Source organism: Pinus tabuliformis, chromosome X, assembly GCF_031772625.1.
Source record: "Pinus tabuliformis cultivar Carrire ecotype Pingquan chromosome X, CPIR1, whole genome shotgun sequence".
Classification (NCBI taxonomy): Eukaryota; Viridiplantae; Streptophyta; class Pinopsida; order Pinales; family Pinaceae; genus Pinus; species Pinus tabuliformis.
In genome coordinates, this window is record NC_142308.1 from 747,930,219 (window position 1) to 748,074,397 (window position 144,179).

Below are 144,179 nucleotides of genomic sequence, written 5' to 3' on the forward strand. Positions count from 1 at the left end.
AGGTAACAGATCATCAATAGAAGGAAATTGACTTTGCTCTTCGGGATCTTCAATTAATGAAGGTTCAAATAGTTTCAAGCTGTCTGCACTAACAACTGAGTAGATGTGCATGTAAGCTGGTAGATCAAGGCAAAAAGCATTCTCACCAATTTTCTCAAGCATCTTGAAAGGTCCATACCTTATTGGCTTTAGCTTCTTACCTTCACCTTGCATTCTGTCTTTGTTGATATACAGCCAGACTTGGTCACCAACTTGGAAACTATGCTCCATCTGATGCTTGTCATGCCTTGCCTTGTACTTGGCTTGGCTCTTTTCCAGCTGTTCTTGTGCTGCCTGGTGAATCTCTTGGATTTTTTCAATGACTTGGTTTCTTTGTCCACATCACTGTGTCCATCAACTGCTATGTCTTTACCAAAGACAAAATCCAAGGGAGACCTTGGTGTGAAACCAAAACAAGTCTCAAAAGGAGATCTCTGTGTAGAAGAATGTTTAGCTCGGTTGTAAGCATGCGGCACATACATAAATGTTCATCCCAAAGTTTGGAATGCTTGATGCAATAGCCTCTGAGCAACTGGATCACTGTCCTGTTGACCACTTCTGTTTGGCCATCTGTTTGCGGATGAAAAGCTGTGCTCTTCTTCAGCCTGGTGTCCATCAATTCCCACAAGCTTGACCAAAATTTCCCAACAAATCGGGAATCTCGATAAGATATTATGGAAGTGGGTAATCCAAAATGAACCCATACATGCTGAAAGAACAACTTTGTAGTTTGTTCACCTGTTATTTGTTTGTTACAAGGTATTAAAATACACATTTTGTTGAACCTATCCACAACAACATATAAATAGTCATGACCTTTCCTAGATTTAGGCAGTCCTCCAACAAAGTCCATGGAAACACTTTCCCAAGGATGAGAAGGAACTGGTAGTGGAGTGTACAAGCCTAGTTTTCTATTGTTGGGCTTGCTTTTATCACACATGGTACACCCTCTTACATATCTAGAAACTGTCTCATTCATTTTCGGCCAATAACAAAATCTTTGCAGCTGTGCAACTATTTTACTTACACCAAAGTGACCTGATATTAGAGAAGTGTGTGCTTCTCGAATTATCTTTACTCTTTCAGTTTGTGGAATGCATAGCTTCCCACAATGATACAAGAGTTGGTCCTTAATATGATAATCCAATTCTTCTACTCATTTGCCTTGACTTAAAGTTACATCTTTAAAATCTATATCTTGAGCATATTTTTCAATGTAGCTCTCATGCAATACTGAATTATGCTTAAGTATAGTAGATGCATTTATAATTGGTCTAGATAACATATCTGCAACTTTATTGTGTATGCCCTTTTTATATCTGATGACTAAATGAAACTGTTGTAGAAAACCCATCCATCTATAGTGTCTTGATTGCTGCAACTTAGTTTGGGAGTGTAGATATTGAAGTGGTTGATGATTAGTATGTATAACTGTCTCTTTGCCCATTAAGTAATGTTTCCACTTTTTCACACTCTGTACTAATGCATACAATTCTTTATCATATGTGGGATAGTTAACTATTGCAGAATTAAATGTCTCAGAATGATAACATATGGGTTTACCATGCTGCATCAACACTGCTCCCATGGCATAGTCACTGACATTTGTTTCAATCTTAAATGATCTTTGAAGATCGGGCAGTGCTAGTACTGGTGTTGTACTAATCTTTTCTTTCAAGGTGTCGAAGGCTTTCTGCTGTTTGCCTCCCCACTGAAACACCTTGTTCAATCCTGTTAAAGCATGTAAGGGAGTTGCAATTAAGGAAAAGTTAGAAATAAACTTTCTCCAATACTGTGCTTCTCCTAAGAAGCTTCTGACCTCTGTAGCAGATTTGGGTTTAGGCCAGTTTACAATGACTACAACCTTAGAGGGATCTATCTTCAATTCACCACCCCCTACTATATGTCCCAAATAATTCAAAGATGTTTTTCCAATTTCACATTTTGAGAGTTTAACATAAAGTTTTTCTCTTTTCAAAACATCTAGTGTCTGCTTAACATGCTTTAAATGTTCTTCCCACGTTTTGCTAAATATAAGAATGTCATCCAGATATACAATAAAAAAATCATCAATAAAAGGTCTGAGTACATCATTCATTACTCTCATGAAAGTAGTAGGAGCATTAGGTAAGTCAAAAGGCATAACCATCCACTCATACAATCCCTGCTTTGTTTTGAAAGCAGTCTTCCATGCATCTTGTTCTGTAACTCTGACATGATGATAACCACTATGCAAGTCTAACTTGGAAAAATAAACAGATTCTTTTAACTGATCTAGTAGATCATCTATGCGAGGAAGGGGATAATGATTTTTGATCGTTATCTTATTCAGTGCTTGGTAATCAATGCACATTCTCCACGAGCCATCTTCCTTTTTCACCAAAACAATTGGAGACCCACATGGTGATGTGCTAGGTCTGATGAACCCCTTCTTGAGCAACTCCTGTACCTACTTCTTGATTTCTGCATTCTCTAAAGAAGACAATTGTACATTCTGATGTTAGGCAATGGGGCATCTTGCTGCAAATTAATATCATGCACTATTTCCTTTTTGGGTGGCAGACCTTTAGGTTCTTGAAACAATACATCATATTCTGAAACAACTTTTTCTAAATCAACTTGTTGTTTAGCATCACAACCCTCAAATACATTGGTTTTATCAGGTTTCTTTTCCTTTACAACCATCAGGAAAAATTGTTTGCATGAATTTACAATTCGTTTCATCTGCCCTGAGTTTATGAGAGTATAATTATTCTTGAGCTTATGAGCTCTTACAATATATTCGATTCCATCTTTAACGAGTAGATACTTGTTCTCAGCTCTATAGAAAATAACTTTTCTATCATACAAGTAAGGACTTCTTAAAACAATTCCACATATATCCAGAGGAACTATATCTAACTCAACCTCATCTACAAATGTTGACTCAAAAGAAAAATTAAGTTTACATTGTCTAGTCACTTGTAGCTTTGCTTTATCACATAGCCAACCTAATGGATATGGTTTCTTGTGAGGTGTGGTTAGGAATCCCAACTTCTTTATAATTTCTTCAGAAATTAAATTTACTTGTGAGCCACTATCAAACAAAGTATCAATATTTTGATGATTGGAAATAACTCGAATATGAAAAATCTCACGTCTTTTTCTCTCATTTTCTTCATTATCAGTAGATTGTGCAGAATTACTAGTAGATGCTTCATAATTTTTACCTTTTATACCTGTGGCTGCGATTGTTGCTTCATCTCCTGAGTCTAACCCCAAATCCTTTTGAATAGTTGTAGCAGTCTTCTTCTTCTTGCCCTCAAACTTCTTAGGTTTCAGCTCCAGATGCAGAATCCAACAGTGTTCATCATCCTGCCCATCCTCCTTACAGTGAGTGCATGAGGACTTGCTCTTCTGTATAGTGTTTGTCTTCCTCTCTTTCCATTTCTGTTTTCTTTTCTCCTTATTTTTGCTTGCAGTGGGTTGGGATGATCCCCCAACTTCTGGGTTCCCATTCTTACCTCTAGCTTCTAGATGCGTAGCCTGAATAGATACCTCATCTATGCTAGTGGGATTAAACATGAGGATAGTGTGCCTCATGTAGCTGTGTAGACTAGCTATATACTTCAACAGAGTCTCAGGTGAGTCTAAAGAAATTCCTAGAATCAAAGCTCTTTTCCTAAATTCTTGAGTGTAACCTTGTACACTTTTCCCTTTTAGTTGTTGAAGAGTTTGCTAGCTCATCATGGCTTGCTGCATGTAGGCTAGTGGATAGAATTGCTTTTTAATTGCAGAAACAAATTCACTCCAGATAGAAAGAATCTTACCATGTTTCTTCATGTCAGCTTGTGTCCTGCCTTCCCACCATACCAAGGCAGTGCCTCCAAGGCGTAGGCTGGCCAGCTGAATCTTACTCTTGTTTGAGTCAATGCTCTGCACTTTGCAATAAACGTCAATCTGTCTAATCCAATTATCCAGCTTCTCTGCATTCAACTCTCCGTCATATATTGGTAAATCAAATTTAACATCTAATTTAATCAAAGATGTCTTCTTTTTATGTTCAGGGCTATTAGGAGGCGCGGGGAATTTTTCTTCTTTCCCTTTGCCTTTGGAGTGGTCATGGAGGAGAGATTCTTCTACTCCTTTGTCTTGTTTGGAGCTTGATGCATCTTCATCTCTATGTTTCTTATAGTCCCTATACATTTCCTCCACCATGGATTTTAGGGTCATAAAACTATCCATGAACTGGGGGTCTAATTCCAAGGGATTTTCTTCTGACATTTTCCTCTTAGAGTAGACTCTTCCAATTCCGGTTTAGTTTCAACCAATTGTCCTTCTCCTAATTTAAGCTTTGATCTAGTTAGCATTCAACAACAAAATCCAGCACAAGCTTGTCTAACCTTAGTAAACCAAACGCTCTGATACCACTTGATCTGGAATTTATCCAGGATAAAGAATGAAAGGTATTATAGACTCGTGCATGGATGTGCCTATGTTACTTATGCAACGGATCAAGAAGATTGCTAGAATACATAGACACTGAGGCAATCAAAGAAAATATAACAGTCAAACATGTAAACAAAACAAGTTTAATAAGGAGTTCACCCAATGCTCTTGGGCTACGTCTCTTGGTCCAACCTTTTAATGGTGGCCTCTCTATTATGTTTTCAAGTAGAGTTTTTACAACAATGAGTTCGATTCGAGTCTCACTAACAGAATGAAGTCAGTAGGAATGGAGTGAATAGACTCTCCTTACAGAAACTCGACCTCTGAGGGTCACAGTAGTATGATAGGCCTATACCGAGGAGCTTGCTTGAACGTCTCAAGCCTTCAATGGAGTACACAGACTCTTTGTCTCTCTCTGGCTCTGTCTGGCTCGATGCTGCCTTCAGGTCAGCTCGGCTTCTACTCTTTGTTCTCTGCTATTAGCTTGCTGCGTCTCTGTGTGTTGCTTGTCTCTACTTCTGTCAGTTCATGGCTTTAAAGCCAGTCTGCTTTTTGACTGCTCATTTCTGCTTCCTAGCCTTTTAGTTTCCTTTCCTCTGTCCGTTCGAATTCCTCTGCTTTGCGTCATCATTACTGGGTAACGCCTCGCAAGGAGGTGGCCACCTGTTTGCTAACGAACTGGGTGTCAGATTCCCTGAATCATACTCGAATGGCCGTTAAATCTGTTTGCTTCAAGATTGCCCGCGAACACGAATCGTTGCCAACTCATCATCCACATCGGACGTCAAATCCTTGTCATCTTGCTTTTTGACCTGTCAAATCCGGTCAGTCATCAGGGACGTATCTCCGCTGTCAATCTGGACTCCCCAGATCCTACGGTCGTCCTTCATATCGGGCGGACAAGTCGCATGATGTTTACCCGTCTGATGCGGGCGGTTTTCTCTCTCTTTCGCCAGACGTGTGTTGGTCGATGTGTGGCATCGGGCGGGACTCAGTCAAAACTGCTTACTACCTCGAAGCCTTCCGATATCCTGTTAGTGTTGGGGAATCCGCGCTATGGAACCGAAACCGTTACTTTTTCGAGTTTTATAGAGTTTTTGGGTCCGAGCGTTTTGAGGCTTTCCTTTCCTTCACTGATCGCGTATCAAAATCCACCTCCGTTTCTTGATCTGGCCTCCGGTTTTGCCAGTTTTGTGCCATTGCGCTTTACCATGGGTCAATGGTCTGCAGACTCGACCGAGGGTCCTCGTTGCTCCGCTCTAGCCACAACTGCAATTGTTATGAGGATTCCTTCTGATAGCTTTGATCTTTTCTAGGACTTGAATCTTTTAGCATAATTTGAAACAGTCATGAAAACTTAGAGAGTTTTAGGATCCAATTTGGATCAGATAGATTTGCGCAAATTTTTGGGCCAAGCAGCCATTGACCTCCAAAAATGCGCAATTCAGTCCAGGAGGTCAGTGCTGGGCCAGAATGCACAAATCTGGAGAGGAAGGTGATCCTTCCTTATCCAGAATGTGCAATGTAGCCTTGATGAAGGCAGAGACCGGGCGAAGGTTGGCCTGACTTGCCGACGGGAAACTGAAAGCAAGTAAGTCGATGAAATGCATGGCGACACTAAGTGATATCAGAAGTGATAAATAGTGCATCCAAAACATGAATGGAGGATTAAGCAAATAGATCAACATGCATGTGGGTGAGGCAGTTCGCTGGTTGGGCCAATGTCCGTGCAAAACAATTTCATGCATGCGACAACAGTGAGATAGCAATGAAAACTGAAACAGAGCTAGAACAAGCTAGTGTACATGTAAACGACAACAAGCATTTAAAGAAATCGAGCAAACAATACTCATACAAGTGAAAACCCAAAAAACAACAAAATTGCAACACAAGGCATGGGAAGCGGGCTTACCCCAAAATAGCGTAGCTGAATGTGCCGACTGCTTCTAGATGTGATGTGGGATGTCAGAGCTACAAGGTTGATGTGAGGAATGAGCTCTACAGCATCCGGTTGATGAGTTTTGATAACATTGAGGTTGTGATGCACATGCCACAAATCTAGGGGAAGTGACACTTGGAGGGAGGTTTCAGAATTACTCCTTGCATGTAACCTCCAACTGGTAAACATAGATCCATGAAACAAGGGATGCCTTTGCATGCTGCCTTGGGAGAAGCAACCTATGCATGCAAGTCTGTTTTGCTCGGTCCTGGAAGGAACCGATCAACTCAGCTGCACATGCAAGCTACTGCTCGACTGCTGGAAAAAAATGTGCTTTTCTAACTGTAAGCTGGGTTGACTGCCTAAGGGGATTGCGTAATTTCTCGGCAGACCAGTTGATTGTTGCCCAGATTTGCGCAAATCCTGGGCTGAACAACCTGTTGATGGAAAAAATTGCGCAAATCCTACTGGGAGGGTTGGCTGGAAGGATTGCACAATCCTGGAGCCCAATAGGCTGTTAAAGGGATTTGCGCAATTCTTGGAAGGAAGGTTGGTTGTCCTCCAAAAATGCGCAAATTTCACTAGGAAGCTGCTCAGCCTATAGTTGGACCAAATCCGGGTGAGCAGCCTGTGAAGGGAAAAGATCAAACTGTGATCGACAGGCTGCCTTTGAGCAAGAAAGACACTGAAGCTTGGGGAATTGACGAAGCAAGGAAAGCTGCTGTGAAGGTTGGTAGGGAGGCTCCAAAATAGGCTAAGGCAAAATTTTGGAGGGTAGTTGTCGCCGCTATAACAAAGTGGTAGGCTTCCTTGTTGCCACAATTTTGCTGTCCATTTTTCTTGCCAACCTGAATGCCTTCTCCAATGAATCAAGTTCCCAAAGGTGAACCTCATGTTGGATGTTATCCTTTAAAGTCCCTATGAACACATCAATCCTATGCTCCTCTGGAATATCTTTCACCCTTATATTCAATTTTTGGAAGTCCTCAATGTGCTTCATCATTGAACCCTTTTGTTTGAGATTTATCAATTGGCTAAAAAAAGTGTTGCTTTTTATATCCTCATAATGTGCTATCATTTCTTCCGTAAAAATTGCCTAAGTGACAATTTGTTTATGAGAGCAAAGCCATCGATACCATACAAAATGATTTGGTTCCAAATATAAAGTTGCAATGTGTACCTTTTGTGTGTTTTGCACATTATGGAGATCGAAATATTGCTCCATCTGTTGTATCCATGTTACGTGATCCTTGCCATCAAACTTCCTCATATCGATCTTTGAAACATGGTGGGTCTTCAATCCAATGTTAGAGTCTATGAAATCATGATTAACATTTATTTTGTTCTCATCATGAGTTTCCTTTACTACCCTTTCGCCATTAGTAAGCATTTCTTGTATCAAATTTGTCAAATCTGTTTTCAAATCTTCCATGTTGCCTTTAAGTTTTTATTCTATACCATCCATTTTAGCTTCCATGCCTTTCTTTAAACCATCCATCTTAGCTTCCACGCCTTTCTTTAAACTATCCATCTTAGCTTCTGTTACTTTTTGTGAGAGTGAATTTTGTTGCACTTGGTCTCTTAATTTTGATATATCATGTTGCATTTCTTCCTATTCTTCATGAGTCATGCTAGAGCTTTCAAGTTGCTTACTAGGTGTTTCCATTTTATTTCTTCAAGGCATCAATTAATGATAATAATGCTTCACTATGCCCTTTGAAATCTTTCAAACTAATTTTTTAAACCAAACTTATGCAAAATTTAAAAAAAAAATACACATCTTTTTTCACTTTCTAGGAGCTCAATATTGAAGTTGTTGTATCTCTGTAATTTCAGATCTCCAAGGTCTGAAATTCCGTCCCGCGGTAGCCCTCTGAGTCCTCTTGCCAACCTCGCAAGTCTGATCAAGATTGGATTCTCCAAGAAAGAGTTATGCCAAATCTCCCACGATGACCTGATTATAGACTAGTTCAATAGAGTGAACTTGTACGAAGTGCCACGTGTCACTGTTTCGACCTTAGGACCTGAAACCAATACAGAAAAACTACAGGCCGTCCTCTTTCAGTAACTTTTTATGAAACTTCAATCTCATGCCCCGAGAGAAAGTTATGACTATTTTTCCCATGTCACCTGTTTGAGATATAATTCGGGAGCCTGCAAAAACCCTAACTTCCTTGGATCCTATCTCCAAAAATATAGCGAGAAAAGATCTAAAATTCGGACCCGAGGTTCATTGAGATTTAAGATCAATTGGGTTTTAATTTTAGCTTTTGAAACGTCGTAGAAAAAAGTTATAGCGAAAATGCCGCGATGCCCTGTTTGGAGCAGCGAAACCTTAGAATCCAAAGGCTCTAATACCAAATGTTATGTAGCCAATTCACAAAATAGAAGAGAATATAGATCAACGACTTCAAAATCAACCTCTTCGAGGGGGAAACCTCCTTTATATTACACAAATGAACAATTCTTGGATGATACAAATGACAAAACCTCATTTCTATATATATGAGTCTAAGGGGTCACAATATAATTAAAGCCGACACAACAATAATAATATAAGGGCACAACAATAACAATAGTGGGCTTCTATGGGGCACACTAATAACAATATGCGGACACTAGGGGCACAACAATAATAATAAGGGCTACAATGACAATAGTAATGGGGGAATCACTAGTATTATAGGGACCTAACACATTGTTAATTGTATAATATATCTATGTCAATCTACTATTAACAGTGTAAACTATCAAACAAGAACTCTAGCCAAAAACAAGAAAAACAACTCAAAAGCGTTGATGCTAGAATAACATTTTTTTTTTGATAAATTTTCAACATTAAAAAAAAACGAAAATTGTCAGTGCTAATAACGTTCCTTGTTGTTATTTTTTTAACACGATAAAATTTCAACGTTTTTAAATAATGATGTTAAAGATAAAATACCATGACTCCCAAAAAAAATCCTTAAAATTAAAAAAAAAAATGAAAACAAAAATTTACAAAAGAAAATAAAAGATAAAACATTAAAAAAACAAAAGTTTCAAAAAATAAAAATAAGTAAATAAAAATGTATATTAGAAGAAAAAAATAAAATTAAAAAAAGACCAAAAAATATCAAATACATAAAAAAGATAAAAAAAAAATCAAACATAAAAATGTAAAAAATGTTAAAAATAAATTAACTTATCATATATATATGTTTATATATCTTTAAAAAAAAGCATAATTGAAGAAAAAAATTAACAAAAAAAAACATAAAAATAATAGATTATTAGAGTTCTTCCGTAGAGTTTTGTCGAGAACTCCATCAGGTTCTTCCGCAGATCGAGAACCGACTCGCTGGTGTTGTCTTTGCAAAGCTCGGACAAGAGACTTGTCGAAGGATTCCATCATTGACTGTGTACTTTGGAGAGAATCGAACAAGGGATCTGCTGCCGCCATTGGTACAGCTTTTAAACCAGAACTGTTAAAAGGGTTTTGGGGTTGAAACCCCAATAAGAAGAAGAAAATTTTGTTTGGACTGTGGAAATCAGAGAGTATTGACTTGGGAGCTTTCTATTGAGAGAAAATTCTGTCTCAGGAGTGCCATTTCTTTGCGGCTGGGTTCTAGATCTAATCTTCTCTGCGGCTGGGTTCTAGATCTAACCTTCTGCGACTAGATCTAGATCTAATTTTTTGCCTTATTTCTGTGCGGCTGGGTCTCGGCTCCCACGTTGTGTTTTGGCACTCTCCACTGTCTCACGTTGTGGGGTTATCAAATGCAACAACCAATTTCATAGACGAACCACCTGTTCAATCTTCTGCAGCTAGATCTAGATCTAATCTTTTGCCTTATTTTTCTGCGACTGAGTTCTAGATATAATCTTTTGCAGCTAGATCTAGATCTAATCCTTTGCCTTATTTCTTTGCGGCTGGATTCTAGATCTAATCTTCTGCGACTAGATCTAGATCTAATCTTCTGCCTTATTTCCTGGGTCTCGGCTCCCACACTGTGTTTCAGCATTCTCCGCTGTCTCACGCTGTGGGGTTATCAAAGGCAACAACCAATTTCATAGACGAACCACCTGTTTAATTTTCTGCGGCTAGATCTAGATCTAATCTTCTGCCTTATTTCTCTGCAGTTGGGTTCTACGGGCAAGTCAAATATGGCTCCTAGCTTCGCGAAAATAGCTACTGGCTCAGTTCCGTCTGCTCCTGGAGGGCAAACTCTTGCCCATATCGTCAGTGAAGCCCCAGCTCCCACTGTCCAGGTGGTCCAAGCCTCACTTGATGAGGCTTTGAAGTTTTCTGAAAGTGCCCTAATCTGTCGGTTCAATGGTTTTTGGCTGCGGCTGACAGCTCTCCACAATTGGATCTCGGAGGTATGGAAGCTTGTCATTTCTGATGAAATTAATATCTACCCCTGTGCTAGGGGTTTCTTTATAGTAGATTTTGAAAATCCTGAAAGCAGACAATGTATTCTAGATTCCGGCCCTTGGTTTTGGGAAAACTCAGGCCTATTCATGAAGCCATGGAACCCATCATTCGATCCCTCAACAACAGTCATAAGCTTAACACCAGTTTGCGTGAGATTGCCAAGCCTACCCTTGCATCTCTGGAATCTCTCCTCGCTAAAAGCCATTGGAAATGCAATTGGGAAATTTTATTGCAGGTGCCCAGAAACAGAGGAATATGCCAGAACCAACTATGCACGCATCTGTGTGGAAATGGACTTCAGCGCTGGATTCCCAGTTGAAATAAACCTAACAAGTAAAGACTATGTGTGGAACCAGAAACTTGATTATGAAAGTGTCCTCTTCTGATGTCGATCCTGCTTTGAGACAGGCCATCTAGCCAAAAATTGCCCAAAAGCCTTCGAGAAAAATTCTGCTAGAAAAAATCACCACAGATCTACATGGTGGGAAGGAGCACAAAAAGAACACTACACTGTCATCAAAGAAGAATACTCTAGAGAAAACTCTGAATCACAAGAAATCGGGCAAGAGAAAAACAACTCTCAAGACAAGTAGGGAGAAAGCCCCGCCCAACAACAAAAAAGTGAACTTGACAACCCCTCAAGCATCAACAGTTATGAGGATACGAATATTGCACAAAATAAATCTTCCTTTAACAGCAAAACAGATCTCGTAGACCAAACTTCTTCTCCGACTATCTTCAAAAGGACGAACACAATAGATCGCGAAGCTAAGACATCAATGTCCCAAGAACCAGAAGAGATGAAGGAGATGCAAGATAAAGGAAGTTGGAAGACCCTAGAGAAAAAAAAGAAAGCTACATCACTAATCTCGCCAAGAAAGACGAGGAGCCAGACAATTAAAAACTAAGAAAATTATAGGTCCGATAAACCAATTTAATCTCAATGGACGTTAACCACTATCATCATCATCATCATCAGAAAAATAAAAAAAATAAAAATAAATAACATTAAAATCAATAAATAAATAATACATTTAAAAAATAAATAAATTCAACACAATAAATTAAAAAACATTTAAAAAAAATTCTAAAATAAATAAATTCAAAACAATAAATTAAAAAAACTAAAAAAAAACACATTTAAAAAAATTTCTAAAAAGGATTTAAATAAATAAGAAAAAAAATAAAAAAACATTAAAAAAATAAATCGAAAAAATTTAAGATAAAAAATAAAACAAAAAACAAAAAAACATTAGAAAATTAAAATTAAAAAAATAAACAGTGATAAGGAATATTTTAAATTTTTTTTTTGTTGCTAGGGATTTGTGTTTTGTTTGCGTACTCTAAAATTGGTATCAGAGCCAAAGTCGTGCTTTTTTAGAAGAGAGTAGGAGTTTACCTATTGTAGACGAAAGTTGAAGGCCCTGCCTTGTGATAAGTCTCGTTTGAAGACTAGAGGAGGTCATGTTTGGGCATGAAGGCGGTGGACCAAAGGGTTTCAACTAAACTTGCAATTTTTCAAGTGCCTCTTATTCTTTCTCTTGTATCAATATGGACTCTAGGCGAAGTTATGAGTTTTCTGAATCACACAAAGCCGCTTATGATAAAGGATGGTCATGGTTGTCCAAACTTTTGAATAAAGATAATAAGGATCCTCTATATAACACCCGTGCTATCACCCAGGAATTTGATCCCCAACCAAACTGGACACTCCCAGACATTGATGTCGATAAGATTTATAATCTGTCTGTTTTTAAGTTCAGAGTTGTCAGTCTTTTCCGTTTTACTTCTGTTAATATTCCAATTTCTCTATTGCAACAAGTCTACCAGGTTCCATTAATCAATAGAGAAGATGTAGAATGGGGTCTTGAAAATGGTTTCCGATATATCCATATTAGCGTTATACAATTTGGTATTAATCCTTTGATGCGACCAAGGTTAAATACTTCATGTTTGACTTGTGTCCTTGACTCAAGAGCCAACAAGTTTAATGATGCCTTGCTTGGTAGATTTCAAAGTCTTCTAAACAATGGCCTTGTCTGGTCGTCTGTAATCCCTAGGTGCTAAGTATCATTGACAGATCCTTACATTAATGAGTTTTTGGAATCCTTTATACATTTTCATGGATTCAATTTTGCCCCTCAAACACAGATAGCCTAACTACATTCTACTGTTTGTATTCGTTTTGTTACATCTACCATGCCACCTATAAACCCAAAACTACATAAGAGAGCCCTAAAATAAGGTGTTGTTTTCAACCTCGGTAATGCCACCCCACTCCTGATTGGGTTTAGTGAATTAACTCTCCCCGACGAATGGTCAAGTGAACATTAGCATTTATCACAGAAATATCCCCAATTGGCCAACACCTCCCATCAATTGAGAGTTGTTCCCAAAAATGATGGTAGAACTAGTCTAAAATTTTAATCTGTAAATCTATTGAATTGTAGTCAATATGCCAGAATTGATAAAAGCCCTATTGCTCAAAGAATGTCAGTTTCTTCTATTCCTACTACCAATTTCCATAGCCATGTTAAGACGCATAAGTTCTGTTCCTCGCACTCCTGTATATATTGTTAAGACAATACAAAAAATCCAAAAAAGAGGTATCAATGTATTAATGCTCAATCCAATACATTCAACAATAGTACAATAGTGCAAGAATTGTAGGTCATTCTACATGGTTCCATTTCGGAACTTGGGAGTACTATTCCCAGGCTCTAGATTTCTCTCTAGAAGTATAGTCTTATTATTGGATTTTTCTCTGGGTAAACTATACATCTTAATATCTAGAGTAAGAATCATGATACATTATGGACAATCAGAGTGTTGACAATGGTGTGACTCAGAATTGTTGGAATTTTTCCTAGCTTAGAAGCAAGATAATGTCTTAGATAGGCCACATTTTGGTAATCAAGAATCTTGTAGAAGAGATTCTGCATGGTGCAATAACAATCTAAAAGCAAGTCAAGACTACACAATCTTTGGCTCATAAATAATTGAGCATAGTAGTTTGCATCAGTTGGGATAATCCTAAGGGATTCATGAGAGAGGGCTTCAAGTATAGCTTGTAGAGGGTCATCATGGTCAAGGATTTCTAACCGTTCTATTATGGTAAGCTATTCCCACCATAATCTAGCATTACCATTTAATGCCCAGGTGATTTGGATTTCCACATCCTTCTAGGATGCTTTAGAATCTGCTTTCTTTTGGAATCCCCATGCTTTCTAAGTAGTAAATAAAGAAAACAGTGTGAAAAAAAAACCTAATTTTTTGAGTGATTAAGATATCTTTTACTTGTGTTTTGTTTGCATGCTTTGAAGAATATCTTTTGCTCGTGTACTCTGAAAATTGGTATTAGTATTCATGATTTAACTATTTTTTTTTTTTAAATCTAATCCAAAACTTTAAAACATACCATCATTAAACAAAATCTAATAAAAACAATTGATATTTTTATAAACATGAATAGTATCATCAATTAATTTATAAAAATATAATCATAGAAATTTTCAAATCTTAAAAATTAATCTCACCCTCTGGATCAACCAAAACCAAAATAATGATGAGCAATCAACCCAGATGAAGATTATGAAAATTAATGATATCATTTCAATCAACCATCATAAATAGATAGCACTCCACCCATGATGTAAATAATATATCAATATTTAGTGAACAAACGAAAACTTAGAAATTGACCACTTCGATTCTAAACCTTTTGTGTTTTTGAAAGGGCTTTGTAAGCCAAACAATTACACGAATTGCTTCGAGAACTTCCCTCCGCCACTATGTTTACTAGAGTGACTGCAGTATCATATACAATTTACTCATAACCTCCTCATATTGGTGAGTGAGTGAGCATGTCCAACAGAGTTTCATTCTGCAGGTGATTGATTATACTTGTCCTCATCATTTCACTCCTCTGTTTGTCAAGGCAACCATCACATATTCATTTTTCAAATTATCTCACCTTCTCTTCGACCCTGCCAAATATATCATCATTGGCTAAGAGGGAAAGATTTAATCTTTACAGAAGACTGCAATTTCCAGGCAGCTTTGCCCACCATGCTCTCACTCACTTTTAGTATAATGCAGAGGCGTGACGCTTGGAATACCCTTTCCCCATCTTTTTCTTCCCCTTCTTCATCCCCAAGTGACCCATGCATGTATTTATTTATTTATCCGCAACAATCGTTTCCAGGGTTCAAACAATAACGCGGCCGAACACAACGAACGTTCACCCTGCACTTGTTTATTACTCCTACCACAACGCACTGCTGGAGCTGCTCCTTCTCCCATTCGTTTCTTCAATAACGACTTCATTCCATTCCATTCCATTCCGTTCTCTCCTCTGTTCTCATGTTCAGGCCGCTCTCCACAACTGAATCTCACTCGTATTGTTTGCGGTGGATCAATATTATTGGTTCCATTGTGCTTGAAGATAAGAGGAATAAAAGGTGGTCTCTCAACCAAACAAGTCCTCCACATTGCTATCATTTTCAAACTCTTCAAGAAAAGATAGGAAGGTCGACAGAGGAACCCGTTCTGCATCTAATTAATTAAATCACAAATGATTAGAATAACAGTGAAAAACTGTGAAGAGAATGCCATTTTACCTCTATTATCTGGAATATTTCCGATCCGAAAAATTTATTTGAGGACTAGGCTGTGGAGACTACAGTAGCCCAGGTGCATAGAGATTCAGAGGCAACCCTTCCAATGATGCGTCTGCTCGCTGCAACACCTACAACTCCACGGTCTACAGTAGCCCAGGTGCATAGAGACTCAGAGGGATGCGTCTGCTCGCTCCAACACGAAATCTAAAGATGGGAGCCCTTATTTCCAGCTTTATTTCAAATTTCATTTTGGCGCTTAATTTGAAAACGGAGTGAGAGAGAGCAACATCATGCATGCTGCATGCATGGTGTGTACCATCCTTTACAACTCCACCATAACCATCACAAACACCCAACGGAGGAGACATACGTTGTTGTTGGGAGACGGAAGTTGCTTGCTCAAAGTTATTAAAAAATCATTTTACAAATAAATAAATTTAAATAATAATAATAAATAATTAAAATTAAATTTACAATATTTTTTGTAAGCTTGGTAAGATTTTCTTATTTTTGAGTTTACATGTCTCAACCATTCATAAATAAATTTAAATAATAATAAAAAATAACTAAAATTAAATTTACAATATTTTTTTTGTAAGTTTGGTAGGGCTCTCCTCAACTTTACATGTCTAAACAAATCATAAATAAATTTAAATAATAATAAAAGATAAGTAAAATTAAATTTACAATATTTTTTTTGTAAGTTTGGTAGGACTCTCTTATTTTTGACTTTACATGTCTCAACCAATCATAAATAAATTTAAATAATAAAAAAAATAACTAAAATTAAATTTACAATATTTTTTTGGTAAGCTTGGTAGGAGTCTCCTATTTTCAACTTTACATGTCTCAACCAATCATAAATAAATTTAAATAATAATAAAAAATAACTAAAATTAAATTTACAATATTTTTTTTGTAAATTTGGCAAGACTCTCCTATTTTTGAATTTACAAGTCCATTATTCACGGGGCTAGGGTAGCACAAGATTCGAAATCAAGATCTCCTATTTAGTGAGACTTCATTCCAAAGCCATCGCTACTTACCCAGAAAAACTAAAATTAAATTTACAATATTAATCTAGAAATAAATTAAACAATTTTTAGAGCGAAAGACTAAATGATAGAAAAAACTAAATTAACAATAAATATAACCAGTAATAATGATAAGTAAAATAGTAAATTTCCATGATTATTTATGCATTTCTTTGGTAGCATTACCAATAATAAAAAATATAGAATGATGTATATGTGGATATATACAACCATCATGTAGTGTGTGAGAATTATGGTGACTACCAAAGATGGTGTAAAAAAAAAATTGTCACTTTGTTTTCAAAGAGAGTCTCCTCCCGCTTCCCAAACAAATTTGAAAAATAGATGAGGATGAGTCTTTGGCATATTTTCATTTTATGGGTTAATTTATTAAAATAGAAGCTACAAATACAAATTTAGGTTTAGGTTTTGATGAGCAGACAGAAAAGGCAATTGTAAATGGAAAAGCCCTGAAATGAAAACTGTAACTGTCTCTCTAGAAATAAGGGGTTAAATTCTTAAGATTTATCATGTATGCCTGCATGACCTCCGCATCCTTTATTTTTCTGGCAATGGAAACGGATGCATAAACCTATCCATTTCAAAAGAGACGCACACATATGCTTCATCACAGGGGTGAAGGGACTGAAACTTTGAGACTTGAAACGTCTCAATTCCATAAACATCAACTACCGTTGAAATTGCTCGCAGGGCGGCGCCCTCGCACTCTCAGGGTTTGGAGTGAAATTTTTTAAAGAGAGTCAGCGCAACTCGAACTCGAGATCTTTTGATGTAGCGGGGAATGATAATCCGTTCGCTGTGAATGGGAGCGACAAATTGTTGTTGTCTTTTGCTCAGGGATTTGGACATACAATGGGTGCCCTAACGGACCAACTCAGGACCTCCACTAAGTCCCCACCACTGTCGTCTTATTCTTTTTCAATTAACGGAAGCAAGAGTAGGAGTAGGCTCTTCTCTGAGCGCCTGGAAACGGAGGAGAGGAGGTACACGCAAAGCACGACACCGCTGAGCACGCCAAATCAAATTTCATGGTATCAAAAGAAGAAGCAGCGCCTGGGTTCTCCTACTCCGGCTAGGTCTCACCACAGTTTGCTTCTGCCGCGATCCGAACCCTCGACGTCAGCGGCAAATCTAGCCAGTTGTCAGCGGCAAGTCTATTCAGATAGACTGATCAGGACGTTAGAATCTTTTCCTCCCCCTTCTCCTTTGACGAGGGCTGTGCAGGGCCCCCAGCGGCCGCAGCAGCACTTCAGGATGTTTTCCACGCCAAAACAGTTGCGAGAAAGCGTTTCAGAAGCCCAACATTTGGAGGACGAGAGGAATAGCAAGACATGGTGCTTCGAAGAGTCGTCTAATCCTAAAGCCCTGGAAGATTTCAAGAGGAGAGTTGCTCTTTTGCAGAAGCAATTTGGTTATGTCCAAAGAAATGATAATGGTGGAGATGGACCTTTCACTCAGCAGGGGGCGCTTCAGCTCAGCCCATCCTCATCATCTACAATCACAGCTCATGTTGATGCAGAGAGGGGTACAGAGGCTATGCTGGAGCATGGCCGAGAAGCACAGCCCAGTGACGATAGAGAAGCGAAGGTTGGGAACAGTCAGCCTCGGTATAAGGAATTATTTGAAGAAACTAAAAAGAGGGATTTCAAATTGAAGCGCTTAGAGTTGGAGCTCGAGTTGGCCACCACGAAGCTTAATGCATTGCAGTTTACAAAGAAGAAGCTGTTCAAGGCTAAGGAAAAAGAAGAAGCAGCTGTGGAACACAAATCAGTAAGTAATATATTTTGTAGCTAACAGGCTTTACTAACTATTGATGAATTTAGTTTACGGTTTGTTGGAAATTCATTCATCTGACATGTTTGGAGCATTCTCCTAAGATAATATTTTGCTTCAAAATAAACGGTTTAATCGATTGCTCAAGGCTATTGGATTTCAACTCTCCATGAGCTAGTAATGAATCATCCTTATTTGAATGTTTTTAGTAGTCGCTATAGCACTGAGTTTAGTATATGATGATTATATAAGATATTCATAATACAATGCAAGATGTGAAAAATAAATAGTTATTGCAAATGGCAATTATTAAAGGTCAGGCAACAGTTGCGGGCCATATATACATGATGCAAATAGTGAAGATATAATGCGAACATAAGCACTTGGACAGAGGTTGCCTTGAAAAAAACCCTGGGGTCATCACTACCAGCTTTGCCTATAGGTTATGACATTTCGGGCAATTGTTCTTGTCAATGCATCACAAATCACATGTACAATGGTAATGAAACTCCTGGAAGGTAGTGCCAACTTTGTGCATTTGTCTTCCTACGTTTCTTGTGTTTCCATCTCTTATTACTTCCATAGGCTCTCTTAAACGGTAAGAATTGTTTACTTGTTTAAGAGAAAATCTCTTACACTTATTTTATTTCCTTCTCTTGTTTGGAAAAAAAGCCTGTACTGAGTACTCATGTCCAAGCTTGTAATTTGATATAAGGTGGGCCACTTCTTTTTTCTCCAAAATGAACAAATTTTTAGTAATGATTTTCAAATACTTGACCGGTGGTCCAGTTGCCTATGGCACTAGCCTCTATTATGGATAGTCTTCTCAGTCCTTTGGTCAAAATCTTGATTTTTCCAGTGAAAGGTGAAAATCATATCTCATCTTATAGTTAAACGAAATGGCATATACTGACTTTATCTTAACAATTATCTTTGTGTAATATCCACAAATAGAGATACTAGAAAAATAACAATATTTCCAAAACAAGGGCACAAAAGAATTTGAAATTTTATTTGCATATAAAAATCAGAAATTAGAAATATGAAAATTACTTGCTGAAATAAACACAAATCTGAAATTGTCCTCTGAATTTTATCTCCAAATTGACCTCCAAGCATGATGAATGATTGCAACATAGAGAAGATGATGTGTTAGGGTCTCACAAACCGAAGCTCTTCCACCAAAACACACCCTTCTGACTAGGGGGAGCCCATATGTCTCTCTGAAACCAGGGATACTCAAGGTTGTCAGACCTTAAGCCCAAAATTGCAGCAACATAGAATAGAAAACTCACATCATACATCTCCTAGCTACCAAAGTGACTTTCTCCTTTTATTAACTATGGAAGTCTAATTATCCATGCAAGATTCTGTCTTGAATCCATGTGCTTTAGTGAGGCTCAAGATAATGTGCGGATGTACCTTGTTGACTTGAGGACAACCCAAAGTAAAGTGTTTAAAGCACTGGAGTTAAGAAGAAGGTGTCAAGGAGATGCACATTGTTAACTCACTAATCTTCATGGAGTTCTCTTCCATTCATTTTAGTTAATTGATGGTGAACTAGGATGAGATGGTCATGTGCAGGGCTAAGGGAGTATGCTCGAGTTCAACTGAAGTAGAAGTGGAGAGAAGAAGCATGTGTTTAGTCTAGTGGAGATGCTTTGGATCTAACTCATGTCAAACTACTGTGAAGTGGGAGAGAAAAAGGCACGCGTCTAGTTAATTGGACTACACTCCCAATTATCTTCCCATGCATTCATGCGCTGTAGTTAACTCTAAGAAAAGTGCCAACTCATTCCTCAATTAGTGCATGTGCCCTAGTGGACTTTAGTTTGCTCATGCATGAACTCCAAATAAGTCCCAATTATGCTCAAACTTATCTATGCACACTAATCCACATGCATGCGTCCAAACTAGTGGTGCACGACTTGTACTCGTATAAGACTTGTCTGGCTATTGATTCGACGACTCGTATAAGAATCGATAACTGTTGAAGAAGGTGTAACTAGGTTCGGTCTTCATAAATGTAATTTCGATCTTTGTATTTATTAAAGAAAAGAAATATTATTTTGGTTATTTATATCAATGAGTTTCTTGCTCATTGTATATGTCTAGCACATGTCAAAGTGCTATAGGGAAGTCAAAGAGTCAAAAGAAATGTTGAAGACTGTTAAGGGCATGTTACACCATGTATTTATATGTATTAGAGTCCAAGAAATACCTCCAAGCAAAGTCACAAATCTCCTCCATGCAACGACATCACAAAAAGAAGCAATGTGAGGTATAAATGACAAGTCGGCCTCAAGGCGACCTAAAGAAGGGACATACCTCTATATACAAGAGGTTGTCCACTCCTCCAATGACAACGAAGATCACCTTTGAAATCAGCGAGAAGAAGGGACAAGATAAAGGTGAGAAAGGGACAAAGAAAGGAGCCTCTAGTCCAGCGAAGGAGGAAGAAAAAGTACCGAGCCTTAGAGGACTGTTCTAAGGTCAATTGTAGTCACACATGTGAAGAAAAAGAGGGTCTCTCTGCTGGCATAGCAGCCCTCCACCATAGTCATACATATCTCATTGTTTGGGCTAGAAAAGTAGGCCTAAAAGGCCTCTCACTCAAGCGAAGAAGGAAAGAGGACTTTCACATAAGGTTCTAGAAGGAATCCCCTCACACGTGCGAAGAAATAGGGCCACACTGCTGTCATATCATACTTGCAACTATATCTCAAGAAAGAGCTCGGTTGGAGAAGGGATACAATACTCTTTATATGTGAAGGAATCTACTCAGGATCAAAGAGGAATATCTCTTGTAGAAGAAGCATAACAAGGACTACTATCAGTGGTCGAAAGAAGGACAAAGTGCCTGAGGAAGGAGGACGAAGTGTTGGAAGAAGAAGGACAAAGACTTGACTTGTGCTTGGAGGATATTCTTGTCAAGGGTCTAGGGTTTGGCATTTATCGGTAGAAGCCTCAATAAGATAAATTTGAGAAAGGGTTTTCCTCTCTAAGAGAGAGAGGTTTTGCCCTGGCAAAGAGCCAACATCTTGTGTTCTTGTCTTTTGTATTTTTTGAAGTAAAAGAAAATACACTAATAATAAGAAGAAGATCAAGCTAACAAGAAAAATAAAAGTATTTCACAAATTGTTATCATTGCTAGAAGAATCCTATCATAACTAATTGCCCTAGATTCTTCAATATGGTATCAGAGCTAAGGTGACACATCAAGGAAGGGCATCTCAAGAACACATACAAGGTTGAAGCATCAAGCTAAGAGTTTCAAATACATCAAGGACAAGGAGGTCTACCATCTACTATCCATCAAGGAAGACTACAAAGCAAGAAGAGAAGCCTTTCATATAAAGGCACCTACAAGAAGATCCATTCAAAGGAGAACCTACATCAAGTTACATCATCTTCAAAAGAAAAGCACTCCAAGTCAAGCCTCACACTCCAAGAAGTCTTCATCATCAAGCAATCTCTTTGAAGAAGGAAATTTGAAGATCATCAAGATCCAAGAAGGCAAATCATCAAATCTTCAAGAAGGAAGCAAGACTTCTACATCACCAACACTATCAAGTAAGTATTTGTATGTCCCCTTTTGAACATATCTCAATGTCTTTTTGCAAGGAAAGCAACAAATTGGTTGGGACTGCTAATTTCCTTGCATGGAAAAAGAGGACTGATTTATTTCTCAAGGAGAATGAACTTCTAGACCACATCAAAGGGGATGTCACTGTCCTTGCTAAGGAACAAACTCAAGCCTTAGCAAAGTACAATAAGGATGAAACAAGAGCTCAAAGGATTCTAATAGAATCCATCAAGGACTCTCTCATTCCTTATGTTTCCAAGCTTGAAACATCAAAAGAAATCTATGATAAATTGATAGAGCTATTCTCGGTTAGCACAACTGGAGAAGTGATATCACTACGCAATGAATTGTACAAGATGAAGATATCCAAGGAAGGAATAGCTCCCTACTTCATGAGAATCTCTGAGATGAGAGATCAACTTCAAGAACTAGGAGAAGTCATGTTTGACAAAGAAATGACAACTGTAGTACTCAATGCTCTACTTGAGGATTGGGGCAACTTCACATCAAGTATATATGCCAAGAAGGAAGCTACCCCACTAAGTGAACTTTGGTCTCTATGCAAAATTGAGGAGACTAGACTCAAAGCCAAAGATGATGTGGGATCAAAAGAGCAAGCATTCGCTGCTATGGCCAAGAGAAAGGGAAAATTTGGCAAATTTGGTCCACGAAGGACAAGCAACAAAGATATGTCCAAAATCCAATGCTTTGGCTGTCAAGAATATGGACACTACAAAAGGGATTGTCCCAAGTTTAAGAAGGACAACAACAAGAGGAAAAGAGAAGAAGCTCACATTACCTAAGAAGTGAAAGAAGAAGATAAGAAGCAGAAGGAGGACCCTCCAGATCTCTACTATGATTGAAATCAACTTCTTCACATAAGTCTTCTTTAAATTTTTTGGGTATGATAGGAATATGTAGCAGTAGGATAAAATGCATGGTTTATGAAAATGTCATCTTCAGGAATATAGGAGCATCATGTAGAAATAGCTCAGATAAAGATATTCATGTAGGAAGGATGAAGCCATTAGATGACCTCATCAAGGCATAAAGGAATGATCATGATCTAGAAGAATCATCTTGGAAGGCCACTATCATTAGCAGAAAGGAGCATTTGCAGGATGAGGACTACTAGGATCCTTCGATGGAATCTTCAATAGAAGGTTCATGACTTTCAGGAAAAGCAGATGTCTCGATAGGAATTCCACTTATGGGGATTCAAGAAAGGATGATCTGTAGGCAAGGAAAGATATAGCTGAGCTAATGGGCTTGAGGTAATCTCAATCTAGGAAGCTGTCAAAGGAAGCTGAGATGATCAAGAAAAGAACTAAGATGAGGTATGTATGCATCTATGTTTTCAATTTAAAAGTCATGTCATCATATGTGTTAATGAGCATGGGGAATGGCTCTAAAAGCATGGTCAAGAATAGGGAAGATCTCTTTCATTAAGAATATGCTCGAAGACATGATTCACACACTGATAAAGGTCAACATGAGAAATGTCCTCATAAGAAGTATGAGGTGGTTGACTAAGCAACCTATAAAGAAGCATATGGGAAAAGAGATCAGGGATAAAAAGGACACCATGGACACTAGGGATCAACATCCGACAGATTTGTTGAAGGCATCTCCCAGAAGAAGGCATGAGATTCCAACTAAGGAAGAAAAAGATCAAAGGACCCTTGACGCCTGGAAAAGCCTTGGAGATGTGAAAAATGTAGGATTCTGATGATTCAAGCCAATAAGATGTCATGATGGAAAGCCATCTCGTAAGGTACTATTTGATTTAATGTTAATTTTGAATTCTTGAGTAATATCTGGATGGAGTCATGTAGGGCTACTGGAACAAGAGTTGTAAGTGCAAGTACAACTATCATTCATGTGGTGGATGGAAATTCCTGAAAGAAGCATGAATAAAAAGAAGTAGCCATATGACAAAGGTTCAAGATATGTATCAAGAAGGCCACTTTCCACAAGGAAGGAATGACGTGACAAACTAAGAAGGAAAGTGATCGATCGCTGATGCCCTACAAAGAAGAAGCACAACAAAACTTCATGACATCAAGGAAATAAGGAGATCCAGTAGCTGAAGGACCCACAAAGAAGAAGTTGCTGATCTGTAGAAGAGTCCGTAGCTAAGATGGAGCTCTGACAAGTTACCGATTAAAAGGGAACTTGGGCAAGTTCCCCAGTTGAGAGGGAGAGATAGACACAACATTCTTGTCTTCACTTTGGAAGAAAGAATGGAGAATTGGGTAATCATCTGGCATTCGATGCTCTTTAAGGATGTGTAGGGCATCCAAGACAAGAGTAGGCAAGAGGATCAATATTCTTTGAGGGCTGGGAACTCAAGATAAGAATAGTCCTAGAAGGTCATACTCAGTGAACACCCAGTTTGGTATGTACCTTGAGAGACGATGATGAAGGTGTCTAGACTCTGTAGTCATTGGTCTCACCAATATTGTGCTCTGATCTAATGAGAGATAGTGCTGTCAGTCAAGGCCTTGCTATGTAAAGAATGTTGGTTACTATGATGCTATAACAGATGGATTGCCAATCTGATTTCTCTTATGTGAATTTTTCAGATTGAAAATGGCCAAACACCTTGTAATGATTTATGAATACCTCCCTAGTTAAGAGGGAGTGTTGAAGAAAGTGTAACTAGGTTCGGTCTTCGTAAATGTAATTTTGATCTTTATATTTATAAAAGAAATGAAATATTATTTTGGTTATTTATATCAATGCATTTCTTGCTCATTGTATAGGTCTAGAACATGTCAAAGTGCTATAGGGAAGTTAAAGAGTTAAAAGAAATGTTGAAGACCCTTAATGGCATGTTACACCATGTATATATATGTATTAGAGTCCAAGAAATACCTCCAAGCAAAGTCACAAGTCTCCTCCATGCAACGACATCACTAAAAGAAGCAATCCGAAGTATAAATGACAAGTCGACCTCATGTCTACAAGTCGGCCTAAAGAAGGGACAAACCTCTATATATAAGAGGTTGTCCACTCCTCCAATGACAATGAAGATCACCTCTGAAATCAGCGAGAAGAAGGGACAAGTTAAGGGTGAGAAAGGGACGAAGAAAGGAGCCTCTAGTGCAACGAAGGAGGAAGAAAAAGTACCGAGCCTTAGAGGACTGTTCTAAGGTCAATTGCAGTCACACATGCGAAGAAAAAGAGGGTCTCTCTGCTGTCATAGCAACCCTCCACCACAGTCATACATATCTCATTCTTTGGGCTAGAAAAGTAGGCCTATAAGGCCTCTCACTCAAGTGAAGAAGAAGCTCACTCAAGCGAAGAAGGAAAGAGGACTTTCACATAAGGTTGTAGAAGGAATCCCCTCACACTTGCGAAGAAATAGGGCCACACTGCTATCATATCAAACCTACAACTATATCTTAATAAAGAGTTTGGTTGGGGAAGGGATAAAGTACTCTTCATATGTGAAGGAATCTACTAAGGATCAAAGAGGAATATCTCTTGTAGAAGAAGCATAACAAGGACTACTATCAATTGTCGGAAGAAGGACGAAGTGCCAGAGGAAGGAGGACGAAGTGCCAGAAGGACAAAGACTTGACTTGTGCTTGGAGGATATTCTTGTCAAGGGTCTAGGGTTTGGAATTTATCAATAGAAGCTTCAATAAGAGAAATTTGAGAAAGGGTTTTCCTCTCTAAGAGAAAGAGGTTTTGCCCTGGCAGAGAGCCAACATCTTGTGTTCTTGTCTTTTGTATTTTGGTAGCAGTTTGATGAAGTAAAAGAACATACACTAATAATAAGTAGATCAAGCTAACAAGAAAATTAAAAGTACTTCACAAATTGTTATCATTGCTAGAAGAATCCTATCATAACTAATTGCCCTAGATTCTTCAACAAGAACGACCTGTATACGACTCAGTAAAATATAGAAAAAACTTAAAATATGGTAAATTTAAGCACAAAAAAGAAAACAAATGGAAATTTGCTGCATGGATGTTTCTTATACGGGTTTGTACGAGTTTGATAGGAGTCGTATGCGAGTCAATTGGTCAACGCAAGTCTTATGCCAGTAAGGGTCTTATGAGCGGGTTCAATGCGAGTGACTCGTTTCAACTTTCAGCATATGACTCGTGAAGACCTGCGAGTCTTGAAGGGTCTTATAAGGGTTTGTGCTTCAGTGGTTCAAATCCAATGTGGCTCTGTGTCCTTTTCCTCTTAGGTAAGCCAAGGAAAGGACAGTCGATTTGCTATTAGTTTTCATGGTTTGAGTTGGGGACATTACAATCCTCCCCACCCAAAGAATGCTTGTCCTCAAGCATTTGTAGATCAGGATGCTTAAGAATCTCCTCCCCTTCCCATGTTGCATCCTCCAAGGGCAAGTTTTTCCATTTGATGAGATATTTAGAGATTACTTTATTCCTCAATCGTTTCTCCCTTACTTGTAGAATGGTCTCTTGAATAAGTATCAATTTACCTTCTTCATCCATGGGAGGTAATTTCGTTGAAGGAGTCACATGCTGCCCAAGAGCCTTTTTGAGGCATGATACATGAAATACATTGTGAATCTTGCTTGTAGAAGGCAACTCCAACTCATATGCTACTTCACCAATTCTCCTAATCACCTTGAAAGGCCCATAAAATTAGGGTTTAAGCTTTTCTACTCCACTAATCTTCATTGAAGATTGTCTATAAGGTTGAAGATGCAAAAATGCCATGTCTCCCACCTCAAAAGACTTCTTGATTCGATGACAATCAACATATTTCTTCTGCAGTCCTTGTGTAATCTGAATATTCTTCTTGAGTGTCTTGACGATATATGCTACTTCACCAATTCTTCTAATCACCTTGAAAGGCCCATAAAATTAGGGTTTAAGCTTTTCTACTCCACTAATCTTCATTGAAGATTGTCCATAAGGTTGAAGATGCAAAAATGCCATGTCTCCCACCTCAAAAGACTTCTCGATTTGATGACAATCAACATATTTCTTTTGCAGTTCTTGTGCAATCTGAATACTCTTCTTGAGTGCCTTGAGGATATATTGGTTCTCTTTAGCCTAGTCAAGATCTTTTCGAGCTCTAGAATCAGGAAAGACCATATCCACAAATGTAGGAGCTTCATAACCATAAAAGGCTTTGAAAGGAGTAATGTTGATGCTCATGTGATATGTAGTGTTGTAACCAAATTATGCAAATGTAACCATCTTACCCGTGCTTTTTGCTATCCCGACACATAGTTCCTTATGTAACCCTTGTTAATTTTCTAAGGGCTTCATTGTTCTTTTCTTTGATAATTGCATTACTCTTTTAACAATTATAACATCATTTACAATTATGTAGAAAGAAGAAAAGCATTCACACATATAGAGACACCATGATTGGTCGGAGACCACGACAAAACCTCACAAGGGGGAAAAACCTTCCAAATTCATCTTCTTCTATTAGATTATCATCGGAAGTTCAACAGAGAGGAATAAGATACAAGAGTCATAAGGCTTATCTAGGGTTACATAGGATTTGTTCACAACTTTGTTTGTGAAAAAATTACCTTAATAATGCAGTCACACACTACTTCATCACACTGATTGATGCAACTAGGAAATATCACCATTTCTCTGATCACCATATATAGACTGAACCGAAATTTCATTAATGCCATATACATATGTACTTTGCCATTGATGCTCTACGTATGATCCTGCATCAATGTATAATGTATATGCATTGAGGTGAGGTGAACCATGCTCATAGATTCTCTATAGAGGAACCTTGTACAACACTGTGAAATATAATACAAAGACTAGCCAACTGTGTTACCAACTAAGGAATGTAGAAATATCATGCCACTGTGAAACTATAAATCCATATAATTAAGTTGCCATACATACTTCCATGCAACTTTAAATCCATACAATTATGTTGCCATACGTATTTTCATGTCATATAAAAGTATACTAGTGGCAAGAACAACATGTACAAAGCAGAGTTCAAGATACATATAACAATGCCCAGATTGAGATACATAACTGTGCCAAGTTCAAAGCTATGTGTCAACTATATATATATATATATATGTATGTATGTATGTATGTATAATTGCTTTATATCCAAAACTTAGCTGCGACTGTCATATCTTGGTACTTGCGAAAGTAATGTAGCAAGTGGGCTCAAAATGGAAATACGAGAGAACTGTAGATATATTCAAACCATTTCAGAGATGCGTGGAACCTCAATCCATGATGTGTGGAATCTGAAGAGCCTCAGATATGCGAGAGAGAAAACCCTTGTGGAATTTTAGAACTAATCTATCCACCCGATGTCTTTTGGAGATCACTTCAATAGAATATTTATAGTTATTTTCCATTAACGAAGGGTCATGACTCTTGGAGAGCCGACATATAGTATTGAGGCCAACATGCAAACTTGAATTCCTTTTGAAATTAATAATTTCCCTCTAAATCGATTGAAGCTGACCTTGAGATTTTTTATTTGAATTTCACATGATTCCCTCCAATAATTTGAGCCGAATTGAAGATCACTTTAATAATAAATTGAATTTAGGTGAGTGCTAGGGAATTTCTCCCTAGTTGCAAAATTAACTCCCTCTCAGCTAGGGAGGAATTTCCATTAATGTCATAAGCCTTATATAGGATATCCATCACAGTTGCATCATGGCAAATCTCGAGGGAACATATTTTAACATAAGATAGACAAACAATTGGATCATTAATAGGACCCATCTCATATCATCTCATAAAAAGGAAGCATCCTTAACCAATGGTACGAGAGATTAGCCCTCCAAACCCTTATAACCTCAAAGACATATATATGGCCATATCAATAAGACATTCAACTCAACATAACTTGATCATTAACTAAACAAGAAGAAGAGTCGACATAGGAGAGCTTTTGGCTTCTACCATATATCAAGAATCATTATTGAGGAACTCAACTTAATCATCATCATAGGGGAGCATTCAATTTCCACCCTATAAATTCATTATCATCATTAGAACATATCTTATCTTGGCTTATCTCAGTCTGTTGAACAATCTCAAATCTAAAGAAGAAGAAAAATCTAACATCATAGGAGAGCCTAGCTCAATCCATAATAACATCAAGGAGCCTTGCTCAACCTAGAACCACATCGGGGAGCCCAACTCAACCCGAAACATCTGCTAGCGGGGAGCTCAATGCTATTACTTGGGAACCTTGTCATCGACGAGCCAATGCTACCACCCAGAATCCAATGATAATGAGGAAGGTCCTATGGGACACTCTCACCCCAAGTAATCTCATATAGGGGAGCATTCAGCTACCACCCTGTATCCAATGATAATGGGCGAGATTAGACCTACCCCAATGTGCAGGGATCACAGTCTAACCCAAAGTCCTTGACAATAGGTGAGATCAACTTACTAGAGGTAAGGATCACACTCTACGCTATTGTCCCTGATCTTCCCATCTTGACCCTTGAGAGTCAGATGGTAGAACACTTGCATCCACCAACTTGGGCGAGATCCACCTACTGCAAGGGGTAGGGATCACACTCTATCCCAAGCCCCTCATCCCATTGGCCAGATGGGGAGGTTATCCCACAAGGTGGGCAGGATGCTAACTGGGGCATACTCTGACTAGGGGGGATCCCAAATCTCACACACCCTATCGATCAAAGGTCCCTCATCCCTAGGAGCCTACAAACTCAATTCCTCATCCTGGGAGCTCAACCGAGGAGGAAGAGTAATGCTCAGTGTCCTTGATTAGCCCAGACCCTTGCCCAAGAGGGTCACATCCATCAATCCATGCTGCTCTTGTAAGATTAGAAACACATCACTATGCTCATATCTAGTATTAGCTTCAAATAGCTCACTGAAGAGTTGAATCATATTGCCTCATGCATTACGAAGGGCAACAATTCTTTGATTTCTTGTTCGTAGAAGACATCAAGTGTCAGAGCAAAAATTTATAACATAAAGCAAAAAAAGAACACCATATTCATCTTTTCTCCCTTTTAAGCAGGGAAGTAGTAATTACACGCCTAAGCTTGTCTCATATAGCAACTTCATCTTAATTCATGAAGATGTCTCTGACACAACCATGTATGATTAGACTTTGTTTAGATCAAAGTGCATACAAGATTGTTTCTAGCTACATATGTATATCTAGACTCCATCTATGTGAGCAACACAAGGATTCATCATATCTAGCAATAGTAATTCATCAATGCAATCTAGTGAAAAAACGCTTCTATACAAGAAGTGGATCCTAATCTAGATACGTGCCAAAACCCATAATATGTCATAATTAAGTTCGATACAAGCCCATGCTTAGCTTCCTTTACAGTTAGTATCATTGTTTTCATTGGCCTCAGATTAGTACTTCAAGGCATTCTGCCATAGTAAGAGAGTTTCATCACGACTCTTTGCTACCACCTCCTTATTCGGAAGGTGTTGTGTGATTTGCTGTAGAAAATTGAGCAATGACCCATCTATGCCATTTCTTCAAAGTGATGTAAACCTATTCTCCTCCAATGCATCTATAAGCTCTACTCTTGTTCTAACCAATGACTCGAGGCTCTCTTCCAGTTGTGTGATCTGAGGACTCTCAAACTTACAGGACATTCAGAAAATTTTCAACTCGATGGGGAATTTTCTTCCACTCAATGAAAAGCCTCCGGATTGTTGTTCGCTTTCCTACTCCTCTGCATCCATGCAAGAAAAAAGGTTGAAACACTTTGTGATGCCGACACGATTCGAGCAAAGGCCGTGGAAAAATTCTCTATTGCCTCGACATTGCATCTTCTCACGTCTATCGATCTGGTACCAGTCATTTCCGTTTTTAGATCTTCTTATATGTTTCATTTGTCATAGGTATAGAATTAATTCAATGGCTGTTTCTTGATTGCTTCTTATGCTCATTCTTATTGCACATCAAGGATACTCCTAGGGTTTCTGCCAAACAAGAATATTTTGCTTCAAAAGAACATAAGCCACGGTTCAAGGGATTTTAGTTTGACCATTTGTTTGAGGATGATAACTAGTACTATGATCAAGTTCTGTTCTTGGCAACTTCATCAATTCTTGCCAAAGAGTGCTAATAAATATGCGGTCCTTATCACTTACAATCCTCATAGGCACACCATGAAGTTTGAATATATGTTCAAAAAATAGACCAACAGCTTGTGGAGGTTTAGATTGAAAAGGCATTGACATGAAATGAGCATATTTAGTAAGTCTGTCCACTACAACAAAACTATAATCCTTACCATTTACCTTAGGTAACTTTGTGATAAAATCCATTGATATTTGTTCCCACTTTTGGTTGGGAATAGGAAGTGGTTGTAGTAGCCTTGCAACGAAGGAAACTTCCCCCTTGTTTCTTTGGCATTCTATGCATTCCCTCGAATGATTGAGAACATTGTCTTTCATACCCCTTCAATGAGAACCTTTCACAAAAGACTTGTACGTATTCAAATAACCTGGGTGACTAGCAAGTTGATTGTTATGAAGAACAATTAGAATTTTGTGCTTAAACTTACTTTTGGGCAGTGTTGAAAATATCAGTATCAGCAAAATATCAACGAGGGTCTAGAAAACATCTTATTGGCAATATCAGCAAAAATATCGGAAAACATAAAAAATGCATTATATATATATATATCTATATATATATATATATATATATATATATATATATATATATATATATATATATAGATATCAATGTTTTTAAAATTGGAACCGGTTTACCGACTGGAACCGGTCGAACTAGGACTGGTTAGGTCTAAACGAACCGATTTTAGAAAAATACATTAAATAATTAATTTTTAATGAAACAAAACTATTTTTAAGATTTAAAAGCATGATTCCAAGCCAATAGAGACAAAATATGCAAAGTTTGCTCATTTATATACCATGTAAAGGTGAATATATCAAAATGGCACCAAGTGCAATACATATCATTGACAAAATAGTAAAATACATAAGCAATGATTCAAATAAACAATTTGTTTGGTTTGCAATTTTATTACCATAAAAAACCCCTTTATCTTGCACTGAATCACCACAATGAAAAGATATGGTTGTTCATTAATAATGAAAAATGGTTCACTTGCCTCCACCATGTTTGGCTCTCTGAGATCTTCAAAGATAGACCCTACAGTGCTTTCTCTGTGCTTCATGAGATGGTCTTTGACGTTAATTGGAATTGAAGTAATTGAGTATGCCAATTAGACATTTCTTTATTAAACTCTTAATATCCATGTCAGAGATAGGATCTCCACAAACAAACCAGTGATACAAATGCCATCTATGCCTTACAAGTTACAATAAAAAAGTGTCAAATCCTCATCCTCTTGGCTATCATGCTCTTCATTACATGAGGGAACGATAACACCTAAAATTTTTTCATCTTCAGGGTTCTTCTACAAAATATACCCTCTCCAAATGATCAAAAGAATCATTACTAAATTCAGAAACTTGGAAGGGAATATGACTTACCAAACCCTTACCTTTATGCAAGTGCATCTCATCATCAAAATGTGCTTCATTTGAGACGTGATGACATGCATACTATTTAATAGAAACATGGGGTGCTACAACAAGGCCTTCGTCACACTTTTCTTCCTTGGATTTGAAATCTCATGCATATATGGTTCAAGTGATGAGAGAGAATGTTTTTTTTTATCGGTAAAGTCTAAATCTATTAATAAAAATATAGTACAGACAGGAGAGGCAAAAGACCGTCAGACTGGAAATGATGGAATCATCAACCTCGGTCCCGGAAGAGAGATACAATCACAGAGCTACAGAAAAAACAAAAGACCGACAGACCGGAAATGATGGATACATCAACCTCGGTCTCGGAGGGAGGATGCAAACACAGCTACATCAGAAGATTCGAGAGCAAATACTAACAATCAGGCTATTATCCCAACGGGACAGTGATTACACCACAATGTTTTTTCCCCTTCTTTTTGTTAACTTTTGTCCAGCCTTCATGTGGATGATGGGCAAGAACAACTTGAAGACTGGCGTTCTCCATCATCGGGGACTCCTTCTCTGAATCAGAGGAAGAAGTCTCATGGGGACGCTTCTGGGAGTTTGCAGGGACATGGGTGTGCCCCATATTGTCCGAGGGCGGTTCCATCTGCTGCATCGTCAGATCTGGTTCTGATTCTCTTTCCTCCTTTTCCTTACTTGGGGGACTGGAGTTTCCAGCTGGCGGCGTTGGACATGGAGCCCAACTCTTGGGCTTAGAGCGTGCGAAGAGGCCCTTTTTCGTTCTTGCTGATAGCGATGGGCAGGAGTTATGCAGGTGCCCTGTTAGGTGACAATGGCGGCATCTGAAGGCAGTGTTTTCGTATTCTAGAAACTGGGTCCAGATGAGGTCCCTGATCTTGAGATTGATGTACTCTGGCAATCCCTTGCTTAAGTCTAGCTCCACACAAACTCTGGCGTATGTATAGAGACCCTGCCGTTCTCTCTTGTAATCTCCCGTTAGAAAGCTACCCAAGGCATTGCCTATTTGCCTGTATACTTCTGTACGCCACAGGTGAACAGGGAGATTTGGAAGTCTGATCCATACCGGGGCTTTGGTGATGACTGCTGAAGCTGGGTCAAAATCTGGAAACCATGGAGTTAGGAAGAGGCCAGCTGAACCCATGAACCAAGGGCCTTCGTCTAGGGCGTTGTAGCAATGCTCGAGTTCATCGAACAACACTATAAAATAACCCTTTGCACAGAAATAAACCTTGTAACGGTCAGTCCAGTTGTCTTTGATCCAGTCATGAAGATCCTGTGAGCGCGGCCAGAGCCCATTGAATCTGCAAATGATGGCCCTTTCAGCAAATTTCTGGGTGTCGTCTTCAAGATCAGGTATGGAGATCTCAACTGAGGGGACCTCCTCCAATTTGTCAACCAAAAAAGGCTTGGGTGAAGTCTGCATTGGTGGATCTGTCTTTTCAGTCTGTTTGGCATGGACTGCATCTTTATACGAAAAAGCCTTAGCTGAGGAAGGTTCTCCTCCAGCACCTCCTCTTAGACGAAGGGTTAGGATAATAGATGCATCTTTCTCAATGCCATAAAAAGAAATAGGGAAGAGATCCTCAAGATGTTTACCTTCGTAGAGAAGCCTTTGAGCTGCAAGGGGGATCCCCAGTTTGCTGTTCAGTGCATGCTTGAGATTCCACACTAGATCCGTCTGGCAAACCCATTGAAGCATAGTTTTGCCTGAAAGGAGCCTGATTTGTATCTGGAATGATGAGGAAGATTCTGAAAGCCTTTTTCCCCAACCATTCTGTGGAGAGGGTAGGTAAATGCTTTGATTGATTTTCGATTCCCGTATTTGTCTAATGAGCAGGGGCTGCGTGCTTCTGTTTGGAACCGTCCCTTCCATTCTGGAGGCCTGGGACAGAGGAGAAGCTACGGGATCTGCATGATCTTTCTTGTCCACCTCTCCGTCAATCAGAAGGGGGCTGCAATGGCACGCAAAGGAAGCAGGGGACCAGGCTTTCCTTGAGTTCTCGGCTAAGGGATTTGCAATCCCTTTTAGGACTACGGCACCAGTGATCATGGCTTGGAAATCGTGTGTACCTGCCTTAGAGGGAAAACCTCTTGGTCTTTGCCCATATCTCTCCGTCCCCATCGCAGCCAGAACAGTCTGTGATCCAACGGCGTCATGGGGCGTGAAGGCAATCGTGCAGGGATTCGAGCTGATGTTCTTGGCGAGGTCCTGATGCGTATCTACAGCTGAGAGACAGCGCCTCAATCTCTGCCCTGATCTCTCGAACCTCTTCTCACGCAGAGCAAGCCGAGAGCCGACGGCGGCCGAGGGCAAGGAGGCGGTGAAGCTAGGGTTCGCCATCGAGCTCGTGTCGTTTTTTCTCAGTCGTGATGAGAGAGAATGTTGGTCATCCTCATACAATTCATTTCCAAGCTTCCAATCATGTCAGAGATAGGATCCCCACAAACAAACTAACAATACAAATGGTGGACGCTGGCATGGTAGGTAACCGGCCGGTTTAGGATTGAACTGGCCGGTTTAGGACTGAACCGGTTGGTTTGACTACAAACCAGTCCGTTCTGTCCTAAACCGGTCGGTTAGGGCCAAAACTTCACCACATTGCCTTCCTGACCGAGTTTTTCAGCCGGTTCCAACCGGTGGCCTTGCTAACCGGTTGGTTAAACTAGTAACTGGTTAGTTAGGCTGGTTTTAAAAACACTGATATATATATATATATATATATATATATATATATATATATATATATAAATTTTTTTTTTTTTGATTTCAGATTTTTAAACATATAAAGCAATAACAACATGAAATAAACACATTGGCACATAAATATGAAGAAAGAACTGATATATATGATGTAGTGGATGTAAAATAAAAAGGATACATCAAAGGCGATGCCAAATTTTGCTGGTCCTTGATAATTGTCCAATCAAGGACTCAAATGTGGAGAACCAATACAAAATAACATCACATATATAAAAGTATCTCATCATCATGAGTTATAAACTTATATGTAGCAAAATAAATAAAACTAGCAGCTATCTATTTGAGATCAGTGCCCTCTCCCTAGGAGCTATCTTTTTGTCTTTTTCATCAATTGCTTCAACAACTTTTTGTATAACCTCCGCACTAGAAACCGTACAAGGCATTACATCATGTCTAGTGAGTCTAGCTAGATTGTATTTCAATCATGTAACCCCTCATGTCATCTTGGTCCCACACAATTTGCATGATAGATATGCCCGATTTGTCCCACCATCAGGCTCCCCATACTCCCAAAATGGGTCCAAGGCAACCACCACAAAGCTCTTTCCCTTCCTTCTCCAAGACTCAAAATCAAAATGAGCAAAGGAAATGACCAAAATTGCTTTTTCTAGCCATGGCCCAGCCTGCCTGACGTTTTTTTGGGTCGTCGCGCGATATTTTGTGACGATATTTCGGAAATATCACGATATTTTCAGGCAAGGAAATATTGTGATATTTTCTCGGTGATATTTTGGCTTGCCGAAAATATCGCGATATTTCCTAATGTCGTTGATATTTCGGCGATATTATCAACACTGCTTTCGGGCACTATGTAGATTATATTCTTGTAATAGATGATGTCATTCATCACTTTATATCTTCCATCATCAATTTTACCATCTAAAATATCACAACCATGCTGATTTTTTGCATATTCTGCTAGTATGTGATCTTTCCAAGAGGCTGAAATTTTTGAAAGTGAGCAAAATGAAGGATTTCTAGATAATGCATCAGTAAGAACATTATTCTTCCCCTTGATTAATTCAATGTGATTCATACCCTTGTAGCTTACTGACCTAACGTTGTTGTCTCTCATTTAATCCTTTTTGCTCCATGAAATACTTGATGTTGCTATGATCAGTCCTCACGGTAAAGTTGCTACCCACAAGATATTAATGAAACTTTTCAAGTGCGTGCATGATGGCCAATATCTCCTTATCATAAGTAGAGAATCTCCTTTCGATTTCATTTGAGTTTTGGCTTTCACAAGCAATGGGATGCTTGTCTTGCTTCAAAACAACTCCAATCCAATACTTTATGCATCAAACTCAAGCACAAAAGGTTTAGAGAAATTTGGTAAAGCCAAAACATGACAAGTACTCATTACCTTTTTAAGATGATCCATAATTCCTTGAATCTCATCCGTCCAAACAAAAGCATCCTTCTTGGTCAAATCTGTGAGAGGAGCGTTAAGGAAGAAAATCCCTTCACAAATTGTTTATAGGATGTTCATAGAGCAATGAAGCCCCGGAATTGTGACACATTCTTTGGTGGCAGTCAATCAAGTATAGCTTGAATCTTCTCCCGAATGGCCTTCACACTACCTTCCCCAATGACTTATCCCAAATATAATAGCTTAGTCATGCCAAACTCACACTTAGAGGCTTTCACAAAAAGGGCGTTAGCTACTAATATACTTAACACTTTGTTAAGGCATCGAAGATGCTCTTCAAGTGACTTACTATATACTAACATGCCATCAAAGAAAACCAACACAAATTTCCACAAATACTTGTTGAACACATGGTTCATGCAAGACTAAAAAGTAGTTGGACCATTTGATAGCCCAAAGGGCCACACCAAATACTCAAAATATCCAAAGTGGCACCTGAAAGCTGTTTTGTGCACATCCTGCTATAGGACTTGAATCTGATAGTAACTTGAACGAAGATCTATTCTGGAGAAACAGACCGCTCCATGTAGCTCACCCATCAGCTCATCAGTACGTGGAATGGGATACTTGTTCTTGATGGTCATCTAATATAGTGCACGATAATCAATGCATATCCTCATAGTGCTGTCCTTCTTCACGAGGACAACAAAGGAAGTGAAGGGACTACCACTAGGCTGTATATGTCTTGCATCCAACAAATCCCGAATAGCCCTCTCTATTTTATCCTTGAATTGTTTAGGATAATGGTATGGATCTGTAACAACTAGCTCGCTGTCCACAAGCTCAATAACATTCTCAAAACCACGATTTGGAGGTGGACCATGTGGTAGATCTGAAAACACCACACTATGCTTGTCCAACAAGCCTTGTATGTCCACATGATATCCACGCTGTCCTATATTGGTAGACCTTTCTGAAATGAAACACTGCACTGCCCACTCGACCTCTGAATGTCGAAAAACTCTCTCCATCCTCTTAGCTGAAATGACTCTAGGAGAATCTGGAGGTAAGCCCGAAATACCACCCTCCTACCATCTGTTGTGAAACTCAATTGCATAGTCTTAAAGTTTGTAACAAATGGACCTATAGATTGCAAGCACAGAACACCCAACACAACATTGGTATCTTCAATGTTAGCCACATAAAAGTCATCAACAAGGGTGTATTTACCCAAAGTTATACTCAATTGTGGAACACGATGAACACAACGCAACATCGGGCCACCTGATTTCTGCACCCGAAAACCATCATGCTCTTCAACTTGCAAACCCTGCTTCTTCACATAGGATGAGTCAATGAAATTGTGGGTAGCCCCACTATCAGTGAGCACAACAATTCGTTGTCCCTGTATAACACCCTTTACTCTGAAGGTGTTAGACTGAGGAATAGCAGCGAGGGTTGCAAATGCACCATACTCTCTATTCCAAATCATTCGGGTACTCATCTGTACTTGTGTCTACATACATTTGCTTATGCTGCTCATCAGGAACCTGTGTCTCTTCGGACTCATCATCACTAGGCTCGTCAAAGAGCTTAATCCAGTGGGCCTTGCCTCCACTTCTACACTTATGTCTAGGTGTCCAAGGCTCACAATAGTCAAAACAAAGCCTTTTAAATCTCAACTCATCCCTCGAATCATGAGGTTCATCACTAACTGGCCTAGACATCTCACCTGCAGGTCTATTATACTCTGGTGTCTTGTCCTTCCTCTGTGGCCAACTTTGTGAAAGTGTGTATGTGGAAACTTGCTAGAAAACCTAGCCTGTGGTGTGGATAACTCCATATTCCATGCATGCTTAATAGCATCCCACAAGGTTGGCAGATCAAACACTTTGATCCAACTCTTGAGAGGTTCAACTGAGGCAACTCTTTAGAGTGTGCCTTTGAATCCTTGCAGTCAAACTGCTCTATCAATGTAGTGCAAGACTGATCATAAGAGACTATTGCACCATGTCCGTGTCTTAATAAACAATGATACCACCATTCATGTGCAGCTTCTTCAAGGTGAAGGGTAGTAAACTTGATGGCCTCAATCATTGTCTTCTGATTTAGGGCAAGATAAGTGTCCAATTTCTGAATCCAAGCCCAGCTGTACACTTGGATGTTCCTTCAAAACTTGGTAAGGATAGACATCCCAACCTCTTCTGCAACCCATAATTCTGCTTCCCTTGGTTCCATTGCTTTTGCTTTTGCTTTGTGCGCTTTGTGACCTCCAAGTAGTCCTTAAAAGAGATTGCTGATTGAAAATCTGCTCCTAAAGCTTGATACTTGGCTAATGTTTTAGCGTCCTCATTTCCCTCCATAGATTCCTCTTGTGCAGGCCCATCCTTTTGTATAAAAGTAGGCATGAAAGGTCTAGATTGTGTTGAACTTGAAGGTTTGTTGGAAGAATGTTCAATGTTTTCTTCAACCTTGCTACTTTCCACTCCCTTTGTATGCACCATATTTCTTCCATTTGTGTTTTGAGCCATCTGACTCAAATAAAGGTTGTTCATTTGCAGCTGTTTTAACATTTCTGCGAACATTTGTTTTGCCTTCTCCTCACTTGATGGTAATGGTTGATCATTTCCAGCCATTATTTATTCCCGTTTTTCCAGGTTATGACCACCCTCTTCACGCATGCAGCTAACCCAAACAGGCTGCCAAGTCTTGCAAATTTGGTACCATTATAATATCCCCAAATAGAGATACTAGAAAAATGACAATATTTTCAAAACGAGGGTAGAACAGAATCTGAAATTTTATTTGCCTATAAAAATTAGAAATTAGAAGTATGGAGATTAATTGCTGAAATAAACACAAATCTGAAACTGTCCTCTGAATTTTATCTTCAAATCAAGCTCCAAGCCCGATGAATGATGTGACCTAGAAGAGATGATGTGCTAGTGTCTCACAAATCGAAGCTCTTCCACTGAAACACACCCTTTTGAGTCTTGACTAGGGGGTGCCCACATGTCTCTTCAAACCAGGGATACTCAAGGTTGTTAGACCTTAAGCCCAAAATTGCAGCAACATAGAATAGAAAACTCACAACAGACAACTCCTAGCTACAAAAGCGACCTCCTTTTATTAAATATGGAAGTTGAATTATCCATGCAAGATTCTGTCTTAAGTTTTAACCCATGTGCATTAGTGAGACTCAAGCTGATGTGTAGGTGTGCCTCGTCGATTTGAGGACAACCCAAAGTAAAGTGTTCAAGCATTGGAGTTAAGACTTAAGAGAAGGTTTCAAGGAGATGCACATTGTTAACTTTCTAGTCTTCTTGGAGTTCTCTTCTATGCATTTCGGTTAATGGATGGTGAACTTTGATGAGATGGCCATGCACAGGGCTAAGGGAGTACGTTTGAGTTCAACTGAAGTAGAAGTGGAGGGAAGAAGCATGTGCTCAGCCTAGTGGAGATACTTTGGATCTAACTCATGTCAAACTGCTATGAAGTGGGAGAGAAAAAAACACGCACCTAGTTAATTGGACTACACTCTCAGTTATCTCCCCATGCATGCATGTGCTGTAGTTAATTCCAAGAAAAGTGCCAACTCCTTCCTAAATCGATGCACGTGTCCTAGTGGTCTTTAGTTCACTCGTGCATGCACTCCAAATAACTCCCATTTATGCTCAATCTTATCTATCTGCATTAATCCACATGCACGCTCCCTAACCCAATGTGGATCTGTGTCCTTTTCCTCTTTGGGTAAGCCAGGGAAAGGACAGCCGATTTGGCTGTTAGTTTTCATGGTTTGAGTTTGGGACATTACACTTTGTTGATTAACAAAACCAAAATTTCGTTCAACATTCCATAATATATTTTAGGAAAAATAAACAACTTGTTAAATAATGGGCAATGCTTTAAGTAAGAAAGATAATCATCTGTTAGCATAGAATCTAATTGTGTGCTAATAGTGATACCGATGTAAACAACTACATAGATTGATGTTAAATGATTTTGTGACCCATGCACAGATAAGTGGATCAAAGGCCACCCCCATGTCCTCCTAATACATGGTCATTTGGGGTTATCTCGGGTGGTCAGACGGAATGGCTGTTATCTTCCCCACCTGGGCTCAAATACCTGGTAGTGACATGATGAGCTATAATGCCTTGATAGCTGGTCTGGTACCAGTAACCTCACTCTAGACCTGGGGCTGAGAAAAATGCTGAGGTATGAAAATGAATAATGTTTGGTAAAGGGAGGTCTAAACAGTGTGCTTTGATGACTGGATATGCCGTATAGAGGAGAATTGTCTACTGTGAGTAGCTGAGGTTTGATTGATACTTGGTCAACTTTTTGGCACAGATTCCTAGAACATTTTTGGAATTGTAATTATTATTGAAGAACAAATTCTCCTAAGAAGAAAAGTTTGCTGGGTTTTTTCGAATGTTGGGTTTTCCCAGGGTAAAATTGTGTCTCTATTGTGCTTGGCTGTCTCTTTATGATCCTACTGTTATTAATGCATTACTGTGGAGATCTTCTATGTATAATTGCTTAATGATACACATGGCATGAGATAAAATTGAATGGTAAATCATTGGAAGTAATGATCTCTTTAGAAGATCATAGATAAATCAACAATTTCATTCCTTGAAATCAGCCTAACACTACATATATTGATGTAGTAATCATTCTGTGGTTGTGTTGGTGCACACAATCAAACTTGAAGGGAAAAGGAATGATTGACATTGGCCAACCAAAAAAATGTGGAAATGAGAAAATGAAGTGGGGGAAGAAGAGACTTATAAAGGATCTGTGTTATTTTAAAATTTAAATAGGTCAATAGAATGGGTATGAGTAGGATGGAAGATTGTGAACGGAAACATGATATGTGACATTGAGATGTGAGTTGTAGAAAGAAAAGAACAAAGCTTACTATACTTGGAATTTAGTTAAAAATTTGTTTTTGTCCTCAAACAATGATCTTACTATGACCAGATTGAAAAAGTCGGCAAACAAACTTGAAAGGAGAAGGAATGATTGACATTGGTCAACCGAAGGAAACATAGGTAGATGAGACATTGAGAGCGGTAAAATATACATATGGCATTTTGTGGGTAATGGGGCAACTATGAAAGATCTGTGTGATTTTAAAATTTAAACAGGTCTATAGGATGGTTATGAGTAGGATGGGAGATTGTGAAGGGAAACATGATATGCGATGTTGAAGCAAGGGTTGCAAAAAATAAGAAATCAAAGCCTAATATAGTTGGAATTTAATTAAGAAATTTGTTTTTTTGCCCTCAAAAATGATCTTTGCTATAACCACATTGAAAATATTGGCTTAAATATCTACGTTATCCTTTAATAAGTGGTTTTGAAATTTTTGAATAATAATCTTGGATATTTTAGTTCCCCAATAAAATATTGTGATGGTTCCTGGCAATGTTTTATGAAAAAACAACTTGTAAATGATAGTTTTTGTAAAATACTCCATAGATTTGCTCTTATTGCATTGTTATTTTAGTACAACTTGGGGCTTATCAGATAATATTTAGAATTGATAATCAATAGACCAAGAATTCCCCGGATTGCTGAAATCTTACCAAGATGTATCAGTTCATTTAAATCAATTCACTAAAAGCTACTCGAAGCACCACACAAATATGATATCGATTTGGGGTATTATCAAATTGATTAGATTATCATATTTGGGGTATTATCAAATTGATTAGATTATCATATTTATCTCAATGCTAAAGCATGCAAAACTTATCAATGAGCTTTTTAGTTTTATTCTAGCAAGTGATTATTTCAACATGTATGCTAAATTGATTGGGATGGGTTTGAATGTGTCACATGACATGGGCATACAGGGATTTGAGTATCCAAAACAAGTATGTAGACCCCCCAAAATAGGATATGTAAATATTATCTATATATAATTTGAAAAATTATAGAGAAATGAAATATAGATATATAGTTAACACCAAGAATCTTGAGATATAAGTTAACCCCCACATTATTTTCCTTCTTGCTCAAAGGGCGAATGATTTTTGTGCCTAACCATGCCTTTATAGAAATTTTAAAACCCTAAAAATGTGCTTTTGTGTGTTGTTTTTAGCACCTACATGTCAGACATGTGAGCTTTGCATGTCCAATGCATGTTGGATATATGTTCGGCATGGGACATATATCTGAAGCATGTTGGACATGTGGGATCCTCGTGTCTCACGTATCCATGTGGATATGGGATACGAGGAGTTTTGTATATAATTCGACCTATGAAATCTTTCAGGGATTTGAGTATCTGATATGGGTGCATAGACCACCAAAACAAGATATCCATATATATAAAATTAATTAATTCGAAAAATGGTAGAGAGATGAAATACAGACAACTTAAAACCAAGAATCTTGAGAAATAAGTCAACCTCCACATAGTATTTGCCTCCTTGCTCAAATGGTGAATGATTCTAGGCCCAACCGTGTCTTTATAGCAATTTCTAGCCTTAAAGATGTGCTTTTGTGCATGTCAGACACACGAGCCTTGCATGTCTACAGTCTGACACATGTTGGATATGTGTCCGGCACAGGGCATATATCTGAAGTGTATTGGAAATGTGGAACCCATGTGTCTCGCAGATCCACATGGATATGGGACAGAATGAGTTTTGCGTATAGTTCAAACTAAGAAATCTTTCAATTCATGCATTATTTGAACTGTTGCCTGTTTTTCCTTTACATGTCAATGCTGATTTGTTTTCAAGTCCATTTTTTCTCTCAAAAATATTGATTACTGTTGGTTGGTGTTTCATAGAAACATGGCTATGAATGTCTGAATGTGATGTTAAAATTTCCTAACGAGACACTTTTGGTTAAGTGGATAGAGCAAGCATTGGAGGATGCGTTTGCACCACTTAATGATGATGAGGAAGCAGATGTAGCACATGCTTTAAAGGGTGGGAATAGGTACTAATATCCTGGAAATATTCACATCTTTTGATAAAGTTAAGGATTATATGAGAAATGCTGAATTATTATCTAATTAGGAGTTGATATCCTTTGGGTGATTTTTGTATTTGCAGCAGAGAAGTGTTGGTGATGCATGAAAATTCTAATATTGAAATAACAAAAGGGTTATTGCAATGCTTGTTGCCCGGTGGATGGTTGAATGACGAAGTAAGTCCATAAAAATGTTGTGCATTTTTACTGTTACTAATTGCAAGTTGATATTGTGTTCCTGAAACATTCTTTCATTTTATATATTTGATTATTCTCTCATGTGGAATATTTTCTGTATAACCATAGGTCATAAACTTATACCTAGAATTGTTAAAGGAGAGGGAGAAACGAGAGCCAGATAAATTTTTGAAATGCCACTTCTTCAATACATTTTTCTACAAAAAGGTGTGTTACTCATGTGTATCTGTATCAAATTTTGTCGAAGTTATCTTCTTTTTTACTCATTACTTGCATGCCAGTTATATTCTAACATGTGTTATTAATTCTTTAGGCTTTTTTATTAGGGAAAAGAAACTGTGTATTGAGCACCATAAAGTTTTTTTTTTTTATGAAAATTAGGTAAATGTACACCCTTGTGAAATAGTCAGTGCCACTAACATGAGCATGTACACTTTCTTCTATAATAGGTTTATGTTGTTTATTATTGATGGGCATCATACATGTGGGGTAAATATAGGTATCTCACAAAAACTAAACATGAAAATGGACATGCGAACTAAAAAGATTTAATTCGGGCATAGCCTTATGAATGATACATCTAGTGTGAATGCAATGTGGGAGTGCGAACACAGCTCCTATGCAATGAGAGAAAGAAGGATACAAGAAAACTGAAAGTATAGTCTAGGTAATTAGTTGATGAGGCTAACCTCTAAGTCTATCTAAGACCAAAAAGAAAGTGTATATAATAATAACATAGGTGTGGCGATACAAGGCGAGACTATAGGAGTTGGATAACTTGATACTAGTCAAGGAGAGAGAAATACCTGATGATGAAACCAATGAGGTCAAAGTCTCCTGGGTTTGATGATCGAATGAGAGGGGTGACAGGGATTGCATTGGCTCGTTGTCAGATTCCTTAAGTACCATTGGGGATCTTGTTGTATGAGAGGATGTAGGAACAAGGAAGTTCAATTCTCCTACCATTTGAGGTTGAATGAAAAGGACTTTGAATAGATCTTTGACTGCTTTGTTGGGGTTTGGTGTCAATCTAATGAGTGAGAGGTGCCCTGCTTTGGATCTATTTGGAGCTGAACTCTTTTACACTAAGAGGATGTGTGATCGGATGTATGGTCATGCACCTTTGAATTGATCTCAAGCATATCGATTGATCTCACAGGGGGGATTGAGAAGAGACCCATGGTCTCACTACTCGATGGCCAAAAGTACTTTGGAGCTTGGCTTGTCACTTGTTGCTCCACTTTGGTGGAAGGGCAGGAAAGTATAAGGTGATCCTTTTGGTTTGCCCAGGGTTTGGGGGTGTGTGTGTGTGCAAGAGTTGATATTTGTAACTGAAATTCTCCTAGTGCTTTTTCCTTTTTGATAGGAAAACACATGAAAACACCTTTTTAGTAAGTGACTTTATGAGTTGTTAAAGTCATGTGGCTTAAAGTCAGTTTATGAGGTACTTTAGTACTATGTACTTTATATTATTAAAGTCACTTCATGTTTTTAAGTTGACTTTATGTGAAAAAGGTACAAGGCACAAGGCACAAAAACAACATTAAAGTGACTAGGGAGCTCATTAATGAGGGGGGAGACTTAAAAAGGGCGTCAAGTGAAGGTTAGATCTCTACCATTGATATGAGCGCTGAGATCTAATCTCAACCATAGATCAAAGGGTTAGGTTTCTCTCATCATTATGAGAAGACTAAAAAGGGAAAAAGGCAAAGTGAGCTCGTTCATTATTCATGAGCATTTTTGGAGAAAATGAGCAAGGAGGAAGAGAAGACCTTGAATTTGAGATAGCACAAGTAATTGGAGGAGAGAAACACACACAACAAAAAAGAGAGATACAACTCGAATCCCAAGGAAAAGATAGCTGATACAAAATGTGAGTTGATTCAAACTTCCTCACCATGATTTTCAGGGGGCTAAAGACAGAGGATCAACACAATTTTCGAGGGGATGCTTGTAGAAAATCCACAAAATCTTGCAATTGCTAATATGAACAATTTGAAAGACACTTTCTTTTCATATAAATACAGAATTTCTCTATGAAATTTGCAACATAATCGAACATAAATAAATGCACAATTCACTATAGAGAACACAACAAGTTTTTTAGGGAACCCAATTGGGAAATCCCTCGCTTTGCATGAGAATTTTTATTGAAGAAATTCAGAGCAATAGATCTCTTACAACTATACTTGCTTCAATAGAGAATACACCGATCTCTCAGCGTTAGAACAAGTTTGAAACGACTTGCAAGAATGCTGATCCTCTCCTCCTAAGTTTGTGTGCGCTAGAGGCCCAAAATCCTCATGCAAATTCACCTCTTATTAAACAGGGAACCCCTTATTTCTATGTGCACTTCCTTGGGAAATTGCCTTGCTCTCCAATAATTCGCACAAGGTTCCTTGGCACCTTTATCTCACAAGCTTACACAAAATATGACAAAAATTGTGCTTTCATTCCTTCTTTTATAGCAATTCGAATGGCTAAGTCTAGCAAAATTCTAATTAAGGAATGATTTTGTGACTGATTGAGTTAACTAAGTGAAAACTCACATGCAACTCATCTTGTCTCAAATCTAAGACTTGAAACTCAACCACTCGTCCTTTTCCTCAATCAACTCTTACTAGAAGACAAGTAACTCCTCCTTCCACTTGAGCACATCCGTTAACTGCATCATAGCTTGTCCTAATTTTAGGAAATTTTCAGGAAATCGAGCATGCCAAAGAAGAAACTCGAATTTGACTCCTTGAATTAAGGCACAAATTAAGGAATCAATTTCTCGCTACTATTTTTAATAGTCCTTCTTAGCGAGGAAGGGATTTCGTACAACCCCCAACTTATCTTTGTGATGAACAAAACGATTTCTTGTCAATGATTTGGTCAAGATGTTTGTTGTTTGCTCCCTTGTTGGAATGTACGGTAGCTTCACTATCCCTTTCTGCACAGAATCTTTGAGATGATGATACCTGATCTCGATATGCTTTGAGTGATCATGAAACACTGGGTTCTCAAAGAGCTTAATGTAACTCTGATTATCACAATGTATCATGGTAGGCTCCATCTTCTGTCTGAAAAGTCCCACAAGCAACTTCCTCATCCAAATAGCCTCACATGTTACCAAACTAGCAACTATGTACTTGACCTCTGTTGAATTGAGTGCAATTGATCTCTGCTTCCTGTTGTACCAGGAAACAACTGTTGACCCAATGCTGAAGATGCCACTTGAAGTACTCTCCCTGTTTGTGGAGAACCTTGCCCAATTTGCATCTATGAAGCCCTCAAGCCTCACTCCATCAACTTGTCTGTACCACAATTGATAATCCGCTCTGTCTCTGAGATATCTTAACACATGCTTTGCAGCAACCCAATGCACTCTGGTTAGTTCCACCATGAATTGACTAACTGGTTGACTGTAAAACAAATATCAGGTCGTGTGTAGACCAAGTACATTAGCGACCCAATGAGCTGCCTATATACTATAGGATCCACTCGCTCTCCTCTACTAGCATCCACCTTCCTCTAGTTTGTGACTAGAGGCATGGCCACGGGCCTGCAATCTTGCATATGAAATCTCAGGAGAAATTTTGCAGTGTACTTCCCTATCCCACGAAGATCTTACCATCGCCTTGCCAAATCTCCAAGCCAAGGAAATAATGCTTAAGCCCCATATCCTTCATCTCAAACTCCCTTGCAAGGTCATCCTTGCAGTGTTGGATCAAGCTCTCATCTCCAGTCAAAATAAGGTCGTCGACATAGAGAACTAGAATGAGTGGAAGTCCTCCAACCATGATGTAATATAGGTTGGCATCCACCTCACTCTTAGTGAAGTCCAATCCTCAAATGTAACTATCAATCCGAGTGTACCATGCTCTTGGAGCCTGTTTGAAGCCATAAAGAGATCTCTTCAGCTTGCACACATTAAGGGAATTTTGAGGTCTAAAATGGGCCTCCTAAGGAAATTATAAAATAATAGTGGAAATAATAAAATAAGATTAGATTACATCATCAAATTTTACAGGGAAAAAAGAAAAAAACTATTTTTTCAACTTGTATTTTCAACTTATTTCCTTGTGTGTTTACTCAAATTTCGAGCGGAACATCCATTGGATGCAAAATTTGATTCTTCATCCAAGGAGTACCCATATTGCATATTTTCGAAGGAGCCTACTACACGAAAAATGAGAATACATGAAAAAACGTGATATACACGAAAAATGAGAAAATACATAAAAAACATGATTGCAATCACGTTTTTTCATGTATTTCTCATTTTTCATGTAGCAAGATCCATCAAAAGTATGCAACATTGGGACTCCTTAGATAAAGAATTAAATTTTGCATCCAACGAGTACTCCCACTCGAAATTTGAGTGAAACCTTAGGGAGATAAGTTGAAAATACGAGTTGAAAAAGTAGTTTTATTATTTTATTATTTTTCAATCTTTTTTACTCTAAAAATGGTGAATCATCCCCCATGGTTGACATCATCACCTTGAACCTTATTGGTTCTTATAAAGTTTATTTTGGTTGTGCATTTTTCTTAGGAGGCCCATTTTAGACCTCAAAATTCCCTTAATGCATTTGTGTCTACTAAACTGCTCAAACCCCTCTGGCTGCGCCATACAGATCTCCTTGAGGAAGGTTGTCTTCACATCCATCTGGTGGATCTACCACCCCATTTGTGCTGCAAGTTCCAGAATAGTCCTGATGGATGCCTGCTGTGCTACTAGGGAAAAAGTCGAAGAGTCTTGATGGATGCATGCTGCTACTGGGGAAAAAGTCGAATAGTCCTGATGGATGCATGCCGTGCTACTGGGGAAAAAGTCTCCTCATAGTATATGCCCTCAACTTGTGAGAAGCCTTGGTCACAAACTCGGCCTTGTACTTCTCCACACTCCCATTTGCTCCATGTTTCACCTTGCACACCCATCTCGATCCAATTGTTGATTCTCCCTCAGGTCGTGGAACAATCTCCCATACAACATTCTTCATGACAGAGGAATACTCCTCTACCATGGCATCTTGCCAAACCTGTTGAGAAGTTGCCTTCTTATAAGAGAGGGATCAGTGTCCACTAACTCTGCTAGTAGTGATATATATCCTGTGTACCTCTGTGGTTGTTTACTTTGCCTAAACATGGTGCTAGGAGCCTCAACCTGCTTGTGAGGCTCTTGAATCAACCTCTTGACCCACTTGGCCTTCGTCCTCCCTTTGGTGGGTGGCTCTGTTTAATCTATCTGCTCTCGGCCTGGTTTCTCCTCCTCATCTTGCTTCAAATACTGCTATGCTACCCTCTTGCCACTTGATTGTAGCTATGGATGACTCTGAGGTGTTGGCTGTGACCCCTGTTTTGGAGCGAGTAGCTCCTCCTCAGGTACTTCAAATTGCTCACTCTCTGAGGAAACTCTCAAAACCTGATCCTCCTGGAATCTCACATCTCATCTAAGAACTGTCTTCCCGAGTCCTGGAAGATACACCTTGTATGCCTAAGCTGTCTCACTATATCCCCACAAAAATCCCCTTTTCTGTTGTGGGCTCTAACTTCTTCACGCTATCCTTGGACACATGATAGTGGACCTTTGTGCCAAAGGTCCAAAAGTGTGAAACATCAGGCTTCTTGCCTGTAAAAGCCTTCTTTGGTGTAACTCATCCAAGCACCCTTTGTGGACTCCTGTTCTGCAAAAATACTGTAGTGTTGCACGCTTCTGCCCACAAGAACATAGGTAGTCCCTGATCATGCAACATAGCCTTGGCCGCTCCAGCAATATACCTGTTCTTCCTCTCAGGCACCCCTTTCTGCCAAGGATAATGATGTGTTATCAACTCTCTCCTAATACCTTCTTTTGCACAAAACTCCTTGAGGGCATTGGAGACATATTCTCCACCATTGTCAGTTCTCACAACTTTGATTTCCTTCCCGATCTACTTCTCTACTAAGGCCTTAAACTCCATGAACCTGTCTAAGAGCTCATCTTTCTTTTTCATAAAATAAATGCAAGGTTTTTGAGAAATGTCATCAATGAAAGTAACATAATACCTGTGTCTCATCATTGATGGAGAAGAAAAGTGCCCGCATGCATCTGAATGCACCAACTCCAAAATCCCTTTGGCTTTGTTGTCTTGACCATGGAAGGAAGCCCTGGCATACTTGCCAAGCATGCACCCCTTGCACACTCCACTGTTGTTAAGGCCGCCTGCTAGTAATCTTGTGGCAATCTGTTGAAGAATCTTCAGTGCCCCATGATGCAAGTGTCCCATGCACCTGTGCCAAAGTTCACCAACATTTGCACATCCTACCTTGCTGCTCAAGGCTGCATTAGTCTCTACCTGCAACCTGTAAAGGTTCTTCATCCTCACACCTATCTACATCACTGTCCCTAAAGCTAGATGCTTGAGGTAAGCCTTACCTCTGCTGAAGATGACATCATATCCTTTATCCTCAAGGACAACTACTGAAACCAGGTTCTTCTTCAACCCTGGGACATAGAGCACATATTTGAGATGAAGAGAATTACCCGACTCCCTCTCAAAGTGGACAATACCCATTCCCTTCGTAGCATACTTGCCATTATCTGAAGCTCGATATTCACCTGCATATCCTTCTCATCCAACTCGCTGAAATGCTTCCTGTTCCTAGTCATATGGAAAGAGGCTCCTGATTCAATATACCATGTGTTGTTCTCTACCGAGCTTGCCATGCAAGCTATCATTGAGAAATCCTTCTCAAATTGAGAGGCAAACTCATCTACCTCAACTGATGCGGCTACATGCTCCTTATTCAACCCCTTCTTCTTCCGGTTAGGACACTTAGAAGCAAAGAGCCCAAACTCATGGCAATGGAAGCACTTGATCTTACTTAGATCCTTCTTCTTGTCATTCTTCCGACTGTTCTCGCTCTTCCCTTTGCCTTAACCCACAAGAGCAAGATTCTCCGCTTCCTTCTCACCCTGGGAACCCTTGCCACCACTGCTTGAAGCCTCAACTAGTTTGAGCCTTAGTTCCTCCCTCCTGAGTGAAGTCACTCCATAGGCGTTCCCAATCTGACAATGTATCTCGTCCATTAATACTTTGAACAAAAGTTTGCCAATCCGTGGTAAACCCATTCAGAGCCACACGAACTAGCTCTCTGCCCACCGACTTCTCTCCAACAGCTGCTAGTTCATCATGTACTTCCTGAATTCTGGTGAGGTAGGCAGTTACATTCTCACCCTTCTGCATCTTGATTGTCCTCAACTTCTCTTTGAGGACCATCTTCTGGTTCTTGGAAGGGTTTTGGTAGAGCTAGAATAAGGCATCCCACATCTTCTTAGCTGTATTTTTACCTGCAACATGAGAGACTACATGATCCCAAAGTCCATCTAGGATCATCCTCTTGGTCTTGGCCATCTGCCTTTGGAACAACCTTAACTCGTTTGGATCTGAAGGTTCTGCAACACCTTTCTCTACGTAGTCCTTTAACCCAAACTTATTCAACAAGAACATTATCCAGACTTTCCAAACACCAAAATTTGAAGTGCCATCAAGTCTATCCTGCTTTCTCAATCCTACTCTTGTGTGTGTTCCTGCATGTGTCATCTTTCAACCTTGAAAGCTATGTGCTGGTCGATTCCTGTTCACTTTTGAGATTCCATGTACAAAATCATGAAATTCTACAATTTGCTAATATGAACAATCTGAAAGACACTTTCTTTTCATATAAACACAATTTCTCTACAAAATTTGCAGCGGAATAAAACAAAAATAAATGCACAATTCACACAAGAGAACACAACAATTTTTCTAGGGAACCCAACTGGGAAAACACTCTCTTGCTTGAGAATTTTTATTGAAGAAATTCAGAGCAATAGATCTCTGACAACTACACTTGCTTCGATAGAGAATACATCAATCTCTCAGCCTTAGACCAAGCTTGAAACAATCTGCAAGAATGCTGATCCTCTCCTCCTAAGTGTGTGTGCACTAGAGGCCCGAATTCCTTGCGCAAATTCACCTCCTATTAAATAGGGAACCCCCTATTTTTATGCGCACTTCCTTGGGAAATTGCCTTGCTCTCCAATAATTTGCACAAGGTCCCATGGCACCTTCCTCTCACAAGCTCACACAAAATATGATACAAATTGTGCCTTCATTCCTTCTTTTAAAGCAATTCGAATGGCTAAGTTTAGCAAAATTCTAACTGTAAGGAATGATTTTGTGTTTGATTGAGTTAACTAAGTGAGAACTCACATGCAACTCATCTTGTCTCAAATCTAAGACTTGAAACTCAACCACTTGTCCGTTTCCTCAATCAACTCACACTAGAAGACAAGTAACTCGTCCTTCCACTTGAGCACATCAGTTAACTGCATAATAACTCATCCTAATTTTTTAGGGAATCTCCTAATTTTTGGGAAATCGAGCATGCCAAAGAAGAAACTCAAATCTGATTCCTTGAATTAAGGCACAAATCAAGGAATGAATTTCTGGCTACTATTTTCAACAATTATCACAACCTTAAATGCATCTGACATGATCACAATTTGTGGCTGAGAAAATGGGTTTGTGGCACGAGTTTTAAGGCTGAGGAAGCAGCTTGTCTGAGCACGTAGTTTGTGCAGAAATTGCAGAGTTCTAGCATAGAAATCAAGGGTAATACTTGCTGAGCAGAGGCCTGAAGTTCTAGATAATTATTGCAGACCTGTGGCACACATTCCAGGCAGAGATTGCTGGAACAGTGGTTCAACTTTTGAGCAAAGAAAAGGTCTGTCAAAGGCATGTATCTCTGAGCAGCAGTTTGATTTCCTAAGAGGCATGAACAAACTTCAAGAGAGAGATAAGTACTTGAAGTATAATTATTACTGTGTAAAATTTCTTTGAGATTAACTAATTAAATCCTCCTTAAGACTGGTTTCCCCTTGTGGATTTTTTCCAGGGTCATTGTTGACCAAAAATGTAAGTGTCTCAAAACATGGGTGAATGCTTGTCTCTAATTTACTATCAACTGAAACGTAAAACAAAAGCAGAGGTATTCCTGCTAATGTTTCTTTTGAAATTTGCATTAAGTTTATATATATCAGCATGATGGTGGGGCTGTGGGCATTAAACCATATGCAAGGAAAACTGAAACTGGGGAGGGCTATAGGAAACCATATTTTTCTACACTAGCGACCTTTGATCTCAATATCAAAAGAAAGTAGACAAGAAGCGCCTTGAGTCTCTGTAGAGGATGTAGTAAAGTCCTTTGATCTCATAGTATACGGAGCACTGGAAAATGAGGTGCATCTCTGTCTTTGGCTCCTGTAGGTGGCACATCTGGTAGACCCTATCAAAGGTTTGTGTAGGATGGAGATCGAACAAAAGATTACCTCAAGGTGGAGGGGATGGACTTTGAAATTTTGCTTGAATAATGGGTTGAGGGATGGTTTATCATTAATATGGTGGTTATAAGGTGTCCTTAGTTGTTCACTTTTAATGTGGTAGTTAGAAGGTGGCTTTGGTGGTCCATTATTAATGTGTTGGTTACCTAGTGGCCCATAATTAATGCAGTCGTTAGGCTATAGGTAATCACTATATAAAGGGGGCTTGTATCCCATTGTGGCACATTATGTGAACTATCATTGCTTGCTAGTTATTTTCTTTTGGTAATGAGGTTAACCACTTGCTAATCTTGGTGTCTATGTTATCTTGCATATTCATGTGTGGAGACTTTGCTTATGTTGTTTGTGGTCTTTCAAGCTTGTGTTTGTGTTCTTTTGATTTCACCCATTTGAAGGGATGTGAAACATTGCTCCTAGAGTCTCTTTAGGGAAATAATGCCCTCATTATGCACTTGGCAACGCCTTTTAGGTCAAGTTATTATTTTTGTCACAGTAACTATTTTCCTTTGGGATTTTTTTTTTTGTGCACAATTAAGGTCTGTGCATTCTATTAGTGCTCACCGTAGTATTTTATTGTGTAGTGCTCTTGGTGGCATAGTATTTTCATATTATCAAGTAAACTATCCTGCAAACAACCATAGATTTACATCAAAACAAAAGGGAAAGTTTCTAGTTCAAGCACAACCTAGGAAGATGACGAAAATTAAAAGCTAAGTTGCCAAGAAACGCAGGTGCAGGGATGGAGATGGAGACAGGGACATCACTTCTGAAACAGGGTGTGTGGGTTTGTCAAGGGTATATATATATATATATATATATATATATATATATATATAATAATAATAATAATAATAATAATAATAATAATAATAAAAAACTAGAAACTAATATTAATATCATGGAGATGGAGACAGGGACGTCACTTTTTGAAACAGGGTGCGTGGGTTTGTCGAGGGTATATATATATATATATATTAAACTAGAAACTAATATTAATATTATATATATTATATTAATATTATTCTAGTTTATAACCTATATATATATATATATATTATGAAATTTTAATTATGAATTTTCAATTTTGAAATCTTCCAATTTACAACAAGAAAATAAATGCATTGAACATTCGCATTGAAATTTCAAATTTAATATCAAGCAGAGAGATATGAATCATGATAATAGATATATATTATATGTCCAGGACTCCATTGTCATACTACATTCAAAATTTGCCTCAAGGGATTTCCGCACATGAAATAGAAAATTACAAAAAAAAGTGAAACTAAACAATGAACAAGTCTCAAGATATCTGTTTTGGCTTCCTCAAAAGATATCTGATTTGGCTTCCTCAAGCCATGTTATCACTCATCAATGCCCATGTCATCATGATCAATATCACTAAGCTCATCAGTCAACAAGCTCTCTAGTGAGGGATCACTCTCATATGGAGGCTCTTGCTTATCCATAGCAAATGAAGGTAGCTCAATAAGACCATTTGGTTGTATCTCCTCGTCCACACATGCAACATCATCTCTTGAGAGGACCCTCCTTGTACCTTGTGTCTTTCCAAGATATGGGATGAAGTGTGCTATGAATGTATACTAAGTTTTCAACCTTTTTCGATCCCAACCTGTTTCTTTTCACTGAATGGGTGAAAGCATATGTGCTCCAATTCCTCTCACAAGTTGAGGAACTAGCTATCTTCCCAAGTAATCGTATGGAAAACCATTAATGGAAAATTTCAAAATTGTTAGGAGAATGAAATGTTAACTTCTAGGTATGTAAATTAAATTATTAATAAATTAATAATTTAATACATAAACAATATAAAAAACTAGCTACCTGTCTGAGTAATTGCATCGCAAATTGCTGCAACTCGGGAGCATTAACACCATGAAGCCACCACCAATCAATCAGATCCTTCTTCTTGCACCTATCAAGCAAAGAATGATGTGAACCAAAGGCACTTAGATCATGTGAAAACTGGGCGAATTGAGTTCGTATCTAAGAGGCCTCTTTTTGTAGAACCATAATTTTTTTAATAGTAGTCATAAACCATTTCACCACCTCTCTATCTTGAGAAAGAGGTCTCCTTCTTGTTGTGGGATGATACCATTTTGGATTAACTCCATAGGTTGCCATGTGAAGTGGGGTGTTTAGTTTGTTCCACTGCCCATGTATAAATGATTTCAACTATGGCCATAAAGTATGATCTTTCCTATTTGTGATGGATTTGATCCTCTTGCACATAGAGTCAATGTTCTCATAAATATCACCTAAACATGGACCATCTGTGTCAGCATAGCGAAGCATATCACAAATCGACTCTACAAACTCCACAACAAATTTGATATCAGCCCAAAACTGATAATCCAAAATCAACCTTGTCACCTCTAGAGCTACATCAGAGGTAGATAGCCTCCAATAATCCCACATGTCACTAATAACTATGGGAGATAAAGCCTCCTTCATCTACACAAGTCGTTTAAGAAAAATGTAGCATGTTGCAAATCTAGTATCTACTGTTTTAAGAATCTCCAATTTGGCGTGCTTGCGGTAAATGGATTGTGAATGGTGGTGGTTGCATATAAACATTTGAATTTTGCGGCCATTCTCAATTAACATCTTGATCCATTTAATTTTTCCCGATGTCTTTTAGTACATTATTCAAAGAATGCACTGCACGTGGCATCCAAAAAATATGCTTAGAGAAATAAAAAATAAATAAAAAATAGAATTTGACATTTAAAATGATTTTGAAATAAAAATTAGACTTGTAATTAAAAAAATGAAAATCAAATTTGCCACGAACTTGTACTCATTTTGGACCATCATTCTTGTTGCTTTACATACTAGAGCCGCATTGGTAATAACTTGAACAACATTGGATGGCCCCACCTCAGCAATGACATCACATAATTGGTCTTTCAAGAACAAAGTGTTCTTTTCTTGACTAGAACAATCAATGACTTTCATAAAATATGGACCAGAAATGAAAAAGACAATTATGTTAATCAATTGGCGATTTCGACAATCAGTGCAACCGTCCATAACAATGGAGTATCCATCTAGACTCCAAGATGTCTTCAATGTTGACATCATCTTCTCAAGATGTGCTTTCTCCTTATCCACCAACACAATTTGAAGCTTCTCATAACTAGGTGCCTTATACGACAGAGTTCCATCATTAATAGCACGGGCCATTTGTTCAAAATAAGGTGAACGGGCTGCATTAAAAGGAATGCCACATGCAAGAAAAATCTTCCTATTGCAAGATCAACACCCTACCTACCTTTCACATCAAACATGTCACAAAGGCCACCAAGTCTAGGCTTCTTGCGTGTATGCCTTGTAGTACTTTTCGATACTCTAGATGGCACATTCACATCACCAAGTTTAGGCTTCTTGTGTGTATTCCTTGTAGTACTTGTTGATACTCTAGATGACACATTCTCATCACCATTTTGAACTTCTTCATCATTAGATGACAGTTCTTCCTCATTGGACTCATCATTGTCATTAATATTACGACATGGTTTTGAGATTGTCTTTCCTAGCTTACCATCAGCCCTTTGTGCACTAGGGAGTCTAGTGGGATCATCTGGGTCTCTAGGACAAGGTTTAACACCCTTCCTTGGTATGTTCATAAAATGAGCTTTAATTTTGGTATAACTCCCTTTCCATTGAAGATGACAGAAATTGCATCTTATGGTTGCTATCCCCCCAACACCCTTTGTTGGTTTTTCTCTTTCCACATATTTCCACAATGGATATTGTGGATTTGATGAAGACATTGTGATTTTGGTCCTTTGAAAAAGCCAAGTCAGTGTCTAAAATACTCTGAAAGTGAATGAAAAATCTGAAATCATAAATTAAAACTTGAAATTAGTAATCTTACTATCCGGATTCTAAAACAATGAAGGTGAAACCTTAAAAAAAATAAAATTAAAAATTGAAAGTATGAGAATCACAACAAAATTTCTGAATTTTTTGCGTGATTTGACGCATTGTATATCACAAATCCTGAATCAATATTTGACCAAGACAACAAGTAATCAACCTGCTTTAATCATTTTAAAATATTGTTGAAATTTACAAATACTCTGTCGAGCCAAAATTTGACTAAATAGAACTGGTGTCTCCTTTGTCATTCAATTTAAACAACTACTAAATACTAAATTTTCAATTAGTAGATTGGACAAATCAATATAGTTTTTTGAGAAAACTAGGGCATCAAGATTAGGTGATTTCTCTACTTATGATAACTGCTTGTGAATGATTTTTACTGATTATGATCTTTTCTTTACCTAGATTATTATAGTGTTCTTCTTTATCAAACAACTGCCAAAGCATAAACAATAAAGAGACAATAAACATAGAATATAAGCAATCAACCAGGGCCAAAACCTCTCCAGCTTGAGAGGAAAACCCAAACGAATTCTTATTCTTATAGAGACTTCAATTGACGAATACCAAGACCAAGACCCTTGGCATAAAAGACCCTTGACATAACCTCTCCAAGGCCAAGTCACAAACCCTTCTTTAATGCTTCTTCTTCTTGACCAAGTCAACACTAGTCAAACTTATTTCTAGCATTGCTAATTTCGGCTATTTTGAATTTCGGCCTTCTTCCAAAGACTTGCAACTCTCGACCTATTTGTACCATTGCAATTCACATATGTGTGCTGATTTGGAGTGGTTTGGAGATGCCTTCCTTCTTCACTTGTCTAGGAGCCTTATCCTTGTGACCTCAGCTAGTAAGTATGCTGATATAGAGGCCTTCTTCTTGGCCTCTTCACTAGCTGAGGAAATCCTACTGCAAAACCCTAATGTCTGTCACACGTACGGGGAAAAGTGACTAAGAATAGTGCCAAAATAGTTCAGATTCTCCTCCTCCTTACTGTGCTAGACGAGAGGCTTCTATATCTCCCTTTCTTTCACTTCGTGATGAATTTCAGATGCATGACCAAATTCTGTCTCTAGGATGAAGGCCAAGCTACCTATTAATAGTGGTTTGTCCATGTAAATTAGCCGACTTGACTTGGAGACTAGGCCGACATGCCTTTTGGAAATCATCTTATTCTCTTTTTGTAAGCCGACTTCAAGGGATGTTTGTGACAAGGTCTTGGAGGGCTTATGACACAAATAAATTCTCTTTTACAATGTGTAACATACCCAAATGGGTCTTTCATCTTTGACATTGACTCTATAGACTTATGACATAATGACTAATCCTAAAGGCTTACAATGGGTGCCTTAACTAAAAATAAAATTCCTTGCTCATGAAACCCATGAGACAAACATTACAAAAATAATTTTATTTTCTTCTTTACATTAATTACATAAAATCATAATTACACATGTCATTATGAAGACCGAACCTAGTTACACTTTTCAACACTCCCTCTTAACTAGGGAGGTATTCATAATCCATACAAGGTACTTGGACATTCCCAATCTAAAGAATTCTCAGAAGAAAAGTCGGATTGATAACCCATCTGTATAGCATCATATCAACTAGCATTATGACATAGCAAGGCCTTGACTAACAATTCTATCTCTCCACAAGATTAGAGCATTGTTTATTTTTGGTAGCATCGGATGTGCTCCAAGCCTCAAAAGTTGCATGGATGCTAAGACACATGTACTCCAGAATACCGAGAAATCGTTTTGGGAAATTCCACTCGGAGACAATTTTATTAAAATAATTAATTATTTTTAATGGATGCCTAAGTCTAAACTTAGGAAATTAAAATAATTAAAGGGTATTAATTAAACTGGGGGTGAAACTTCTGGAAGAAGACGAGGATCAAGTCAAAATGATCGGAGCCATTGATTAGAATCTAATATGGGCCGTTGATTACTCAACGCGAAGATTATAAGGACTTCAATGGGCATTTGGAAGACACACCAAGAAGATACTCAGTTGCCCAAGTAGATCAATTTTCTTACTAGCTGAAGTTTGACAAGAGGAAATCAAATCAGAGGGTGAGTTACAAGTGAGAGGGAGAGGGTATCAACAATAGTTGAGAGTGCAGGAAACAACATGAAGAGGCAGCACAAAAGGGGGACGCAGATCACCCACGCAAAGGCAGTGATGCAGGGACAACACAGTCACTATGTAGAGGGTGACATAGTGTGGCTAGTGTGATGGTAGTAGGTGCTCTCAGGTGTCAGAAATTCAGTGTAGAGTGGAGAAATTTGTTTGTAAACTTTCTCTCAGTGATTCTTTTTCTATTCTGCTATCCTTAGATTGTACATGAGATTTTGCTGAAGAATAATAAAAGAAACCCCATCTGTTGCACCGGTTCTCCCACATTGGGTTTTTCCAGGGACAATTGTCAAAAAACAACTGTGTTCATGTGTTGTTGTGATAGTATTTTCCTTACATTTATTTTCCGCAATCATTAATTTGTGAAGACTGTAGTGTATGTATTTCGATATTTGCCATAGACAACCGCGAATAATTTGTTTTAGTAAATTAACAAATAAAAGAAATATTGTTAGATCTTAGACTTTTGTGATCAGTATCGATAATAAGTTTGTCTTACGGATTAATCACATGGTGTAGAATTGGTCCAAAAAAAATCAGTCTTAACAAAGGTTTAAATAGTAGAGAAGCATCCAAGCCTTGAATTAGCCGTTAGGAAAAGGATGTTAAGAATTTTTTTTTTTTTTCTAGGTAAAGTCTACTTCTATATTAAGGAAAGAAAAATATTTACATGGTTTACATCATCCGAGGAGGCCGAGGCCAGTCCTCTAACAGTAGCGACTGGAACTGACTATCGATCCGCTGAAACAGATTTACAAAACCTTGTCCATTTGGATTTTCCTTGGACAGCAGACATTTTGAACATGGACAGACAAAAATACAGACACTGTTTACTTCATTGACTCTAAAATTTAACAGGCTTACTGTATTGACCAGAGACATGCAGCCATGGTAAGGCTGAGAACTAGGACTGAAAAAAACAGAAATAGACACCAACAAAGACATTGACAACTTTGCAAAAGACTTAAGAAGAGCACCCGTGGAGGCTTAAGCTGGATGGCTGGGCGACGCTGGTGGCTTCCCCTTCTCCGGACTGGGCGAGTCGAGCCAGATGACGAGCTCATCGCCATTCTGAAGCTGCCCTTCCGAGCCAGGCTGAATGGAGTCATGGCCCTCTTCCTTGCCCAAAGCACAATTGAAAGGCGGCAGAATTTCTTGCACTGACGCGGCTTGAGCCGAGCCCTCCTGAGCCAGGACTTGCTGAGGCTGGACATTCTGCGTCATGGCATCCTGGGGACGGGGAGTACGATATACCATGCCATTCATGTCCCCCAGGAGTATGTCGCTGCCCTGGATGCTTGCAGAAGCAGGGGAGGACGAGGAGGGATCTCCAGGTGCCTCCTCCGAGAGATAGACCGAGAAATTGACAATCACATCTGACCGAATGAGTCTGCTGGGAATTCTGAGGCGGAATGTCTGGTATGTATCCTGCAAAACCAGAAACTCCTGCTCAGAACTGGAGGACGAGGGAGGCAGAGCAGCCATAGGAGCAATTGGATTCGGCTCTTCAACTTCATTAGCAATCCGAATTCCTAATCTTCCGCCTCGTCGAGGCACCCCTCTGCTACGCGACATGTCTCCTAACGCAAGGGCTTTGAAGCGCTGTTCGACCACCCTGATTCGGCACGCCAGAGTATCCCCTTGCCAATTTCCAGCATCGAATGGCTTGCTCTGTTCATGAAATGTCTGGGCATTCCCATTATATAGCGAATTCGCAGTAATCACCACAGGCAGAGGGCGAGGATCCATCATCCTTGAGCGCATCGAGTCCAGAGCTGCCTCGCTTGGCTTGAATGCGCCGTCCCTCCTGTTCTGAACTAACTTGCCATCACCTGCCAGGAGCATTGATTTATAACCTTCATCCATTGCTTGTGCGTACCTATCTGTCCTCTTGGCCTCGTCACAAGTGTTGAAGCGAGCGCCTGGCTTAATTGCACGTAATGACACCCGCATCCGGGTAAAAGGATGTTAAGAATTAGGTAAGGAAAAAATTAATATTAAAAAGGTTGTTAAGAATTGGTTAAGGAAAAATAATATTAAATAAAATATTAATTATTTAAATACAATCTTAATTATCTTATGTACCAAATTAGTGTTTATAATAATAAAATATATTCTAAAACTAAAAAAAAGGATAGAAATTTATATATTAATAATTTATTTTAATATCAAAGGAAGCTAAGAGAAGCCATTGAGATTGAAATGCATTCTATTAGCCATAATCGAGATGATGATTGGATATTAAGCAGGAGCTGGATTCTTGCCCTCTCCTCTTGATGGTTCCTTTTTTCTTATAATTATTTTTGTTCCTTGTTCATTTTTCTCTCTTCTATTCCTTTTTGATTCGATCTTTACTTTCTTTTCTTTGTTCTAGATTCTTTTTCCTCTTCCAGGGTTTTTTTTTTGGTTGTATGGGTTCTCTTTTGAATTATTATACTTTAACTATGTTTGGGTCCTCATTTTAATATAACTTTTTATTCTATCATTATTAATTACATTTTTAATAAAATTCTTCTCATTTTCCTTTTGTTCTCTTTGATCTATTTGTCACTTTAACATATAGTAATAAACCCTTCTCTTTTTATTACTTACATCTAGTAATATCCCCATCACTTTTTAACTTTAACATTGATGTTAAAATAAGTTATTAATATATAAATTTCTATCCTTTTTTTATTTTTATTTTTAAGTTTTAGAATATATTTTATTATTATAAACACTAATTTGGTACATAAGATAATTGAGATTGTATTTAAATAATTAATATATTATTTAATATTATTTTTCCTTAACTAATTTTTATCAATCTTTTCATATTAAATTTTTCCTTACCTAATTCTTAACATCCTTTTCCTAACGGCTAATTCAAGGCTCAAATGCTTCTTTGCTATTTAAACTTTTGTTAAGATTGATTTTCTCACCATTTGTCCTGAGGATGAACCACATTAGTTGGTTCGAAACTTCTTTCGACCAATTCTACACCATGTGATTAATTCATAAGAAGAAATATTATCAGTTGCTGCAATAGGATTTGGAATTTCCATATTTTCACATGGTATTGGAGCAAAGGTGAAGCAAGAAAGCAGACGGGAAGAGCCCAACGTTGAAGAGAAAGATGGAGATCGAAGCGCTGCATAGGTAGCAGCTCGAATCCCTAGAGGGATTGTGCAGTCCAAGCTAGGAGGGCAATATTCTTGAGAAAAATCTCTCATTGAGTGAGTTGACAGAGAGGTAAGATTTCCAGTTCGTGATTTGTCAGTGGTAGAGAGAGCAGCGCAACAGCATATCCAAAGCTGGGCAGTCTTTAGGTGGGATGCAGTTTTCTGTAGCAGTTGCTGGGGCATAAAAATGTCGAGAAGAAGAATAACACACAACAACATGGATAATAAAGATGTATTATCTTCCAGATTGGAAGAAGAATTCACATGTTTGTCTACTTCAGGATCAACAGGTGTTTGGTATATTGATAGCGGGGCTTCAACGCACATGAACTTGGTGTCTATCTTTTCAAGGGTCTTGATATTCATCATCTAAACATCTATAAGAAGAGATTGAAGGGTTTTCCTCTTAAGAGAAGAGAGGTTTTGGCCCTGGTAGAGAGCCAACATCTTGTGTTCTTGTTTTATGTTTTTGGTAGCAGTTTGATGAAGTACACACATATGCACTAATAAGAAGAAGAATAAGCTAATAAGGAAAAGTAAAAATACTCCACAAATTGTTATCAAAGTAACGAAGAATCACACTACACACGTTTACCCTAGATTCTTCTAGAGGGGAGATTGGGGTTTCAGATTTGGACTCAATGAAGATTATAAATGGAGGCTAGCTATGGAGGTGAAGACACAATGAAGAGTACAAGTGTGTGAGTGAGTTGTGAAAATTCCTTGAAATGCAACAACTGGAAATTATTCTTCTAATTGATAAAATTATTATGCAGTTTATTTTGTTATGACAAAATAATGAATAATTCACACTGCAATTTCTTCACAAATAAACGTTGAGAAAAATAAAATGTTGGAAATTGAGAAATGCTAGCCCACACACATGAAAATATGACATCGTTATTTTTGGACAAATGTTCCTGGAAAAACTGATTGTGGGAAAACCGGTGCAGCAATTGAGGTTTTTTATTATTATGCAGTAGCAGAAATTCTGAGTACAATAAAATGGACACCAAACGGGCGTTTCTATCTCAGAGAAATACTTACAAAATCAACTGAGAGTAATTACCCTTCTCTCCAAGCAATCTCAGCTCAACCTGAGCTCATAAACTGATTCCCAGAATGATTTGCGTCATCCCTGCGTAGGCCTTGCGTAACCCCTTGCATTCTCAGCTCAAAATTCCTTTTGAATCAGACGTCCTGCATGTCTTAGCCCTTGGAAGTGACTCACTTGGCCTACAGGGAATTTTCCCGACCACCAACAACTAAATCAACCTTTTCCTCAGCTAAATCAATCTGTCTTTCTTGAGGATTTGCGCAGTGCCTGCGCAACATCTTGGAGAAATAGAATGACCTCTTCTGACTCTTTCAGAACTGGAAACTACTCTGGAATTCTGCTACTGTGCCCCTCTGCCACCAGATACTCGATCTCTGACTCGATCTCTCTCGTTGAATCACTTGCACTAGGAAATGAAACTGTCTAGGTCACTAAGTATCTGCACTGGTGTGTCCTCCATCTACCCATCGACTTCTTGCCATAATCTCAAGTTGAGACTTCAACAACCACAATTAAAACTTAATCATTGGTTGAGATCATCTCTAAGTCTATCCGTGTGTGTTTCTAGAGAATTCACACCTTTCTCATTAAATTACTATTAATTAACCAATTTTCCCATGTTAAACTTGGGAAAAATTTAAATGATGGTTAACTAATTGAGCTGTCTCTAGATGGAATTTCCAGAAACGATTTCTAGGTTTTGGAGAACTCTCATGTTTTAGCCTCTCCACAAAGTTTGAGACTAGAACACCATTTGATGCTACAAAAACTAACATGAGTCATCATGAGGGAAAGCGATTTTCCTTGTAGTGCAAGTGGCTTAGTGACCAATGCGTAGAGAAGGAAGAAGTGCAAGTGGGTTTGCCGAGTTGGATGAGATTGCAGGGCTGAGTTGTCGAAAGGAGATCATGTTTGTTTGGAGGAAGCCAACCCACAACTCTACTCACCTAAGAGTTCACAAGGCTCCAAGCCATTACAACAATATTCATGAAGGCATTATAACTCATCATGTCACTAGAGGGGATTTGAACCTGAGTGGGGAAGATAAAAACCATTCTTCTCAACCACCTGAGATAACCCCAATTGACAAGTTTGAAAGATCCTTAAACCATTTCTATAAAATTGGTGATGTGGCAGCATCAAGTTGTTTATTTATCGGATCCATTTCCTGTGACATCCCATAAGTTTAGTTTATCAGGGAGGACTTCTATTGTGTTGAGCTCCATTTACAAGCACTAAAAATGAAGAGGGTAATCTAATACTCACAATAAAGTCATGTTAGGTTATTATATACATACGTCTCTAAGATGATAACTGTGGAAATGTGGTTTGTCAGTGATGTCGACTTAAGAAGCACTAGAAGATGCCCCACCCTTGTTGACCAAAATGACATGGCGAATAATAGTTGTTTGAGACTGTATCATCTTTGTTGGATTCTCCTCATCCAACCGATTCTAGTGGTATATGGCATAGCACAAGAACCTTTCACAGTTTGAGAAATATGCTTGTTTGAAGTTGAAGCCCCAAATTGTGGGCAAAAACCCCAAAGGTCGATGACATGGCAACGCCTCTTTGGCCAAGACAAATGCTCAAGTTATAAGGCTCTTCACCAAGAATCGAAATAATATTTCTTGTGACAAAAGGTTGATTAATTTTTTGTTTTAGATCAAAAGCATGTGCGGGTTTTGGCTCTAAAAACATTTGAATCTCAAATTCAAAAACCCTCAACTCTTGGTCGACCTCATCACAGAGGGGTTTTCCCTCCAACAATTTGAATTTTAAATGTGGCTTTCAATCCTAAAATATTAAGTCGGCTGCCCTATTTGGTGCCCTCCAAAAACTATATAAGGGCATCCCATTTCACCTCTAAGGCATGGATTTAACACTCATCAATTACATGATTAAGCTCTGAAATTCTCAGTCCTATGGAGAATTGCAAAATCAAACGAGAGGCATTTGTGAAAGGTTTTGAGGGATTTTGGCATTCATTATGGGATTTGTTGGTTTCTATTACAGGAAAAAGGGTCTTAACCCTCTTTAGGCCATCAAATTCAGAGCATAAAAGTTTATCTCTGTGGTTTGAGTGTGTTTCAAGGCCACTGAGGAAGTTAGAGCAGTGACCTAATTGCATTAACCTCTACGAAGTTGGACTTGTATCTTGTGGTATGGTGCAACCCTGGTTAGGGAAAAATTCCTGTGCAAAGATTTGAAGCAAGCCGAACTATAAACAAGTCTAAGACTAACCTTGAAGTGTGCAGCCTCTTTTGAAGTTATTTTTCTAAACACATTAGTATTTGCATTTGAGGTTTGTCAAAGGTTTCATCCTCAAAACACGTCGATGGCATTGTTTAGGCCTAAAACAACAAATGCCTAAAGCCCAACTTCTGTTGATGATACAAGACACCTACAACGCAAAAATTCTTTCAATTGTTATGACTATCGTTTTGAAGTTTTCGGCCTAGTCTTATTTCTACAGTGGCTTGCTTTTGGTCTCACTGTCCTGAAGTTTGTATAGTCTAGAATTCACTGTCTTGTATGACTGGTTATGCATCAAGCCCGAACATAAAAGGTATAGATTTATACATGTGTTTACAACTCCAACCAAGCCGACCTAAATGAAGCCACTCAGGGATTAAGTCGACCTTACTGGAAGATTACTGTAACACAAGCAACAATTCGAACCTATACTCATTACAATGATAATGTTAGTGAAGTGATATCTCTTAATTTGAGTTGCTGATGCGGTCAAGAAATTCGCAAGGAGGTCGGTTAATCAAGTGCCCTTAACAACACCTAACAAGGTATGTTTGACTTCTGCAATTGTTGATTCTTGTAGCCACAATATAGTGCTCTTGTTTAGAAGGCATAATATTGAAGATTCATCTCCTTCAACAAGACAAAGGACTGAGGTTAGTTAGTTGATGATTTCATTGGATAATTCATTCAGTGAGGGTTATAGTAGTAAGGGCCTTCTTGTTTGGTGATACACTATATAACCGTGTGCACTAATAATTGATGCCATGAATAAACAACGGTTTCTAAGTTAAATTGGGACAAAGGTGCAATATATACTTGTGATGCATTTTTGCAATCACTAAGGATGTCTGGAATAAGAAGTTTGTTTGCAACGTGGTTGTGTAGTCAGGGTTGAATTATACAAAACTAGTTGTATTACAAGGCATTGGAATCTACAAGCAGAGACATCAACATATTTGGCAGCAGTAAACAAGTCTTGTCATCTTGCAGTAAGCTTTAAGGGATTCATTTGTCTTATTGTGCATCTAAGGAAATTTGTAGTAGGGTTATATAATCTGAAGGGTTTTCTTTTTGTTGTCATTATTTAAGAAGTTTGATTGTAAGGGTTTCATTGTTATATCATTGCAAAAGTCTATTCATTGTAAATGGGCCATTGTCCTTGGTACGGGAGCCCACAATTGTTTGTAGAAGTCTATTCACTGTAAGTACGTCATTGTCCTTGGTACGAGAGCCCACAATAGTGTGTCAAAATCATTATCATTTTCAGGGTGGTTGGGTGGTGTTAAGCAGGTGATTGAAGTCACATTCAGGTTGTAGCCTGAAAACACTTGGGGGTGGTAGGGTGATGCTAGGGCAAGTTGGAGCTAGCAAGGGTGTTGAAGCATCTTTCAACAACTGATAAAACTAGGCCTTGGGCGTCCTTCCAGTTGGAGTTGAAAATTGAACGCTTTTCTAGAGTACTAGGGAGTTGGGGTTTCCCTCTTCAGTTGGAGCTGAAGCATTTTATTTATTCACAAAATTATTAGAAAAATGTTTGATGGTTTTTCTTTTGGAAGGGTTCCATCTAAAAACTTCTTGTGCATTGTTCTCTTGATGTGTTGATGCTTTAAATGTTGTTAATGCTTTGAAAAGATTAAATAAGTTACTAATTGATAAGAAATATTGATTCACCCACCTCTCAGTATTTCCAACAATTGGTGTCAGAGCAAGGTCCCTTCACAAGCAATTTAATCACTGGAAGGGAGATCATCGAGCTCACAAATCTTGGAGTTCCAATATTTAATGCACAAAACTATGCACTTTGGAGTGGAAGGATGAAAGTGTATGTCCAAGCACGAGGATATGATGTCTAGCAATCTGTAAAGATTAGATACACGAAACCCTCAATACCCTAACAGATGAGAACGGTAAAATTCTCTATGACAGTAGTGATAAAGCTACGAGCGCGATCTTAAGTGGCTTGACAAAATCAATATACATCAAAGTGATGCATTGCAAATCAGCAAAAGAAATTTGGGACAAACTCCAAAATATATACGAAGGGGACAAGAAGGTCAAGGAGGCCAAGCTCCATACATATAGAGGAAAATTCGAGCTGCTGAAAATGAATGAAGATGAAAATATTGCAACATATTTTCTCTAGATTGATGATTGGGAGAACCAATGGATAGCAAGGTAGTTGTTTGAAAGGTTCTAAGATCTCTTCCAATGAGGTTCGATGCTAAAGTCTCAGTGCTAGAAGAAAGAGAGGATTTAGAAAGGTCAACATGGATGAATTGCATGGAATAATGAGAATAGAACAAGAAAATCCATCTAACAGAGAAACAACCTTTAGAACATCGAATAAGACTGAGAAAAACAAATAGGAATCAAAGTCAAGCTCCAATCGCTGTGAAGACAAATACTCAAATGAAGAAGTTGCTAGCTTTGTGAGAAAGTTGAAAAGAGGAACATGTGAATTCAAGGGTAAGCTTCTTTTAGTTTGTTTCAATTGTGGTGAGATTGGTCACTTTGCTGCTAAGTGTCCTCATAAGAATTTTGATGGTGAAGAAGTTCCCAGGAAAGAAAAGAAGAATCAAAGAATATTCAACAAAGGTAAAAAAAGGGCTTTAAGAAAAACTTCTACTCCAAAGAAGATAGTTCCTCATCTAAAGAAGAAAGCGAAAGTGATGAAGAAAATGACACAGGAAGAGTGTTATTCATGGCTGGGGACAATAGGAAGGAAGCTCCTATGAAAATTCCTAGATCTAACAATCTCAGGAATCAACTAAATCTACTCCACCTAGATCGTAAATTACATTACAAACTTATTTCAGATTTCTTCTTGAAACATTGAAGTAAATTACTGAAGCAACGTACACCAAATTAAATATGATTCTGAAACATAGAAATTGAGTAAGGAAATACAAACACATAGGCCACTGTTATTTTTGGACAATAGTCCCCGGAAATACCAAATGCGGGAAAACTGGTGCAACAACTCTGAGGGCTTTATTATTATGCAGGAGAAAATCTGAGTACAATTCTAGGATGCTCAACTAGCAATCCGATATTGAGAGAATACTTAACAAAAGAATGGTGAAATGATCTTACCCTAACACTGGGAGAATAAGTGACTGATTCTGCTGAACTAGAGGCTCTGCGTGGTCTCTGTGTAGAATTGCGTCACCCCTCCTGGATATTATGTTGCCTCTCCTCTGGATCCTTTGCTGGTTGAGAAAATTGAACTTCTGCCTCCTAGACTCACACCTCGGCTTTCGACAACTGAAACTCGACCTCCCTTATTAGGAAACTCGACTTCCCCTTTGTGACTGCGCTGCCTCTGCATCAACACTGTGTGGGCCAGCGCCAACTTTTCTCTGAACGTCTTTCTGTCCTCCCTTTGCCTTGTACTCTTCGATTTTCCTTCTTCCGGATTCTCACTGCCCCTCTGCTGTAAGAACTCTCTTCAATCGATTTTTCCTCCTGAGAACTTCTCACTTCAGAAAATCGATTTCCTTGATCTCTTAGTGTATTTCCAAATGACCCTCAAGCCCCTTCTTATATCTTCCTGTTGGACAACCAACGACCTAGATTAAATCATAATCAAAGGTTCAGATTGTTTTGGCTTGATCGGTGTCTTTTTCTAGAAGTTTCACCCATGATTAGATTAATACCCATTAATATTTTAATTTTCCTAAGTTTAGGTTTAGGAACCCCATTAAAAGCATTAATTATTTTAATAAAATCACTTCTAGGTGGAATTTCCCAAAACGATTTCAGGGTTCTTTGGAATACATGTGCCCAAGCCTCTTTGTAAAATTTGAGGCCTAGAGCACATCTGATGCTACGCCAAATCAACGCTCCCTCTTAGTGAGGAATGTGCTCTAGCAATATACCACTGCTGCAATGCTGCTTTGACTCTGAAGCATTGCCCTCTGTGCTGCTGATGTCTAACATGCTGTCCACCAACTACTACGCTGCTGCTGCTACTGTACTACTGCCTTTGACACTGCCACTGCGAATGCTACATCTGTACTACAACTCCCTCTCAAATGTTGCATCTGCTATGCTTCTAGCACTGCCACTGCTCACACTGTATCCGTACTGCAACTCAGTTGCTGAGAGAAGCCACTGAAAACACCCAAAAATGGACAAGTATCCAGTGGATTCACCTCGATGCCGAAATCCTGACTTCTGCTAGTGCCACGTTGCCTTCTGAAGCCACTGTGCTGCTGAAGATCTACACTGTGCCTCCTCGCACTGCTGCCTCTTTGCTCTGCGCTGCTCACATTCTGGCACTACTAACTATTGCATCTGTTGAATCAACACCCCATGGCACCAACTTAAAACTCCTCCATCCTGCTACTGCTGATCATGGGCTCCCGTAGCAAGGTGATGATCCAAGAGGTGGGCTCCTCAAGGATCTTGCCCATTTGTAGCTCTATCGAACTACAGTTCTATATTAGCCCATCTCCCTCCTGGAGGTATCTTGGCTGTCATGGCGAACTCCTCCTCTTGTTCAATTTTTGCGGCTGCAACCTTAGGATCATGCTTCTCATCCTTGTCCTTTTTCTTCAAAGGACACTAAGATGCATAGTGGCCCATCTTCCCACATCTGAAGCACTTCACCTTAGAGACGTCCTTCTTTCGTCTTTGTTTCCCCTGCTGTCCCTTTGATGCAAGGGTTGCGTTATTCTCCTCCTCTACTTTAGGCTTCGACCCACTGCTGCTACTGCTTCTGTCAAGTTTGACCTTGACCAGATCTCTCCTCAACTCTTCTTGTTTCAGAGCTGCCCACATCTCGTCCCAATTTGGCAATGTTGCTCTGGCCAAAATACTTTGGACGAAGACTTGTCATTCATTCGAGACGGAATTTAGAGCAAGTCTCACTAACTCTGAATCTTGAGGTGTGTGTCTTGCAACTGACAGCTCATCATGTTATGTAAAAAAATTATTTAATTTTAGGTTTATTGTTTAATTTTAGGTTTAGTTAGACGAAAGGGCACGATCATAAGATCATGCCCTTTTCCAAAGGGTGCCATGGCGGTATATAAGCCAGAAACCCTATTGTAATCAATCATCATCTGTAAATTCATCTTATTAATAAAATATTTATATATCTATTCTGCGTATTAGAAGTTTTCTGCTTCATCTGGTATCAGAGCCAACACGAGACTGGTGACACCCACAAATTCTGCTGGCCATCAGGCCCTACGAGTTTTCATAAAATAACAGTGCGTGTGGGCTATTCGTGCTCTCTCTGGAGTGTGGTTGTTATAGGCTTTGCGGCTAAACAACAGCCAAGCGTAGGTTTTTTTTTATAAGGCGTACAACTAACCGCGTACGGACAATTTCACACCAGCTAACCACACCGCAACATCGGGAGGTGATACACTCGGTGATAAATCGAACCATCAGCGGAGGACTTCTGCCGTCGTGACCATCTCCGCTGACCTGTGGTGGGCTCTGTAGTGATATCCGCATAAGGGTGGATGGTCGTGTGGTCAACAATAACGTGTTTTTAATTGACGTCACTGTTCATACATTCGAACGTGACTTTTCATACCTAACCGTTTATTAACGTGAATAACGTGACATATAAAGTGAAAAATACATAACATTTATATAACGTTATATTATATATATTATATATATATATATATATATATATATATATAATTATATTTTATGTTATATATAATACATAATTTAATTTAGTTATAAGTTATATATATATATATATATATATATATATATATATAAAGTTAATTTAATTAATTAAAATTATTTTAATTAATTAAAAAGTTATATATATATAATTTAATTAATTAAAAGTTATATATATATATGTTAATTTAATTAATTAAATTTATTTTAATTAATTAAAATTTATATGTATAAAATTTATTTTAGCTAATAAAAAAAAGAGGAAAAATATTTTCGCTGGCAAATAAATACACGCCCCCGCAAACCCGCTCAATGTCGACAATGACAATGGCGGATTTCCAAAAAAAATTGTTGGATGCAGAGCATAAGATAAATAGCAACCACGATGAGGTCAATAAAAGATTAAATGAATTCCAGATCAAGCTTGGGGAGCAAGCTGATGAAATAAAAAATCTTCACGATACGACAAATCGAATAGAAATAAAGATGGAAAATTACCATGTTCAGACAGAAGCAGGCATCAGAGAGGTCTTAACAATGCTGAAAATTTTGTGTAAAAGGTCGAATTATACACCCAAACAACTACTAAAAGAAGGTGAAGAGAATCAAGAACACATCTCGTCAGATTCAACAAAGTCAACAGACTCTCATGAAAAAGTTGAATCCCCAAAAAAATCAGCGACACCCCACCAAGAAGCGAGTAACACAGCCTTTACAAACAAGCAACTCTGGGATAACTTTGCCAATCAACACCCTTTTTTCGCTCAACCATTAGCAACATACCAGCCAAGGGCCAAAGTTGAGATGCCTAAATTCGATGGAAACGAAAAAAACAATGTTGCATGGATAAATAAAGCAGAAGAATACTTTGAGATATATGACATTAATGACGATGACGAAAAGCTCAGGCATGCATCCATGAAAATGGAGGGAGAAGCATATAACTGGTATATGTGGTGGAAAAAGACAACACACGTCATTAGCTGGAGGAAATTTAAAGATGCATTCTTCAAAAGATTCCAAGGTGTAAAGGAAGAAGAGTTCTTTTCAAAACTCATCAAGTTACGACAAAAAGGAAGTGTGGACGAATACACTCAAGAATGGGAGACCTTAGTAACACGAGTACCTGGGTTATCAGAATCTCGTCTTATTCAGTCATACATCTCGGGACTCAAAACCCATTTACAAGCAGAACTTGAGATGCATGACATTACATCTATAGAAGTAGCAAGACGAAAAGCAAAAACAACCGAAAAGAAATCCGAACCAATATTTTGGTTAAAAGCAGAAAAAACTTATGCAAGACGAAGGATACCCCAGTATGTGGACTCCAATAATACAAGATATGTTCCACCACATCGTCGTGAAGATGAAAAGTCTAATGTGGAAATACAAAGGATAAAAGAGGGAAAATGTAAACGCTGTGGTGAGAAATGGGACCCCAAACCTAGATGTGCTAAAGGAAAAGAAGCAAAGAACCTATATAATTGTGAAGCAACCAATGATTCAAACAGTGAAGATTATGACATAGAAGACACAGAAGACGCCCAAGAATTCTCACCAGAATTAGATGACGGAAGTATTCCGCAAGTGTCATTATCAGCTATGACAGGTATATCACAACCTCAGACTTTAAAGTTAAAAGGACACATAAAGAAGAAAAACGTAGTGGTTCTCATCGACTCTGGAAGCGCACACAATTTTTTAGATGCAACCGTGGCAAAGAGACTCAATATCTTTTCATTTCCCTTACCAAAGATGAAAGTGATGGTAGCTAATGGTAAGAAGATTGGAAAGGTAGGGAAATGCCATAAGGTCAATTTGCAGATTCAAGACTTTAATCTAGAGTCTCCATTCTTCACAGTACCGTTAGTAGCAGTAGATGTAGTCTTAGGTATCCAATGGTTACGAACTTTAGGTACTTATGCCGCCAACCATCAAGTACAATTTATAAAATTCAAATGGGGAGGTCAGAAGTACAAGCTACACGGATTCCAAGCATTAGAAAATCAAGTTGTATCATCATCTCAGATGATGAAGCTGAGTCGAAGAAGAGCACCTGCTTATGCAATACAATGTCACCAATTAGAAATGTTATCTGCAAATATGACCAGAGAAGAGTCACCAGAGATACAAGATCTGATTCGGAAGCATGAAAAAGTATTTCAAGACCTACCTATGGACATGCCACCTAATAGGGAAATTGAGCATACAATAGAAGTCAAGGCAAGATCAGACCCCGTCAACATCAAGCCATACCGATATTCACATCACCAAAAAACGGAAATTGAGAGATTAATCCAAGACCTTTTAGAGTGTGGGACCTTGATCATCTTGGAATATATAATCAAGTGGAAGGACTTACCCGAAGAAGACGCTTCTTGGGAGAATGAAGCATTTTGTCAACAACATCCGTCGTTGCGTATGCTTTGAGGACAAAGCATTCTTTCAAGAGAAAGGCAATGTTATGTAAAAAAATTAGTTAATTTTAGGTTTATTGTTTAATTTTAGGTTTAGTTAGACAAAAGGGCACGGTCATAAGATCATGCCCTTTTCCAAAGGGTGCCATGGCGGTATATAAGCCAGAAACCCCATTGTAATCAATCATCATCTGCAAATTCATCTTATTAATAAAATATTTATATATCTATTCTGCGTATTAGAAGTTTTCTGCTTCACATCACAGGTCTCCTTTAGTTTTGTTCGGAATGGATCCACACATTCTCCCTTCTGCATTTGAGCAGATCTCAACTTCTGTTCCAAGTAGATCTTCGTTGCTCGAAAGATCTGTGGCTAAGGCATCCCACATCTCCTTAGCAGTCCCTCTGTTAGCAACATGACATACAACATGATCCTTGACTGCATCGAGGATCATCCTCTTTGCCTTTTGCATCTCAGCTCTATACTTCTTCAGCAGATTTGCATCCGTAGGGACATCTACCACACTATCAACATACATCTTGAGGGCATGCTCATCTAGAAGGAAAGACATTCTAGCCTTCTAGATGACGTAGTTGGAAGCCCCGTCCAACCTGTCTTGATCCCTCGAGGAACTGGTTACCATATCGTCCGAAATCTGTCGAATAGCTCCCTCTTTCTCCCTATTGCATAGCTTCTAGGCTGGCTAACACACTCCTTGATGGCGCTGGTAAGTCTGCTACTCCTCTGCTACCCAACAAATGAGAAATACTGATTTCCTCAGCAAGAAATCACTGAGGAAGTATTCCCTCACTATGCGATCTGCTTCCTTCTTCTGACGACTTTTTTGCCCATCACTTAGCGTGCAGAAAACTGTGTCCCTCTAGCTCTATGCCGATGCTCTGCGGGTTCCCTTTGCCTTGGCAATTCTCGATCGGGCAGTCTTACCTCTCTGTCAACTCACTCAGAGAGAGACACCAGCGAAAATATAGCCCTCATGGCTAGAATTGCGCAATCCCTTAGGGGATTCGAATTGCTGCTTGCTGCAGCAAGTTGGCCCTTGCTTTAGTGCTAGATCTGCTCTTCTTGTTTCACATCAACAACTCTGATACCTGTGAAAATTCCTAGATCTAACAATCTCAAGTATCCTACTGCAACCAACTGAATCTACTTCAACTAGATTGTAAATTACATTACAAACTTATTTCAGATTTCTTCTTGAAACATTGAAGTAAATTACTGAAGCAACCTACACCAAATTAAATATAATTCTGAAACATAGAAACTGAGCAAGGAAATACAAACACATAGGACACCATTAATTTTTGGACAATAGTCCCCGGGAAAACCCAATGCCAGAAAACTAGTGCAGCATCTCTGAGGGCTTTATTATTATGCACGAGAAAATTCGAGTACAATTCTAGGATGCTTAACTAGCAATCTGATATAGAGAGAATACTGAACAAAAGACTGGTGGAATGATCTCACCTTGTCACTGGGAGAATCATTGACCGATCTTGTTGAACTAGAGGCTCTGCGTCACCCTTTGCGTGGTCTTTGCACAGAACTGCGTCACTCTCGACAATTTTTGCGTCACCCCTCATGGGGATTACGTGGCCTCTCATCTGGATCCTCTGCTAGCTGAGAAAATCGAACTTCTGCCTCCCAGACTCACACGCTGGCTTCTGACAATTGAAACTCGACTTCCCCTCTGTGACTGCACTGCCTCTGTGTGGGCCAACTTCAACTTTTCTCTGGGCGTCTTTTTGTCCTCCCTCTGCCTTGTACTCTCCAGAAATTCCTTCTTTAGGATTCTCACTGCCCCTCTGCTGTAAGAAATCTCTTCAATGGATTTTTCCTCCTGAGAACTTCTCACTTCAGAAAATCGATTTCCTTGATCTCTTAGTGTATTTCCAAATGACCCTCAAGCCCCTTCTTATATCTTCTTGTTGGACAACCAATAGCCTAAATTAAATCATAATCAAAGGCTCAGATCGTTTTGGCTTGATCCGTGTCTTTTTCTAGAAGTTTCACCCATGATTAGATTAATACCCATTAATATTTTAATTTTCCTAAGTTTAGACTTAACAACCCATTAAAAATTTTAATTATTTTAATAAAATCACTTTTGGGTGGAATTTCCCAAAACGCTTTCTGGTTTCTTTGGAATACACGTGCCCAAGCCTCTCTGCAAAATTTGAGGCCTAGAGCACATCCGATGCTACCCCAAATCAACAGCTCCTGAAGAAGAAGATGATGAAGAAGAGATGGACGAGGTCGAATTTGGAAAGGAGATTGTTAGGATTATAAAGGATCTCAAGGTTGAAAGAGGAAATGTCAAATCACTAGAAGCCGAATTAAAAGAATTAAAGGGACATGCGAGAAACCTCAATAAGAAGACTCAAGAATTAGAAGAGACCATCATCAGCCTTAAAGTACAATTGGAAGAAGCCAAAAAAATTGAAGAATCACTGAGAAGAGAACTAGAAGAAAGCAACAACGCAAGGGGAGATTTAGACGCAGAGAGATTCTCTTTACGGAAGGAAGTGTTGGACATTGGATAAACCAACTCTCCCCGTGTGTTTCATGACATGGACTAACCGCCTCTCATGGATCCTTATCTCTGGCGATGCGATCGTTGACTAACACTTGGAGGTTTTGGTCTAACGGCATTCGTGATTCCTAACAAGTGGTATCAGAGCGTAGGTCACGAGTTCGATACACACCCGACTCGTGTTGGGGGGCGGGGATATTGTTGGACATTGGATAAACCAAAGCTCCCCGTGTGTTTCGTGACACGGACTAACCGCCTCTCGTGGATCCTTATCTCTGGCGATGTGATCGTTGACTAACACTTGCGGGTTTTGGTCTAACAACAATCGTGATTCCCAACAGGAATCACAAAGAAGAAATGTCCAACAGAACTTCGCAAATAGCTCTAGAGCATTGAATGAGCTTATCACCAGTCAAAGGCCATGCAGTGATAAGACAGGATTAGGCTATAGGCAAACATTCGTAAAAGGCTCGAGTTCATCAACAACAGGAAAAGGAGATGGACATAAAACTTATGCAAAAATTACTAAAGGGGCCATGAAGAAGGAAGAAAGCTTCCCAGCATGACAGAAGGTTCAAGAGATACAGAATCAGCAGTCCATATTGAATGAAGGCTCTTGGAGAACATCATCACGAAGAAGATCTCCCCCTCTTAGGTATCAAACCATCTTTCTTGGTGCCAGTTATTCTTGCGGAAATTTTGGACATAAAGCTGTAAATTGCCAAGCCTATAATAGGAATAGAAGCAACCTTGGAAACTACTCCGGGAATGACAATCCTATAAATTCTCAAGAAGATTACAGGCAAAATTATAACAGGTTTGTTTACTTGAGCAATGAGATAGAATGTTATAAATGGAACAATTTAGGACACTTGGCTAAAGATAGCAGGTTAACCACTCCTCCAAAGGAATCACAACCAAATCAAAATGCTCCAAATGTCTGGAAGAAGAAAATTGAGAGTTGATCACAATACTTGTATGAACAGGAATACAAATAGAATGGGAAAGAGTGGATTCATTCTTTCATTAGTTTATGCAGTGCCTTATTACATAGTAGGACAGAAAATAAGTGCGTTACATAACTCCCAATATCTAACTAATAACCACTTCATTAATGACTACATTAAATGTCCTATTATTACATCACTTTATTAGTGAATATTTACTAATATAAGTTCTAAGTTCTAAATATGAACATTATTTCCAACACAAAAATCAAGACGCTCCCATGATCACTTTTGACAGAAGTCTGCCATTTTGAGGAAAAATGACAAATAGAAAAATAAAAAAACAAAATGAATGTAAATGCAATGTGCGGTTAGATGAGGAGGAGCCTGGATGGAATTGATGAGGCCCAACTCGGGTTTTTTTTTGTGCCTTTGAATATTCTGGATAATGCAAATGATACTGATTTAGATGGTGACATTGCCGTTGTTGGTCCTTATTCCTTCGTACGGTGGGGCATTGCCTAGAGCAGCGATGTTCATTTGTCAATCAAACTGTTCTCAGATCAGTTATCTAATGATTAGATCTATATCTTCTGATTTTTCTAAATATAATGAGAAATACAATGGTGATATATGATTTGTGAATCATGATTATTATGTTATGTTACATTCATTTTTTTCCCTTTGGAAAAACGTTCATATCTTCTTGATATTAAAGGAAAATTACATTTTGCATTATGCCTATAAGCATCAAAAGATCCCCAATTTGAAGCTTCTCCTTCTTAAGAAGCATAGAAACATGCAAGCACTCTTTGCAGCTTATTCTAATATTTTCCAGAAAGCACAGGTAATCACCATCTAATGGCCCCTTTCTTTTTCCCAAAAATGGCCTTCAGGCATTTAGATACAAAAATGATCCCTGCATTTCAGAAACTGACGAAAAGTTCAAAAATTTCTTTCAAAAGAGCTCATAGACATTTATTAAATAAAATATAAGGATCAACATAAAAATAAACAAGTCATGAAAATTTAGATCTCATTAATGTAGGGAGAGATCTCAGGATGATTGATGGCCTCCTTAAACTTCACTAGAAGCCAGGAATTCACTGCCATATGAAAACCTTCTTTTGAAAGGAATCTGCCGCTGTGTTAAACTATCTATGTAAATGCTGGATAGAGATATTTATAACAACTAACTTCATTCTTTTCGGCTGATCAAGGATAGCACCTGATAACAAGTTCTCCATCTCGAATTTTCCTGTCATCCAGTTTATAGCTACTGAGGAGTCTCTGGAAACCTAAAGAGATGGGACTCCTTTATCTGCTGCCAGTTTCAAGAGAAGCTTCAGGGTCATCATCTCTGCAAAAGTATTTAAGCCTCTACCTAAAGCTGCTCTAAACTTAATGTAATGAGAATCAGAGAATAATAAAATACCACTGGCTCCACAGATGAATGGCTAAATTTTGCTGGCACCACCAAAATAACCGCAGACATTTGGCTTATCAATTTGTGGATGAACCAATTACCTCAGGATCTGGGCTTTGAAGGGATTTTATACTGTCAAAGATGGATCTGTTTTGGATAGCACACTGAAAGAGAGGAACAAACCTGTTTTGAAAAGTTTCTGCATTCCTTGCTAACCAAATGCCCGAGGATACTACCAAAGGGAGAGCTCTTAAACTTTTTAGCTCCTTTTTCTGATACTAATTTTCCATATATGCACCCACTGTCCACAGACTCCCCTTGCCATCATGCCCTACACTCTGGTAGTCTAGACTCTATCCATTTCTTCCCAGACTTTGAGTATATTAACAGATAGTTAAGAGGTGGTTTATAGTTTCACTTTTGTGCTTGCATAATGCACACTGCCCTGGATCATGCCTGCTTCTGATTTGAAGGACATCCATGTTAAGATCTTGTTCATCATGGCCAGCCACATAACCACCCTCAATTTCAGAGGAGATTCTATCTTCCATAGGCCCTTTCACTACCATTTATCCCGTTCTTGATTTGCATAACCAAACATTTTTTGTAATCTAGCCTGGGAGTGTAACCTCCTAACGAGGAATTCTTTGATCAGGGACATACATCCTCCTCCTTTCTTCTTCTCACATGACTCATTTTTAGTTGATTGACCTACCTCTTCCATGGGATAGCCTCTGCTTCTGACAGAATTGGCAGCTGTGCACTCTTCCATCCCTGATGCCAAATAGCTGTGGCAAGGGTGTTGACAATTTGTGCAAGACTAAAAATTTCATTGCTCTGCAGAGGGTCAGTGATGAACTTCTTCATGACCAACTCATGAATCTGTCCCTGTTTTAACCTTTTCCCATTTCCAAATTTCCACATTCATTATTTTCCAACCATTGAAAAAGATAGATCTATTGCTTTCCAAATAATAAGTACATCATGGATATTTTTATTGGAGCTATGATCCACTCTTCTATGGATAATGGTTCACTATACTTTTAGCCAAACAACTGTCTCCAAAGGCTCTTCTTAGAAATAAGTCTTGAAAGGGGTTTCTCAGCCAAGGCCTTACCAAAGAGTGGATGTTTTTAAAAACTTATCCCTTGCCTCCTCGGGTTTGGCTACAATTGCTACTTCACTAATGGAATATGGTATACCATTGTTCACCTTTTTACCTGTCCACAGATTTGAAGCATGCCTTCTTGATATTTTCCAGGACCCTTTTAGGGATATAATCCAGATCATGCCAACAGACTGGGAGTGCTTCTGAAACTGACTTGATCAGGGTTAATCTCCTTCCTCAGGAGAGTCATCTATTAGACTCCTTTTTTGTTCTTTTTTCTATCTTCTCAGTCAACGAACTACAATCATTTTTCCCATAATCATTTGGTTTTAAGAAAAACCCCAAATATTAAAATCCTGCTTGAAAGTCGACAGGTAGGAATGGGAAAATCTGAAGGAGCAGTCTCACCCTTATTAAAGGCAATGGAGGATTTTTGCAGAGTTATTTCCATTCTTGATGTATAATTCCAGATTCTCCTTTATCTTATTAGCATCTTCTTGTGCCATCACAAAACAACAAAACATTATCTACAAACAATAAATGGGTCAGAAAAAAAGATCTTCCTAATATAATCCCTTTGAGATCACCAACTTTCTTAGCCTTCTGCTATAATCAGGAATTCTGAACAACAGAGAAGATAAACAGCTTGCTTGTTTTTTCATCCATAGTGATAAGCAGTATCCTTGTCAAAGTTCTTTGGTAGGTTTGAAAAACATAGATGCTGAACCATTATTAAAACAACAAAGGAAGCTGAAGATAAACAACCGATAATCCAGTTCACCATTTGGAAACAGAAGCCAATAGGGATCAGAATCAGTCTCAGGTAGATCCAATTGAATCTGTCATATGCTTTTGATAACTCCAGTTTTAATACCATTGCTGACAATTTTTTAGTTTTTATATTGTGTAATCCTTCTTGAGCTACCCCAATAACACCATGGATTTGCCTCCAATGCAGTCACAAACTGCTCTTGAAATTTTTACTCAGAAAATCTTCTTGACCCTCACTTCTATAATTTTTGCAATTATCGTATAAATACAATTGCACAGTGAAATAGGCTTGAAGTCATCAAAAGAAGTGGCACTGCCCTTTTTTAGGGATTAGTGGATAAAAAATGGAGTTGTAGGTTGCTAAAATGTTTCAAGTAGTCCTTGTTTCCTCCACCGCTGTTAACAATTCCTCCTCAAGCATATCATAGTGTCTTTCAAAAAAAATTCAGTTCGTCCAACCATCTGGCCCTGGGCTCTTATCCCTCTCGAAGAAGACAATACATATCTTAGTTCTTTATTTGTCACTTCTGCCACCAAGGTCTTATTTGCTGCTTCAGTTATAAATCTTGAAAATGGGATGCGATCTTCACTATTTCAGTAATATTTACTTTGTCCTGTTCTTTGTATGGTTTCTTAAGAAACGATGCATGCATATCTGCAATTTCACCAAGTTCCAGGCAGTGCAATTTCACATAAGTTCTGGGCTTTGCTGTACTCTTTCTCTGTCTCCAGGATGGCATTGATTTGTTTCAGGTGGTTGGCATAGTTATGGAAGTATTTTTTTTATTTTTTATTTCCATTTGCTAGTGTCCCACTCTTTATGTGCTTTCTTTTTTGCAAACAATTTTCTCATGGATTGTTCCAGGTTCTTTTGCCTAGCTCGAGAGTCTTCATCCTGCTCATCTCGTCTATGCTTATTAAATGCCCAATTTGAAACTGCTTAGCTCACTTTTTAAAGATTAGCTGCGGACTGAAGGTTTGCGGACTCCCTTGAAGATGCATCAAATCTTTTGCATTTTGCCTTTAATAGATTGATGGATTCCTCGTCATCTAACCAGTTTGACTTGAACAGGCTTGGAGGTGTCCTATCTTCCTCTCCAATTTGTAGCAGGATTTGAAGATGGTCTGTGTCATCTCCCACTTCTACCCAAGATCTAATTCTTACTGAATCACTCATTATACGTTAAAAAACAAGAAATGTATCCATTCCTTTTCACAAATTTTCCTTTCCTTGTCTTCATATTTCTCTGTGTTGCTGTCAGCTTAACTCTCTCTATGTTCACCAACCCTGCCTCAAATTTGAGCAAGAAGAAATCTCCGTGCTTGTGGGGGATAGATTAAAGTCTCTACCCAGAATGACTTTATCAGATTTTGAAAGTTTTGAGCTAGTATGCCCTCCCAGAAGTCTAGCCTATCATCAGAAGGCCCATAAACGTTCAGAACAGAATAAACCGTACCCAACTCCATGGAATAGAGCTCTACTCTGATCTGTAAATCAATGAAAACAGAGTTAACCAACTTCATAGGTCTTTTTCTCCAGCGAGTTAGCAAACCCGGAGAAAGCTTATTGAATCTACTGCTAGAACTCCTAGTCCTTCTAAACAATAGGAAGGGCATCAATAGCCTTTTTCTCCTTTCTGTTCTTCTCTTGGATCAAAACAGTGTTCCATCGAGGTGTGTCCCCCAGGTTGGTTGCATGTACCTCATGCTTCCCATGCACCTGCAACTGCGGACACCAGGGAAATGTTTCCTTTCCCCACGTCCCCCTTTTGGGGAGTCGTGGGGAGACACAAGGGGAAACATTTCCCTAGTGTGGGAGATGTGTTTCCCCAAAAGGGGTGCTTCTGGATGTACCCCCTCAAAAGAGGGACGCTTAAACGTCCCCCACAGTGATCAAATTTGAAGGGCAGGTCTTAATTCTATTTATAAGGGCCCACATTTAGGTCACCCTTCCATAATGAAAAGCATAAAAAAAAGAAGCAATTCAATTGACAACAGTAAATTATCTTCAAATTTCTTTTTTTAACACATGGTGAATCGGTAATAGTTTGGAACTAATGTTGAGTTCGAAGACAACATACTATTGGTTTCTGATGCCTTTACAATGTTGCAAGCTACAAGATATTCCTTAGTTTATCAAGAACAATAACCCCTTCCAACACATCTGCAAGTCTAATATTCATCGTACAATTCATACGCATTGTAACTAACAAGTGATAGGCCAACCGTGTTCATAACATTTATGTTCACCAAATGTTATGTTTTCTGTCTTTGAATTATTGTTATATTAAGCAGATATTGGTGTAAGAACATCCAAAAAAGAATTAGTTTGAGATGAAAGAAAAACTTTACATCTCAACATGCAGTTGAAGAAAACATGGGGCAGAAGAGCCTCAATAACATGATTTCACAGTACAAATTCCACTGTGCCAAGAGTCATTTGATGTGGTATGGGAAATTGCTATATTAAATTGATATGAGTAGTGAAGAACATATGTGTAAGAAATACAATGTTATCCAAATAGTAAAAGGAAATTCTTTCTATGTATGATCAAACTATGGTTAATGGGATTTGTAATTACAAACATGTTACATTGGACTGAAAGAGTGCTTTTGGTAGTTTTCGAATGACGAGTAAAATAGATGTGGCATTTGAATAAAGTATCTAAGGAGATGGAACTCCTTGTTGCTCTAAGGAATGGTTATATTTTACATCAATTCAACTTCCCCAATAGGACATGTTTGCCATCTGTGAGCCATTTTGCTCAGATAGCCAAATTTCTTCAAGTTTCTGGAAGTAACTGGGCCATTTTGCTCATATAAACAAGTTTCCAATAGTTTCTGCGATTAACTGAGTATCTTTGGTGGAACAAATACCTTCACCCACACTCAGCACCTTAGCCAAAGAGTTATTCCTTAAATGTTACCCAACTAAACTAAACTTTATGATAATACTCACAAAGTTAAAAAAAAACATGCTTACCACATCAAAGCAATTTTTTTTCTTTGATAAAAGAAACTCTTCCCCCTTGCCTTACAACATCAAGAATGGCCCCTTTTTAACATGTTTGTTAAATTCTTTATTGTCTAGACTTCATGCAAATGGCAGTTTTGCCCTTCTTTATCTGTTTCATTTCAACAACTTACAATTCCACTCTTGGGGGCCAGGAATTCCCTTACCACAACTACTTTCTATCATGCATATTTTGTAATGTTTTGCTGCCTTTGCTTTTGTGGTTTCACATTTATCTTGTTGTATCATTACTTCCTGGTCTTTGTACTAATTCACCTAGAGAAGGAACTTGTACTAATCTATTTGGAGTAAGAATTGGTGTTTCCTCTCACTAGACTTCCCTTCCAACAAGAAAAGCTTGAAGACCTACTAATCTGCATTTACAATAGAGTATATAATTGTTGCATATGGTAATTAATCTAAACTCAAGGCATGCTTTCTGATCTTCTATAAATCTTCGATTTCCAACGTTTGAAAGACTTAATTTTTTTATATATTGAACTTTTCTTTTATACAACAGTTCCAAGTTCGAATGTAATAATTCTCCAATGCTTAGCATGTCATTTCTTATATGTTGTTTGAGACTTTGGGAGATTAACAGTTTTACTTAATGATAGAATCTTTATGGTACACTATTCAATTCAGTACCTCCATATATATATATATATATATACAAACACATATGTATGTATGTGGTACACTGTTCAATACAGTACCTCCAATTCCAGCAATGTTGTATGGCAAACTTTCATTCTCGCTCGTATGATGTTTATGATAGATTGCTTCTCCTGCGCATACCAAAATTTCTTTTATAACTTCACTATATCAGTATTTAGCACAATGTTTAATTCAATGCCTCAGTTCTTCCAATTCCATACAACTAAAATCATCAAAATCAAATCTGTTGTAACATCTCACACTTACAACTATTGATTGTGAAGCGTTGGTGTAACTATTCTATGTTGTCAGGGTTTTTATGATATTTTCTATCAAATTTGTTTCCCAGAAATTTATTAGAATTTGATTTTTCATTGAATCTAATATCTATATATATATATATATATATATATATATATATATATATATATATATATAATATAATATAATATTTAATTTATTTATATAATAATAAATTAAAAATATAGTCTAATAAAAATGATTTTTGCTAAATTCTAACTAAAATTTTCAAAACATGATATAACAACATGGATCATTGAAATAACATAATCCAACAAAAATTGTTTTACCAAATCTCAATTAAAAACTCTAAAACATAGTATAACCACACCTTGTTATTGCTTAGCACATAGACTTATAAATGAAAGCTATTAAGCTGCGGTGATTTTTACCATTATCAAACAGAAAGCTGTTAAGCCTTAATGGTTCTTATCAGTAATAGATAAAAATAATAATGACATAATTTGAAAAAAATGTAGCTTTCTCATGAGATAATTTCTCATTGAACAGACTACACCAATGGGAGCAGAATCATGAAGAATAGGAGCAGAAGTCTAGAGAAAAGTCTAGACAAGCTGGGAAGGTACGTTAGAATGATATTGCTTTAGAGAAACAGTGCTCACCGGAACCTTTATACAGGAAACTCTCCACCCTACACACTCAACAAAGTCACTAAAAACAATAAATGAACAAACAAATCACGTTACCAATTTTGAAAATAATTAGATGAATTATGGTTCACAAAGAAATCAAATCGACAAACACCACACTATACAGTACCTTAAAAAAATATGACTCTGTTGTAGTATTCTTACTATTCACTAGGTGCTTTGCACCCAATTCTCTGCCCTAGATGCTGGAATCAAGAAATTATAGTAGTATTGTTACTATTCACAAGGGGCTTTGCACCCAATGCTCTGCCCTCGACGCTGGAAGAAATTAAAAACAAATAGACAAAGAAATGTTAATCCAGAAACACGTACAAATAACAAATGAATTACTGAAACAGAAACCAGAAAAATTAGAGATTCCAATCACTGTTCATATTAATATGAAGAAAGTTCAGATCTCTCTTACCTTATCCATCCATTCAACAGAGAAACGAGCTAAGTCATCCATCCATTCAACATAGGAACAAGCTAATGTGTTTCACTGAAATACCCTTGTTTCTGAAATGTTTTCCTCTTTGTTCTACACTGGCTGGCCCTAAGTGGTTAATATCACAAATCTCGACCGTCACTAACTTTCTGAAAAAGCTAGCGTGGTGATGCAGGAGCATCTAGACCTAGCCAGCAATGTGATGAAATGGTCACATGTTGTGGCTAAAACAGAGTGAAATTCACTGACTGTCAGTCAAAATCGATTTACTGAGGAGGTTGGATTCCTCAAATAGTTTGTTATTGTAATAAATGGGAGATTAGCTTATTTTAGATTTTGGGATAGAGCTGTTAGTCTAGGTGTGCTTGAAAAGCAATGGAATAGAAGAATTCTGTTCTATCTTGAAAAAAATAGGAAATTCTGTTAGATAATTTAGGAGAATTATTCGAGTGGATAATAAATAGAGAAAAATTGTAATAAGCGAGGGAGGATTCTTTTAGAGAGATTAGAGTGACTGAGATGAGAAGAGGTTTTTGGGGTGGAGTGTAAGTTTAGAAGTGTGTGTGAGGACTGTGCTATGTAAAACAGAGATCATTCTTTGTGTAATTAGGCAAAGGGCCGAAACTCTGTTTGTGAATAAAATAAATGTTTCATGTTTCAATGCAGAAGAATTCGTGAGGATAGATGTATTGCTTTCCTTTGTAATTTGATTGTAGTGGCTGCGATCTGTGTGTTTTTATGTTAAATTATAGAATTCCCATGTTTAATGTAATTCTGACGCGTCGACATTTGTGAATTGAATAAAGTTTTAACACAGAGAAATGTCGTAAATCACTTAGTGGAACCTTTTGAGCGGATTTGAAAACATATCAGTTATTTTGTATGGCATATCGGGTCCGATAAGACCATCGCATCAGATCGGAAAGAAGTTTCCAAATCACATTGTATGACATTGGAATGTGCGATCTCCGATCGCCGATTGATTGCATCGGAACGGAGACGGATGCGATAAGATTATAAAGTTTTGTTGAATGGCGAATCGGGTCCGGGAAGCATCTCATTGCTTATGGGAAGCGATGTCTACGATTCCGATTTCCGATTGAATCGGATCGGAACAGCGGAGTTTGTATCGGATCGGAGATGGAACAGTGGAGCTTGTATCGAATCGTAGATGGGTGGAGAGTGCATGCGATTGTCGATTGAAATCGCATCAGAGTACAGAGATGTATTAAATTGGAATGGTGGAATCGGTGATAGTTAAGTGGCACTCAATCCTAATGATTGAGACCGCCGATTGATATTATGTCAGTGCAGATCGAAGTTGGAGCGCATTGCAGTTGAGAAGGTGTAGTAATACCGTATCAAATCGTGGTTAAACGCCCAAATTCTTGTGGCATATCGTAATACAACAATTGGCAAATCGATTCGGCATCAAATAAATGAAATCTGGGTTGCTGCAATTTATGTATATATGAAATTGGTTTGAAAGCGTTTAACGTTGTTTTAATGATAAAGAACCAAGATGTTATATTCCGATAATCACATATCGGACAGGAAGGACGGATGAAGACTCGTGGGGAAGCCGGTAGCCAATAATGATAAAAGTGGTTCTTATTGAATGTGCCAAGACTGTATCCAAGTGGAGAAAGGTATTATTTGCGCGATTTTCTTTTGGAAATGTTGTTGTTTTTCTGAATGTAGAAATCAGAGTAGAGGACGAGCACAACACTGATATAGAGGAAAGTCGGGTTCGAAATTAGAGAAGGTAAGTAAATGCCAGTTTCAATATCTGGGTTAAAAAGATAAAGGCGCACATATATGTTTGAAACCTTGGTTCAATTAATAATGGGAGCGAAATGGATCTATGTATCGAAGCATTGTGAATAAGGTGGGAGAGAAATTGAATTGTGTGGCATTCATGTGGAGGAATTGAAATGTTGGGTTCTATAAAAGCACCATGTGTATTTATGGATTTCAAATCTTGAAATAGATGTTATTAGCTTTCGAGGGAATGGTATTGTGAACATAGATTAAAGAGCTTGCGTGTGGAAAAGATAGTGTATGAAATTGCCAGCAATCTGAACTTTATATGGACAGTTTTGATGTATTCGTTGATGGCATGAGTAGAGTGTGATTCTGGTATCGCAGGGGTGTCTCTGCGTCATTTTTGGTATTAGAGCTTGGCTGTATTGTAATTGAATAAGTTTGTTTTTCTGAATGAAGTTTAGTACCAGACTACAGCGGTGAAGAAATCCATTCAAAACACAGGTGACAGCATAAGAAAGAGTGAAGACTGCAGCAATATAAATCAAGAGGAGCTGTGAGAGAAGAACCAAATGCGTTCTTAAAAGAAGAATAAGGGAAGTCCTTAGAAGTGGCAGTGAACCTGTAGAATCCAACCAGAGATTGGACAGAGAGGACAGTTGAAGTGTCTTCGAAAGAGAGAGTGTGAGATTGCAAAAGCCTAGAGGGAGCAAAGTTGTTGCTCAAGAGAAGATTCAAGATAGGTGATCATGCTTACCAAAAGACTGAGTGAGGAGAGCTTAGTGAGGTAAGATTGCAGTAAGGAGGACTTACTGTTGCAAAGGGTTGTTGCACAGGTGTGAGGAGCTCATGGAAAGAGAGGAGCAGAAAATGACTATAGATGGTCATAGTAGAAGTTCACAAAGAAGCCACAACAGAAGGGAAGATGCCAAAGAAAATGGCATGAGGGTGAGTCAAGAAGAGTTTGACCGAGAGAAAGTTGAGATAGATTTCCAGATTGGAATATTGATGAAGATGCTGTAGAAAAGTGTTTGGACCATGAGGAAAAGAGTAAAATGGCAAAGACTACGGGAAAGGAGAAATTAGCAAATGAAGTTAGAGATAGTAGAAGAATTGAGAAAGATTGAGCAGATATTGAGTGTTCAAGAGGAATCAGAGAAACTCATAGAAACAGAGGAAGAATTGGAAGTTTCCATTTGTAGGCCTAAACAAGGTGAAATGTTAGGGGAAGAGGATAATGAGAAGTCAGCTAAAGATCTTATGGACTACTGGCAGAGTTCAGAACAATTGGAAGATATGTTGAAAAAGGAAGCAGATGAGGCAATGAAGCCTTATGATTTCGATTCTTATAGTTTGTGTATGGTTGCAGGATATGCGGAGGATGATGGACAGTCGAATGAAATTGTCACAAACAGGAATGAAGCTTTTGAGGTGAAGTATGATGGTGAATCCCTTTTAGAGGAAGAAGGTGTTAATCTATTGCAATAGAAGGAGTTCATAGATGAAATCCTATTTGATGTGAAACAGTCAGATGAGGTTGATATATACCAGCAGTCTAAAGACAATTCCATAGTGGGACTACAAAAAGGTAAACCAATGAATTTGTTTAATGGAATTGATGAAAGATGCTTGCAATATGATAATGTAGAAAACAGGTCAACTCAAGAGGATTGGCAGGAAAAGAATGAAGCTGAGAGTGGAAATTGTGATGAACTGCTGGAGAGATTTCATAAGGAATTAGAAATCTTGGAGAGATTACTTGAGGAACCTGATGGAGGAAAAGGTGTAGAAGATAGCATTAATAAATATGATGCTGAAGTCAGAGAAATTGAGGAAGGCATTAAATTGTAGAAGTATAGAAGCTGGCAGCGGAATGAAGAACCAGAAATTGATCTGGCAGTACAAATGAAGATAAGTGATGACCGAAATTATAGATGGAGACTGAAGAAAAGGGTGAAGTGGAAGCTATTGCAACGGAGGTTGAATGGCAAACTGTTGAATGGAAAACTGGTTGCCTCTCCTCCACAAAGATGCTCCTTCAATGCTCATTTCTAATTTTCAGTTTTTACTTTTGAGTCTTGACTCTAGATTTCGATGACCTCAAACTTATTCTTTGACGTGTCACTCATTACTATTTTTGAGTTTGAGTTATATAAATTTACTATTCCAGTGTTCATACTTCAATACAAGGTTGCAAGGGAGCCCCCCTTGAATCCTCTCCCAATTCGCGTTCTGCTCGGGAGCTAATAGGGAACTACCTCGGGGGTGCACCCATGAAATCACTCTAGAAGGGAGCGAATTTCAGGAGCGTCCTCCCTTTAAAAAAATTTTGCTCCCAGTTTTTGGGGAGCGATTAGGGGAGCAGTCAGGAACTATTGCTCCTTGATCGCTTCCCTTCGCTTCGGGAGCGATTTTTTAAGGGGGGAGCGGTCAAGGAGCGATCGCTCCCATCCGCTCCCCCTCTTAAAAAATTGCTCTTGTCGGCACCGAAAAAAGCTACGCAACCGAGAGAGGGAGGCGACGACTGACGGACAGAGAGGGAGAGGGAAGGGAGGGAAGGGGAGGGGAAAAGTAAAAAATACCCTCTCCCCTCCCATTATTCACCCATTTGTCTAAGTTGAAGAGAGCAAGAGAGAGTTTGAAGCTTGGAGAGAGCAAGAGAGAGGCGCTTGGAGGAGCTTGAAGAGCTTGCAAGGGAGATTGAAGCTTGGAATTGAAGGCTAAAGAGGTAGGATCTACACTCTAATCCAACATTTTTGTTTTTTTATGTTCATTGCTAAATAAAAAAAAAAAAAATTTCTATTTGCCATTCTCATTCCTTCATTTTTTTTGCAGACTCAAAACTTCAAGCATCATGGCTATATGGCTTGGCATTTTCTTTTGTTTGGTTCCTTTTTTGGTTATTATGGTGTTGGAGAGTAGGAGGGTTGATCATGATGAAGAAGAGGATGAAGAAGTGGGTTATAGTGGATTTGATGAAAACCCTGGAGAGGAGTACCTTGGTGAGGAGGAAGAGAGTGGACATGATGAGGCCCCAAAAACTAAACAAGACCAAACCCCATTGTGGAAATATGTTACTAGGTCTGAAGCAAGGAAAGGGGGTGGAACCACTAAATTTACATGCAACCATTGCAACAAAACTTACACAGGTTCATACACTCGTGCCAGAAGGCACCTCTGTGGGAAAAGGCCATGGGATGGAGATAAACCAATAGGAATCAAAGCTTGTGTAAGTGTGTCAGCAATAGATAAAGCCAAATACATAAGGGAAGAGGACGAAGCCTAATACAAATCTAAAAAATCAAAGGGTTTCTTTGAACATAGCTCACAATCACATGCACACAGAACTCCTTCAGCATCCTCCCATGGCAATGGATATGGAGGCGCAGGAACACACATCTCTTTAAGGCGTAGAACCATATTAGATTTCCTTGATGAAGGGTGTAGGAATGATGTGGATTAAAAAATTTACTGGTTTCTCTATGCATGTGGGATACCATTCAATGTTCTACGCTCACCTTATTGGCATGAAATGGTTTTTGCCATAAATGATGCCCCCAAAGGATTATTAGAGCCCTGGGTATGCCAAGGCTAGATTCATTGGACTTGATCATGAGAAAGCAAAAATATCACATTCTTTGAGTAGAATGAAAAATTCTTGGACTGGTCATGGGGTGTCCATTGTATCTGATGGATGGACAAATGTATAAGGCAAGCCATTGATAAGTGTTCTTGCTGTGTCTGTTAGTGTTGCCATCTTCCTTTCAGCATATGATTACTCAGAGAAGTTCAAGACTGACATCAACATTGCACAACCATTACTTGAAACAATTGAACATATTAGGCCATACAATGTCATCCAAGTCATCATTGATAATGCTGCTAATTGTAAGCAACGAGATCAATTATTGAGGACAAATACGCCGACATATTTTGGTTTGGGTGTTTGGTTCACACAATGAACCTCTTGATGCATGATATTATTAAAAACAAAAACCAACAATACAAACGGATTGGTGATTTGTATAAGAGAGGCAAACCAATGATAAAATTTATTACAAATCATAGCAATACCCATGGGATTTTTCGCAGTCACTCAAGATTGGAGCTGTTGAAAATTGCAAAGACTAGATTTGCTAGCTATTACCTCACCTTCAGGTGCCTTTTGAAGGTAAGAGAGTTAGTGGCTAGCATGGTATCAAGTCCACACTGGCAAGTATTAAAGGATAGGGCTACAAATGCAACTGACAAGCAAGGTTTTGAACTGGTGGAGTATACCGCTCTTGATGGTCTATTTTGGGCACGTGTGAGGGCAAGTATTGCAATTCACCAAGCCCATTTATAACATGGTTTGTTTTGCAGATACAGATAAACCAGTGATTGGGGAGGTGTATGAGCAAATGGATACCATGTTGGGGAAAATAAAAGATATTGTTAAGGAAGATGATCCCAACTTGTATACAATGATTCACAATTGTTTGTGTACAGGGTGGAAAAAACTTAATGTTCCACTACATGCCTTGGTGTATATCCTTATGCCAAAATACCACTCCCCGTCTTGGTTGGGCTTCACTACATGCCCTGGCGTATATCCTTATGCCAAAATACTACTCTCCATCTTGGTTGGGCCAACCTGCACCTTGGGGTGGGGTTAGGCCCAAACTCCATACAGATATAGAGGTACAAGAGGGTTATATGAAAGCATTAGACAAGCTAGTCCCTGATAGGGAGGAGTGTGCTAATCTGCGTTTTGAATTAGGCAGATACTTCAGTTGCATTGGTTTGTTTGGTTCTTTGCATGCAATGGAAGATAGAGACAAATTTGATGCTCTCACATGGTGGGAAGCATATGGCAGCATGGGACTTTTTCCAAAATTGGCAAAAAACGTTCTCTCACAGGTTGTAAATAATTCTTCTGCAGAGAGGTGTTGGAGCACCTACAACTTCATACATAATGTGAGGAGAAACATAATCAATGGAAACTGGGCAAAAAGCTTGGTTTATGTGCACTACAATTTGAGGTTGTTGAGTCATTATTGTGATCGGGCTTATGAGGATCCAACATATAAAATTTGGGACAACCACCCAGAGGACGATAATTTGGAGGATGACAGTATACATCTTGAAGAATTGGAAGCAAAACTTTTGAGAGATGATGATGAAGCAACAACAACCATGCCACCCGCATGCAGTAGTAGTGCCAGTGCTCGAGTTCCAAATATTGTTCCTTTGCTGTTGCCACCTCCATCTACATGCTCACGTGGAGAGCATGTGCCTTCTGGTTATGGTCGTGCGACTATGCCGGAGGAGACTCCTAGAAGACCACCAATACCATGACCTGCTCAGAAATTAGACATTTCTCATGGCAAGAGGCCCAAGAATTAGCAATAGATAATAGATTTACTTGTCTTTTCTAGTTTCTAGTAGTTTTAATAACTGTTGACTCTTTCATATTTATTATGATATTTTTTGTAAACAATATATGACAATTTAAGTTTGAAGTTTGAAGTTGGCAATTATAACTCATTGGTAATGAATTATGAATATGATGCTTCGTGAAAGTTGAAAGTTGTTTCATTTCATGTTAGATATTCTTTGTTGTAATGGTTACACTTAGCTTACAAGTACAACTTTGGTGATCAATGATGATAAATGTTATATATTGAATTTTGAAAGCTTGAAACTTTAAGATTGATGAATCATGAGACTCAATATGTTGTATGTTACTAACTTGTGGACGTGGTTGATGAAGATTATAACTTCTAGATGATTGATGTTATATGGTTCAATCTATGTTTTTATGCTTTTTATATCTATGAATGATGAGTATGGATCAATGTATTTATGCTTTCATTATTGGATATGAATTTTGAACATATATATCTATATACCTCGATGTCCCTCTGTCCCGCCTAAAGTTCCCTAAAATTTGAGGGTACTCCCACATGTCCCCCCCTGTGCGTCTCCTTGCACCTGTGTCACCCCATCTTGGAGTCTTGCTAGAACATAGGATCAAAATAATGTCAGGTTTATGCACATGTACTAAGCTACTGGGGGCAAGTTTTTTAGAGGGATTGCCCTTCCCCCTTATTTAAGGGAGAGGATAATAATAAATGGAAACCTCTGGTGAGAAATCAAAATGCATGTAGATTAGGGTTGATTTCTATGTCATGATAATTACTTGTGAATGTTTGTTGAATTCTTTTTAAATTTTGTCTTCTTCTTCATCAAGCAATTACCAAAATACAAAACATGAAGATCACAAGAAACAAAGAACACAAGAAGATAGGCTCCAAGCTAGGGCAAAACCCATGAAATCCTCTTCTTATAGAATTAGATTAGAGTGAGATATCCAATACCCAAGACCAAGATCAAGATTGTCACAATGAACCCAAGTCAACCCTCCTCCAAGTCTCTCCCACCAACTCAAAGTCAACGCTGGTAAAATTTCTGAATTCTGGTCATCCCCTAAAAATTCAGCCCTTGAAATTTCAGCCTTGTAACCCGCAGAGAATACTTGCACGTGTGGACAGATTAGGGCAGAAAATAAGACTTTCTCTTTCCTTTTACTTCTCTCTCTCTCTTTTACTTAGCTAAATTTCTTCTTCTTTCTTGCATAGAAATTGATTGATTGCCAAAATGTGGAACACACGTGCCAATATATGGTTGTTCGACCATATGAAGAGACACAACTCATGGGCTAGCCGACTTGGTCTTGTGAAGACACATTGACTCAGGAATAAATTTCTTTTCTTTTCTTTCAAAAATTCCAAATGGGACTCTGACTCAATGACTGATAATAAATTTTCTTTTTATTCAATAAACCTTGGAATCTTAAGGACATGCTTTGACTAAAGAAAATAATAATAATAATTTTTTTTCTTTTATTTGCTTTTTACATGAAACACATATTGATACAAGTACAATGATGATTATGAAGACTGAACCTAGTTACATTTTTAACAACTTGTTAATTTATGGTATGTTCTATGCTTAGTGCAATTTACTTCGATTTCTTCTTATTAGCCATTGTTTAGCAATCATATAAACATAAAGTAAAATGCTGATAGAACATTAATAGATCGACAAAAAACAAGCCAAGACAAGAGACACAAGATGTGGCAGCTAGCCAGAGACAAACCCCAATGCGGGGAAACCCTTTGATCAATTCTTCTTTAATCTTCAATAGTTTAACATAGAGAAATACTACAAATTCAAAAAACTGTAATTTTATGACAGCGGCAGCAACCCTAAATCAGCAAAGTCAAATTTAGGCAAACAACCCCGGATTGACCTCTAGTCAACCTTGAAGAATTCGGTCTTCAACAACAAACTTTGGCAACCCAAAATAGCCCTTGGTCAATGGTCAAAACAACAGTCAAACATTAGCAGTCTGTGGTCAGCCCTAACCAGTCAATGTTGGTCAACACTTTGGTCAACGCTAGTCAACGCAGCCCCCAAACAGCATGTGCAGGTCAACCCTTGGTTAACGCAACCCTTAACAGAAAATGCGTCCTTCTTCTTGCACGTGTGAGAGACGCTGCTCCTTTGCTGGCCCAATGAGATTAGGAGAGAAGATGAGTTGAGATGAGATGAGTGAATAATGACTCAACCTCACTTGTACTTATATGATATGCTGGGCATGTGTGCAACAAATGTCGCTGCTGGCCAACCTTGACAATTTGTCAAGTAAATACAAATAAATTCATATCTCCATAAATACTTGTCAAAATCGGATAATCGTTAGATCAATCCTACACCTCTCGATGAGAGGAATCAAGGAAAAATATTAGTTTCCATAAATAAGATGACCCACATGGAGTTTGGCCCTAGTTGCCAATTTTAACACTCCCTCTCAACCAGGGAGAACTCCATCTGCTACTCTGTCTGATCGTCAGTACTATCTCTGCCATCAAATGCACTGCCTTGCACTGCTCGGCTTTGCTTTGCTGAATTATGAAGAACAAGAAATGATCGAGGATGTATCATACCATCCTCCACTGACTCGAAGTCAGTGTCAGAGTGTGTCATACCACTCTCACTGATCCCAGATCAATGGAGGTCATCCTAGCATAGGGAGTATGGTAGATACAACGATGCGTCCATCGATAGTACTACTAATGGTCCCTAACCCCATTTCCCTACTCATTGATAAGATGAGAGGTACTTCCCATGAGTCCCAGACTGCATGGGTGGGATGCCTCGACAGAAGAACTAATCATCTTGTCCCAAAGTCGCCACAGGGTATCACAAGGGAAGGTTGAACCTTTCAACCTGTACATAGCGCACCACTAGGGGAGGGTGAGTCACCCTGTGGTCGCGTGTCGCTCCAAGATGTACCCCAAGCCCCCCCGGAGCTCCCAAAGCTCCATGTATGCATCATACACGACCCTCATAAGAGGGCCTCTCAACGACACAAAGTCGTTCTCGGAAAGTCAAGAATTTGACCTTTCCCATGGGCTTTGTCAAAATGTCGGCGACTTGCTCATTTGTACCGATATGTTGGAGCCTTATTGCTCCCCGCTGCACCATATTTCCAGATATAGTGGTACCTAATATCAATATGCTTGGAGCGATCATGAAATACGGGATTCTCTGATAAACAAATCCCGCTTTGGTTTTCATACAAGATCATGATAGTATCCAATGTAAATCCTAACAGCTCACTGAAGAGCTTCCGCAACCAAACCGCCTCGCAAGAGGCCATACTCGTAGCAATGTCCTTTGCCTCAGCGGTGTTCAAAACGATCGACTTCTGCTTCCTGCTCATCCAGGATATCGAGGCAGATCCCAAAGAGAAACAACATCCGGAATTGTTCTTTCGGTCCACCACACTGCCTGCCCAATCAACGTCGGTATATCCATGTAATCTCACATCTTTGGCCGTGTATCTCAACCCATGAGTGATTGTGCCACAAACGTATCTCAACAGATTCTTGGCACCAATCCAATGTGTGTGGTGAGGCTCAACCATATGTTGACTCAACGTGTTGACTGCAAAACATATATCCGGACGGGAGTTCACTGCAAAACATATATCCGGACGGGAGTTCACTAGGAACATCAATGCTCCGATGAGTTAACGATACTCGGTAGCATTTTGTAAAACAGGTCCGACAACACTATCGCTTAATATCTTGAAGTCAAACTCCATCGGGGTACTTATGGGCTTGCAGTCCACCATACCAAATCTCTCCAATATCTTCACCACATATTTTCCTTGAGATAGGAAAATCTCCCCTGGCTTCTGCCAGACTTCCAGTCCTAGGAAATAGTGCATCAATCCTAGGTCCTTCATCTCAAACTCAGAAGCCAACTCCCTCTTACATTTGTGAATGAGAGGGTCTGCACCTGTCAGAAAGAGGTCGTCAATGTACAACACCGGTATGAGAGGTTTGCCATCTTCAATCTTAAAGTAAAGGTTAGGGGCGGCTTCACTCCTAGTGAATCCCAACTTCATCAAGAAGCTATTGATCCTCTCATACCACGCTCGAGGTGCTTGCTTCAACCCATAGAGGGCTTTCTTCAACCTGCACACATGAGATTCCCGATCATGATTCTCAAATCCTTCGGGTTGTTCCACATAGACTTCCTCTTTGATTGAACCATGCAAGAATGCGGTCTTGACATCCATCTGATGTAGGTTCCATCCTTGCGAAGCAGCAAGGGCTATGATTGAGTGGATGGTGGTGTATCGGGCAACATGTGCAAATATCTCGTCATAGTCTATGCCTTCCTTTTGAGAGAAGCCACGAGCGACAAAACGAGCTTTATACTTTTCAACACTTCCATCAGCTCCATGCTTTATCTTGTAAAGCCATTTCGAAGTGACAACTGCTTTGTCTTGGGGTTTGGGGACCACATCCCAGACATCGTTCTTCATGATGGACTCATATTCCTCAGTCATAGCATCCTTCCATACTTGATGCTTGACAACTTCTGTGAATGATGAAGGCTCATTTTGAATGATCGTGCTCATGATGGTCAAGTATCCTTGATACCTGGCCGACTTCTTACTTTCACAGAAAGTCCCTTTGGGTGCAATGTGTCCTTCGGCATCATCAAGTGTCCCCCTGAGCCATGAAGGCCTCTTCCTAGAAGAGGAAGGTTCTTGCGGAGGGGAATCAATAGGATCCATAGGTTCTTCTACATCGGGCATCGTCTCATCTTCCTTTTCCTCTGGTTTCCTGGTGACAACTTCTCCAAATTTCCTCAATATAGGAAGATTGTCAACTTTGCTAAGAGCCATATCTTCATCAAAGGTGACATCATGGCTAATCTCGACATCCCTTTGACCAACCACATAGATTCTATAGCCTTAGTATTTTCGCTATAGCCCACGAAGATTCCTTTCTTTCCAGATGCACCCAATTTATTCCTTTTCTCTTTCGGCACATGAAAATAAACATGACTCCGAAAAATTCTAAAATGAGTTACGTCAGGTTTCTTACCAGTGAACATTTCTTCGGGAGTCTTGGAACCCAATGCTTGATGAAGGCATTGGTTTTGCAAATATACGGCGGTATTCGCAACTTCGGCCCATAGAAACTTTGGAAGCCTTTGATCATGGAGCATAGCACGAACATCTTCCACAATCGTACAATTCTTCCTTTTCGCCACACCATTATGCTCTGGAGTATATGGTGTTGTAGTTTCCCTCTAAATGCCAATCTCTTTGCAAAAGTCACAGAACTCATTGGATTCATACTCAGTTCCATTATTAGTCCTTAAGATTTTGATCTTCTTTTTTGTTTGATTCTCGATCAAGGCTTTGAAGTGACGAAACTAGGAGAACATTTCATCCTTCTTTTTCAAGAAGTATATCCAAGTCTTGCAAGAATAATCATCAGTAACAGTGAGGTAATATAAATATCCTCCCAAGGAATTCACAGGCATCATACCAGATATGTTAGAGTGAACCAACTGCAATATATTGGAGGTCTTGCTATGGCTTGAGGTGAATGGTCCTCTTTTGAGCTTTCCTTCGGCACATCCAGGACATACACCTTCTTGCTCTAATTTGAACTCAGGCATCCGGTCACCATTTGTCTCACATCTGGTAGAGCTTTATAATGAAGGTGGGCAAACCTCTGGTGCCATAGTTCGGATTGAAGAGATGTGTCACAAGTCACGACAACCAACGGACTTTCTCTGACATGATATAAAGAGTCAACCCTAAACCCAAGATTGAAAGCATCTTTGAAATTCTTTTTCCATACACGTACCTTGCCATCGATGAAGGCCACCTTGTAGCCTTTGTCTTCCATTGCCGAAAGGGACACCAGGTTCTTTTTGAGATCAAGTACATATAGGACTTCTCGCAAGTGAATTGTATTACCCTGATTAAATTGTAGAGAGACATTTCGTACGCCTTTTACGGGATATTTAGAGTTGTCCCCAAGAACAATTTCCAGGTTGGTCTCCTTCTCTATCAGATTAGAGAGAGCTTCTTTGTAACTAGTGAAGTGCCTTGAGGCACCATTATCAATAAGCCAATTCCTAGCGAGTCTGACGGAGCAGTAGTAGAGAGGGGTGCTAGTAGATAATATTCATCATGCTTATTGTTAACAACGTTAGATTCATACCTAGAGTTTCTTGCCTTTTTGGAGGGTTGACCATTTCCCTGATTTCCGTCATTCCTTTTTCCTTTGCCATTGAACTTGCCTTTCCTTTGATTGTTGTGGGAATTTCCCCGGGAGTGATTTTGATCATCGCCATGAGATGTGTCCTTTCTATTAGGGCACTCCCTCGCATAATGGCCAATTTTGTTGTAAATGTAACATCTACCTTTCCTTCCACCTTTCGGTCCGACCTTTCGCTTAGATCTTGCCCTAGAGTTATTTCTCCTTTTAGCATGAGAGGAGAATGCAGCGGGATTGCCTCTAAGTGCAAGCATTTCCTGCTCTTCCATCCTTGTTTCTTCTTGAATACATCTTGCCATCAGTTCCTCAAATCTTGGGATTACATTATTGTTGAGAAGAGTGGTTTTGAATATATACCATTCAGATGGGAGCCCTTTGAGAGTTGTGATGGTCAGTTCCTTGTCAGGAACGACTTCCCCAATTGATAAGAGATCATTCCTGATCTCCGTGATCCTTAAGAAGCATGTTGCATACTCTCTTCTTTGCCCTTCTTAATTTCCTTCAGCTTATTTCTAAGGAACAAAACTTAATTTGCATCATTAACTTTAAATAAACTTACTAGCCTATCGTAGATTGCCTTGGAGGTGGTCAGCTCGGAAACATAGGCCACTAGGCGCTTGTCGATAGAGTCCTGGAAGATCTTCTTTGCTTTGACTTCTCCCCTAGTCCACTTGTTCCTAGCAACATTAGATGCATTTGATGGAGGCTCAACGATTCTGCCTCTCACATGGTCCAACACTTCCTGCTCTTCTAATGTCAGATCGAGAGACATCTTCCATCCGTGATAGTCAGACTTCTCACAAAGCTTGTCTTCAGTGGGGAAGTGTGATGAGGACCCCATGAAGTCTTTGAGATTGCTTCAACAGCGTTCGGTGATTGCTCTTTCTCTTGCTCTTGCTTGGGCTTTGTCTTCACCTCAGCTTTGATACCATGTTAATTTGTGGTATGTTCTATGCTTAGCACAATTTACTTCGATTTCTTCTTATTAGCCACTGTTTAGCAATCATATAAACATAAAGTAAAATGCTGATAGAACATTAATAGATCGACAGAAAACAAACCAAGAGACAAGATGTGACGGCTAGCTAGGGACAAACCCCAATGGGGGGAAATCTTTTGATCAATTCTTCTTTAATCTTCAATAGTTCAGCAGAGAGATAGTACAAATTCAAAAATCTGTAATTTTATGACAACAGCAGCAAACACTAAATCAGCAAAGTCAAATTTTAGTCAAACAACCCCGGATTGACCTCTAGTCAACCTTGAAGAACTCAATCATCAACAACAAACTTAGGCAGCCCAAAACAGCCCTTGGTCAACGGTCAAAACAGTGGTCAAAGATCAGCAGTCTGCGGTCAGCCCTAACCAGTCAACGTTGGTCAACACAGCCCCCAAACAACATGCGCAGGTCAGCCCTTGGTCAACGCTTCATTTAGCATCCCAGCACTTGGTCAACGCAGCCCTAAAAAAGTCAATGCTTCCCTTAAATCAGTCAACGCTACCCTAAACAGAAAATGCATCCTTCTTGCATGTGTGAGAGAAGCTGCTTCTTTGCTGGCCCAATGAGATGACAAGAGAGAAGATGAGTTGAGATGAGATGAGTGAATAATGACTTAACCTCACTTGTACTTATATGATATGCCGGGCATGTGTGCCACACATTTAGCTGCTGGCCGACCTTGACAATTTGTCAAGTAAATACAAATAAATTCATATCTCCATAAATACTTGTCGGAATTGGATGATCGTTAAATCAATCCTACACCTCTCGAGGAGAGGAATCAAGGAAAAATATCAGCTTCCATAAATAAGATGACCCACATGGAGTTTGGCCTTAGTTGCCAATTTTAACAAACCTCCCTTGGGCTTTCCCTGCTTTAAAAGCCCTTTCTAGGTTTGTTGTTTCCCTTGCTTAATTTTTCTAATTGCTCGAGTTTAGGCTAAGGAAATATGGGATTTCCTTCCCCTAGCAGTATGAAAACCTACCCTCTTAGTATCAATGCTGAGACCAACTTCAACTCCAATATTGCCTAGTCTTTTATACCCTTTTCTTGATGCTAAGGGACAACAAAATTGTTTAGAATTGGAGGACTTCTCTTTGGATATTGAAGGAGAGTTACCCATAACCCCTTGAATACTTTCTTGAGGAACCAGAAATCTAAATGACTCCCTTTCTAAGGAATTACACTATCCATCCTCCGAATAAGTGCTAGACAATATCCCTTCCCCCTCTTTCCCTTTCAATCTCTTGCTAGCTTTTGTTTACAACTTCTTCCTTGTAAACTCTAGTCCCAACCTCAGTTCTTGGAGACAAAATAATTGATTCATTTTCAAATAACGCAGAGGGAGGGCAATTTGACTTACCCATTTGAATTTTGAACAAGTGGCTGAGTGTTGCTTGGTTCTAGTCTCATATCGTCTTTGGCAGTAGGTTTTCATGGAGTGTTATCTAGCTGTAGAGGCACAGGCTTAATAGCGACAATGAGTTCTGTTGAATTTTCTACAAGAGCAGAGTACAATACTACCAGATAATTACTACCTAATGATTCTTCGCACAGTATTCTTATGCCACTGATATCATTGAGCACTTACACTTTAGAAAATATCGACAATAAATGCCAGTAGAAACAGTAAAGATCATAGAATGATGGCCATGCACAATAGAGACAATATTTTTACCCTGGGAAATCCAGCCTTGGGAGAAAATCCAACAACTCTTCTTTGAAGAAATTATTCTTCAGCAAGGTTTACAAATCAACAATTTGTCTAGAAGTCCATGCCAAGTACAAGTCCAAATACCAGTCAAAACTTGGTCCAAGTGGCAGCAGGTGAATGTTGGTCAAACAAAATGCTCAGAAGTCAATGCTGGTCTTTGGTCAAACTTTGGCCCTGTGGCTCCTGTGGTCAAATTTTGGTCCTGTGGCTCCTACATTCAATTGTGGTTGACTGTGGTCAAATTCCTGCGCATGTGCGGCCCTCCTGCAGCTCGGTCAACGCTAGTCAAACTACGCCTAAAACAGTTCAGTCAAGTCAACTCAAACTCGGTCAAACAGAGAGAGAAGCTCCTACATTTTATTGTTCTTGACTGCGGTCAAATTCCTGCACATGTGTAGTCCTCCTGCAGCTCAGTCAACACTAGTCAAACTTGGCCTAAAACAGTTCAGTCAATTTGAGTCAAACTCGGTCAAACAGAGACAGAAACAGCTCGGTCAAACAGTCAACTCGTCCTTTTCTCCACACGTGCAGCTGTCCAATAGACCTTAGAAAGATGAAGAAGAAATTTGCTTGTGTGGTGGTGAAAATGAGATGCATCATCTCTATATACTAATCGAATGTGGGTAATTAACTGAAGGGACACACTTTCACCTGCAGCTCAGTCAACGCCAGTCAAACTTGGCCTAAAACAGTTCAGTCAATTTGAGTCAAACTCGGTCAAACAGTCAACTCATCCTTTTTTCCACATGTGCGGCTGTCCAATAGACCTTTGAAAGATGAATAAGAAATTTGCTTGCTTGGTGGTGAAAATGAGATGTCGCATCATCTCTATATACTAATCGAATGTGGGTAATTAACCCAAGGGACACACTTTTGTAAGGTGGGCTGACTTGACTTACTGAGCCCACATGATACTCCAAAAATAAATTTTTAATTCTTTCATCATAATTCTTCTAGGCTGACTTGGGCATGTGGGAATACCTCCCAATGCAGTTCCTCCTCCCATCCAAGGATACCAATGCCTTTGCTTTTTTAGTTACTTCTAAAGTTTGAGTGCCTCAGCATTTCCCCCTTTTTTTCCAAGCTTTTGGCACTTTTATACCATTCAAATTTATCATTTCTTGTCGATAATGACATTGCATTTTCACTTTAGAAGAATAGAACACCTTCAATTTCCAATCTCCATTCTCTTCTTGTGAATTTAAGGATGCAGTGGTTGTATAGATGATGCCCAAATACATGACATTTGGTGCATTTGAAAGGAATGCCCACATAATCAAGCATTTGAACATAGTTGCACCATTGTATTTCAATTTCAATATCCTCCACAAATCCTTTCTTCAAATCTAAGTCCACGAGAATATGGGCCACTATTTTGGATGCATTTTATAATGATTGTATGCTTCTAAAAATGACCAGAAAGACATCCATAGTCCAGAGTTCCGGAGGCAAGCTCAACATTTTAACCCATACAAGGTGAGACAAGACGCATCAAATGAGTGTTGAGACACAATGACCAGTCTTTCATGGTTAGTGGCTCGGAGCCCCAGAGCCTTCTTGATCCTGAGATCCTTACGGCATCTTCCTCAATGTGGAAATAGAAGGCTAACCACTCTCACTAGCATATTGAAACCAGTGGAATAACCATAGCTAGTCACTCTAAACCTTATCTATCCATAGCCCATGGTTCCACTCTAAGATAGGTCTTCCATAAATTTGCCTCGTCAGTGTTCTAGAACTTGCTAGTCATTACATGTATCGTTTATGATTTATTAGGAACACGTGATGTATGTTATTGGTGCATTGTCATGTATAAGATTTCACTGATTTATGTTTTTGTATATTTTATTTTAAAGTTTTAGTATGTTAGGTAGGGTCCCTTACATAGGAGACCTTGATCTTCCCTATGAAACCCTTTAGAATTTGTAGGGTGATTCCACATGTCCCCTGGATGTGCTTCCATACTTTGTCGTCCTTGAATACCAGAAACTTGGTGGAACATTGTTATTTTATCTCAATTGCATGCACATGAATTATTCTTAGAGATGATGCTGTTCATTATGTTATGTTGTCAATAATTATATGTTTATTATGTTAGTTGAACTTCTTATTGTGGTTCGACTCCCAAAGTGTGCATAAATGATTCGGGCATAAGAGTCCTCTTGTTTCTAAAGCAATTGTTTACGCTACCTTTTTAGCTTTACAATCCAAACACGAGATATGATTACAAAGCTGTCAGGAGATGGACCACGCAAAGGAAGATTGGATACAGCCTTATGGATTGTGATAAGGTAATCTTGAATTGTTTTCATTTAATTCTATGTTTGTAGCATCTCTGTTTCATGAAAGGGAGTCTAAGAGTGTTATAATTTGGCATTGCTTATGCAGATTTTTATTCCGATTCACAAGGAAATTCACTGGTGTTTGGCTATCATTGATATGAAGGCGAAGAAGTTCCAATATCTTGACTCACTTAGAGGAAGCGATGCACATGTCTTGGATGTTTTGGTAAACTAATTTTTTCCTTTCTCAGCAAGCTATTTTTTTTGGAGTGGGTAGGGTGCTCTTGACAACTAGCATAACGATTTCTTTGTTGCTTCTGTTTCAGGTTAAATATATTACAGATGAAGCAAAGGATAAAACCGGCAAGGATCTAGATGTAAGCTCTTGGGAGACACAATTAGTTGAGGACCTTCCTCAACAGGAAAATGGGTATGTCTGGGTTGATTTCTGGAATTCAAGGGATTTAGTTTTATTTGTTAAATTGATGTGATTCTATTTGATTATGTATGCTTGTTTAGTTAGCTAAATGAGATTGGAATACAACGATGGGAAAAATTGAAGCCCCCCTTTAATCATAAAAGGGCTGTGAATATTTTGTTAGTAGAATGGATGCATAAATGATAAAACTTTAAAGCTCTGCTTTTCTATGTAGGTTGGTGTTTTGGTTGATAGTCTATTGGGTTAGTTTCTACTAGTTTTAAAGTGGAATGCCAAAACTAACCTTTCAGGACAAGCCACTTTCCAATTGGTTCTTCACATTAAAGATAAGGAGACCGGCTTTTCAAAACTCATCCATGAATGCAAAGTGTGTACAATTTATGAGGTCGCTATCTATGAAGGGTAATGGATTTTTGCTTGACAGGTCGGATTGTGGAATGTTCATGATCAAGTATGCAGATTTCCATAGTCGGGGGTTGCCCCTCAGTTTCTTCCAGGTAATTATCAGAGTTTAATTTTAGTTACTTGTTACCTTTAATTCTGACATGCAGTAAGAGCATTGTCCTTTCTTAATTTGAGATAATGATTTTGTTCCAGACACACATGCCTTACTTCCGCAAGAGGACCGCAAAAGAGATTTTAAGACTGAAGGCGGAATGATTTTTTTATGTTCAAATGAGAGGAGATACTTATTGGTTTGTTGATGTAGCTTTTAACCTCTGTTGTTTGGATTCTTTCTGCATTCTAGTTGGTACAGTTTTTCTTAGAAGTTGTCATATTTACTGACATACTTGCAGAATTACAGCTGCCCTTCTAGGAGCTTCAATTATGTATTCTACAACACTAGGAATTGCACCACTTCTATTCCAGCTGTGTGCAGGTTATTGCGTTTTAGATTTAAAACCTGCAATATGAGTGGGCATTGGGAATGTTGTGAGTTGCAGAGACTCGGGAACCATTTTTAGATTCTGCATAAAGCCAGTAAAGAGGCTGACTTAAGGTTGTTGTTTCATTATCAAGGGTCCATTTCAAGTAAACGTCATAGGAATCTGGTCCATTTTTCATTTGTTTCAGTGGACAGAGGCTATGCGGTTGTTTTCTTCCACAAACGAAATTTCCTCACAGTCAAGCTGAGGGTTTGAACATTTCATTTTTGTGCCTGGAACGATGCTATGTTACAGATGTATACTTGTGTGGAGCATGAGGAAAATTTTCAGCCTGAAGGATTGCCGCATTCTGAATGTATGACAACAGTATAGATCAGAATTATTGTAAAATACAGTTATGTGAAAGTTTATGTACTTAATTGGAAGACGTATATGCTTATACAGGGATGACAGAGACCATCTATATATTAGCAGTGATAAGCAGTAACAATATTGTGATTTTCCATAGTTGTAGAAATAAATGCTTTATACAAGGATTGATGGAGACCATTTTTATGTTAAGCAGTAACAATATCGTAGAAATCTTCTTTCTCTTATGAGTGATGCAAACATGTCCAACTTACTTTCTTGCGTGTTCAGTTTCAAATTTAATTGACATGGTTTAATTATACATAAAAAAACATTAAGGCCAGGCCAGACTGTATGTTTGTGGACTAAGATGTGGGTTCAGAAGTTCACTACACTAACTGGTATGTTTGTTACAGCAGTATCTCTGAATAAGCATAATTGGGCGTGGACTTGACCTATACGGACTATTCATTTTGAGGTGATAGCATGGTCCTGACTGTATGTTGGATGTGGGATGGGAGAAGGCATATCCTTGGCTTGGCTAAATTGCTGGCGACAATGTTCACTTACTTTTCATGTCCTAGAATTTGTGATTGCTTTAAAAAAAAATTAAAAGCGGCATTTTTTGTCGGGGATATTTAAGAGCAGATGGTTTACTCCATGCTGATCGCAGTCAGGTGATTGCAAGTTGCGTTTTGAATAAATACAGAATGTGTCGGACATCACTTTAATGGGAAGAGAGGTGAGGCACACATCACCGAGTGTAGGTAATTAGAAATTCTCAAGAGTAAATTAGAGTTCATTAAGAGAGGGAACTACGAGTGTAGAGTAGAGCGAGTTTGAAGATCACAAATTTCCAATGGAATTATAGAAAATCAGTTTAGAAACTCTAGACCATTAACTCTCGATTTTAGCTGAAGTTATTTGAAGTTATTTTACAGAAATTTTTGGAAATATCGAGAAATATTGAGATGGGGTGAATCAATATTTCACTTAAATTAGTTAATTTTGAACTTACGTAGCATGAAATACCATTAACATAAGATCAAATTGTAAATCAGCATCACATCATATGAATAGTGCACAAGAAATTGAGGTGGGAATCCTTCTGGGAGAAAAACGATTAATCATTTTCTAATATAAATGATGAGTACAATAATTTATCAATTCCATGGGAAGCTCAAACTCCCTAATACTCAGAAAATCATTCAATTTATCATGAACCTTGAAAGAATGCTCCAACACCATGCTTTTACCAGCTTAAATTGGAAGGATGCTCTAACACCTTATTAGCATCAATCTGCTTCCCTAGTGCCAGTTTGCCAACTTGAAGTGTTTTTAGGCTCCAACTTGAGAGAGAACCCACTCTCCAACTTGCACCACCTTGCTACCCTAAAATTAAAAGATAGAAAAATAAATGTGGGCTCCCATACCAAGGACAATGACCTACTTATAATTATATACATATAGAATTTTATTGCCCCCCTCCCTCTCTCTCTCTCTCTCTCTATATATATATATATATATATATAACAAGTAGTCAATGTATCACTGCTCTAGTTAACAAATATGTGCAATGGGTGTTCTAGTTGTGTTGGGAGACTCTACAACCTAGTATGAGAGAGATGTTATCACATAATGTTACATTTAAAAATAGTAAAATAATAATTTAAATTAAAAAACTAAAAATAGTAATAACAAATTAATTTAATGTTGGCCATAATTAAAATACTACTTGAATTTGCATAATAGAGATATAAAGTAACCAAAAGTGAAAATAATTTACTTTTTGCTACAAAGAAGAAATATGATTTTACTTAAATGTAATTTTTTCACTACTTAATATGAAAATGATAGAAATTAATATTTTGGATATCACATTATGTGTAATTCAGTTTACATGTTATATTTAAAACAAAATATATCTATTTTGTATATAGAAAAATAAAGTAATTTAAATAGAAAAATTTCTTGTATTTTCACTTTGGGAGATGTGTAATTTATTTCGTTTTTGATATGGAGTTGATACATAAGATTTTTAAAATATTAATAACAAAGAAAAGATTAATTGGAGTTATAATAAAATAGTTCAAAACAGGACCTAGTAAAATATTTAAAGAGAGATTAAGAGAATTCGTATTCCATTAATCATTGTTTTCTAATTCAATGCATGAGGGAGATTTGTAATTCTTTCGATGTTTAATATGGATTTGATATGTAATGTTGTAGAAAATATTAATAATACAAATAATCAAATGTATGCATACATTAAAAATTATGAGTCATGTATTTTAACATTTTAATATGGAGAATGTGAATTATATATGAAATATTTCAATGTTAACAACATATATATTATACTAGCCTAGATCCATCTTAATTTTGAATCTATCAAACTTTGAGGGAGGTCAAATCTCTTTTCACTTTAAGAGATTTGATCCCTCACGAAGCTTGGTAGATCCGAAGTTAAGATGGATCTGGGTTGGTTAACAACATTTGTCAACCTGTCAAGTTGTTATTGTGCTAACACTTCAGAGATCAAACTTCAGGATTGCTTCTTGTATATCGTTGGAGGTCTTTTATAAAAAATCTTACCTCCACAATCAACATAAGTATTTTAAATACAAACTGAATAATTTACATACCTCAAATTAAGTCTACTGTTTCCCACTGATTGCTTTAGATTCAACCAAGATTTTTGCCCTTGGAGATGCCCTTAATCTGTCCCTCAATAGATGCTCAACAAGCCTAATACAAGGCAAAGACACATCTTACTTTTGCTTCAGATTGCATTGCGGTTTAAACTAATCCTTGAGTTGACCTAAACAAACCTTAACCAGTCAAATATCTGCCCTCAAATGATCCTTAAACTCGACCTTCAACAATTGCACTTTTGTGACAAATAACTTCCCCTAAGACAGTGCTCAGTCACAGTGGCTCAGTGGAGGTAACACGGCCTTTTCTCAGGATTTAATCAGTCCTCAAATGATCTTTAACATTGCAAAATTATCTTTAGGACAAGGTTTGAAAATGTCTTAAAAAAGGTCTATGTACAAATTTACAAATCTCAACAAATCTCTATTTAGCCTTCAAAAGGGGTATGAAATCATGCCTTAGGGGGTCGAAGTTTTGCCACAAGAAAACCAAATAGGGGCCTTGGAACTATCTTAGAAAAGGACGAATTAGGCCTTGGTAAACTGTCTCAGAAAAGGGCCAAGTTTGTCCCTTAGGAGGCGCTGAAAATAGCTTAGAAGATATCTCTAATTACGCTTTAGCAAGAGGCTGAAGATTGCCTCAAAACCAAATCACCATCCAAAAAATTTTTCCTTAGAACTAGATCATTTTCCAATGAAATCCCACAGAAAATTGAAGTAAAGAAATCCACTAAAAGCCTTAGCCTTGTACAACTAATCTTCGTGACTACGCTAGCCTCAAAACAATTTTAGAATGATTTACTTGAGATAATGCGTGATACTTTGATGCCTTCGGGGAGGAAGCCAAATCCTTTATTTATACTTCGAGGGGGTCAATAATGGGGTTCGATTTGCCTTTAAACCCATGGAATTGGCCTTATGTCATTTAAGTGTGAAAATTTCAGCGCTACAAAATTATTTTGCAGCTCATAAAATTTTGCTACACAATTGGAAATTATTCTTCTCATTGTAAATTAATTAACAATTTGTTCACCCGTACAAACAACGAATAATTCACTATTGCAAATTTCACAAATAAAATTGCGGAAGAAATCTAACACACAGACAACATAAAATTTACACAGTTATTTTTGGACAAATGTCCCCGGAAAAACCCAACTTGGGAAAACCGGTGCAATAGATAAGGGTTTTATTATTATGCAACAGTGAAATATGAGTACAATCTATGGATGCCAAACAAACAATCCAAACAAGTATTTGACTGAAATAATTAGAGAAGAAATTCTCTCACTCCACAAGCAATTCCGGCATTGGCCCCCCCTGAAAAACTAACCATCCAAACCCCAACGTAGGTCCTCTGCGCAGTCCTTGTGCTGCCTTTCACACGTGTGGCTTAGATCAACCTCCAAGCAAGCCGTCTTGCTCGCTTTTGTTGCTGAAAGTGACTCTCCGACCCTCTGGAAGATTTTCCCGGTCTCTGGAAGCTGAATCGACTTCCTCCCCAGCTAAATCAAATAACTCTGCTTCAACTACTGCACAGTCCTTGCACTGCTTTTGTGTGGATAATTTATGTCACTTTTTGCCACCTTTTCGGATTTGGAAAACTTCATTCGAATCACTATCCTTGCCCCTCACTGTCTCTGCTTTGATCTCTGGCCCTCTGACAACTTTTGTTGCCCTCTGGAAATTGATTTGCCAAGGAAATCAAAATGCTCAAGCGTATTCTCCAAGTGCCCATCGACTTCTTATAATATTCTATTGGAACACCAACAACCAAGATTAAAACTTAATCAAGGGCCAAGATCATATCAGAGTCGATCCATGTGAGTTTCTAGAGAATTCTCACATTGACTTAATTAATTCTGATTAATTGACCAGTTTTCCTAAGTTTAGACTTAGGAAACACTAAAAAATAGGTTAATAATCTAATTAAGTCATATCTAGGTGGAATTTCTAGAAATGATTTATGGGTTATGGAGATCTCATGTATTTTAACCCGTCTGATGGCATTATTGTCACTGATGACAGAATATCAGCAATAGCGAGGTATGAGGGAGCAACTTGGAGCAACATGACAAGCAATAGGAGTAAGGATCAAAGGAGAAACATAGGAAAATAAGTTGATTGATTAATGTTGATGAATGTTGTTAATGTAATGGCAAAGGCTAAAAGTGATTTGAAGTGCAAAGACTATGATATTAAATGTGAAGGTTGAACATTGTTAAAACGAGACATAAAATATTGAGACAAAAGATGATATATATATATATATATATATATATATATATATATATATATATATATATATATATATATCTGTGTGTGTGTGTGTGTGTTTCATTGAACATAAAATGTAGATAATACAAATCTGATTTGTCTCTTGTAATCATTACTGATTGAGCTGTTTTAGTTCAACTCTATTTTATATTACAAATTGTTTTCAGAACTGAAAATGAAGAGACAAGTTTATGAGCAGTTTTTGGAAGTCCAAGAGATAATACTTCATTTCATATTCCTGCAAAAAATACAAACAACCAAGATGACTTGCCTCTAAAATATACAATGTGGAATGGAAACCTAACCCCTTTTTTAAGTGAAGAAGTCTGCATAAGAAGATTGATGAGAAACAACTGAAGAGACACAAAGTTGAAAAGGAGAAGCCGTGCAACAATAGACTTGATAGCATAATTGTATATGAGGTGACCAACATTTGTGACTTGAGGTTATGACTAAGATATTTTTGTCCCTTTCTATGTTGTAGCATGATAAAAAACACGTTGTAGCCTACATAAAATTTGTGGGAGTAGGAGCTTCCTTTGATGTAGGGGCCTACAAAAATTCAATGTAATAAGGAGTAGTAGCTTGCCTTCACATCACTTTCAACTTAAAATTCATGGTTTTCTCCCTTCAGGGTTCCCACTTATATCTGGTGTCTCCATGTATTGGTTCCTAAATGTTGTGTATATATTCTTGAATTCTTGATAAATATATTTGCAAATTTATCTCTTTAACACACGCAAAAGGAATTCAATAATAATAGAGCACATACATAAACCACTAGTTGCATAAGAAGAAAATTAAGTAGAGGATAAGTAAATATTTAAATTATTGATTCACCCCCCTCTTAGTAATTTCCAATCATAAATATCAATTGGTACTAGAGCAGATTCCTTCAGTAGAAGTCTAACAATTGGAAGGAGGTCCTAAGTCAGTAAAATGTCTAGTTAAGAAGGGTGCTCAACAAATAAAACCCCTCTATTTACTGGTACAAACTATGCCTTTTGGAAAGTGAGAATGAAGACATATTTAATGTTTCTAGGAGTAGAAGTCTGGGCTGTTATGATGGTAGGGTATGAAGAACTAAAGGAAACAACTAGTGAAAAAGATGCCAAACTGAATTTTATAGCTAATGCAAAAGCTATGAATGTAATTTTGAGTGGTCTATGTGAGTTTGAATTTATCAAAGCAATGCATTGTGAGGCAACCCAAGATATCCGGGTTAAATTAGAAAAAATTCATAAAGGAGATAAAAAGGTAAAGATGGCCAAATTACAAGTGTATAGAACATAGTTTGAGACCTTAAAAATGAATGAAGATGAAGATATAACAAAATTATTTTAAAGAGTTGATGAAGTCATAAATATCATGATGGGTCTAGTAGAAACAAACAAAGAAAGTGTAATAGTTCAAAAAATATTAAGGTCGTTACCTTCTAAATTCAATCCTAAGGTTTCATATATACAAGAGACAAGAAGCTTTAAGACTTTGAACAAGGATCAACCACTTGGCTCTTTAACATCATATGAGATGAGAATTCCAAAAGGGAATACAATCACTAGAGATGGAACTTTCAAGGCAGACAAGTCCATAAAAGAAAATGAATGTTCATGCTCAGGTTCTGATGAAGAAGAAGAAAAATTTGTTAGAAGATTGAAGAAAGACACATGTAAGTAAAAAGGAACACTTCTACTTGAGTTTTTTAATTGTGGAAGAGAGACATTATGCTTCAAAATGTCCTTATAAGAAAGAAGAAAAAAAACTTAAAGGGAAAGAGAAGAACAAGTCTAATAAAATACAGAAAGAGGAAAATTTAAAAGGAAAAGTTTCTATGCTCAAGAAGATAGCAGTGTATTTGGAAATACCAATGAATCCTCTAGTGAAGATGGAGCCAATGAATTCATATTGATGGCCTTGGAAGAACTTGAAAAGGATTGCCAAGAATATGAAGAAGAAGAGGAAGTTGAGGTAGACCTTGAGGGGGAGTTGATCGATGCTGTAGATGAAATATAAAGGCTTAAACTAAGTGTCAGGCTAGGAGCAACTCCTCAAAATGAAATATGTTTATTCACTTAGATTGCTCATAGTTATATACATGAGGGAGTGACTCTTGGGTTTCATCTCCTGATGACTCTTCCTTTTCCATTATTTATTATTTACACTATTTACAACTGTTCACCCAATGATTAGGTGTCAACATTCCCCCTCTAATCTGAAGGGATGTTGGTGCATCCAAGCATTGTTTTGAATCTTTCAAGCTTTTCTTCCAAGTGCTTTGGTGAAGATGTATGTAATCTTCTCATTAGTGGAACAATGGCATAGATGGATTGTTTTGGCTTCAACATGATGTCGAATCAGATGGTATTTTATATTGATGTGCTTCGTTCGATCATGTAACTTTGGGTTCTTGGCCAACTTTATTGCAGAGGTGTTGTCGATCATGAGTGGAGTTGAATGTACTTGTTTTACCTGCAAATCTTCCAAGATTTTCCCGAGCCACACAATTTCTTTTGTTTCCTTGGATGCTGCCTATCTTGTATATCTTGTGGTATTTCTTTATCAAATGATCATCTACATATACCACAAGATATACAACTGTTTTGCCAACTTTCTTGACAAACAAATTTGCATCATCAAGATCATAATGTTTGAAATTGAGTTTCAGAAGATGCTCAGTTAATTTTTCATACCAGGCTTGCGGTGCTTGCTTGAGGCCATACAAGTATTTCACAAGTTTGCATACTTTATGTTCATGTCCTTTCACAACAAATCCTTCAGGCTGGGACATAAAAACATTCTCTTTTTGATCTCCATTTAAGAAAGCAGTTTTTACATCCATTTGATGGACTTTCCAACCGTTCTGAGCTGCTAGAGAAAAGAGTGTCTGGATGGTAGCCCATTTTGCTGTGGGAGAAAAATTATCCTCATAATCGACCCCTTCCTTCTGTGCAAAACCTTTTGCCACAAGCCTGGCTTTTGTGCTTGTCAAGTGAGCCATCAAACTTATACTTGTTCTTGTAGACCAACTTGCATCCAATTGGTTTTGTTCCCAATGGAGAATCAACCAACTTCCAAGTGCCATTCTTTATCAAGGCATCATACTCCTTTTGCTTTGCTTCTTTCCATTCATCATGAGAAGTGGCTTCCTTGAAGGAAGTTGGTTCAAAATTTACAGACACATTCAATCCACAATCATAAGAAACATCCATATCCACGAGTGAATTAGAGTCATCAACATCAGCTCCATTTTGCCTGGTTGAATTTCTTGTTCCTGTCTTTCCAACCTCATTAGGATGAACACTTTCAAGTGTCTTTGTCATCCACTTTGGGGGACCTTTATGAGATGGTCCAGGCTGCTCAGTTGATCGAGTTGGGACTGAATCAAGATTGAGTCTCCAATTTTGTCAATCACATCACTCAAAGTGTCATCAGTGGTTGGAGTTTCATGTGTTGGAGAGAGTGCTTCAAAAGAAGATTCCACATATTGATCCAATATAGGAATCCCCCCTTCAAGATGTGGAATTTGATTATCAAATTCTTGAAATGATTTTTCGTTTGTGAATCTATCCAAGTAATCAAGTTTCCGCTTAACAACATCGTCAGCTTTGGAAGATTCAAGAAAGATTACATCTCTAAATACAACAAACTTTTATTAACTTCATCATAGAGATGACATGCTTTGGAGGTGTTTGAATACCCCAGGAAGATACACTTACGACTCCTTGCACCAAGTTTGTCTCTATGTGCCTTTGGTATCAAGGCATAACAGGTGGAACCAAAGACCCTGAAATGTTTTACCGAAGGAATGTGCCCGTACCACATTTCATAAGGAGTCTTGTTTCTATCAACATTAAATGGACATCTATTTTTTACATATACAACACATAGAACTGCATCAACCCAAAACATCAATTTTACATTCTTGAAAAACATCATGGAGCGCACCATATTTAAGATTGTCCTATTTATTCTTTTGACTACTCCATTCTGTTGGGGATTATAAGGCACAATTGTTTGATGTTTGATCCCATGTTGGCGAAGATAGTTTTCAAATTCATTTGAAGTTTATTGTTTTCCATTATTAGTGTGAATAGAGCCAATATGAGATTTTGTATCATTGTCAATCCATGTATGAAAGTTCTTGAATGTTTGAAAAGCATCATATTTGTTCTTCAATAAATAAACCCAACACATTCTGGTGTAGTCATCAATAAACGTCATCATATATTTATTTCCATTTGCAGAAGGAACAAGCATTGGACCTGTTGTGGTATTTAACAACCCCCAATTCATTAATGATAGTAGTTAATATTACGTTAATAAATGGGGACCCTACAAGAAATCTATCTAAAAAACAAAACTTAGCATGTAGGCATTTCTTTTATTTTTGGAATAAAGAAAAGATAACAATCAAAAACTTCTTTTTGGAAAAACTATTAGAAATTTACCTTCACACATATAGCATGATTTAAACCCACCAAAAGACCTTTCTAACCCTCCAACATCAAGAAAATTGATTAAGTAAGGACTCTATGCTTGAAACTATCATAAAACCCGACATAGACTAAGTCCTTAAGCATTTTCTCGCATCACATAGCACCATTCATAAAGGGTCTGCTTTAAAAAGTTCATTGCGAAACATGCGAGATGCGAAACTGCAATGGCGTTATAACTCTTATCGCATTGCATTTCAGGCGTTTAAATGAACACCATGTACTTACCACCAACCGATATTGCGAAATGCGATTAAGACCTGGACCCACTCCGTAAATATCATAAGCAAATGCTTTAGGTCCGCCATTCAGTAAAAAGGATCTTTTACATAGGATAAACTTGGAAACTCGCCACGTTTTGAAAAAAACTAACGAGCGGCTCACATCTCGCAGAAACACAGCGGGGGGTAAGAAAGGCGGAAAGGCATATTGCAATATTTTGATCTGTGATATTGCTTTGCAAATCTCACAATCGCTATCATCGCAGTTCAAAGGCTCGTCACCCTAGAAGCTTTCTTCTTGTTTTACGATGCATAACATTTATGAGAATTAAAGCTATGAGATAATGAATCATTAGTGGGCATTTAGTAAGAGATAACTAAATTTATGTGTGAAAATCCATTTAGTGTGATATGATATCTTCTTATGTGCGTTCAAATAAAACTACTTTTATCACCTTTACAAACTATCTGCATTATTTCGTTTTACATTCATCTTTGTGTATCCGATAACTGTTGTTTTTCACTTTTAGTGAAAGTCCGCAAAGAAAAGTGTTGAGAAAAATGGTGAAGAAAGGCAAGGCAGTGACTTCTGAGAGGTCAGAAATGACTCCTCTGTTTATGGATACTACATGCAACAGAGAGGGAGGAACCTCTACATGGGAGGCTATGTATAACATACTGGAGGAGGAGCAACCGAGGATTATGGAAAAAAATTTATAGTTGGTGGACGTGATTCCTCAGACGCTTCCATGCTAGAGTCATCATGCTCATTTTTGCACCGCATAGTTGCGCGGCCGAAGATAATCCCTTTTACCGACATGGTTAAATGGGTTATTGATGAAGCCAACATCTCAGACAAAGAATTCAGGACAAGAAGCCAAGGGGTTATGGGATCTTTTACCCCGAATACCTATGACTTATGTACCACCTACTAGAGCCATAGGTCATCTACAACAGGCAGTTCGTGGAGAAGCTTTCCAAAGAAAATGACGACCCATCAGACTGCACCCGGACCTAGGTCAATGATGAGGAAAAAATCAAGAAAGATAAAAATGGTATGCACACTACTTCGTCTGTTTGTCCCCCTCATAGTTTTGCAGCGGCTATGTTATGTAGACTATTTGGCAGACCCGATAGTACTAAGTTCTCCCCAGAATGGTTGTCGTTAATAGATGCAACTGTTAACGCAACTGTAATGAATTGGGCACAAATTTTGTCTGACAATTTAGCAAAATCAATTATTGAGTATAGAAGGAAAAGAAGTGTTGCTTCGAGGGTTTACCCTCCATTTTTTATGAGCGCCTATGTCATGGACGCAATTTGTTTTAGTTCAAAATTCCCTATCATGGGATGGAAATGGACTGTTCGAAATCCACTTCCCATTCACATATACCACAAGGACATATGGGAATCCAATTTTCAACCACATTTTTTCAAGATTTGTCATGGATTTATGCTCCCTATTCACAAGCGGCTTTATAATCGAGACGCCCCCAGGTTTTCCCAAGAAGCTGAAGTTGACATCCTCCTGGTGGCCAGATGGTTTGGGGAGGAAACATTTACATATATCAGGGTTTTTGGCAGCATCACCTTCCCCCATGTCCTTCCATACTATGTTCCAGATAAATTGATGGCTAGAGAGATAGACTATCAAACAGCTAGTGAGGGAGGAATGAGCAAGACATTAAAGGATTCAAAGAAGGCCATTTGGCCTACATTTCTTGTACAATGTGGAGAATTTGCATTACACGACCTAGGGCATGCATTCAAGGAAGCAGGGAACATGTTATCTCTGTGATTACCTAAATTCCTTGGAAGGCAATACGACCCGTTCGGCACTGTTGAAAATTTCACCACTCTGGTGAAAACAAAAGTATTCAACAATGGGACGAATGCCTTTGATGATATCGTTTCACAGAAAAACACCTTCACAAAAGTGAAGCCTATGGCACAAGTACTTTTTGACCATGAAGATCTAGAAAAGTTTTACAGTTACAGAGAAATGAGGCTAGCAAAGGTCCCATTGGACCAATTATTAATTGAACCAATAAGGGAGCCTACTCCCAATGTGACTATAGAAGGTGACTCCAAAGAAAATTCTAAGACCGATTCTGGAGCAGAATCTCAAGAGAAATCTACTAGGGAATCGCAATAGTCATTGCAAAATGAGAAAAACAAAAACATGGAGTCAGTAAAGGATACAACCCAATCTACACAGAAGATAGCTGAAGAAGCTTTAGCTAGAAAACACGCTGAAATCCCTACTACCTCCACACATCCAATAAAACCATTGGTAATCGATCTAGAGGAAGACTGGTATAGTTTTAATAAAAATCTGAACATAGAGGAACAAGCGCCAGAGTTGCAAACTCCACAACAGAAAAACTCTGGAAATTACAGTGGAAAAGACTGAAAATACACAAGAGTAGAGCACATCCCTGCCACCCCCACTTCCAAAATAATTTTGAGAATTGAAGAAATTCCCCCTCTAGATGTGTTCTATAGCCCACAGCATAAGGCTGTGGTTAAAAGACAAAGAAAGAAAAGGAAATTGGACTCTACAACTACTACTACCCCTGAAAACGAACCAATGGATGTTCTATGGAAAGACTCACCCATTGACCCATCCGGCAACCTTACTAGACTCTCGCAGTCTGTAGGTGCTTACTGACGCAGGGCTAGCCTGCTAACCCCAGAATCTTCAAACTCTATTTATATTAAACATGCATTGCAATCACTCCCCTTTTTATAATTCCAATCTGGCAATTTCGTACATTTCCCAGTTGCAGAAGCTATCATATAGTTCACAACCAGAACCAACCATCTTCATACAAAAGTTTCCTCATGAATTGAAACTTATCAAAACATAAGATTCAAACACAATTCAATTAAAGTCAAGCTTGAATTGTACATGCACCTTTGTCATTAACATTCAACGGTCTCATCATTCAGACCCATTACGTCTCATACACCATCACATTCACATATGCTGGATTCAATCAACAAACAATGTGCCCATGTTTTAATATTAATGCGCCCTTTTCAAACATACAGCCATTCAGATTTTAAAAATCTGTCTTCAATCTCTATTCAATGCAACAGAAGACATTCTTACCACTTACCAATCTGTAATCGAATTCATCAATCGCTTTTCTGATTACTTGGATGCCCTTCATCTTGGTATGCCCATACTACCACACTGCTCTGCGTTTCTGCATCAAATTGCCAGCGCTTTCATTAAACTCAACCTTTACTGCGCTCTCCGCATCTTTGCAACTGAATCTTCAACTCGCTGTTTACACCTTTCGCCTCATGTCAAAACAGCTTCAAATATATATATCCCATACAAACACTACTGCGTTCATTCATTCATGAATCGATCTTTACGGCAACTCATTTACATATCTGCAAAACACAATAATGGCCTACCATAAATTTAACACATGCTTGTAAATGCGCTTACCTCCAATTCATAATGCGCCTCACCTTATTCAACGCTCCATCCATCAGAAAATGTCCAACACAACAATTTACGCTGCCATACATCGATTTCCAGCCACGTACTAATGTTAATCATACGTTTGGCCCAACGCATATCCACTCCATACTTTGTGAGCATCGATTCATTTTAAACTTAGTTGCAGTCCGGCTATTTAAAATACCTGCAATACCACAGATCGACTTCAAAATTCACTGCAAATTAATTTCAACCACAATTTCTTCAACATCGCATCTCAATCGATCATTGTTTCGTTGCCAATGGACGGATTGTCCGGTCATTTAAAAATCTGTTACAATTGACAGAACTCTGCGTTTAATATCAAAACAGAACTCTGTGCCTTGATTAACTTCGATTCCCAATTACCAGATTCAATTCTGGTTCCACGTCTCAACAGGTCGATTGTGCTATGTACTTAGCCATCAATCGATTTACCAACACAGCAATAGGCTATCGTGTTAACACGTTCCATGGTTTCAATGAACGCATGTCACTTATCTCTGAATTTATACAACGTACAATCCTTCTCTCGTTTGCACTCGAGCCACCCCCAATTAATATAAACAACATTCAATTAACAATTCAAACAATGCATTCATTGTGAATATCATACCTTCTGATGACAACGTTCAGGATTTCCACGCCGACATGACAAATACAAACTTGTAGATTCAATTTCAAATTGGAACAATCATTACGGCAAACAGGGATTTTAAATCAACACTTTATGCAATGCTCATTGATTTCTCATTTGATTCACATAGATTTACCATTCCTCTTATGAACTCCACGGATTCACATTTGCTGGCGCTCCACACAATTTTCTTCTGCATTGCTATCAATCAAAAACACAGATTGATATACAATATACAACATAATCTCTCCCCTGAATTATCAATTCAATTTTACAATTGTCATATGAATATCGATCCCTCAAACTTACAAATTCTTTCTGTTGCACTTTAATCAATCGATCGATACATCAATCCAGATATATATGTTTGTATACAACTTTTCTCAATCAATCCACGATATATATATAAATCTGAAACATTGTTTTCATATAAACAGAAGGAGATCACTTACAACCTTTTCCTTTGGCTGGATATTCAACGTTCATGGCCCTTACAAATTTGCCAGAGGCTTACAGCCTTGGCTGTTCAAGCCTGCTCCCAATCACTCTTACACTCCAACTATTCCGGTCTATTTTTCTTCACAAAAACCACTCCTATTTACACACAAATAATGAATTTAATTCACTCAAAATATCTCTCCACCTCATCCTCAACTTATCCCATACATAGAAATCCTAATCCCAAACTTTGCTCCTAAACTATTTCTCTCATATCCTTTTATTTATTAAAAGAATATTTACATAATCCTCACTTCTCATAATTATCTCCTATTTTAATAACAAATTAATTAATAAAATATTAAAATTGTCACACCCCCTTTTATCACATATTTACAAATGAAAAAATGGTCTTGATGCTCCTGCATCACTTACACAACAGTGAGCATGGACAAAGTAACAACAATACAAATGTTGCTTAGAGAAAAGTAAGATAAAATAACATCGCTTGAGCAACAATTACAACAAGTAAAATCCGACCAGCAGGTAGAGATATAGTTGGCCAAGCTTCAACAGGCATTTGAATAGATGAAAATAGAACATCAAACCAGCTTAGCTAAGAAGGAGGCATAGATGTAGGGAATAACTTATCTACACAAAGACGATCCAAAAATTGATCAGTTTGTTACCGATGCACTTGGTCTTAACTCCCAGCTGATGCACTAGAAAGAATTATTCTGCCAGAAGATTTCATAGTGGAAATCTTATTGCGAAACAAGTGATAAACTGATAAGTCAAGTCATAGAAATGAGACTTGAATATGACGAGATCTTTAAAAAGTTCTCTGATTTTATCACCTGGTAAAATAAAAAAGATAGGAGAAAGGAGGACCTGCCCAAGCTAGAAGAGTCACATAAGGAAATCCCACTTGCGAGCTGGGATTCTCGACTTAAAGAAGGAGAAAAGGCAACAACATATGCGACGACAACGACAAACAGTGTCATATAAAAAATCAATGAAAATTTACATAGTGCCAACCTTGTGGCAAAATCCATTCTGGGTTTCCTTCCTAATTCGAAACATCTTGAAGAGCAATGGAAACAAGTAGCGGCAAAAAAAATAGAAGTGATAAGGAAAACAACTAGTTTAAACTGGGAGGCATATTGGCAACATTTGGTAAAGCCTCACATCCAATGGATGACCCTGTGATGCCTAACCACTTCTACAGAGAAAATGGCGCCAACACTGACTGATGTCGTATTCGCTGGATAGTTGAAAGCTAAAGTTGGCCAACCAACACAGCTCAAGCCCATGATGTATATTTGCGATCTGAAGGATCAAATGCAGGATAGTTAGTCACCTTGTTTATTTCCATTTTGATTTTATTTTTGAACAAATTGAGGCAGGTTGTTTAAACCTCCCCAACTATTTTTGTAATAATTTATTTTTAGTTTTATAGTTTTAATATTTAAACCCCTCTCATGCATTTAGAGAGGGGTCCAGAATTTTATCAGAAACAGTCTTCGAAACATGCACTTTTGTCCCTTTGAGGAAGTTTTGATGAAATTAATGGAACATGATTTATTTTCTATCTGATTTAGCATCTTCTACTGAAATTTCACTTTTGTACTCTTATATGGTGTTGAATGGACTGAAGATAGATCAATATTGCTGAAACATATGGATAGGATGCATTATAAATGGTACTTTTATCTCGTAATTCTTTTTACTTATGTATTAAGCAATGATTCCTTCTCGAATTGTTTATGTATGAAAGTCTGAATCTTGATTACCATTATTTCACTTCTGTATGGTGATGATCTTTATTTTATGATGAATATATGAATAATTCTTTATGCGATATATCTTACACAATCGTTTCGGCTAACTTTTTATACAAAATGATTATTGTTAAAACAGATTCACTTCTCATCGCAATTGAATAATCTTTATTACCAATTGCTTTCAGATATTATTGTAGATCGCATATATCGATTCAAATCCTGGGTATATTTATAATTAGATAGTGCTTCAGTTAGGATAAAATGCATGTGATTGTTAGTTAAGATTAGATTACTTTTAGCTTAGACATTACTTTAAAACCTCAGATATCACCCCATTAGCACAAGCATTTAATAGATTGGGAAACTGGTCCCATTATCCCTAGTCGGAGCCATTACTCCAAACGAAAAAGGAGTTGCCAACCAAGGTCGAGACCGAGTGGTTTTCCCCATGTTGAGGCAATGATTTTTGAGGCTTCAACATTTTGGCACTAGAAGGAGGGCTTGACTATGAATGGTAAGTAAATCTAAATTAACAGGCCATTCTAAGAGTAAAATTCCCTCACCCTCACCTTCAACTTCTCGAAAGTCTTCCAAATCCCCTGATCCTAAGCGAGAAGTTGCACAAAATATTATACAACCCGTTGCTGAAATCCCAAACCAGCCAGATCATTATTCTTTTACCGAAGCCCTTGAAGTTCAAGCTCTGATTCAAAAATTGCAGGGGATTTCGCTATCTCAAGAAGAATCTGAGTTATCCCAGGATAGTTTTACCTCTCAGTTCACTCCATCTCAACGGTTGACTAGAGCATAGAGCGAAAAGTTCGGAATTCCTTTGTTCAAATTTCCTTTGCCAAGCCGAAAGAGAGCTAAGAAAACACCATCCGAATCTCACAGTGAAGTTCTATCATCATCTTCATTCATTCCATCTATGTCCTCACAAGATCAATCATCCACCTCACCACTTCAGATCGTGATTCACAGAGGTACAAGGGCTACATATTCTTCTACCCAATCACCTTCAAACACTATTACTACACCTTCCCCTACCCACCTACCAGCAATGGCACAGAATCCTCCAAGGCCATGGAAAAATCCAGGGGCTGTTAGGATGGCTAGACCTTTACATCAATTACCAGCACACCTAGAGAAATGGTTTCCCAAATTCAATCCTAATAATGGCCTATTAGCTGAGGAACATATAAATAATTTTATGTTGTCCATTAACTTGAATGAAGTAGAGGAAGAAGACGCAGTTGTAAGATTATTCCCATATACTTTACAGGGAGCAGTAGGATCATGGTACTTTTCGTTACCATCAGGTTCTATTAACAGTTGGGATGCTTTTCAAGAGAAATTTTTAACTAAATTTGGAGATGATAGATCTACGACTACCCTAATCAATGATCTCTCCAATTTGAAAGCTGAACCGAAAGAACCCATTAAGGACTTCAACTCTTGCTTCAATAAATTATTGAATAAGATACCAATGACATCTAAGCCTAGTGATGAGGTCCAAAATGAATGGTACATCTCTACTCTACCATCAAACACAACTATCTTCGTTGATAGAGCTGCCAAACCAACTTTGGTAGAAAATATGAAAGAGGAAATAGTTGTGGAAAAATGCATTCTAGCTGTGGAAAAGAAAAACGCATTAGAAGAATAAAGATCTAAGAAAGTAACCTTCAGAGATGACTCTAAGAAGAAACCACCAAAAGATCCTTTTGATCTTGAAGGGTTACAGAAAGTCCTCAAGACCATGTCTAACGAAATGGTTGATATCAAAAAACAGGTAGCAAATACTTCCTCTAAGAAAACTTTTAGACCATTTAAAAGGAATTCCCTTGATGATACTAAAGCCCCAAATTCCATATCAAATGCTGAATCAGATGGAGAGGAGGACAAAGTTTCAACAAATGAAGAACAAACAGACGATGAGGAAGTAGCAGAGTTACAAGGGATGTGGGATTTTATACTTCCCAATGAAGAAACTCAAGAATCATTACCTGTCGCTACCCGCAGTAAAATTCCCGTTGAATCGTCAAAAACAAATCCAAAGCAAAAGGATTCAATGCCACCCCCTAGGGATAAAGAAACAAGTAAGAAGTCTGTGACAAAATCCACTCAAACTACACCGACTCAATTGGATCCTTCCCCCTCATCTAAAACTTTGATAGTTTATGATGAAATGGAATAAAATATTATTGATGATATGAAGAAGACTAGGGAAAACATCACATTTCATGAGCTTAGTAAATTGAAACATCAACAGGAGTTACTTAAAGAACTTAAAGCAATACCTACTGTGCCACTTCCCGCTGTCGTGATCTCACAAGCTGCCCAAGAAATGGGAAGACCCCTTAGTGCTTCTTTGAATAAAATTGATCCAACTGATATATATTTAATTGGGGGAAGATCAAAATCCCACACTCTGCCATTTATCCTTACTTTTGAAGTCTCTCACAAAACTTACACAATTGTTTAGTTGATTTTGGAGCTTCATCTAACATCTTACCCAGAACGATTTGTGCAAAGTTGAATTTTCAGCCTCAAAAATCTGTTTTATGAATAGTTTGGTTAGATCGCTCTCAAGTCGAAGTCGTTGGGGAACTTAACCAAGTAACCATAAGACTTTCATCAAACCCTAAAGTTTGCCAAGTCATTGACATACTTGTAGCTGACATTCATGAATTATATGGCTTAATCCTTACTAGAAATTGGTCAGAAAAACTTCATGGTCATTTCATGACTACCTGGTCTCACTTGTGGCTTCCCTATAACGGAAAACCAAATCAAATAAGGGTTGATCGCGAGAAACATCAAAATTTCATAGTGACAGAATTAGAAGGAGAAAACGAACCAGTCGTGTATAGCAACAATATCATCGGAAATTATTCTGTAGAATCATTTCTAGGAAATTCTAATGCTCATACTTCTCCTTTCTTAGAAAACTTTGTTGTCTCTCAAGTTGAAATTTTTTCTCAAACAGAGACTTCTAAATGTGTAAATTTTGTAGATAAACCTGTAGTTAAATCTTTATTTTGGAAATTATTTTTTGCCGGATCTAAATCCAATGATGGAGTAGGAGCAGGTTGCATATTAGTCAGCCCAGAGGGGGAAAAATATATGCTAGCATGAAGAGTTGAATTCAATTTCACAAACAACACTGCTGAATATGAAGCACTAGTTCAAGGTTTGTATAAGGAAATTGGCCTTAATGTTAAATACCTTCAAGTATTTGGATATTTAGAGATTGTCATAAAACAAGTGAGAAATACTATGCACTATTTGTCAAGACTTTTGAGACATTATAAGTCATTAGTCCAAGACCTGACTCTCCACTTTACAACATTTAATATTTCCCCTATTCCAAGACTCTAGAATGCTAGCACTGATCTTCTAGCCAATGTCGCTTCCAAGATTATCCCACCAGAAGATTAACCCAGATCGATTTTCCATTGAATTAATTTTTAGGCCTTCGATTCCTAACAATATCACCAACTGGAAAGTCTTTAATAACAATCCAGATATCATAATCTTTCTGACCTCAGAAGGATCTTATGATGACCAGATAGTTGATGAGGACCAACATGATAACCAACTTAAATAAGAAACAATCATTAATGCTATACAAAAATCTGTAGTTAAGTTGGAAGATTTATATGACCTTAAAGACGTATTTAAACGACCCACCAATTCAAAAATTCAGAGTTCAACTCTGAGGTTTGAATTGGTCAATCTTGGGACTGATTTAAAACCTCAAAATATTAACTTAGGACTCGGTCTTTCATCAAATGAAAAAGCAGCTTTTATAGGTTTGTTGAAAAGATACAAGAATGTCTTCGCATGGAACTATGAAGATCTCAAGACATACGACACCTCTATTATTCAACATACTATTCCCATGATATCTGACGAAAGACCTATTCAACAGAAATTGAGGAAGATCCATCCTAATTTAGAAAGCCAAATTAAATCTGAGTTGAATAAACTACTGAAAGCCAAAATTATTTTTCCTGTCAGACACTCACGGTGGGTTTCCAATCTTGTCCTAGTCAAGAAAAAGAATGGAGATATTCATATATGTATAGATTTCCACAACCTCAATAAAACTTGCCAAAAGGACAATTTCCCATTACCCCCTATGGAACAGATTTTTCCATCAGTAGCAGGCTCAGAATTAATGTATTTCTTGGATGGATTCTCAGGTTATAATCAAATCTTGGTACACCCAGATGACCAGCTGAAAACTACATTAATGACAAGTGGGGCACTTATGCTTATCAAAAGATGCCATTTGGACTGATCAATTCTGGCGCTACTTTCCAGAGAGCTATGGATATAGCCTTCAAGGGTTTAGTAAACAAATCAGTAGTGATCGACTTGGATGATATAACAATATACTCCAAAAAAACGCAGTAATCATCTAAGAGACTTAAAACAAATATTTGAACGTTGCCAAAGGTATGGAATTTCTCTGAACCCTAAGAAGTTTTTTTTTTTTTTTTTTTCATTAAGTGAAGAAAAGCTCCTTGGATTCATTGTGTCCAAAGCAGGAATTCATATCGACCCTGACAGAATTAGAGAAATTTCTGAAATACCTTTACCCCATAACAAAAAATCAATGAAATCTTTCTAGGGTCAAATAAATTTTGTTAAAAGATTTGTCCCTGACTTCTCGAGAATTGTTTTACCTCTTCAATCTATGATAAAGAAAAACTCTCTGTTTAAATGGGTACATTCGGAACATGAAGCTTTTAACTTGATAAAACAAGCAATTATAAACGCCCCATCTTTAGCAACCCCCAATTTTTCCAATCATTTCGTTCTATATACTTTCGCTTCTGAGAAATCATATGCAGCCATGTTGACACAAGTAAATCAGGATAAAGCTGAAGCCCCAATCTCTTTCTTTAGCCCCAATTTGCAAGGAGCTGAATTAAATTACTCAGATGTTGAAAAATAAGTTTTTTTCTATTTTCAAATCTATAAAACACTTCAGACCTTTTCTCCTCAAAACCCACACTAAAGTTATAGTACTATTCTCAACAGTGAGAAATCTTTTAATACAAAGGGACGTAGGAGAAAAGGGAGCAAATTGGGTGAAAGCCCTGCAATAATATGACAGAGAAATTAAACTAGCTAAAATTGTTAAAGGTCAAGGTTTTTGCAGGATGTTGGCAGGAGCATCGAATCTATCAGAATTAAAACATGCAAGTGATGATGTACAAATCTATGAGGTAAGCCTCAACGACACAGAATCAAGGTATGTTGATATCATGTTTTACTTGAAAAACGGATATGCACCAACCCAATTAAATTATACAAAGAAGAGCCTTGAGATTAAAAGCTAAACAATATCAAATTGTCAACGATGTGCTTTTTAGAATAAATTATGATTCTATTTGACTTAGATGTCTTGAAAAATCTAAGGCAGAGAAGGTGTTGCAGGAACTTCACGATGGACTAGCTGGTGGTCACTTTGGAGGTGATACTACAACATGTAAAATCCTGCATGCCGGCTATTACTGGCCAACGCTGCTCAAATATGCACACAATTATGTAAGGAGATGCAAGATTTGTCAAACAATTGTAGGAAGATAGAGAAAACCTGTGCTACCATTACAACCTGTCAACATTGACCAACCATTTGAACAATGAGGATTGGACATAATAGGTGAGATCGTTCTTCATTATTCTAAGCAACATAGATACATCCTTACAATGACTGATTATTTCACCAAATGGGTAGAAGCAATTCCACTCAAGGTAGCTAATTCAGAAAATATTATTGAATTTATAGATCAATTTATCATCACTAGGTTTGGCTTACCATCTGTTTTTCAGGGAATGTTATGACAGAATTTGCTCTTAAAAGAGGTTTTAAGCTTAAGTATTCGGCCAATTACTATCCGCAAGGAAATGGATTAGCTAAATCCACAAATAAAAATATCATCAGGATTATTAAACGAACTGTTGACCAAGGCCAAAAGAACTGACATAAGTCTTTAGTGTTTGCTCTGTGGGCAGATCGAATAACTCAAAAAGTCTCCATTGGCACTTCTCCTTTTAATTTGGTCTATGAGAAAGAAGCAGTCTTACCAACAAACGTAGCTATTCCCTCCTTAGCCTTAGTTCAATTCATTGAAGAAACTCCTTCCTCATCTATGCAGGTTAGACAATTACAAATTCTTAAGCTTGAAGAGGAAAGGGAAAAAGCCAGGGCCACGCATGCACATCATCAACAGTTAGTCAAAGCCTCTTTTGATTCAAATTTTGTAACTTCAAAATCTTTGCAACTCGTAGACCTAGTATTAATATGGGACAAAGCCCATGAAGAGAAAGGTAAGCATACCAAGTTCCAACAAATGTGGCTTGGCCCATTCCAGATTGTGGAACAATTAGGCCCATCAACTTTTTTGCTACAAGATTTATCAAGTAAGAAAGAATCTCTACCTATGAATGGACAGGTTCTAAAGAAATACTTTCCATAGAAGATGATCTCTTCTGTCCATGGTATATTATTACCTTTAGTTAAATTTTTCCTTTAGAAATAATAATACCAATTCAAAAGAATTTACTTTTGGTTTTTAAAGGATAGTATCTTTTTAATTTTTGCTTTTCGCTTGTATAAGTAAAGATTGTTTTGAAAGTAATCTTCACATATGAAATACATAGTTAAGTTTGATTGCTCTTAAATTTCCTGTTTTCTGCATTAATTATCTGATTTTGATGAAACTTAGCTTTAAGAAAGAAACTTCTCCTTTACATCAGTCCAGAAAAGTATCTATAACAAAGCAAAGTCCCTCTCCATAAAGGCATCTTCAAAACTCTACAATTGTCGTCCAGGAGCTCTTAGGGAGCCAATGATCCTCCCCACTGAATCAACTTTCATTTTTAGAGTGTAATTCTAAAATATACGTAAAACTTAAAGGATAAGAGGTCTCATCAAGAGCCGAATTATCATGATCATAATATTATAACTAACTGACATTACCAACACTGCATATCAAAACAGGGTAATGGCTTAAGATTATATTAATCAAAAGATAAGGGGTCTCATCACGAGCTAGCTTGTTCAGTTAAGTTACAAATAAAGTGAATGGAATTGTCAATATTGGTCACCAAACCAAGACATTATCCTTTAAGAAATAAAAAATGAAGAGTTGAAGCAGCAACGAATTACTTTAGAAAAGAAAGAAAGCAATAAATACACTTACGAGCTTATCTTTAAAATTGCATTCTGATTTAAGTGGGATACTAGATCATTGTTGGTTAAAAGGTAAACCTGTCGAGGCTATGAACGCCTGTTGGCAGCAGAGGCTCTACGTACGTCAACTGAGTATACAAAAAAAATGATTTGGGGGAGAGACTTATTGCTTTTATCTTTAAAGAGCAAGTAAACACTGATGTACACAAAGGGACTTTTTAAGAGAAAAGAATAATCAAAAGAATGGTAGTTAAGTAGATGTTGTTTTATTAATAAAGAGTAGTATTTCTTACCTTATATTCCATGTAACAATCTTATTTTCAAAACTATCTTTATTTTGGAAGTTTTAGAAATTTCAAAAAACTCTTAGAGATAACTGGTTGTTCCAAGTGAATCGCCAATTTTTGTGGTATTCAACAACCCCCCATTCATTAATGATAGTAGTTAATATTACGTTAATAAATGGGGACCGTACAAGAAATCTATCCAAAAAACAAAACTTAGCATTTAGGCATTTATTTTATTTTTTGAATAAAGCAAAGATAATAATCAAAACCCTCTTTTTAGAAAAACTATTAGAAAATTACCTTCACACATATAGCATGATTTAAACCCACCAAAATACCTTTCTAACCCTCCAAAATTAAGAAAATCGATTAAGTAAGGACTCTATGCTCGAAACTATCATAAAACCTGACATAAACTAAGTCCTTAAGCTTTTTCTCGCATCACATAGCACCATTCATAAAGGGCCCGCTTTAAAAAGTTCATTGTGAAACATGCGAGATGCGAAACTACGATGGCGTTATAACTCTTATCGCATTGCATTTCGGGCGTTTAAATGAACACCGTGTACTTACCACTAGCCAATATTGCAAAATGAAATTAAGACCTGGACCCACTCCATAAATATCATAAGCAAATGTTTTAGGTATGTCATTCAATAAAAAGGGTCTTTTACATAGGATAAACTTGGCAAGTCGCCACGTTTTGAAAACAACTAACGAGTGGCTCGCATCTCACATCTCGTAGAAACACAGCGGGAGGTAAGAAAGGTGGAAAGGCATATTGCGATATTGCAATATTGCTTCACAAATCACACAATAGCTATCATCACAATTCAAAGGCTCGTTACCCTAGAAGCTTTCTTCTTGTTTTATGATGCATAACATTTATGAGCATTAAAGCTAAGGGATAACGAATCATTAGTGGGCATTTAGTAAGATATAACTACATTTATGTGTGAAAAGCCATTTAGCGTGATATGATATCTTCTTAAGTGCGTTCAAAAAGAACTACTTTTATCACCTTTACAAGCTATCTGCATTATTTCGTTTTATGTTCATTTTTGTGTATCCGATAGCTGTTGTTCTTCAATTTCAGGAAAAGTCCACAGAGCAAAGTGTTGCGAACAATGGTGAAGAAAGGCAAGGCAGTCGCTTCTGAGAATTCAGAAATGACTCCTCTGTTTATGGATACTACATGCAACAGAGAAGGAGGAACCTCTACATGGGAGGCTATGTATAACATACTGGAGGAGGAGCAACTGAGGATTATGGAAACAAAAATTACAGTTGATGGACGTGATTCCTCAAACGCTTCCATGCTAGAGACAACATGCTCATTTTTGCACCGCATAGCGGCACGACTGAAGATAATCCATTATATCGACGTGGTTAAATGGGTTATTGATGAAGTCGACATCTCACACAGAGAATTCAGGACAAGAAGCCAAGGGGTTATGGGATCTTTCACCCCAAAGAACCTACGGCTTATGTACCACCTACCAGAGCCACAGGTCATCTACAACAGGTAGTTCGTGGAGAAGTTTTCCAAATAAAATGATGACCCAATAGACTGCACTCGGACTTGGTCCAATAATGAGGAAAAAATGAAGAAAGATAAAAACGGTATGTACACTACTTCGTCCGTTTTTCCTCCTCACAGTTTTGCAGCGGTTATGTTATGTAGACTATTTGGCAGACCCGATAGTACTAAGTTCTCCCCAGAATGGTTTCCATTAATAGATGCAACTGTTAACACAATTGTAATAAATGGGGCACAAATTCTATCTGAAAATTTAGAAAAAATAAATTATTGAGTATAGAAGGAAAATAAGTGTTTCTTCGAGGGTTTACCCTCCATTTTTTATGAGCGCCTATGTCATGGACACGATTTGTTTTAGTTCGAAATTCCCTATCATGGGATGGAAATGGACTGTTCGAAATCCACTTCCCATTCACATATACCACAAGGACATATGGGAATCCAATTTTCAACCACATTTTTTCAAGATTTGTCATGGAGTTATGCTCCCTATTCACAAATGGTTTTATAATCGAGATGCCCCGAGGTTTTCCCAAGAAGTTGAAGTTGACATCCTCCCGGGGGCCAGATGGTTCAAAGAAGAAACATTTACATATATCAGGGTTTTTGGCAGCATCACCTCCCCCCATGTCCTCCCATACTGTGTTCTAGATAAATTGATGGCTAGAGAGATAGCTTATCAAACAGCTAGTGAGGGAGGAATGAGAAAGGCATTGAAGGATTCAAAAAAGGCCATCTGGCCTACATTCCCTGTACAGTGTGGAGAATTTGCATTACACGACCTAGGGCATGCATTCAAAGAAGACGAGAACATGCTATCTCTATGATTACCTAAATTCCCTGGAAGGCAATACGACCCATTCGACATTGTCGAAAATTTCACCACTCTGGTGAAAATAAAAGTATTCAGCAATGAGGTGGATGTTTTTGATGATATCTTTTTGTAGAAAAACACCTTCACAGAAGTGAAGCATGTGGCACAACTACTTTTTGACCGTGAAGATCTGGAAATTTTTTACTGTTATAGAGGAAGGAGGTTAGCAAAGGTCCCATTGGACCATTTATTGATTGAACCAATAATGGAGCCTACTCCCAGTGTGACTATAGAAGGTGACTCCAAAGAAAATTCTAAGTCTGATTCTGGAGTGGAATCTCAAGAGAAATCTACCAGGGAATCACAATAGTCATCACAAAATGGGAAAAACATAGACATGGAGACAGTAAAGGATACAACCCAATCTACCCAGAAGATAGCTGAAGAAGCTTCAGCGAGCAAACAGGCTGAAATCCCTACTACCTCCGCACATCCAATAAAACCCCTGGTAATCGATCTAGAGGAAGAGTGGGATAATTTTAATAAAAGTCTCAACACAGAGGAACAGGCGCCAGAGTTGCAAACTCCACAACAGAAAACAACTCTGGAAATTACAGTGGAAGAGACTGCAAATACACAAGAGTAGAGCACATCCCTACCACCCCCACTTCCAAAATAATTTTGAGAATTGAAGAAATTCCCCCTCTAGATGTGTTCTATATCCCACAACATAAGGCCGTGGTGAAAAGACAAAGAAAGAAAAGGAAATTGGACTCTACAACTGCTACTACCCCTGAAAACGAACCAATGGATGTTCTATGGAAAGACTCACGCATTGATCCATCTGCCAACCTTACTATATTCTCGTAGTTTGCAGGCGTTTATGCAACAACGACCATGGACAAAGCAACATAAATACAAATGTTGCTTAGAGAAAAGGAAGATAAAATAATGTCGCTTTAGCAACAATTACAACAAGTAAAATCGGACCAACAGGGAGAGATACAGTTGGCCAAGCTTCAACAAGCATTTGAACAGATGAAAATAGAACATTGAACCAACTTAGCCGAGAAGGAAGCATAGATCTAGGCAATAACTTATCTACACAAAGACGATACAAAATTTGATCAGTTCATTACTGAAGCACTTGGTCTTAACTCCCAGCTGATGCACCAGAAAGAATTATTCTGCCAGAAAATTTCATAGTGGAAATCTTATTGCGAAACAAGCGATAAATTGACAAATCAAGTTGTGGAAATGAGACTTGAATACGATGAGATCTTTAAAAAGTTCTATGATTTTATTGCCTGGAAAAATACAGAATATAGGAGAAAGGATGACCTGCCCAAGCTAGAAGAATTGCATAAGGAAATCCTATTTGCGAGCTAGGATTCTCGGCTTAAAGAAGCAGAAAAGGCAATAGCAGACGTGGCGGCGACAAAAAACAGTGTCATAGAAAACATCAATGAAAATTTACATAGTGCCAACCTTGTGGCAGAATCCATTTCGGGTTTCCTTCCTAATTCGAAACAGCTTGAACAACATTGGAAACAAGCAACGATAAAAAAAGAAGAAGTGATAAGGAAAATGACCAGGTTAAATTGGGAGGCATATTGGAAACATTTGGTAAAGCCTCACAACCAATGGATGACCTTGTGATGCCTAACCACTTCTACGGAGAAAATGGCACTAGCATTGACCAATGCCGTAATCACTGGACAATTGAAAGATGAAGTCGTCCAACCAACACAGCTCAAGCCCATGATGGATAATTAGTCACCTTTTTTATTTCCATTTTGATTTTATTTTTACAAAAATTGAGGCAGGTCGTTTAAACCTCCCCAACTATTTTTGTAATAATCTATTTTTAGTATTTAAACCCCTCCCATGCATTTAGAGAGGGGTCAACAGTTTTATCAGAAACAGTCTTCGGAACATGCACTTTTGTCCCTTTGAGGAAGTTCTGATGAAATTAATGGAACAAGATTTATTTTCTATCTGATTTAGCATCTTCTACTGAAATTGCACTTTTGTACTCTTAGATGGTGTTGAATGGACTGAAGATAGATCAATATTTCTGAAACACATGAGTAGGACGTATTATAAATGGTACTTTTATCTCATAATCCTTTATAATTATGTATTAAGTAATGATTTCTTCTCAAATTGTTTATGTATGAAAGTCTGAATCTTGATTACCATTATTGCACTTCTGTATGATGATGATCTTTATTTTATGCTGAATATATGAATAATTATTTATGTGATATATCTTACACAATCGTTTCAGCTAACTTTTTATACGAAATTATTATTGTTAAAATAGATTCACTTATCATCACAATTGAATGATCTTTATTACCAATTGCTTTCAGATGTTTTTGTAGATCGCATATATCGATTCAAATATCAGGTATATTTATAATTAGATAGTGCTTAAATTAGGATAAAATGCATGTTATTGTTAGTTAAGATTAGATTACTTTTATCTTAGACATTACGTTAAAACCTAGCATATCACCCCATTAGCACAAGCATTTAATAGATTTGGAAACTGGTCCCATTATCCCTAGTCAGAGCCACTACTCCATACATAAAATGAGCTGCCAACCAAGGTTTGGACTAGGTGGTTTTCCCCCATGTTGAGGCAACGATTTTCGAGGCTTCAATAGGAACACATAAATCTTAATGAATGAGTTCAAGTTTTCTATGTGCTTTGGAATGTGAATCATGAAAAGATTGTTTGCTATGCTTTCCTAGAATGCAAGCATCACATTACTTAAGTTTCCTAGTAATTGTAGGCAAATCAGTAATACCATTTTTCTTCAACAAGTGAAGGTTGTCTTAGTTCAAGTGTCCAAGTCTAGCATGCCATAATAAACTTGATGGAAACATACCTTCATCATAATGAGAATTGTATGAGAAATTTTGTGCACGAGCAGAGGTACCTTATAGCTTGAGAAGCCTTTCTTCTTCTATCCCCATCATGACAAGTGAGTGATCTAATTCTTTTCTCACCTCAAAATTGCCATCAAACATATGAATGGAGTGTCCTTGTTGGTGGATGTGGACCAAGGACAACAAGTTTCTCCTCAACTGTGGGAGATATAAAACATCATGTAGGAGAAAGTTTGGAAGACCAGGCAATTTAAGCCTTATTGTGCCAAGCCCTGATGGCTTGAGTTTTGATTTGTCTGCAAAGTATGTTGCTCCATCAACATTGTCAGTAAATTCTTCAAAAAAAACTCTTCTAAAAGTCATGTGGTAAGTTTCTCCTGATTCAAGCACCCAATCATTTTTCCAAGAAGCAAGTGAAGCATTAAATAAGTATTAATTTACTCCAATATTACAATGTGCCACAACATAGTAAGCGGATTCAAGTGCTTTACCTTTCTATTTGTCATTAGTTTCACCTTTGGGTTGATTTATTTCCTACTCAATTCTGTCCCAAGGCAACTTGCATGTGGATGCATCATGTGATCCATCTCTATTGCAACATATGCAATGAAAATATGACTTTTCTCCTTGAAATTGTCTGCCCCCCTGCCTCTGAAATTTCTTCTTCCTCTTCCTCTTCGACCACCTCTTCCTCTAGAAGAATCTTGAGCAAGATTCCTCTCTCTATGTGCAAGACACACAACCTCTTCAGAAGACTGAGGAGCTGTTTTCTTCCCAAAAGCTTTCTCTCTTTCAACAAATTTATTCACAAGGGAGTCAAAGGTAATTTCTTTGAGGTTTCCATTTGCTTGCAATGACTCAAGATAATTTGAATAAGTGGGACAAAGTGCCTTGAAAAAAGCTATTAGAGGAATGTCCAGCTCAACATTAGTGACTTTGATATCATGCATAATAGATTTTACTTCTTATGCAAGAGAAAGAGGATCATCATTTTGTAATTCAAGGCTGAACAATTTAATCATGAGTTGAACAACTTCAAGTGCAGAGTGTGAGTCATAGAGTTCCTTCAGTTTTTGTAAGGCTTTGAAAACATTTGAAAATGGCGAAATATGGTGACTCACCTCTTCATTTATTGATGTTGCATTCAAGGCATAGGCCTGGTTGTTCTTATTTTCCCAAATGGCAAATTCCTTGTCTGAGGTAGGTTTTTCTGGTTCTTTGTCTCATTCTACAACACAAACTCTTTTCCACAACTCATTAAAAATGAGAGTGTGTTTAATACTCCGAGACCACTCAGGATAGTTCTCCTTACCATTGAGAACCACTCCCACAATAGATATCAATGAGTGCATTTTAAAAATGTGCTATGTTGCCAATATATAAAAAAAATGCACTTCTGTTGATTAAAAAATGCAGTAAGGGGAGGTGGTATATGGGGTAGGGGAAGGGGTCAACGATTGACCGAGAGTTGACAATACCAGAACAAAGTTATACCATAATTCCAAGACGATGAAACAATACCCGAACAACGTACTACCACAATTAAACAATGTAATATATATCGACGTTATATATATATATATATATATATATATATATATATATATATATATATATATATATATATATATATATATATATATATATATATATACATACTAGCGTTATACATATATGACACACTGTACAACATTATACCAACGTTATGGGTAACATGAAACATCGTATTTAGGTAATTAGGTGAGTTATGACAACGTATTTAGGGAACCAGGTGAGTTATGACAGTGGGATGGAGGTATGTTATGACAACGGGATATGAGAAACCAAAGCAGCATGGAGTGGGCTATGAAGTGATGAACCTGAAGGTTCAACGCAAGAATGCACAGAGGTGGTTTAATATAGTGCGATGGAAGGAGAGGGTGTACAATGAATACACTTGTGGGAGCCAAGGGGACCGTGTACACAGTCACTCCAATGTACAACATATGGCAACGGTAGAGCGAACACAGTTATGCCATTGAACCGACTAAAAAACTTCATGCATTCACCATATATGCCATTGACCATCAATCTTATTCAATGTATGAGCTTGATAATTAATTATGATTATTGAAAGAACTTACCAAATGCCGCAACACCTCTAGTTTTTGACCAAGCTCTCACATTGATTCTTCAATCGTTTTAAACTTTCCAACGCACGAGTTTGCAAAGCAATGTCTCAACGCAGCAATATGACCCCTTCAACAGTAAGATTACTGTTGAATCTGACACGCAGTAACACACTTCAATGAATGTATTAAACAATGAACAAGATTTATAGAGTTTTGACAGAGATTTCAGTCTACAAAAGATGCAGAATAGACTGACAGAATATGGCAGAAATCTAACAGGAGTTACACTATAGAAAAACTAATTTGGGACCTGTGCTATGATAACATGTCAGGCCAGGAGTAATGCCTCAAAACGAAATATGTTTATTCACTTATATTTCTCATAGTTATATACATGAGGGAGTGAGTCTTGGGTTTCATCTCCCGATGACTCTTCCTTTTCCATTATTTATTATTTACACTATTTACAACTATTCACCCAATCCCCATGATTAGGTGTCAACACTAAGGAATAGAAAGCATAAAGAGATCCAGTTGAAATATGTAAAAGAATAATCAAATTTAGAAGACATTATCAAGTTGAAAGTTGAACTTGAAGAAGCAAATAAGGTGGAATACATTTTGATGCAACAAATAAAAGAGAAAAGCCAGGAGTGTGAAAGGTTGGAAGAAGAGGTGTTAAATATGAAGAAGAATCTAGAGAAGGTTCAAACTGAACTAAACATGAATATTCAACAGATGAAATGGTTTGAAAAACTGGATGTGATATTAAATGCTCAGAGGTCTCCACTCATAAAGACTGGGTTAGCCTATGAAGGAGAATCCAGTAAATCCAAGGCAGAGGATAATGTTAATTTTCTAAGGGAAACATTGTTCTTTACCATGATAGTTGCATTTAATCATAAATACATTAAGTTCACCTCATAGTATTCATATCTAATGTTGAGCCTCATGATTGCTTCATTTTGACACTCTCCCTTACCTGTTTTTCCTTTCCTTGACCACCATCATCAACTCAATAGGCATGAAACTACAAGGTTTTTGACATGGTAAAGTATTTAATTGTCTCATCATTCATATTTAATAATGTTCCTTATTATTGAGTTAATATTTGTATTGCTTACCGAATTCACATGATTCTACAACTATTCTCTGTTTCTGTAGCTGATTCCATGGTTTACCAGGATCAAAGGTGCTATCTAAGAGGAAAAAGACATGGACAGGTGGAGATTGATCCCTTTAATGATTTCCTCTTATTCATCTGAACCAGATCATCATAAGGATTGTTTGATTGCGTGGTGAAAGGGTAAAGTCAACGTGGTTGCTGAATAGGCGAGCGAGAGTCTGAAATTCCTACACTTCACGATTTGCTTTGCCAAATAGCAAATCATGAGCAACGATATCTTGATAATTGTTAGAAGCTTAATTTAGAACTATGTTAGCTAAGGTAGGCATAAAAGCCTCGAACAATTATGGACATGGGCTTTTGTAAATATCGTGCAACAAACATGAACATGAGGTTAATTCTATGTATGCGACAATATTGTTTTAAGACTCTATTTTTACTCTGTTAATGAAGAAAGTCCTTTGAAGTTTTGATGTGTAGCTGACTGTTCGATTGAAATTCTATGACCACATGTTTGTGGAGGCCCCTTGAAAACAATGAAGGTTCTGTATTCTCATAACTTTTCTTTATCGTTTATTGCAGTTATTCATACGTTTTAAAATCATTTTGCAATCTTGATTTCAATCAGATAGAGATACCAATATTTCATTAATTGTTCATTTTTCAAGTTGATTTATAACGATGCTAATGATAGTGTAATCACTTTTCATATATTTCCTTATGATTTCAGAGTGTTTCATTTCAAAGCTTGATAGATTTCTTTATAGTTTCATTTTACAGTATTTCATTTCAAAGTATGTGTGATTTCTTTATGGGTTTCATTTCAAATCATGAGTGATTGATAATAAGTAGATGTGTGGTTTTCATTTTGAAAAGAAGTTAATTTCATTTTTGGTTTTTATGCAAAGGATTGCTAGAATGTTAGATGATTAATTTTGCTTTTAGAGATTAAATTTGTGTTGCAATAGATCAGTTAATTTTTCTTAATAAGATAGTGCGAGTTTGCTTTAATTTTCATTTTGCAAGTGTAAAGAGAATTTTTGATTTCATTAGAAAGGAGTAGGGATATTCAATGTGTTAAATCCATTTTCTTTGAAGAGTAAGATAGGAATAAATTGCATCCTTAGAAGTAAATTTCAATAACTCAATCATGCACATTAATAATCTGATTTAATAAAAAGGAATTCTAGCGTATAGAGTGCACTTGCACTTCACAAGCTTACCAACTTCGGTTGATAATTCATGTAACAATTTAAGACAATTAAATTGACAAACATTTTGGTGCTGTTGTCGGGGAAGTGTAAATAGAAGTCTTAGTCTTTTTCACTTTGATAAATTAAATTAAAAAAAAAACAAACAACAAAGAGAAAAACATGATATGCGTAGGGAAATAGAGTCTAGGGGTAGATTTTTAGGTAGAGGTAAGAGTTAAATTCCAACAAAATCACTCACCCCACCTTGACCTCGTAGTGCCACACCACCCACACAAACTCGAATTCCATCCGTAGCACGCAAACACAAACTCCCTAAGGTATTAAGATCTGAAATCCAACCTAGAGATTCACCAACTTCATCAACAGAATCCATAATAGAACAAGAAGATCCCATATCCCCAAAAACAGGAGTAATTTTCCTATCTTCAACTGGAGAACAAATTCTAGCTCAAGAGTTGGAAGTTCCTACTGAAGAAGAGCAAGAAGAAACCTATTTTAACAAACTATTGATAGAAGAATGAGAGGAACTAGAGGAAGCTGAAAACCTAATTTTGGAACCAGAACCCTATATTAGTTATGAAGAATCTACAATGGCTAGAGAAGGGGAAGGAGAGGTACATAATTTGAATGTTGAACAACCTAGGATTGGAGGAGGAAATATGGGAGGCGGAAGAGGTGGAGGAAGAGGAAGAGGGAGAGGAGAAGATATAAATACAAAACCCTTTGGATTTCCTATCCTCGATGGAGATACAACTATGATAATGAAAAATATCTCACCCTCTATCCTTCCAAAATTTCATGGACTAAGGAGTGAAGATCCTGAAACATTTCTCTTTGAATTTGAAGTCTTGGGTAGATAATATGGTTATCTATATGATGCTCAAAAGTTGAAATTATTCCCTGCAACCCTTAAAGATGCAACATTAAAATGGTTTATGAGTTTAGAAATAAACTCCATAAGAACATGGGAACAAATGAAACTACATTCTTAGAGAAATATAAGGACTACTGTATGCCCCATGATATTAAGGATGAAGTCTTTAAAATGGTAGAGAAGGAAGATGAAAATCTTGAAGACTTCATTGAAAGATTTGCTTATAATGTTAAAAGGGAAAAAATGAATAATCTAGATGAAGAAACTTTGAAAGCTCTCTTATTGAAATCCATTATAGATAAGTGGGGTAAAGGAGACATTTCTCAGTTGTCACTTGGAGAAATTTATGAGTTATGCATTCACATTTCGAAAGGCAAAGAAAGAACCAGGAAAAATCCAAGAGATCCTCTTTTAACAAGGATTAATAAATCTGCAGTTGGGACAATAAGTAGAGAAAAATTAAGTAATTTGCTTGATAATTTTAAAACAAATATTTTAGGGAGTCTTAGTGAACAACTTGACACCCTTAAAATACAAAACAAGCAAAAAGCTGAAAATGCTGCATTGTCCATTTTTCTCCCTAAGTGCATAAATAAACATTCCTTGAGAGAATGTCCTCTTGATTTAAAGAGTGTAGAAACTTGTGTTATATGTGCGGGAAATCATGATACAAAAGAATGTCCCTCAATACCAGGTCTTAAAGTTATCTATCAAGAATAAGGAGTACCAAATCAGGTAGACCCTCTTTGTTTTATTACTAAGACACTGGCAGAATCCACAGCCAAATACAACTCAAGGTTTTAACTCTCAACCATTTTCACAATCATCACAAAGTAATTGGACTACCCCAATTCCTTGGAAATCTTGGCCACAACCTTGGTCACAAGGATGGAAAAATCCTTATGGAAAGTTCAATATCCTCAATATCCTCAATTTCAACAATTTCAACAATCATATCCTACTTTTCCTTCATAATATTATCCTCAGCCAGTTCAACAAACTCAACCCCACTATTTGAATCCACAACTTTCATTACCATTTCCTCAAAGACCGAACCAATTACCCGCCCAACCACTTCTAAATCCAAATAATAATAAAAACTCACAACCTGTTTACAATATGGAAGGATAAATTTTCCAAACTTACACGATAACTCCACTAGATCTAAACAACATTCAACTTAGATCTAGTTGAATATTAGAGAAAAAGCCCCCATTAGTTGTTATTCAAGAAAGTGAAAAAGAAAATATCTATGAAGAAGAGAAGTCTCTTAATGAAAAATAAAAAACTCAAAAACAAGTTATTCCAACACATTCAAATAGCTCAACTCCTATTATGGAAAAACCTTCATTATCTATTTCAAAACCACCTTTTCCTGAGAGATTAAAAATTGATGAAGGGGTAGAAAAACATATTTTATTGCTTGATTATCACATGTTAGATGAACTGAAGAATGTTTGCATAAAACTTCCCTTGCTACAAGCCATTAAATAAATACCAATTTTTGCAAAGACAGTTATGGAATTGAGCATAAAAAGACCAGGAAGAAAAATAAAAGAAGTCAAAAGAATCCAACAAGTTGGAAAAATTGTAGATATCATGATGGGTAAGACAACAATTCAGAAATATCTTGATCCAGGAAGTCCCATTATGAAAACACATATCAATGGTGTAGAGATCCCAAATACATTGATTAATCTAGGAGCAGATATAAACATCATGAATAAACAAACTATGAATCAATTAAAACTTTCTAATCTTCCATATACACCTACACCATTACAATTGGCAGATAGATCTGTAATAAAACCTGATGGTGTATTAGAAGATATATATGTATCCTTAGATTATTGGGAATACCCTTTTGATTTTATGATTTTAACAACTAAGAATAACTTAGGAGGACATCCATTGATTCTAGTAAGGCCATGGCTAGCTACAACCAATGATTTTATAAGTTGTAGATCTGGTGATATGTTTATTTTTTATGGGAGCTCAAAAAGAAATTCACATGGTATACACCTACAAAAAAAACAATGGAAGATGAAAATGAAGAATGGCTAAATGATGATATTGATATAAGAACGATACTTACTACTTCACAAATAGATGAAGAATATCAAATTTTAAATTTAATGGAAAATAATGAATCTCCACCATATTGTGAATCTAGTCTGAGTTTTCAAGAACAATGCAATATTGAATATTTATCATCTCGTCAAATATCCTTGCATTCTATGGAAAAATTTGGCAATTCTACAATTGAAATCTTTCAAGGAAAAACTTTGAATATCAATAATAATTTGGAAGAATTTCAAAAGAAAGAATTAATAAATATGTTACAAGAACATTCCTCTGCCTATGCATGGGAATATACTGACATGAAGAGAATTGATCCTGATACTTGTATAAATCATATCTACATTGAAGAAAATGGCAAACCAATTCGACAACCTCAAAGAAGAATGAATCCAAATCTAAAGGAAATTATTAAGGAGGAACTACAGAAACTATTGAATGTCAATTTCATCTGTCCAATATCAGATAGTCAGTGGGTTTCATCCTTAGTAATTGTTCCTAAAAAAATGGAAAACAGAGATATGTATTGACTATAGGGAATTGAATAAAGCCACTTTAAAAGATCACTTTCCACTTCCTTTCATAGATCAAGTTTTAGATACATTGGAAGGAAAGAAATATTTTTCATTCTTAGATGGTTTTAGTGGGTATAATCAAATCCAAGTAGCCCCATAACACTAAAATAAAACTACCTTTACCTTCCCATGGGGACTTATGCTTACCGAGTACTTCCTTTTGGATTATGTAATGCACCTGCAACATTCCAAAGAGAAGTGTCTGACATTTTTCTGATCTAATTCATGATTGTGTGGAAGTGTATATAGATGATTGTACAATTAAAAAATTGGAAAAATCTCTCATTAGATGTAAAGAGGCAAATATCTCATTAAGCCATGAAAAATGTTTTATGATGTTTACTGAGGGAATTGTTTTAAGACACCATATTTCAGGAAATGGAATTAGAGTGGACACATGTAAAGTAGAAGTTATTTCTAAATTATCAATTCCAACTTGTGAACGAGACGTCAGAATTTTTCTTGGTTTCACTGGTTACTATAGAAGATTCATAGAAAACTTTACAAAACTTTTCAAACTGCTCACAAAACACTATGAATTCAATTGGAGTTTTGATTGCCAAAAAGCCTTTGAAACGTTAAAGGAGAAAATATATGAATCACCCATTCTTAGAGAACCAAATTGGAAACTACCTTTTCACATTTCAACTGATGCTTCAAACACAACTTTAGGAGTTGTACTAGGACAAAAGGATTTAACTCCTTATGCCATTTATTACACTAGTAAAAATTTGACTCCTGCAGAGTTAAATTACACTGTAACAAAAAAGGAGTTTTTAGCTATTGTCCATGCCATCAATAAATTTAAACATTACATTACTAGCTACGAAACTTTTGTACATACAGATCATTCTGCAATTAGGTACTTAATGAATAAACCTGTCATTAATGGAAGAATTACAAGATGGTTTCTGTTATTGCAAGAGTTTAACATCACTATTTTGGATCGAACTGGGAAACAAAATACAATTATTGACTTTTTGTCTAGGATTCAAAATGATAATAATGCGATATCTGTAGAAGACAATTTTCCCGATGAATATCTTTTTGAAGTATCTACTAAATCACCTTGGTTTGTAGATATTGCTAATTATTTGGCTACAGGGAAGTTACCATCATATTTATCCCCTCGAGAAAAAAGGAAGGTAATTAAAGTAGTGCATCTTATTCATGAATAGATGAATAATTGTATAAAACAGGGCCAGATCTAATCATCCGAAGGTGTGTTCGAGAAGATGAAGTACCAGAAATATTAAAATCTTGTCATGATGAGCCATGTGGAGGACACTTCGCTGACAAAAGAAATTCGTACAAAGTCCTTCTCTTAGGATACTATTGGCCTTCCCTTTTTAAGGATGCCAAGGAGTATGTAAAGAGATGTGATAGCTGTCAAAGGATGGAGAAACCTGTTCCCTCTAATGAAATGCCTCTACAACCTGAGGTACTTACTGAGCCTTTTGAAAAATAGGCTCTAGATTTTGTTGGTCCAATCAATCCACCATCAAGACAGAAAATGTACATTATTGTTTGCACTGATTATGTTACAAAATGGGTAGAATCTAAAGCACTTACTTTTGCTACTGAAAATGTTTTAGTTTCATTTCTTTTCGATGATAACTTTACTCGTTTTGGTGTCCCATGGGAAATTGTAATAGATCAAGGTACTCAATTCACATCCAAGTTGGTACAGATAATAATGGAGGAGTACAAAATCAAACATCAAAAGTCCACTCCATACCATCCACAAGCAAATGGACAAGTGGAGTCTACCATAAAGTAATTGAAGCAATTCTCACAAAAATTGTGCATATGAATAGAAGAGACTAGGCAGAAAATCTTCTAGAAGCTTTATGGGCATACCATACC

General features: G+C 37.8%; 1 protein-coding gene across 6 annotated transcripts; it reads left to right on the top strand.

Moving 5' to 3' along the window:
• Positions 1-16,902: 16,902 nt before the first annotated feature.
• LOC149142056 (ubiquitin-like-specific protease ESD4) lies at positions 16,903-105,740 on the top strand. Of its 6 annotated transcripts, none has more exons than XM_089450064.1 (10): positions 16,905-18,267; positions 43,367-43,455; positions 43,572-43,665; positions 43,795-43,893; positions 103,828-103,920; positions 104,018-104,137; positions 104,238-104,341; positions 104,775-104,847; positions 104,948-105,045; positions 105,148-105,740. In XM_089450064.1, the coding sequence occupies exons 1-9, from the start codon at positions 17,350-17,352 to the stop codon at positions 105,008-105,010; spliced, it is 1,653 nt and encodes a 550-aa protein (XP_089306190.1). In that variant the 5' UTR covers positions 16,905-17,349; the 3' UTR covers positions 105,011-105,045; positions 105,148-105,740. The 6 variants fall into 6 exon arrangements, with proteins under 6 accessions (XP_089306193.1, XP_089306192.1, XP_089306194.1 ...); XM_089450065.1 differs by having other exon boundaries at positions 105,156-105,740; XM_089450066.1 differs by having other exon boundaries at positions 16,904-18,267; positions 43,575-43,665; positions 104,948-105,740.
• Positions 105,741-144,179: the final 38,439 nt, after the last annotated feature.

What these genes read in the sequence shown, in the direction of transcription:
- LOC149142056 (XM_089450063.1), top strand. Translation starts at nt 17,350, where the DNA reads ATGGGTGCCCTAACGGACCAACTCAGGACCTCCACTAAGTCCCCACCA. An exon ending in GTGGATGGTTGAATGACGAA is followed by an intron (nt 43,666 to 43,794) that starts GTAAGTCCATAA and finishes GTATAACCATAG; the next exon opens with GTCATAAACTTATACCTAGA. An exon ending in CTTCCTCAACAGGAAAATGG is followed by an intron (nt 104,342 to 104,774) that starts GTATGTCTGGGT and finishes TTTGCTTGACAG; the next exon opens with GTCGGATTGTGGAATGTTCA.